General features: G+C 34.7%; 4 protein-coding genes across 7 annotated transcripts; 3 read left to right on the top strand and 1 right to left on the bottom strand.

Moving 5' to 3' along the window:
* Window positions 1-39,823: 39,823 nt before the first annotated feature.
* Window positions 39,824-58,595, top strand: LOC128235096 (uncharacterized). Its single transcript, XM_052949829.1, has 4 exons — window positions 39,824-39,971; window positions 44,871-45,233; window positions 51,640-51,956; window positions 58,471-58,595. The coding sequence occupies exons 1-3, from the start codon at window positions 39,911-39,913 to the stop codon at window positions 51,945-51,947; spliced, it is 732 nt and encodes a 243-aa protein (XP_052805789.1). The 5' UTR covers window positions 39,824-39,910; the 3' UTR covers window positions 51,948-51,956; window positions 58,471-58,595.
* A 33-nt stretch (window positions 58,596-58,628) lies between these two features.
* On the top strand, window positions 58,629-104,987 carry LOC128235095 (hemicentin-1-like). Of its 4 annotated transcripts, XM_052949825.1 has the most exons (14): window positions 58,629-58,761; window positions 59,698-59,991; window positions 94,067-94,360; window positions 94,546-94,845; window positions 96,477-96,767; window positions 97,372-97,650; window positions 99,534-99,851; window positions 100,403-100,711; window positions 101,038-101,184; window positions 102,118-102,139; window positions 102,723-102,811; window positions 103,190-103,205; window positions 103,983-104,062; window positions 104,371-104,987. In XM_052949825.1, exons 1-14 carry the CDS (start codon window positions 58,692-58,694, stop codon window positions 104,424-104,426), a joined length of 2,565 nt encoding a protein of 854 aa, XP_052805785.1. In that variant the 5' UTR covers window positions 58,629-58,691; the 3' UTR covers window positions 104,427-104,987. The 4 variants fall into 4 exon arrangements, with proteins under 4 accessions (XP_052805785.1, XP_052805788.1, XP_052805787.1 ...); XM_052949827.1 differs by lacking the exon at window positions 58,629-58,761 and having other exon boundaries at window positions 59,925-59,991; window positions 94,050-94,360; XM_052949826.1 differs by lacking the exons at window positions 58,629-58,761; window positions 59,698-59,991 and adding an exon at window positions 72,881-73,269.
* Window positions 104,988-105,601: 614 nt separating this feature from the next.
* LOC128235927 (uncharacterized) lies at window positions 105,602-108,167 on the top strand. The gene is made up of 3 exons (XM_052950714.1): window positions 105,602-106,417; window positions 106,675-107,008; window positions 107,457-108,167. The coding sequence occupies exons 1-3, from the start codon at window positions 106,020-106,022 to the stop codon at window positions 108,165-108,167; spliced, it is 1,443 nt and encodes a 480-aa protein (XP_052806674.1). The 5' UTR covers window positions 105,602-106,019.
* A 903-nt stretch (window positions 108,168-109,070) lies between these two features.
* LOC128235926 (putative nuclease HARBI1) lies at window positions 109,071-109,709 on the bottom strand. Its single transcript, XM_052950713.1, has one exon. It carries the CDS (start codon window positions 109,707-109,709, stop codon window positions 109,071-109,073), a length of 639 nt encoding a protein of 212 aa, XP_052806673.1.
* Between the last annotated feature and the right edge of the window lie 34,470 nt (window positions 109,710-144,179).

The following is a 144,179-nucleotide window of genomic DNA, read 5'->3' as shown; positions in this document are numbered from 1 at the left end:
TATAGAAGTTGATTATGATATATTTAATGAACTTGACCTGTTGGATATCTACGATGAGTACATGTCTGAAATGAAAATGTTTGAAAAAACAAATGTTTGTGTAGAACGATTTAGCTGTGATAAAACAGTAAACAATTATGGAAGTAAATTTTTAGATTTTTTATTGAAAAATAATCTGTTTATATTGAATGGTAGGACTAATGGTGATAAAATCGGTAAATGCACACAAGCGTTATTGACTATTGTATGACTTCAACTGCCATGTTTAAATTTATTGACCGGTTTGATGTATTTGATTTCTGTCCAAATATGTTAGACGGCCACTGCCCGATATCTTTCATAATTCATATAAGCTCAAAACATATTAAGAATACAACCAATCAGGCCTCGACCCCTGTAATGTGGGATAAAACCAAATCAGAGCTATTCATCGAAAATATTGATGAAACCAAAATGTGTTCAATGAATGCAAACTTAAAAGATATCATAAATAGTAACGATGTAACACTAAAATATTTTGATTATATCACAAATGAATTATCAAATATTTTTGTAGACAGTGCAAAATTGTCTTTTAACACAAAAGACAAAACTACAAATTCAAAAAAGAGAGCAAACATCACAACGCATAATTGGTACAATAAAAACTGTAAAAAGCCAGTCAGAAATTCCATCGAGCAAAATATAATTACAAAATAAATAAGAATCATGCAAACTTACACTCATTAAAAAGAGAAAGTAAGGAGTTTAAGAAAACTCTCAATTTAACATTTAAAAATTATAAAATTGACAACGTTACAAAACTTAAGAAATCTAAACAAAAACAAATCCAAAGCAATTTTGGAAAATATTGAATGGCAAAAGCAAAACTAATGTTGAAGCATCACTAAAAGACCTATATACTCATTTAAAAAATGTTAATGCAACTATAGTTAACGATGAAACAAACACAAATGATAACCCGCCTTTTGAGACACCGGAGCATATTAATAGTATTCTTAACGCCCCAATAACTAAGGAAGAAATACAAAAAGTGGTTAAAGAATTGAAAAATGGCAAGGCTGGTGGCGTAGATTTTATTTTAAACAAAACACATTAAATCTACTTTAAATTGAATTGAATATATATATGTACAACTATTCAACATAGTGTTAGATATTGGTTATGGCCCTGAATCTTGGACACAGGGAATTGTTCAACCAATATTTAAAAACAAAGGAAGCCCGCTAGGCGCAGAAAATTATAGGCCGATCACACTTTTAAGTTGTTAAGGTAAGTTATTCACCGGTGTTTTAAATTAAAGCCTATAAACATTTGCTGAAAATAAAGACCTTATAAATGATTTTCAAGCTGGATTTCGCTCAAACTACTCAACAACCGATGATACGTTTGTGCTTCACTGTTTAATACAAATAGTAAGAGCTAAAAAGAAGAAATTATTATGTGCGTTTATTGACCTCAAAGCTGCATTTGACTCTGTCTTGCGTTCAGGTCTTTGGTCGAAACTTATTTCATTAACAATGGTGGTAAATTTCTGAAGGTCATTAAAAATATGTATAATTCCATTAAATCGTGTGTTAGGGTTTATGGTGAGTCCTCTAACTATTTTGCAAGTAATATAGGGGCCTGCATGAATTCTTTAACATTAAAGAGCTTAATGGCATCGAAATCGGTGAAAATCAGTTATTGTATATGAAAATATTTATACTTTTGTATGCTGATGACACAGCAATTGTCTCTGAAACTTCAAATGATTTACAAGATTGTTTAAATGCATATTGTGGCTACTGTCTTACATGGCATTTAAAAGTAAATATTGATAAAACAAAGACTGTAATATTCTCATCTGGTAGAATGACAAATCACATTTTCCAATTTGATAATATGGACATAGATTCTGTGAAAGAGTACAAGTATCTAGGAATATATTTCAGTCATTTTGGATCTTTTCTTTCTGCCAAAAAACATATTGCCAACCAAGCTACAAAAGCAATGTATTGTCTGATAAAAAAGCTTAATCATTATACCTCCCAATAAATATACAAATTGACTTGTTTGATAAGCTAGTTAAACCAATACTTCTTTGTGGATGTGAAAAATGGGGTTTTGGAACTTTGAGTTGTAGGAAAAAGTACAACTTAAATTTTTGAAGCACATTTTATGCCTTCGATCCTCAACCCCAAACGTAATGGTGTATGATGAGACTTGTGTATTTGCTATACGAATTAGCATAGAAACACGGATGGTTAAAATTTGGGCACACCTAGTACAACCTTCGAAAATAAAATTGTCTACCAAACTTTATGATGATCTTCAAAATAACGGGAGTCAAAATAAATTAATCTGGATAAATTATATTAAAACTATGTTAATAAAACAGGAATGTATGGAATTTGGTTATCACATACATTTACTAATTGTAGATGATTAACTCTCTCAGTATCACAAGAGTTAAAAGATTTGTTTATAACTGACTGGTACAGTACATTAAACACATCCACAAGCTTCCGATTTTATATTTTATAAAACATTTAAAGAAAAGTTTGAAATTGAAAAATATCTTTATAACACCTATGACATAAATACAAAAAATATGCAAAATTACGAATGAGAAATCACAAATTACCATGTGAAACTGGTCGATGGAGTAATGTCCCATACGAGAATAGAAAATGCACGCGTTGCAATAGAACGATAGGTGACGAATACCACTATATAGTAGAATGTCCTGTGAAAATCCTAAACCTCTTTACAAGTGCGAATGAAAATGATTTTAGGAATCTATCAATATTTGTTAAACACATATTAAAATCGTTTACCACTTAGTGTTAAAAACTGTTCATTATGTAAACGTATATCACTCGTTTATTCGGCGTATGAAATTGGAGAATTCTCCCATGCTATATACCTTAAAAGTACTAACTCTTCCGAAATTTTTTATTGATTATTGACATACTGTTGATTTTTCTGTTTTAAAATGATTAAACTTGACATAATTTTGATTCTGATTATTGATAATTGTAATTCTATTTGTAATTTGAAACTCAATGTATCATTCCTTTTAGACAGCATTAACCTCATTGTACACTTTGTTTTCATATTTGTATTTACTATGTGCCTGCATAAAGCCACTTATAATGTCCTCATGTTTGTAAACTCTGTTTGCATTGAGTGTATGAATAAACTTTGAAACTTTGTACGCGCCGGATATGATACTTACATCTGAAAACCATGTATTTGGTGAAATTCATAATATTGTTTTTTTCAAGTACGCGAGTAGTGATTTGTAACTCGGGTACTCGGATGATTGATCGAGTACTCGGGTACTCGTTGCCATCGTTAATATAAACGTGTTCATAGACCTGCATGTTGGGTCCAGTATATAATGATGTTCATACACCTACATATTGAGTCTAGTATTATATATAATACGAGATCATAGACCTACTTGTTGGGTCCAGTAATGATGTTCATACACCTACATATTGGGTATAGTATTATATGTAAACATGCTCATAGACCTACATGTTGGGTCCAGTATATAATGGTGTTGATACGCCTACATATTGGGTCTAGTATTATATATAAACGAGTTCATAGACCTACTTGTTGGGTCCAGTATATAATGATGTTCATACACCTACTTATTGAGTCTAGTATTATATGTAAAGGAGTTCATAGACTTACATGTTGGGTCCAGTATATAATGGTGTTGATACGCCTACATATTGTGTCCAGTATTATTAAAGGAATGAAATGCGGGGTTGATGTCATTATCGAGATATGAGCGCAATTGGAGAGACCAAAGTGTGTGGAGTCCAAAGGATATTTAAACCAATAGTTCATTATTTCATTCAAGAATTGTTAAAACAATATATAAGAAAAGCTTTCAGTTATCTTTTCTTACACATTCTGTAAATGGAACGACCGGACTGTAGCTGGATACATTTTGTCAAATGACGTCACAAGGACGTGGGAAAAGATCAACCACTTAATATAACTTTTAAACGTTAAATTGAAACACTTATGGCAACAATACAGTTAACATATATCATAAATTAACACTTTTTAAAATGTTGATTCATATTTTACGGGACCTGCTGAGACAAAACAAACAATATTAACAAGATGAACAATTTTTATGTATATTGTTGTGCGATGAATTGCGATCCAAAGATATCTAAAGGTGTTGCGTTCATCGGCCGATAAGCTGAAAGGCAGTTCATTGAAGGAATGGAAGTTGAGGTGTACATGTAAATACATATATACGTGTTAGACCTACATATTGGGTCCAGAATATAATGATGTTCATTAATATCCCTATTGATTCCAGTATATTTATGTAATGGTTTTCATACACCTACATATTGGGTCGAGTATATAATGGTTTGCATAAACCTATGTTTTGGGTCCAGTGTCAGTCAACGCAAAAATATCTTTACAGGACATTTCGACTGGTGTCACAACAATGTTTTGCCTGTCGCTATGTTTCAAACAGTATTTTATTACATCAGCCTAAATCATGATTTTAATCCTCTTATTTAGATAAGTTTCTCACTAAAACATGTTTATATTTTCTCGGTTAGATGTGTCCTTCTGTTATAAAATAAAAAAGGAAACTAAACATTGGGACAAGAAAATCAATATTTCAGATCTTTTAAGTCATAATATTTTTTGTCCTCTGCCGGTTCATCCAACCATGGAGCAGCTAGTTCTCTCTCTTTTATTTCATCTTTAGATTAAAGATACAGAATGGTTATAAAATATAACAAATAGTACTATTGTAATTCAAGCCAAAATCAGACATAATATTTATGCAAAAATGAAAGTAGAGTTCTAGTTATTGACAATATATATTCAACAGCGTGGAAAGAGTGTCAGCACAGTTTATTCATTATCAATTTTAAATAAAGCCAAGATAAAAATATCTGTGTTTCCGGTAACCCGACCGATCCTATTTTTTCCTCGCCAACCCTAATCTGTTTTAAAGCATAAAGGTAAAACTTTAAAATATTAGATTTGTTTCTATGTCTCTGGTCCCAGATCCTATGCAATCCTAAGAGTAAACTTTCATTCCTGATATGTATTACCGAAATGCTTTGTCAACAGGAAAACAAAATGGCAGTGTCAATATTGCGTGCATAAATGTCTGAGATCTTTTCACAACGGGATTGAAATTTAAAGTTTGGCGAACATTTCACCTTCATATTTTCTAATTTGCAAACGCTTGTTATCGGTCCAAACGGTTGTTCACAGGAGTCACATTTTGCTGCCTTTATAATTAAACTTTTTTTGTATATAGCTCGCGGTGTAATTTAGCCATGTCCGAAATAAAACTTACTTTTTTCTTATGATTAGGCTTCGCGGATAATGCAGGCTTCTTTCTATTAGGCTTTGCGTATATCTTGCTTGCAAACTGCCAGGTTTCATTAATTGTTCCATTAATTTATCCGCAATTTTCAAGGGTAATTTATTATGCATAATTTAAGTCTCATCAACTGAAATCCGAATAGTTAATCCTTGTATAGTTAACTTATAAATTTGAAAATGTGTGGCTGCAGATCAAACAGTACACATTTGAACTTCAGAAAATCAAGCAAATTAACAAATTAATTAAATATGTTAAATACGGTAATTGAAGGAAAGGTAATGGTCTCAGACATTTAGCGATGCTTTTTTTCTGACTTTTTTTGTGAATAATGCAACACTTAGATATAAGAAAGTTGATCCGATCCACAAAATATTACATGATTCTGTAATTTAAAAATGAAACTGTTAGTAATTAAAACTATTATCGGATAAGCGTTCAAAATATTTGGTTTAAATTGTATTAATATATATTCTGATTTTGGTCAGTACCTTAAAATAGATGAAGTTATATTTTTCATAATGAGCATAGATGGAATATGTGTATATTTATAATAAGTTTAATCTTTTAACTTTATCTTGATAAAAAAAAATCAATTTTTAGAACAAATATTTTGTACCGTCAAATGCCCTACATTCTGTACAAACATATGCGTTTAATTGAATTTATTGAAATATATTACTGCTAAAGATTCTTTAAAACTGAATCATTATTTTCAAGCGATAGGTTTTATGGCTATCACTGGTTGTATTGGCAATCTTAGTAGGTAAGCCCCTTAAAATTAATTTTATCTTGAATATTAAATGGTTTCTTTTGCCCTTTCAATTCTGTTTGGGTACCTTTCTAAACATATTTTGTAGACTTCATTTCTAATTCTATTATAACCAAACTACTTTTACTTGTGACCTTGTTTTTGTCAGACTGGTAAAAATGTAGAAATATTTGGAATCCTCTTTCTACTATCTTTATTTTCAACTCCAAACTTTTTGAGAGCACTCATAATTTGAACTCACAGGTTTTTAATAAAGGATTTACAAGCATGTGATATCTAAATTCAAGCCCTGTATTCATCTTGCGCTAGCCAATAACTATGTCACATCCCTAACAAATGACAAAGTAATCTGGTTACTGTTCAAAATATGTCTTTACCCGTTTCACCCGATGTCGGCTAAGGGCCTTTGTTTCCAGATTTCCACCTTTCTCGTCCTGGGCCTCTTTTTACCTAGCTCCATGAAAGCTGTATCTTGTGCTATTCTGCATTAAGCTTTAGTCATATCAAGCAATAAGCATCAAGCAATAAGTAACCAGTAGCTTAATTGTAACTGTGTTTAATGGTGTTCATGAACGTTGCTGTTTTGGTGTTTTTTCTTTGCACAGAATGGATATGGTCATATCAGCAGGCAAGTCAAGGAAAAATGTTGACGCAAATATCCTTCTACCACCAGACGCTCAAACTGCTATTCATTTGTTGATTAATTTCAGGGCCAAAATTTTCCAAGAGTAGTTGAAATTTGTTTGTTATCATTGCCTCGTTGTTTGTTTTTGTTTCAGATTCTGGACATGACTTATAACTTGACTGAAAATGTTGGCTACACATTTGGGTCATGTCCCAAAACTCAAAAAGAAAATTACAGGTTGACCCCCTCCACAAGAGAATTATACCTGGTCAGCTGATTTGTACAATTTCTTTGACTGTTAAACAACAACTGCATATATTTAGTCAGTTAATTATCTTATTCATTCACATCTTAATTATTTTATGAACTAGTTTGTTCATTGCTTAGTTCAAGATTTCATACACTGCCTTTTAATGTGTTTATAGGTAGGCCATAAAAGGGACTATGTAAACGAAAAGGGCCTCAAGGGGGTAAATGTTTATCAATATCTAAAATTAAGCAATTAAAATTGGCATATATTTTTTATAACAATGGATTTTTTTCTAATTGAAAAATTGTTTACGCTTTTTGAGTTGAAATTCAATCAATACAGTGGGACATGTTTATTTGGTATTTTCATTCTTTACATCTTGACGGCTAAATTGAGAGTTATCTGTAGAATTATAGTTAACTCTCGTGCAGTCACCAAGCCGCATAGCTCAGTTGGTAAAGATATGGCGTTGCAATCGCTCACGCCCCTCAGACTTGGGTCAGAATCCCATCTTGCTTGGGGGTTTATTTTTTTCAAACATTTTATGAATATGCATTCATCAAAGCAATTTACTGTATTAAAATTCAGATATATTTATATTGATACTAAAAAATTACAGATACTGGTAAATATTACTGAAATTATTAATTATAAAGTTTCATTAAACAGTGATGAGTTTGTTCTTTCCCCTATGACTTTTTCAATTATCCTTAAAATTAGCATTTTATTATTTAAGGCCATACAAAATAATATGTCTTTCAAGGTTGTTTGCTACACTGATAAAAGCAGAACTAGCTACAAGAAAGAATAGTACTTTTTAGCCATTTTCAGACACACAAAGTGAGAACATTTTGTTGTCAGGCACTAAATATCTAGTATAAAGATATCTTCTAAAATTCTGGTCAGAATGCTCAGTGCCAGTCTAGAGCTTCAATAATTGTGATGCATTTTATTTATCCATAACTGTTTGACATATTTGGTGATTCTTATGTTAGTAACATTGGATCGTTCTGGCCCTTTGTCTTACTTTCTAGGTCTTCTATTTCATTAATTGTGTTGGGAATTAATGATTAAACCTGTGATATGGAACCTTCAGACTTGATCCTGAAGAAGAAATTCTGAGGGATGCAACAGCAAATGCTCTTCCTATGGAATTGAGTGGCTCCACCCCCATAAAACAAAGTGGCTCTGCTCCAAATGATCAAAGTAGCTCCGCCTGTGGTAAGGTGTCTTTGTTCATTGTATTTAAATTGCAAAAAGCCTGAATCCTGATGGGTAATATTGTGTTATGGTTTCAGTGGCCAGTCAAACCCTAGACAATTCTCTATCCAGGCTGTAACTTTCTCACATTCCTATGATCTTAAAATCACCAGACTCAAATCATAATCATGATGGGATGGTGTGCCAGTGCAACTTGCACTGCAGGCCTGTTATCAAAGGTCAAGGTCACAAATAGAAGTCAAAGGTTAAACTTATTATACTTTGTCCAGAGTATATCACACACACTGAAGGATTTTAAAATCTCCTAAAAATAATTATGACCATGATGATATGATCAAGGTCACAAATAGAGGTCAAAGGTCAAACCTTGTGATACTGTGTCCAGTGTATATTGCTCAGTCTGTGGAGCTCTTGTTATATGTATACTGCCAAATGAAAGATGTTGGTTAAAATTATTGAAATTATTCTTTGTATCAAGTTTCAATTCATAAAACATTGATAGTTTTGTACCTTATCTGATTGTTTTTAAGGATTTCATAAAAATGAGCTATTTTACATATACCTTAAAATAATTTTCTTTTCTTTGGAAATAATTTATCAAGGAAGTATTGCCATCAACAATGGTGGTTTGCAGTAGTGAAAAGTGACTCATTTTTGTTACCTCAGTTATTCACTTTATTTTTCATAAGAAACAGGAGTAAAAAAAACTTAAATGAACTCTGTATACAGCTTCTAAGCCAGAAGCCAATACTATATTTGTTCAATTTTTGAATTTCAGGTAAAAGGAAGGGATGGTCCCATTCTGAGCAGACTATTCTTCAGAAAAAAATCCATAGATATCTTACGGGGAATTGTTGACAAGTGATTAAAACAGACTTAATCCATTGTCAAAACATTTGTGCCAAACTATCAAAAGATCTTTAACTCAAACTAGAACAAAATTCAATAACATGAAACTAGGTAAATCTTGTTAGATAAAGATACATTATGTAAAGGTGACAATCAATATGTAACTCCACTCAATGTATAGATTTGTTCTTAGTACGAAATTTCTAGTCAAAAGTTACATATCTGAACTTTAGGAACCATTATCGTTCTAAGGACACCAAATATTGTACAGTCTGACTTGTTATCATTTGTTTATAGTAGTTTGCAAAAGATTCACACATAACACTAAGCTATATTAAACAAATACAAGGATCTTTTAGAGTGCAATTTTGACTCAATTTTAATATGCGTTTTATGTTTAATGCTGTTTTCCCTAACTGTGGAGGCTATGAACTTACAAACAGGCTGAAAAGGTAGTTCTCTGTTGATAGAACTGATACAATTATTGTCTGTTAAACTTTATAGGACTAAGTTTGATATCAAAGGAGTAACTCAATGAATAAGGATCGATGAATGTCCCTCATCTTCCATCCGTCGTCCGTCCACACTTAGTTTGTTAACACTCTAGTGGTCACATTTTTGCCTCAATTGTCACGAAACATGGTCAGCATATTTTTTCCCAGTAATTACTCGGACTAGTTCAAATATGGGTCATCTGGGCTGAGAAACTAGGTCACATGACCCAAACAAATAAAAATAAATCTTGTTAACACTCTAAAGGCTACTTTTTCAGTCCATATATCATGGAAATTTGTCAGAAAGGTTGTCTCGATGATTTCTAGCTTAAGTTTGAATATGGGTCATCTGGGGTCAAAAACGAGGTCACAGAGCTCAAGTATGAAAAAAACCTTGTTAACACTCTAGAGGTACAATGTACTTTTTTCAACCCAAATATCCTGGAAAGTTGTTAAAAGGTTGTTTTGATAATTTAAGTCAAGTTCGAATATGGGTCATCTGGGGTCGAAAATTAGGTCACAAAGCCCAAATATGGGAACACCTTGTTAACACAACTGTTTAGACTGTTTTACAAGTGAGCGATCTAGGGCCATCAAGGCCCTCTTGTTTGAGATTGGAGTTATTCTACAATTTAACTACACATGCAATGCCCAATACTAGTATGATGTTTGTATCAAAAGTGCCAATTGCATTATTTCTACTAAATCTAAAGATGTCTTGAGAAGTCATTTTGTGTTATTGTAAACTAAAGAAAACATTTCAAAATATTTTGCTAATTGCTCAGCTTAAGATGAAAAATAGACTAACAAAGTGTATTTAGTTTTAATGACCTTCCTATGTATTTATATAGAAAACACCCGAGGCAATTTATTTCGATAAACAAAAATACTTCTTTCATGTGTGATTATAACCAGGTATTCAAAAGTGATATAATTATGTGTAAATCTACACTTAGGTAGCACACCCCTAATATGCACCATTTCAAACTTTGATCAGCTTGATAATTTCTTAATGTGTATCATTTCCTGGATTCAAATACAAAATTTAAAAGAAATTTACCGTCAAATAACAATTTAATTTAAATCTCAATTACCATATCCCCATTTCAGAATTGTCGATAAAAACGACATCACCCGAGAAACAAGAAAAATCCTTTATTTCATTTATTCTTCAACATTTTGGTAATAATTTGGTATCAGAGTAAAAGAAATATTTGATTTCAGAAATAATACATTATTGCTCACATCACCCCAACAAACATAATCATACTGTACTGAAATAGCTATATGGTATTTCAATTTTATCATACTGTTTTGACCGTGTAAAATAGAACATTGACGTTTAAAAGCAAAATCAACAAGTTCTAAAAAATATCATGACCTGTTCTTTACTAATAATTATCTTTAATCTTTTGGGAAGATTATGCAAAAAAATCAATATGTTTTACCATCTCATTTAGAAAAAAGTATGTAATTTCCAACCACCTATTTCAGCCGTGCTTGCAGGTTATAAAAACTTCATAAAAGCTAAAATTTATGTGAAGAAATGTATTTAATTAATGAAACTACAATATTAGCTTCTGTAAAAAATGTTAGCTAATGAAAACAAAGAAGAAAAAAAATAAATAAATATTTGTACTCCTGGCTGGATTCGAACCACTGCATTGAAACCCTTAAAAGATGTATAGTCCTGTGCTTAACAACACAGGCTAAATTAAAATTGAAGAGTTTCAAGTGGAGGTTTTCATTAGGGGTGTGCTGCCTTAATATAAAAGTCATATCTGATCGGGCATTTTTGATTTATCTTGCCGAAAACTTAAAATTGTATTTCTGTGACATCGCTTTAATGCAAAGTCACTGTTGGTTTATTTAGGCACTACAGTTGTAGCATCCTTATTTGTTTACTAATAAATTGTACTGGAATATATTTTGCTTGAGCCTGGAATGTTTGTATCAAAATTTGTCATTATTTTTAAATAATATATTCATGTTCATATATTATTTCTTTTTAACACACATAGAGCTGGTTAGCCATTTGTGGGTTTATTTATATTCAGAAAAAATTTTCAGTGTTGTAATTGTAACTTAAAAATACATTTAAGTTTTAAGAAAATAGTGGTGAAAATTATGGTGTTCACAAATGACATCCATAATTTACAAGATACATTAATATTTACCAGAGAAATATATATTCATGTGTGTAACCAATAAATATTCAGATTTTAGCTCAACCTTCGACTTTTGTCCAGCACTTGTAGGTTCTGCTCTTGTTTTATATAATTGGTCACATGAACGCCACCTGCACTTCCCTTTTTTATTAGAAAATTTAGTATCTTTTTCTAGCCGTTCTTGACCGTGCATGTAATGTATATCAGTTACATGTGTTTTATCTTCGTTCATATCACTTAGGATAATTGTGCACACTTTTTCTGTGTTTAAAACTGTTATTTCGTTGTGGTCAGATAAGCATTGTTTGTATGTTTACGATATTATAAGTTACGGGTTACTTAGTAGGTGACCGGATGTGGGATATATGGGGCAAAGGAAACCATATCAGGTGAGAGCGAAGAATATGGTTTCCTGCGCCCCGTATATCCCATATCAGATCACCTACTAACTCCGTAACGTATATATCACGTCGACAACCTGTTGACATATTTAAATGTTTCATTTCAAAGATCAAAACACGTGAAGAATAAAAGTTGGATTCTTATATTTCCTTATATCGTATGCCCCCATCAGACTTGGCAACGTTACCAATTATACGTCCTCAAAAATCTGGCAGGACGCATTCAGAACTTGGTCAACGTAGAAGGAATGCAGAAGATCTCGATACAGACGTAGTATGGTCGTTTTGGACATGAAGGAAGTGAGCAGACTTTGAATATAGTTAGGACGTGGTCACATCGGGACGTAGTCAGAACCTTATAGGAACGTACGAACGGCGGCATGGACCTACTGACGGCGTAACTAAAACCTAGTACGAACTTGATTGACGTAGTGCAAGCGTGGTATTGGACGGGAAATATTGAATGGCATTCTCATCGCGTTGCCTCTAGTTTATCAATGCGTTCTTGCTTCGTCGATGGGGTTCTCGCCACATCCTTTTCACGCTTTTACTACGACTAATGTACGTTCGTTTAACGTTGTAGAAAACCTCATTCGGTTGTAAATACGTTCTTTTGGTGCTTAACACGACTGTGACACGTTTGTATCACGTTCTCTCAACGTCCTGTCAGGTTCTGAACAGTTATCATGTGTAAATACGGGACTCTACTCCCCTATAACGTTAATTTATACCAACACTTGATATGATTGAACAATTTGCCATTTATAAATAGAACACTGCAATTCAATCTCGATCACATTTACAAATAAATTCAAGTCATAAGAATGTATTGAGGACATGACAAGCACTTGGTAAGCGCGTGGTGCAATCTTCCTGGTCGTAGTAAGGACGTACAGAGAACTCATTGGCCGTAGTGCGCTCGTATTAAGAATGCATTGAACGTGGTGCGCCGGTGAAGATGCGCACAGTTAAAACGTACTTGGAACGTGTGAGATGCAGTGAATGCCGGTAGGGACGCAGTAAGGACGAGTTATGAACACGAGTAAAGCATTTTTGAAGAATTTGACCGCGTCCTCTCGTTTTGTCGAAATTACAAGGACGTGGTGCGGTCTTCATTGTTTTCGTCTAGTGTGATGGGGGTATTAAATTTACCTTTTTTTAACTCTTTTTTTTTTTGGGGGGGGGGGGGGGCTAGAAACACGCAGTACAAGCATTATTAAAGTAAGTAGCCCGTACAATGAAAGTACATTATCAGATCGTAGAGCGTCAACAAAAATGTACAATACTTAGTAAGTGAATTGTACCAATAACAGTCCGCAAATATGCAGAGGCTAATATATATGACGGTGTCACCCCTCTTTTGGTACGTGATATTATGGGGCGTATATAGAGATATTCATGATGCAAAGGGGAAGGGAACACAGTACGCGAACAAAAAAAGTTTTCAGTACGTTTATCCAATTTTAAGCCGTATTCAGTACGCATACCCTAAACTTAGGCAGTGTTTAGTAGGTTGACACCATCATATAGTATTTGACTTGCTCTACACGCACATATCTAGATGATAAAAACGAAAAAGAAAATACTATGCACTACATTTTTATAATGAACAATCCAAACAGAACATAAATGTTACTTCCGTTTCTGATTTTCCCCTGAAAGTATTAATTTCTTGGACATTTATTGAGAGGGAAATAATTGATGTACATAGGTTCTCAAAATATTTGAATTTGCACATGCATCAAGCGGAAAAGTATTGTCACATCGGTACGGATAAGTATCGCCAAGTATCGCCAAGTTACAAGAATAAAATGCAGAAAAAGCATTATATTAAATTAAAGCTAATTTTATTCACAAAAACCATTATGAATATCGACAATACATTTTGCATAAAATTTATATTAAACTAAACAAATAACGCACCACTGAAACTAATTTAACTGTATTAAAAACCAGCTGACCCCTTAAGGGTAACTAATGTCCCTTGGCGCATGTTTCGGTTACGCTGGCGTTACAATTACTGGTAGTGAACATAACAACTAAAGCAAAGCATTAACGTTTTCTTATGTCAAATGTTTGGGTGCCAATTAAAACAGCTGTACAATCTGTACAGGTAGCTATGCTTTGCACATGTGACTCTACCTCGTTGATATACGTTTCCATTTGGCTGGTCAGCGCTTGACTGATTGCAACCCAAGACATCTTACACTATTTAGTTCATAGTATTTTGTCCTTTGATCTTGTGTAAACCATTTAGTTGCGATGAACTTGACTTCCATATGTTCATGTTGTAGTCCCAATATTTGAAATAAAGTGACCCAATATATAGTATTACTGTATATACCTAGTATACGTGTTTATTTATAAATAGAATTAGGTCTATGCCCCAATTATTTTCTTGGGTTGGACCCAGGTGTTATGTGTATTTATGAATCTTATATATTCAGTTATTTACAGCAAATCACACGTATATATATATATATATATATATATATATATATATATATATATATATATATATATATTGCTGGTAACGTAAACAAAATACCATGCAGCAACACTATTGCCCTACGTGTTCTCCTTCTGTGTGGTAACAATAGTTGTGTATAAATCGCAGACCCAATATGACGGCAGTTTTAATATAAATATATATATTATATATATACATATATACACGTGTATATATCAGCTTTAAGAATAAGGCAAACGTATCACTAAAAAGTCAAAAGACAGACATATACAAACTTTTTTATTTTTTGGTTTATTTCAGGGTCAGTTGAATTTTAATAAGGAAAACTTCCACATAATGGACGTTTGAAAGGCTTTTAAAATACATTGTATATTAAATAATAAAGAATGTGCAAAAATTACGGTCTGCCTTATATGTTTTCTATTCCTGATAGGCCATAGGCAGACATTAGGTGAAAACGATCATTGGGCAAACTTGTATAAATTTTGCCATCATTCGATGGTCTCAATATATACACATATATTGTACAATGATTAACAACATAACTAGTTCTGTGCTTAGATTTCACCATTAAATGTCCACATTTTTATTACAATTTTAATGACCTTTTCTAAATAATAGATTATCTTAAAAACAGCAACAAAAACCCCAAAATATAATTATAGTTCTCATACAGTTAACATACATGGTCCGCCTATTGAGAGAGGCTGCTAGTCCGTTTTTTAAGGGTTTTCGTCGTTTCTTCAAATGCAATGTAGTTTCAGTTTATTAGTTGAACACACCATTGGTAAAACTAATGTGTTCAGTATTTTTGCTATAACAGCCTGTCACCAGCTGGCCTACCGGCTCTTCTACTTAACACATTAATGGGGATGACAGGGTTAATTTTTCTCATCGCTACGGATGAGCGCAGAATTAAAAAAAGTCGAGAAACACGAAGAGGATCCTGAGTTACCAGATAACATTAGTCGAGGGTGAGGCCGCACCGGGACGCTAGCAAGCGTTCAACATTACTTCTTTAAAATAGGGCTATTATTCATGTAATATTTGGTGCTGTGATTTTTGAAGTAGATGTTTATCTTGTCCATAATGAATTGAACACCAAATAAAGCATCATTCTGCATCAAATATGTAGTAAGATTTTTATTGCTTAAATTTTTTCTATTGAATGTAATGCTCGCAAACAAGAACGTATAAAAAGTGTAAATAGATTTACAGACCAATGACCAATAAGAGGCCATCTTCATCAGTTTCAATAGATCATGATACTCAAAGCTGCGGCCACAAACGATCGACACGCGGCATGCAACTAAGGCATGAACAAAAATCAGTATAAATGATCTTAAAGAAACAAATTTACTCGCATAATAATTCAGTTTGGACACAATTTCAAACGCGGTCTTCAGCTTATAAAAATATCGCATGTTGTCGTACACTCAAAGGCCGGGCTTACTTGTTCTTCATCATATGGCACTGGGCCTGTTTTAAATCATTTAAAAAGTTAAAGGTATGGATAATTAATAGATGCACAACAAATACGTTTTGATTTTTGTAGCAGCGTCAATTGTCCATGTGTTTGTCATTGTTATTTGTATCTTTATGTGTCTAATCTCATAACCAATATTTCACTTTCAGTCTTATGTTCGTCATCATACTTACACTTTCATTTTCACTTATATATTACACAGATAACCTTAACTTTAACCTCTTACATTTGCCCGAGGAGTCAGCGCACTCGTTAATAAAAATCTGAACAGTACATACGTCTTTTGTTTATTCTCCAAAAGCTTATTCTTTGCATGGCTTTTATTCAGGTGAACTTCATTTGTATTCAATTTTATGTTTGTATTATGTCCTATATTGTGTTTTTGTACTGAAACATTCGTTTATAGAAATCTGAACAGTACAAACGTGTTTTATTTCCTTCCAAACATTTATTCTATTCATGACTTTTATTCAGAACGCCAGGGTGTGAACCTTTTTACCCCGAGTACCGCGACATTTGGTGGCCAGTGTGGACTCGGGCTTGTATTGCTGTTTGGCTTCTCAGAGCGTTTGCAGTTTTGGATTGTCGGTCTGGATCGAACCTCAGCAGACAGCACACAAACATTCTTACCAGAACGCTCAGCATGACGAGTGCACTTTATACAAAATGCACCCCATACTTATCACATCATAAATTAGGGATTCTTGGATTGATCTAGTCAATGTTGGTGCTTCTGATTTTGAAATCGAGTCACAGTATCAATTACACGAGGGATGTTGTAACAATGGACATACTTTTGTGCAAAATCTGCCGGAGACATTAACTTTAGGCCAATGTGTTTAACTATTCTGTGAATTGATGTAGACAGGCGTGAAACAATCTGCTTTACATCCAATTTACACTTACTAGTATCTAAAACCATTCTGTAAACAATAGCGCAGTTTCAAAGCACTATTTAAGGTTGAAAATATAAACGATGATAACAAATGGCTGCAAATTTGAAATAAATAATATGCTTTTACCGAATTTAACAAAACTCAGAAAAAATGCTTGAAAATGACAAAATCCTATTGGTACAGAAATTCAATAGAGCAATCCTCGTAAACCTTCTTTATAAACAGTAGAGCTTATTGGATATTATATGTAAACACAGCCAGAACAGCTGAGTCACAAAGCTTTCGAGTGGACGAAAATCGCAACGGTTCTTTTCGAAAACCGCTGCCACCATTGTGTTATGTTCCAGCTTTTTTTAAGATAACCAATTTACTGATAATATCTAGGACAATTACATTTTCAGCAGTTTTTTGCATCAACCGTACATTCGACTAAGAAAGTGGCTTTTATCAACTACAAAATGCATGGTCATGGTTTGAAACGCCGGTTTCGTCTCAGTGATGTCCTGGTTCCTGGTTATCTCCCTAGTACTAATCTTCCAGCTGGTTACCATTATCGGACGATTCCACATGTATATCGGACATTCGTTTTTCAAGTTTTCGTAAAAAAAAGTTGAGGTCGCGGCGTGCATAGTCTATAGTGAGCTTTATACAGGCTTTTTGGGTTTGATATAACGGCGTTCGTTTGGCATGTTTTCTTAACCGCAGTGGTCAAAGTGACGATCGAGGTGTAGTCATGTTAGGTTATACACAACCAATTAATTTCACTTTACATTTCAATGTAAATAGGCAAACGTCAAATTGGAATAAATGCCATTTCTAGATTTCACGTATATGGCAAGCATACCTTTACTTAAAACACCATTGATTTAAAAATTAAACATGGTTTATCACTTTTATCCTGTCACTTGCTTACAAAAAATCAGTCCAATAATAAGTGTTGTACATTTTCGTTTATAAGGATAGTAGACCACGTGATGTTTACCTACAGTCAGGTGGTCATGTGACCATTAAAACGATTTTCATTTCTATTCTGCAATGTTAGAGGAAAAGCACAAATAATCTTTCAGTATCCTATCAATAATCCACCAACAACCGACCTCAACAATCACTCGCCCATAAAGTCCCATTACTCTAAAAACTATATGACACAGGCAAAATAGTCGGCAAGAAAAAAACCCTACATGTGATGTGAAAATCTTACCCCACCCGCAGATGCTGAAAACTGTGCAGCATTCAACGATAGTTAATTCCATTTTTGTGGTGAATGAAAAAATCTCACCTTCAAATGAAATGAATTGTCTCTTTGCCGGTGCAGTTCTGAACACCCAGCACTATCAACATGAATTATATCCATTTATCATGTGGCGATTGTTTGTAACACCCGTGATCTTGAACCATAACCTAAGCACTGTAGTCTGTGACTTGCAGAATAATTGTTGCATCATAATAATATTTGGTGACTGATCTATCTGCCTTGTCAGATAAACTTCATCCATCCACGGCACCTATCTAGTAGTCTCTATTTCTCCTAAGAAAATACGCCCACTTTTAAGTTGGGTACCTATGATATTTCAAGGAATCCATTTTGTATTTGGCCAGAAGTAAGTAAAGATCTAGTCCAGCAAAACATATTAAGTCTCTGATATTTACTTACTTTTTTCTCTCTGATTGCAGGTATAAGACTAAATTAAAAGTATAACAACTTAACATTATGTACATAACTGACTTTAAAAAAAAACGTCAAAAGTGAGATATCGATTAATAATTATCAAACGGGGGTAATAGCAGTTGATTTTAATATATCCACCGTTGATATTTCATCGAAAAGCTTAGAAACAATGAACTATTTTTTTATGTTTGCGAATGAATGGTACTGTGAACTGCCGTTTAAGTGTATGTTTGGCACTTAAATTCGTTCTAAACCAAGCTAACATCATAAAACATATTGATCTTTAGAACAGAAGCCTAATTTTCTCCATGTGAACTAACATTCGAAAAATAATAAGTTTTTATCGAGGTTTTAAAGAAAAACTATTTCCTGCCTGAAAGCGGTTATTTTAAGCCAAAGTGCAGATAGATTTATGTATTAATTATAAGCTGAAATAAAGAAATATGTAATGTCAATACTCACACAAGCTTTTAATCAAAGTGTTAATTCCTTACTCAGTTAAATAGCATAGATAAAAGTCAAACATACTTCATTAGTATCAATTTTTCATCAAGATTTATACAACTGTATGTGTATACATTTGACAGATATAGTTGCTAAATCTTTATAAAGATTATGATCTTCATACTCATGATGTATCTATAATAAGAGTAAATGAAACTAGAACTTTTTATGAAGCTAACATTATTTGCTCTTTTTTATCCGTGTTGGAAAAAAAATAGTGTTTTTTCATTTACATAAAATGAACTATCTTTGTAATGTGAACATTTTAATCAAATTGTAATTCTGTGGTAAACACAGACACGCATAAGAATACAATTTTGTTATGGGCATGAATAAAAACAAATATTCCGGCGACGTTATAAGAGTTTTTCCCCTTGAACGACCATGTTGGATGTGTGTAAAATATTTAGCATAGATCAGGAAGAAAAATTCGTTACATGGGTTTATTTTTTAAACCTTTGACTTGTTTGACAAATATACGGCATAGATACGCAGGCACACGTTTGAACCAAGCCCTAGTTTACAATTTGAGTTAAGTTCTGTTAACATTTCCATTGAGGTGTCTTAAGGTCTTTACTTCTCGGTTTAAAGTGCTTCTTCAATGTTGACAGGTCATATTCCTGATTTAAGATATTATTTTTATTGCATGAATGGGATAGGAGGGGGAAGTGGGCTTTTCAGTAAACGTATTTTTGAGAGGTTCTTAACGTTGTATATGCTATCATTGCAAAGTTTAAATACAAGGATGCAGCTTTCATACTTAAGAACATTGATATTATTTTCTTCTGTGATATGACATGAAAGCATACCAGACTTTCCTATCAAAATAAGCATACTTTTTTCAGAGTTTAAACATTTAATAATATTAGTATTTCATGTTTTCAGTAATAATTTTTAGTACCTCTTGATTTATAATGATAAAATGTAAACCTATCAATGCGCAAAGAATATGCTACTCTATGTGAAATTTAAGTATATAAGGTAAGTAGATCATTTATCCATAATGACTAGATATAACAGTGACGAGATATCGAAAACAAGACAGAATTAAGTGATTTGAAACAAGCAGTAAACATAAAATAACCCAGATAAGGCAAACGTTAACACTCACTACTTCTCATATCGTCTCAGTATGTAGTCAGCAATGATCTAATAAGAGTATATTTCACCATAAATGTCAAATATCACTCGTTCATTATCATGTGTCTGGCTATAAACTGATCCATTTAAGAACCAGGCCGTCTCGATCTTATCGTTCTGATAAAGTCTGGATATATGAGCCGTGTTGTGGTGTGTGACGTCATCAGCAACTCGGTGCCTTGATGTTCTCAGCTCCTTCCTCTTGCGGATTTCAAGGGTCTCCCCCGCTGCTAGTGATATTCTTAAACTTTTTTCGCAGGGGAAGGTTAACGAATATTGATGGTATTGCGTTTTTACGGTTCTGGAAATTGTCAGACCTCAGTACAGCTTCAGATAGAGTTGGGATCTCTAATCATTCAAGTACTTGGGGTTTACCTTCTCGTTATTTTATTATTATTTGTTTTATTGATAAGTTTCCTAAAGTTAATGCATACTTTGATAGGATTTACCTTTTGCGTTTTATCTTTATTAAGAATTGTTGGGATATATAAGAGTGAGGTTTGTGCACATAAACTGGTTTCAACCCCCAGTAAATTTACATTTTACTGACCATTTTAAGGCGGTATCTAACAATTCTTGATAAACATACCAATTATTTATATATATATATATATATAGTATTTATGCACTGTGCTGTTTGTAGAGTTTTGTGCTGTTCTATGTTTCTTGTTTGTGGTTTTGTGTTCTATGTCTTTAGCGTTTGCCCATTGCCACTAAACCGGGTTTATGTTTAAACTTTGCTACTGAGCATGTTTCTGTAGCTTTTTGCATATATATTGAATGTTATTTTTCTTTTAAAGCCATGACTCAGCGCATAATCATGTGGTTAATATACTTAAATTATTTTATTCTCATTGTTAATAGCTCCGATTTAAAACCGACATCACAGACAGGATGGGGCATATTTGAGGCCTCCGTCAGGTTATGTGTTTATCTGCATTCGGAAATGTGAAAATTCGGCCTTTTTCTTAAAACACATCCTAGAATTTCTAAACGCTCAGACATTTTCAAAGCAAATTATACAGATCACTGTGATAAAACTAGTATAATAGTCATAACACAAACAGACACACCCTTAAACTACATGAATTAGTAATGGAAAACATGGTTATGAAATAAAGATGAAGAAGTAATATAATAATGATAATATTTGACTTGCGTTTATTCATGACATAATTTATTTTGTATTTCCAATTTAGATTGTGACTCATGTACATTCCAAGAACCTCTTTTCTTGCTCAACGTGTGAATAGTATGAGCTTATATTTAAGTTCTTTTATTTGTTTGAAAAGCTGATAACCATGTATTTTGTCTTTTTTCAGAGTATTATAGTGTTTTGCCAGATGCTGCAGGCAGCAAAAATGGTACTCAGCCGTATCTCTTAATATACCAAGGAGGCTTAATTCCATATTTCGTCTGCAGCAATCAGTTTAACTGAACATGAAGAAACTTTTTAGAGATATTGGCGTAAATTTGCAATTCCTTGTAACTACTATTATAGAACGGTGAACTTTTGATTTTAAGCGTGATGTATAGAGCATTGGTTTGATCAATAACATAATGTATATCTTTTGTTGATATGTTTTAGACATTTTGGATCGATACAGGCTTTGTTTCATCCTTGTCAACAAAAGTGATTGGCTAGTCCCTTTGGACAATTAAACAATCGATTGTTGTTTTATGTTCAGCGTCATCATAATATTCACTACACCAGTTGCTATCGAAAAATTACACATCCGATCGCGGAACACAAATTCAAAGAGTGCTGGTTTTAACTTTATGTGCTTTTTTGCTAATGTTTTGTTGCGGAATTCAACAAAAATAGTTCATATAGATGTGTTTAAACGTTACTAAATATTAACGGTAAAGCAGGTAAACGTTGCTTCTTTGAAACTTTGCTGATGATTGAATTCTGGTCTAACTACCGAAAATGCCACCAAGCATAAGTATTTCAATCATTAAAAATAAGCAAACGTACGAGGACGTCTTGCACAATATATACAAAAATAGGTAAGGGCCAAACGAAAATTAGCTTACGGTACAATCGTATAAAAACCAAATACACAAAGGCAAACATAACAAACAGACCACACACTCATCAAACTAGCTTTACCGATAATGGTATGACCATCTTGTATCGGTTAGTTAAACACGAGTTAACTGGAACACGCGTCTACTGGGGGCTTCAACTAGTTTGCATAGCCGTTACCTCACACTTGTCCCATCATGCTTACAAAATTAAAACTACATGATTCATCAGAGCAAGCATCATCTTGAAAACAATGAAGAATAAAGAAAACTGCATATAGACTGATGAAGCAGTTAAAAGTACCCGACAGCCGGAAACGAATTCATCAAGCCGAGGCAACAGATCTGGCACTTAAAAGGTACGAAAGAATAATGAAAAATAAAGTAAAAACGCACATAAACTTATAAAGTCGTTTAATGTACACAACAACCGAAAACGAATGAATCGAGACGGGGCAACATTTCTAGACCTTTTAGGGTACGAGAAAACAATAAAAAATAAAGTTAAAAAAACAACACATAAACTCATAAAGAACGAATCAAGCCAGGAAAACATTTAGCACTTAAAAGGTACGAGAAAGTAGTCGAAGGACAATCGTCAGACATAGTTCGCCTTACAAGGTTTTAAACAGCGTCTAGTATAATAATGAAAGTATCAGTGTACAAACTAGTAGAAAATAAAACAATAAAAGTATAAAGGCTGTTTAATATCCTTCGAGACATAAAATCGAAATGATTAAAATACTTTACGAACAGTGTCTTACTTATGAGGCAGCAACAGACAACTACACATCCCATATAGTATCTTGCTCTGTTTTTGTTTTAGTCTTCACGATAAATGAAATGAAATAAATCTTTTTTTAAGTTGCTCGAAAAAACAAATTATATTTTCTATTCTTTGGGACAGTTGTATTCGTGAAATGACCTGACCAACTTTGTCTTCTGCCATTCAGCATTATCATATTTTCAATTAATTATCGATGGGCAGGGACAGGGGCTGTTATTTGGTAAACATCAGAGCACTCCGCAAAAAAATAATTTTCTTTCGACGTCATATGTCAGTTTTTGCACGTGCTGGTTGAGTTTGTGAATATGAGAAACGACCTTCTTTCAGAGCAAATATTTAAGTGACTTCGTTTTGAGTTCCTAAATACTGCTTTGCTTTTTAAGAGTTGGCAGATTAACCTGCACCCGACTAACTGTCAGTTTCTTTCTAGGTCCCGAGAATGTAGATAGATATAATCAGGACAAATGAGAATCGACCGTTGCTTATATGAATTACATGTTTACACCCACGCATACCCATTGAAAACGGCCGAAGTCATACAAAAACGTTGAAAACTTAGATAATGTGCAGAAGGCCAAGGCTGCACCAAGCCTTAAATACCCTTATCCTGGGCACATATTTTTATAATGACTCTGTTTGCTAATGCCTCGAGACCCACTCACACTGCTGGTGTTAAAATCAAATGCCAAGAACTTGCCACCTCTTTAACACGGAGATTTCCACGTGGCTGAACTGCAGGTTTCGCCACACTTGTTCGTCCTTTGGCTAATCAGTTTCGGTAGGCACAACATATAACCCCGATTCCTCTTGTGTGCAGCCTGTGGCCACGCCTCAACAATTCTTTCGGGGCCGCAAATCCTTCATAGGATCTTTCAATAACAATGTCAGGAGTGAAAACCCACACCCTTTAATACAGATATTGACAGATACTTGATGGGTGATGTTGATCAGGAGTTACTTGCATAGAAAATGACTTAACATATGTATATGGTATGCAGTTACAGGGTCAAAGACAAGAGAAGCGAATAACCACACACGTGCCTGAGCACGCCTTGATATAAAATTAAAAAAAAAGAAATTGCCATCGGACGAAAGACAGGCCCAGTTATCGTTAAACATTTTGAAAACCTGGTTGCCTCCAAAAAAACCTGATGCATAAAAAGATCCTTTTTAAATACATCACTTGTCATAACCTAACGACTCATCAGTCGACGACCCCGTGCCCAACAATGCATAAGCGCAGTATGCAAGTTTCGAAGAGACTTTAATGTTTTTAGAACGTTTAGAAAAACTTTACATTCTTTTTTTTAAAGTGGACAATAATGCTTTCAATGTTCTACCATTTTGCCTGGTGTTAACAAAGCAGGAATATTTATCTAAAAAAACGAAAATCGCTCACCATTAGCAATGGTAACGGCCTTAAGGTCACTAAACAAGACAAGCGCTTAGTATAGAACAAAGGTTTACCGTGAGTTTGCCATATAAAGCAATGTTGAAAGTCCTATAGTTTCTGAATTACGAAATGTAATCATATATATATATATCTATATAAGGGAATACGTTTATTGCAGGCTCCCTTTCAATCAAGTGGATAAAGAACAGATACAAACTATTAAAAGGAAAAATAGCAATAGCATAGATGCCAAATATAATGTTTCACTACTCTTGGTCAATTAAGTACGTATTGCGTTATGTATGAGAAATAAATAAACAGGCTTTTTGCTACAACCTAGGTATGTTGTATCCCCTTATTTTCCATTGGGTGCTATGCGACTCACTACCAAAGCTTTTTTCGAACTTCACACGAGAGAATTACATTATGAGACGTCTAGTCAGTCGAAACTGATGTCCTACTGTGCATACCAGATAATCGTTTTGCGCTTCGAGCGGTGTTGACTGTTTACTTATTGAGATAAACAAAATACTTCAAGTGCCACACTTATTCATAACCAATACAAACACATATATAACAAACATTAATTTTGAGTGATAAACCTTTAACTACTTGCAAAATAATGCATTTATAGAAAATATTGATACTGATAACAAGATTGTAACCGTGTATTTAATAGCAAAAAGCGCAAAAATATTAAATGATTGGTGAATGCTAAAAGATTTACTGTGGTCTACTATAGTCTCATAAGGTAGAAATACCGTGTTTTATGCAAAATAAATTCAAATTAAATTCGGCATCCTTCATAAGAACTATTGTTTTCGACATTTATTCATCCTTTAATGACTATTAAAACAATATATTAATTGTGATAAATCTTATTTGAGCACCGTGTTAATAGGTACAATCATCGTTTGGGGAAATAAACGAAACCGGTTAGTATTGCGAAACCCGCGTAATATGACGATAAAACAAATAAAAAAAACTTATTTGAATAATAACTACGGACGTAGCTGGGTTCGGTCGGCGGGCGCACTGCACATTTACTATCGAGTTCGACGTCGGCACACCGGACCTTTTGGCTTACACCCATCAGCAATATATTTACAGCAGTGCTTTAAAATGTTAATATATTACCATCTATGTAGTTATACGTTGTATGCGGATGCGGATAGTGGCTAATCGGTCAGATATGTTTCAAACTTGTTTATTGGGTACCAAGTATTCTATTGAAATAATGGTCACTCTAGCGCGAACAAAACCTGTCCAATTCAATATCGCTTTACACTATGTGTACGTAGCAACCACGTTACGTGGCGCTAAAAAGCAAAACATTACTTCATTCAGATCAACGAATGATTTGACTGCGGGTAAGATAAAAGTATAAACACAATGCACATAACAAGTATATACACATATAGTATCTGTGACATCGAAAAACCAGAAAAAAATTGTATAAAACTTTAATAAATTGTCTACACATTTTTTACATTGAAATGCTTATTTGGTAGGTAGAAATTATTTTATGTCTGTTTTGAATTCAATATATTTGTCTTACTTTGACAAAACCAGAGAATTAAACATTAAACAATTAAATTGTACACATTTGACTGCTGATATCTCGTCTTAAACATCTTAAGTAATAAATATGATACATAATCACTAAACGTAGAATTGTTTTTTAAGGAATTTTGGAATACAGATATTTTCCGCCGGCGCAATTGAAAAAAAGCTATAACCAACCATAAAGTTAATCCATATGAGGTTAGGTAAATGTGTTTCTTAAATAGCATACCAAGGGCATCATAAATGTACTAAAGAGTAAAGTGTTGTTCATCAATACATGTGTTTATTGCTGCCTAAAACAATGTTCCGTTTTGAAGGGTTTGCATTTAACTGCAGAATACCAACGTATATTTTCAACTAATATCGAGAATAAGGATAAACCTATTGTTTTGAATTAAACCGTTTTAAAATTATCTGTGTTTTCATTAGTATATGGCTATTTTTGAGCTCATGTTCTTGTAAATGGTATTTTACTGTTGTTGGTTTTTGTTTTGGTAAACCATAAGAAAGTAAAAAATACATCGCAATGTGGGAGAATAGTTTTATGGTTATATTTCAGAGCCGAGAATTCGAAAGTTTATACCCCGTTGGAGGAGTCAAGGTCAAAGTCACACGTATACTACGAAAATGTAAAGAATAAAATGTAAAGGTATAAACTATGCGAGTGTATTCCTGCATGTGTGAGTACACGGTGGACGATTGTTTAACCCATTGGAGATACGAATATGATATCACAATAATGATATTAATTAATAAAAACAGGTCCTTGAGATTTAATGAAGACGAAACATTAAAAAAATCACATTGAACTGTATATTTACTTCGTACGTTAAATTTGATATTTTCATTATTTGGCTTTTAAACCTCAATTCAACACTAATAATTTATTATGATTTTTGTGAGTTGCATCTGACATCGTTTTCTGAATTTGTTTGCAGATGATCCCATTTACAACAATACGTTGCTGAAAAATCCGGTGCAAACAGTGCTTAAAGTGCGTTTGTAAATCTAAAACGTGACACTCTCATGTCATAAGACAATCTGACGATGGCATTTGACAATGGCATTTGCGTTTTCAATGTGTGAATCATGATAAACCAGCAATTTATCGACGAAGTTAGTATTGCACAAAGAGAAAACAATAAAAAGATTGTTTTCATTCATATATATAATTGTATAGAAAAAAGTGTATCGAAATTGCATGTTGGGATTAGTGGTATTATAAATAGTCCATAGAACCCTACTATTTTGACAAACTCCTAATTTACATGCTGAGCCAAGAATAATGTGTTTTTGTGGATACAACATTGTTTGTTTTTTTGCTATATACACAAAAAGGTTAAACTTACTTTAAATTTTACTGTCAGTGTCACTTATGCTATAAACACTTATAACTATAAATGCAAATTCCAAAAAAAATAATTACATAATTGTAATAACTATTAACAAAATGTGTCATACCTGATATAATTATATTGATAGGCGTTTTTGTAAATATCGAAAAAATTCAGCCTATCTTACAATGGACATTAAAATAAACTGTATACAATATATTATAATAATTGCGTTTATAATGGACTGAACTAAATTATTTTATATAGGTGGTTGTACCTGAAATTATAATAAGACGTTTTGCGAGTGTTTATATTATTTTATATATACTGTAATACACTACGTGATACATTTTAAGATGTACCCGAGACCCGAATTATTGCTATAGCATCGGACCCCATTGACATTTCAGTTTGAATTAGACATTACACATTTTTGATGAGTACAAAATGATATGATCGACGCGCTTGCCTCCGATTAAATGTAACAAGGGAACAACTGAATAACTTATTGTTATACTTAAATCCCTAAAAGGGCTCATCATTGGAACTAAATGAGGTTTTAAGCGATTATTGTTGAGTTCAATTAAGAAAGATAGGAAGCACCCGAAAACGACAAAGGACTGGTTTGACTATCGCTTGGCTTAGGGATTGACTTTTGATCGGTTATGATTGCGATTGATGGGTTTCCTTACGAGTACAACATTTATGTTTGATAGGTTTTGATCGCGATTGAGGGATGCCCGTTTTGGTGATATTTTGACTTTGGATTGGATCGAAGGGTTTTCATATGATTTCGATATTGACTATAGATCAGATGTGTTCGCAATTGACGGTTATCTATACGATTGCATGAATGCGTTTTTGTTCATGTCGACAGGCTGAGTTCTTAATGTCTCATCTGGAACGTAATAAGGTCATAGGAATGTTACACCGAATAACTGGTCAATGAGCACGAAAGCCGATAAGTGTCCATTGCGATTTATACAATTTGTACGAGCGACATGGACATTTATGCCTTTTATGTGCCCTCTCTATTCAAAGAATTTTCGCTAAATATCATTTCAGCCAACACATCGGGATTTTACCACGAACGTAGTAAGCGCATTTGTTCTTCAAATGTTGCTCAACCAGCGCCTCATACGGCGATTGTATCCTTTAAGTCTTAAGTGAACAACCACGAAGTGAGAGATGTTAGAGGAACCAAATATTGTCGTGTTAAAGGGTGCAAATAATTCAGTTAAAACACTCATTGGAAGTGAAAAAGTAATGCTTACATTATTTGCCTTAATTTTGCTTCATGAGCGCCTTGGGTGTTAAACAATGGCTGCTTTTTGTACCTCTTGTACGAAAAGTCCTAAACAAACATTGAATTGACTTTTTTCCAATCATTTAGGATTTTATATAATTATGTACAACATTTGCGTTAGCGTATAGTGTACAAGTAATGTAGTGTATAAGTACGTTTAATACATTAACTTTTTGGTCTTCGGTGTAATAAAGTGAATTGCACTCCTATCATTGTTATATGTAGACACTTGATGTATATTAAAGGAGAATGTTGCAAGGATATTTTTGTTTGTTTGTTCCAATGAGTTACATATTGACTTCTCACCATACGGTCACAGAACGATTTAATCAATCATTGACCTAAATGAGGTAATTAGCACTCAGCCATCAAGTTGCTTTTTGAGCGCCACGTAACGTGGTTGTTTAACTCACTCACACATAGTTAAGCTTTAACTACGGGATTGAATTCGACAAGATTTGCTCGCGCTAGAGCAACAATTAATGCGAATACTAGTTTTTATGATGCGTTATAAAGTTATTTGTTCAAAAGGAAGATTTTCTCGCGCTAGAGCAACCATTAATTAGAATAATAGTTTTTATGATGCGTTATAAAGTTATTTGTACAAAAGGAAGGTTGCCCTCATTGAAATGCATCAGATAAGGATAATGTTGCCATAGTGTTCACATGTGACAAAACGTTCGAGTGTAGGACGGACTGTTGATTAATTCCCGTCTACGGTAACAGATCTTTCAATACAATTTCTTGATTCATCTTGGACGTGTTTATAAATGTGGTCGTGACAATAAGCATCCAATACGGCGATAGCTTCGTTGTTTTGCCATGTGTAGGGAACATCATTGGGCTTGATTTACATCGAATACAGCTTGTTTTCTGTCTATTTTTTATGTATACTGATGATGTTATCAAAACTTGACCTCGCTTTTAAACCACGATCGGAGGAAATATATCAGTATAATATTCAAAACACTGGAACAAATTGTTTATGGAATTTTACACAGAAAAATAGTTTAAAGGCGACGCTGATCGGTTAATGTTAGACCACAGTCTCGAGCTGTTGTCAGATGATGCATAAAGCAGCTCCGAGAAATGTCATCATGTCGCCCTACGGGCATGTTTGGCAAGAACCTTGGAATCCACACGAAACGCTAGACTGATGACGCTTGAATATCCAAGAGGCCTAGCACTTTTCGCTAGGTTTTCATTCAGTAAATGGTCCTTTTAGTATGAATCCTTGAGAATAGTAGCTAAGTACTGGTGTGTAACTCTTTCTGGTTATAGTGAGCTAAGTTACCATTCCTTATTGCTTGCTTTAAGGTACCATAACTATAGCCAATTGCAAGTCTGGTTGAGAAATAGGGTGTGCCACGCTACAGTACAAAGCATGATGTTTGATATCTGATCTTACTTTTATTTAACTTTGGATATTTGACATATATTATAGGTATTGTAATAGTTTGCTCTTTTTTAATAAATACAATATTTTTTGCAAATGTTCATGCTTATTTGCTTATTTATACTATTTAGCTCGAAAATATTTAATAGTCTGGATTTTTTTGTAAATATATTTTCAAATTGTTTAAATATTTCTCTGTATCATTACATAATTCAACAAGTCTCTGTTAAAATAATCCTTAATAATTCATGTGGTGTCTTTCTCTACCGCTTTGTTTTATAGTTGTACAGTGAAAGGCACTTAAACAAACACAATTTAACTTCTCGCTGATAACCTAATTCATGAATGTGTTTTAATACGTTCATCTGCTTTGCTCTTTAACAATCATGGTTAATGTACAATTTGGAGTTACTATGGTGCTACTTTTAGTGCAAAGGATAAACTCAGGTGGGTTAAAACCATTTTGTTTACATATATTTTGGATATCGGAGCGTTTATTAATTTCGTCCATTTGAAAGATTTCAATAAAGCTTAATAACGTCATTGAATTGGTCGAGTGTTATTGCATCATGTAAAGTGAGTTTGCAATAGGATGTATAAGCGGCTAATGTTCAATCTATTTTCTTGTTTATTGACACCAGATCAAACATTAACACCAGACACAGATGACAATGTACATGTGCAGAGTAAACATACACAATACATTAACACATACCAAATGTTTAACTAACATTTTGATAATAATGTCGCAAAAATAATAAAACTTTGGTTGAATGTAGGTCTTGTGAACGCTCCTTATTATTCTATGTTAATACCTGTTCTATACTTCAACCTCAGTAATCACATTTCACTCAATACGTGGTTCCTTAACTTTATGTATGTAATGCTGTAATACTATATATGATAAATATCTTTGTTGTAGAATATGACAAAGTTATTGACAAACTCCAAAACATCTTATTTTTATCCCTTATTTAAAATAAGATTGTCCAAAAATGACATTTCTCACAATACATGGTTCTATATTTTAGGTATATTATATGGTAATACAACATCACTTAATTACAGTAATTCTGGTATTTTTTTGTGAAGAAGGTGACACCTTTATTACCAAATTCGAGAGATTCTTATGTTAATTTGATTTTTCAAACAATTTACCCCAACAAACACATTTTTGTCAAATCCACCAAAAAATATTAATTGCATATTTCCCATTTTTTATTTCCCCTGAAGTTGTTTTAAGAATTAAGGATTCAATTCACTTGCAATGAAAAACGTTAACATTTGAATGTTGATAACGTGTGGTACATCATCTTACTTTTCCTGGCTGAAGTTTGGATCATGTCATTCAAGTTTTTGACATTCTAGAGTATGATTTATAGACATCTATCAGAAAAATAAAATTATATTTAAACATGACGTTTAAACCTTGTATATCATATTGTAAAATGTAATAAATGCAAAGTATTTAAGCTTTCTAATACTTCCAAAATTGAAAAAAATGTCAAGATAAAAGACCAGGCAATTACAATTTCAAATATTTAACCGGATTTTAATCTCTAAAGGAGAGAAGGCGGAACATTACTTCATTCTTTTTACATTTTCTTAACCTTATTCCGTCCCGATTTGGTGATACAACCAGTTACACTCTTTGAAATCATGTTAACTTTCGTTATATTTAACATTTTGTCTTGCGCTCCTCCCTCAGATCCTATTTTTTTTGCTTAAAAGTGTTGACAGGTAGCTTTGCGGGTACACACCCCCGGTATATTTTAACGATTTCTAGTCCGAAAATGTGCATTTTAAGCGTATTTCTTTGCTCTCTTTCTCCTTTATTGAAATAAACAGTAAATTTAGGTGATTTTTTTTTTTTTTGGGGGGGGGGGCGCCGGATGCGGTCTCCCTGGATCTGCTAGTGTCTACTACAAAATCCTTTTGTTTTTCCTCTCTATCCTTGTCGTCCTTAAAGTACCACAAGATTAATTATTTCAATATACATCATGTACACGCCGACAGACACTCAATAAAACACAACAATTTATAAAACAACAGTTATGTCAATCTTTAAGATAATGAAAAGATGATATACCTTTTTGAAACTAACCCTATGCACATTTCAAGAGGTGCACTTTATAATTATGCTTAAATGTGTTTAACTTTTTTGCATTTCGTATTTCATCCGTAATAGTATTACAAACCTTCATACTGTAGTGCGAAAAGGAATCAATGAAATAGTTAGTTCGCGGTGTTTGTATCAAAACTAAATCTTGTTTTGAAGTTGATCTTAGAGAATATTGTTCATTATTTGCAAAGATTAGCAATTCAGACATATACCTCGGAGCCTTTCCATTAAGGGTATTATAGACAAGGGTTGCACAGTGATATTTACACCTGTCTGTAAACGTTAGCCACTGAAGTTCTTGTAACAATCCGTTTGAAGATGATCGTTTTGGATTTTTAAGAATGATTTTTGCAGCCCTATTTTGCAAGGATTTAACTTTATGTAAGTAAATTGAGTTTCCTTTGCCCCACATATGACAACAATAATCTTAAATTGGAAGGATATATGCATTGTAAAACAAACGTTTCATCTCATCATTGAGGTAGAACAATAGACGTTTCAAAAGTGAGATTTTACAGTTGATTCTTTTGCAAACAATTTCTATTTGCGGACGCCATTTCAGATTATTATCAATATAGATTCCAAGTAGTTTTTGCACAGTCACATTTTCTAATGCATCGATTGTAAGATTTAATTTACTAACTTGTTTTGTTTTATATATAGTTCCGATAACCATACACTTGGATTTAGTTGGATGCAATGACATGTTATTTATTTGGCACCAATCGACAACGAGATTAAGATGTCGTTGTAGTTTACTTTCAATGATGTTTATATTACTACCGGTTTCATACAATGTTGAGTCATCTGCAAATAAATCGATGTTCATATTCGTTTTACAAAGCGCAATGTCGTTGATATATATAAGAAACAGCAGTGGACCAAGAATGGATCCCTGAGGTACTCCTGATGATATTGGAAGCAAGCCAGACTGTATGTTTCCGACTTTAACTAATTGTTTTCTATTAGATAAGTAGGATTTAAAAAACTTTATCGAATTTTTAGAAAAATGATACAAGTTTATTTTATGTAGTAGAATTTCATGATCCACTAGATCAAATGCCTTTCGTAGGTCTAGAAAGACAGCACCATCAATTTTGCCACTGTCAATATCTTTTACACATGCATCTATTAAACTTGTTCACGCTGTATAACAGGAATGGTTTTTCCTAAATCCAGACTGTTAAGTGTGTATAATGTTTGTAGAATGGAAGTAATCTTGAACTTGGTTTGCAATGTTTCTTTCAATTTTTTTTGATATTGTTGGCAATATCGAAATTGGACGATAATTACTTGGATCATCTTTACATCCTAATTCAAACAATGGTAATACACGTGCAGTTTTCAAGGAGTCAGGAAATATTCCTTTCATGATACGGTTATTTATAATAGACGCAATGCATGGTGTGATGAAGTCACCACAATGTTTAATTACTCTTGGGCAAATCTCATCTATCCCAGTTGATTTACTTATATCAAGTTGTTCAATGATCTGTTTTACCTCAAGTGGTGATATATAATTCAATTCGAACGTTTTGTGCCCTAATTTAACGTTTAGGTCATATTTCAGTTTTCTAAAACGGTCGGGTTTAAAGGGCGTTTTTTTTCTATTATATTTGATATATTGGTAAAGTGAATGTTAATATCATTAACAATATTGAGTCCTCCATTTAAGGCTGTAATTTTATTTCTTAATATCTTATATTTGTCGTGTTCACCATTTCTATGGTACTCGTCTCTTTCAAATATCATTGTTTTTATTTCATCATTAAACCAGTTAGGTTGAAAATCATGTTATACTCTTTTTTGCTTAATAGGAGCATGTTTAGATAAAACTTTATTTACAATGGAATAAAATACATTTAAAGCATCGTTCGGATTGACTTTTGTTTCAATCATATCAACTCCTGATGAGATAAGATCATTTTGAAATTATTGTTCATTGAAATTCTTAAAACATCGGTAAGATATCGATTTGTGGTCAATTCGTTCAAAAAATTATTTATCTTATGTCTAGTGAAACATATTGGAAAGTGATCACTTAATGACAATGGTGTTACATGAACGTTAAGCACGTTTTTAATACAATTTGTATAAATATGGTCAATTATCGTTGATGAATATTTCGTTTCTCTAGTCGGTGTTGAAACGATATTTTTCAATCCGTATTTCACTGTAAAGTCAGACCATTTAGTATTGTCGTATTTTTATCACTAAAGTGATTAATGTTAAAATCACCAAGAATATAATACTCTACATTACTAGTATCGGCAATGTCCACTTGTGAGTCATACATGTCAATCCACATTTGACTCGAGTTTGGGGGACGATAAACACAATTTACTAAAAACGATTTACATTGTTTTCCAAATATTTCTAACCAAATCGATTCAATATCAGCAGTACTATATCATGTCGTTTTTTTATATTTTATATGTTCTTGTATATAGACTAAAAGTCACGCCGCCCTTTTTATGGGAACGGTCTCTCCTCTCGAAAGTGTAATGTGTTATATGAAGCAATTCATTCTGTATATATTCTGTTAAAAACGTTTCGCATAATCGTAAAAAATGAGGGGAATTTTTATACTCTAAATGAAATTTTATTTCATCTTATTTAGGGAGTATATGCTGAATATTAAGGTTGGCGAAATGGAGCCCAGATCCTGTAAATTTGAGGCCTATTTCAGCTGTTATAGGTACACTAGCATTTTTCTTATCGCTTTTACACGTATTAGTTTTATGAAACGATGTATCACATTTGGTGATTTACCGTCTACATTTTCTGCACAAAGGAAACTTGTTTTTGTACAATTTAAGATGTCATTAGAGCTACTGCAGTCTAATGTGTACTGTGAAATGTTAAAAGCATCCATATGATTTTCTTGACATTTACATTGCAGTAAAGTGCAATTAATGCATATTTTATTTAAAATAGAAAACTTATTATTTGTAGCATACCGAGTGTCTATCGGAGCCCTCCTAATGATAAATAAAGTTTTGAAGTATTTTCTGTCCGTCACAGTTTTGTTTATCTTGTCCATGGATGTTATGCCATGTATGTCCATTTTCATTACCGGAAGTCTGCCAAACCGCATTTCTGTATACGCCCGACTGCCGACGGTTTGAAATGGAACTTTATTGGTCACTGCCCGACATCTGCCCGGCTTTAAATCCATTTCCACTCAAACGCCAGTTGTCTTGTACAGGAGTTTGCTGGTAACTGGACATCTCCTTGGCACTGTATCCACTTCCGCTCGACCGCAAATGGTACGATCCTGGATGCTGTTGGTAGTCTTTTAACATCCCACCGTCACTGTAACCATTTCCGCCTGTTCGCCAATTGTGAGATACTGGGTGGTGTTGGTAGTAACCGGACATTTGGCCGGCACCGTATCCATTTCCGTTCGGCTCTACTTGCTGCGATCCAAAACGTCTTTGTTTATCATATCCGGTCTCAAAGCCTTCTCTTCCATGCTGGCTTTTACCGGAAGTCCATTTGTTAACGTTCTCACACATGCACTTGTTTATCGTGTGTGGTACGGGATGCTGGTGGTAGTAACCGGAAGTTTTCCCACTTCTAAATCCACTTTTGCTTGGATATTCATTGGTTGAAATTGGATGCTGCCGGTAGCTCGCAGACGTCTGCCCAGTTTCAAATTTGTCGCGGGTGTTGAGATGTTGCCTGAAGTTACCAGACCTCAGTCCGGTTCCATATCTGTTTCCGCCCGAGTGTTTGGTGTGCGGTATATGTTGTTGCCGGAAGTTACAGTAAGTCTGGCCGGTACCATATCCGCTTCCGGTTGGCGAAAACGGATGTTGATGTAAGTTCCCGGACGTCTGCCCGGTCCCAAATGATCAGAAAAGTCATTTTGAGCAATAGAATGCCCGGATGTTCGACCGTTTCTGTTTACGCTTTTGGCCGGATGTCCGCCGTTCGAGACAGGAAGCTGGCTGTTCTTTTCGGTCCATAATCCCTGACCACTCCGTGTCAATGGTTGAGCGTTAGAGCAGTTGTTCTTTCGACAGGTTGCAGGTTTGATAATGCACAGTTTTGCATCCATGGTGCAAACAAGTAAACTCGAGCCCCTCGTACTGAGATGTATCCCGTCTGGTCACAAGTAGCCATTTCCATCTGTAAATGGCGTGAATACGTCAATGACATAGCGATTGAATTTTTCAGCTAAGCTGTGCACTATCACATTTAATTCACGAATGTTTTTAATGTGAATATCCGATTGCGGAGCTACTGTGCAGATGTAAATAGTACATGGTGTGGAGCGTAACGTCTATATAGGTGACGTTATTTCTTCCTTCAATCTGCGTAATGGTCTTCCGCGGCTGACATCATTTCCGCCAACATAAACGATAACTGAATTATGTGTCCACATCCATTTCCTTCACCTTTTTAGATACAGTTTCCATCGAGGCGCCTTTTAATGTGCAAACATCAACATTTTTGTTTAGTCCCTTTTCACAAATACCTTTGGTAATGGAGTCACCAATTATTAATATTTTTGATCCTTGATCGCTTGAAATTAATGGTTGCTCTTGGCGATCGGAGGTGTTTTTGCACTTTCAATAACCGACGATATGGCTCTTTTTTCACTGTCCTCAGTTGATATTTTAGATGTACAAGTTTTGTTTTTTGTCTAACAATAAATCTGTTTTCTGCCGAGTTTTGGTGTTTTCATTTAACTGTTTAATAGCATCAGATATAGCCTGTAATTTTATAAGATGTGATTCGTGTATTCTTTCACAAGTTGATTTGAGTGGGATATTGCTTGAAATCACAGGTTTCTGTCTGTATGCTCATTGTTAGTTTTGTTTTGCCTTTTAATGCTACACAATTCGTCATGGAGTTGTGCAAAACTATTTTATGTCTGTGATATATGACAGCCGAGCGCGTTCTCTAGCCTACTCACTGATTCCTCGGTGTTTTTCAAAAGTACCATGATGTCTGTACAGGTACTTTGATCTAGAATGTTCTTACCATTTTCTGAATCCTGTGAAGTATGCGAGGTGTTCACGGTTTCATCAACGTTTACCAGCGTGAATTGCACTTCGTCATCACATTCAATTACAGTAACATTCGGATGATTGATTTTTTCTGTGGTTTCCAAAAGCCCTTTAAGAGACACGTTTAAGTCTTTTATTGATATTCCTTTTTCGGATAACCCCTTTTCTATTCTATACTATGGATTTTGAGGTCATAGAGTCAAAGGTCATGGTCATAACACACTCTATCCTCAAACTTTGAATGGTCATAATCTTAAAACTGCCTCAACGGCATACAATGTTAGCGACAAATCAGCTGTCATTTCGGTCCATGCATATTTCATTCAATTGTCCATATAATCCTGAAAACATGGCGCTCAGGGGGGGCATAATGTTTGACAAACATCTCTTGTTTATAAAGGGTTGATAAGGCCAAAGTTATAAGTTTTTAAAATAAAAATATGGTTACCAGCCAATAAGATGAACAAGCAAAAAGCTATTGAACTTTACATGCAACCATTTTTTTCAACTCTCGTTGTGAAATAATACAAATAATGTTATTTTCTGACCTAGTTTAACGGAACTGCGAGTCACTACTAATATCAAGGCTAGTATGTATTATGCGCCGGGCGTTCCGATTCGGGCATAATGGCATCAATGCCTAACGACTGAATAAACGGTTAAAAATAACGTGAGACAGTATCTCATTCGCTGATGATATCCAAAAAGGTATACTCCGACTTTAACCAGCGTGCAAAAGAGCGACTAGACTTACTGCTAAATTATAGCTGATATGGCATAGAAAGCGTGGATCTTCGATGTACAGTAGTCGCTATTCGGACATACAAGCATAAACGACAAGCAAACTGTGTAAGCGAAATTGGGTACAACCTAGGAGCGAATTGTGGTTATTTACAAAGGCATCGTATCAACAGATAACGACCCAATTTCTTCCCAACAAAGCATTTGGGCGCGCTACGATTGCATTTCACGTTTTCAATTGGTCGCCAGATGACATTCAAACATACGAGTTTAGACCATGACAGTTAAAAACTGATGGGTCGCGAGTTAACACAGATCCAAATATACAACAACCAAAGCTACCATTAAGTGAAATAATCACAACACTTACTCATTGCATGCCAATAAACACTAGATTTCGCTTCCTCGGAGAACAGAGAGCCGGTTGCAATGTTACCCAAATAATTAGACCCATATTTCGGTTGATGTCAGGGAAAAGTTCATAAAATACGTTCAGAACATAATCCAATCGGATGATTCTAATACAAAATGTTTACAGACTGCTACGTCACTTTCCGTGAAAGTGGTATGAATAAATTAGTCCATAATTTACATATCGACTTAGAACATAATTAAACATCATATGTAGTAAACACATTGTAAAATTAAATACGGAGCTAGTCTGAACTCGTTAAATTATTTACAAATTAACATTAAGCTAAATATATTGTCAACACATTCAACCAACCTTTTTTATTTTGTAAAGTGTTTTCTTAAAAAACCAATAACGATTGTAACCTGTGCCAGGACGTTGCCAAGCTAACCTGTTACTGAACAATAAACGCAGTTCAGTTGGCATGTTTTTGTAATACTACTTGTGTGTGATGTCAATCGGAGTTAAAATTACTGCTTTAACAAAGTTTGTCATTAAAAATGTGAATAAATTGTAATTAGTTATATACTTCTCGGTGGCCTATAAAGATTTATGGGTGTGTTTTTTATTTTGTTTTTTATTGTGTCAAACATTGAAGATAACAATATACGCCATTCGTGAAATATTACTTGTGATGCTTACTCGGTAAATTTATTTCGCTGAATCACACAATTATTTTCATTGTCATTGAGGGGAAATGCGACAGACTTGATTTCCACGGAGTTCTTATGAATCATTATTCTTTTAGCTTAGAATGTATTTTCAAAAAAGGTACTGATACAAAAACAACAGGTATTTGACGACATTTTCCATAAGATTTACAAAGCCGATGGTGTAATGTTTGTTTCGATATAATTAACTTTCAAGATACTGAATTCTTCCAAATGTCAAGATAACTGTCAACTGTATGGCTCTGTACAATTGTGAGACATTACGTACCCGCGTCAAATTTTCATCGTGTGACCGAGTTTGAATCCCATCGGTATGACAAATGCATCTACTTTTTTGTACACTTTCTTTGGTGTTCAATTCCCTGATCCAGTATAATCATTTATTTATTAATATTTCCAATGCCAATCTATAAGGATATGTAATGAAAACACTTTTTGTTCTAAACGAACAGTTCCTTGACGTTATTATTTCATAGTTATGAGGATAGAATTTAAAAGATCTCTAATCAACTGATCAGATATTGAAACTATTCCTAATACCAATATAACTGACTGTATATACTTTTATAATGAATATTGCTCTCTACAATTATGAAACATAATTTTCTTGCGTCTGTGACACAAGCTCGTTATTCTATTTTTGATCGTGTGACTAAGTTTGGTCCCGTGACTCTGATGAATACATCTAAATTTTATATATACTTTTGTCTGTTTTAAACTTCCTGATTCGTTTTAACATTTATAAGATATCAAATACACATTTGGTTTTAAATATAATATAGTACATACAAATGTGTCATCAATAACGCAAGGTTTTAGAGTCATGTTTTTTGTAAATTTCATAGTGATCTTTATAATACTAATAGTGGATAGGATAAATTTAGGTACGTAACATATTTTCTCAATAGATGATATTGTGACAATGTATGTCTCGGGTAGTGTGTCATTTTGGGCCGGTATTAACAACAGCCTATAGGTATCAATTAAGAGTGCACGTAAGATCAAAAAGTTACTTTAGGCGTTCTTAATCTTAGATTTTTCATTTCTCAATTAGGAAGCATAGACACTTCTTTTGAAATTATGTTATTTAATGTGATACTCGTAGTTTAAATCAACACGTACACACGTATAACACACACATATTTGGAGTGACAAACTTTGAATCACTTACTCAAAAAACATTTATGGAAGATATAAATTACTGATAACAAGACTGTTATTGTGTATCTAATAGCTGAAAACGCACACATATTAAATGACTGGTTGGGCTTAAAATATTTACACTAAACAACTATCGTCTCATACGGTATAAATAACGTTTTTGCTACACCTTTCATTCAAATGTAACACGGAATACTTCATTGTTAAGCGATATATAATGATCCTTTATGGTAATTTAAAACAATTGTATAAATGGTGGTACATTTTATTTGGGTGGGGGGGGGGGAAACAAGTGTATTTACAAAACATGTATAAAACCGAGTGAGTGAGTGAGTGAGTGAGTGAGTGAGTGAGTGAGTGAGTGAGTGAGTGAGTGAGTGAGTGAGTGAGTGAGTGAGTGAGTGAGTGAGTGAGTGAGTGAGTGAGTGAGTGAGTGAGTGAGTGAGTGAGTGAGTGAGTGAGTGAGTGAGTGAGTGAGTGAGTGAGTGAGTGAGTGGGTGGGTGGGTGGGTGATTGGGTGGGTGGGTGGGTGGGTGAGTGGGTGAGTGAGTGAGTGAGTGAGTGAGTGAGTGAGTGAGTGAGTGAGTGAGTGAGTGAGTGAGTGAGTGAGTGAGTGAGTGAGTGAGTGAGTGAGTGAGTGAGTGAGTGAGTGAGTGAGTGAGTGAGTGAGTGAGTGAGTGAGTGAGTGAGTGAGTGAGTGAGTGAGTGAGTGAGTGAGTGAGTGAGTGAGTGAGTGAGTGAGTGAGTGAGTGAGTGAGTGAGTGAGTGAGTGAGTGAGTGAGTGAGTGAGTGAGTGAGTGAGTGAGTGAGTGAGTGAGTGAGTGAGTGAGTGAGTGAGTGAGTGAGTGAGTGAGTGAGTGAGTGAGTGAGTGAGTGAGTGAGTGAGTGAGTGAGTGAGTGAGTGAGTGAGTGAGTGAGTGAGTGAGTGAGTGAGTGAGTGAGTGAGTGAGTGAGTGAGTGAGTGAGTGAGTGAGTGAGTGAGTGAGTGAGTGAGTGAGTGAGTGAGTGAGTGAGTGAGTGAGTGAGTGAGTGAGTGAGTGAGTGAGTGAGTGAGTGAGTGAGTGAGTGAGTGAGTGAGTGAGTGAGTGAGTGAGTGAGTGAGTGAGTGAGTGAGTGAGTGAGTGAGTGAGTGAGTGAGTGAGTGAGTGAGTGAGTGAGTGAGTGAGTGAGTGAGTGAGTGAGTGAGTGAGTGAGTGAGTGAGTGAGTGAGTGAGTGAGTGAGTGAGTGAGTGAGTGAGTGAGTGAGTGAGTGAGTGAGTGAGTGAGTGAGTGAGTGAGTGAGTGAGTGAGTGAGTGAGTGAGTGAGTGAGTGAGTGAGTGAGTGAGTGAGTGAGTGAGTGAGTGAGTGAGTGAGTGAGTGAGTGAGTGAGTGAGTGAGTGAGTGAGTGAGTGAGTGAGTGAGTGAGTGAGTGAGTGAGTGAGTGAGTGAGTGAGTGAGTGAGTGAGTGAGTGAGTGAGTGAGTGAGTGAGTGAGTGAGTGAGTGAGTGAGTGAGTGAGTGAGTGAGTGAGTGAGTGAGTGAGTGAGTGAGTGAGTGAGTGAGTGAGTGAGTGAGTGAGTGAGTGAGTGAGTGAGTGAGTGAGTGAGTGAGTGAGTGAGTGAGTGAGTGAGTGAGTGAGTGAGTGAGTGAGTGAGTGAGTGAGTGAGTGAGTGAGTGAGTGAGTGAGTGAGTGAGTGAGTGAGTGAGTGAGTGAGTGAGTGAGTGAGTGAGTGAGTGAGTGAGTGAGTGAGTGAGTGAGTGAGTGAGTGAGTGAGTGAGTGAGTGAGTGAGTGAGTGAGTGAGTGAGTGAGTGAGTGAGTGAGTGAGTGAGTGAGTGAGTGAGTGAGTGAGTGAGTGAGTGAGTGAGTGAGTGAGTGAGTGAGTGAGTGAGTGAGTGAGTGAGTGAGTGAGTGAGTGAGTGAGTGAGTGAGTGAGTGAGTGAGTGAGTGAGTGAGTGAGTGAGTGAGTGAGTGAGTGAGTGAGTGAGTGAGTGAGTGAGTGAGTGAGTGAGTGAGTGAGTGAGTGAGTGAGTGAGTGAGTGAGTGAGTGAGTGAGTGAGTGAGTGAGTGAGTGAGTGAGTGAGTGAGTGAGTGAGTGAGTGAGTGAGTGAGTGAGTGAGTGAGTGAGTGAGTGAGTGAGTGAGTGAGTGAGTGAGTGAGTGAGTGAGTGAGTGAGTGAGTGAGTGAGTGAGTGAGTGAGTGAGTGAGTGAGTGAGTGAGTGAGTGAGTGAGTGAGTGAGTGAGTGAGTGAGTGAGTGAGTGAGTGAGTGAGTGAGTGAGTGAGTGAGTGAGTGAGTGAGTGAGTGAGTGAGTGAGTGAGTGAGTGAGTGAGTGAGTGAGTGAGTGAGTGAGTGAGTGAGTGAGTGAGTGAGTGAGTGAGTGAGTGAGTGAGTGAGTGAGTGAGTGAGTGAGTGAGTGAGGGAGGGAGGGAGGGAGGGAGGGAGGGAGGGAGGGAGGGAGTGAGGGAGGGTGCGAGCGAGTGAAAAACGCGATTGAAAATTTATTACGGTTGTGGTGTTGCGAGAGTGGTTGATTGACATTATCACGTGGTGCTATCAATGTATCCTTAACAGATCAACATTTCCACCACAAATCCCGATTGCCGTATGGACTGTGCTGTTTTCTAGTTTTTTTCTTTACTTTACCGACCTGGGTTCGAACCCCACTAAAACCAAAATACTTTTGTATGCAATAACTGTATTTTTTCGACATCATAAAGTAATAAACATAATAAGATGAGAGTTTTTATATGCATAACCGGGAAAACTATTTTTTTATCAAAAACATAAGCGAGTCAATTTAAGGAACACGTTCATTAACAACTTGCCATTTCATACAGTAAAGGTCACTTAGGTGGTCATCAAATTTAGATAACTAACCAGAAGACTTTCATCAAAAATAATCACCATGTTTTAAAATGATCATCACTCGTTCAAATGTTCAACTTTATGGGACGCTGTAAACAATCTTATGATTAAATATCCATGTTATTTGGTGATTCTACCATCCCTCATAAGTTTAAGTCTTTTTACCAACCGTATTATGGATCGCCATTGCCGGTAGGTGCTATGAAGCCAGCCCGTATCGACGACCATGGTAATTTTAGGGTTTAACATATGGACGTATATAAAGAATCGCATCGCTCTGTACTTTATCTTGTTTAAACGCTGGTACATTTTAAAGCCCCAGTAGTATTCCTTGACTAGTGCGACACATGAATTAGGCAATAGTTCAATTGATTTGAAACCAAGATATTTAAGGTATTATTTTTGCTGCTCACGCCCAGCTCCTTTCCTCAGAGCTTCACTGTTGAATGTGTAATAACATATTTCATGAAATATAATTACATAATTCTTTAACGTTCATAAATCTCTTAAACGTAATTTCTAAGTTTGAACCAAAAGTCATTGCATCGCATTCTGTCCATCATTTTCCATTGACATATTATTCTATAATGCCGTGTAGATTCACATGAGTCGTCTTACTCGGTACGGGCATGAAAGAACATTCTAGGCTCGGTGAAAATCGGAAACGCTGGTCCGTAATGCAAAAACCAACCCCTGGTAAACTCGTTGGTAAGAGGGCCGTGCGTCATGCGCATTTTTTATTCTGGAATACTTTAATGATGTCAGTAGTAAAAAGCAAGGGCGTCTGGATCGGTTTGTTAGGTACATAGAACGAGGAGTGTAGTGTGTGGTTACCCCGTAAGAACAAGCTGCATGGTTGGGTAGTGCGCCGTGCTCGTGTTCAGACCATGGATTCGAGCCCAACACCGGAAACGCTTTTCTTCACAGATTTACCTTATGGAGTCTCCTCTCTGACTGTTTATTTATCAAGTTAATTTATCTTTAAGGTTAACATCATCATCTGTACACTTAATGTATTTCTCACACATTTATCTGTCCAGAGTAGCAATGCAATTTCTTAAGAATAATATCCCTTTAAAACTCAACATGGCAAGATGATGGACATACTTTTTGTATATTTTTATTCATATTTTGAATTGTTTGTTTTATATCTTTACAATGAGCGTAGCCATTAAATAGTGATAAAACGATCATTGGGTGGAATTAAAATATTTCCACATGCAATGCCAGCGCACTATCTTCCCCCAGGGGAAATAAACCCACGATGGCTGTTCGTCCCTTAGATATGTTTCGGACGCGATTACATAGTAACAAAACTGTTAAAAGTTTCAACAATGTTTTGCGTTTAAAAATACATTAAACTTAATAATGTATTATCTGTATTTGATACCACTTAAAGTTTAAAATTATATTTTTATAATGGTAACAAACATGTGCTTTAATGGCATGAGCTTTAATCTATAAATAATAACAGAAAAACACATTAAACGGTTTGAAATTGGGCTGTTTATTTATTTTTTGTTATAGTGTGACGCATCAATGAACGTGCTTTAAGATAATTATCGATGTCTACACAATTAATTCATTGCATTGGATTTTAATGCATCCGAAATTATTCTTCAATACTTTTATACTATGGAGCAAATGGTAATGCTACTACATTATTAAGCTGTGGAATAATTACTTTAGGCAATGCTTATGTCCGTAATATATTGTGCTGATAAATTATATAATACACTGTTTATAGATAATAATTACAATTCTTTTGTCTTTTCAGGTGCTGAAGCCCAGGTAGTCACGTTGTCTCCGACCTCTCCCACCATGACACAGTACAGTCCTCTGACATTTACCTGTGAGACACAGAGCACAAACACAGGCTACGTAATATGGGGTAAGCGGGTAGGAAACGCTGATGTTGCTATCGGGACCATAATCATTAGAGGTGACAATGATTGTTCTCCTCCATACGTTGGTTTGGCACCAAACTCCACACTATACAGCTATGCCTGTCCCGCTACAAACAGACTCACGTTAACGATAAGGAATGTGTCGAGGACGGAAAATGGAGTCAGATGGAAATGCCAAGTTCAGGTCAACGGAACAAAAGTTAATAGCAACGAAGAAACAATTACAGTGCAAGGTACTCAACTTTAGATAAGTTTATCCCATTTTCATCTGGTCAGTATAAAATAGCTATACTTTTTAAGCATATGCAACACTTTGATGGTAAAACAGACTGCTTACCTAAGCAACTCGATATAAAAATGAAAGTATTGAAATATGTCATCCTTACATGGCAATTTATCATGAATAAATAATCGCTCTATATTGGGAAAAATAGTGAATACTTCCATGCAATAACATGAAATGAATGAATGTTTTATTTAGTTTGGATTGGCATAGTTGCGTATCATTAAATGTCCCTTTTTATCAAATTTCGATTCTCCGACCTGGGCGCATGTTAGTTTGGTTGGTGGTCACCAAGCCGGACAAGTGAGTTTTCTCCAGGTTCTCCGGTTCCCCCACAAGACAAGACCACACTCTCGCGCAAAATCGTGCCAACGAGATTGCATTATTATAAGCTATTATAGCTTTCGTCACAATTGTTGTAAATATATAACGTTTAAACTAAAAAGGAAATTATAAAACAAATCAAATACTTTTAAAAAATGCATTTCATGTGATAAGACTATTTCCTCAGTGCTTGTTTATAAAATTTGCAGTTGTAGTGAAAACCAGTGTTGAATACTTAGAATTTGGGTTAGCAACCTTTGTATCCTGCATACGTATTTATGACTCGTGTTTTTTTACTTCGATTTCAGAAAATATGGGTATCGAATATGTTTTAATTGCATTGAAGCTCTTCAAGAAACATGCCCATTAACGTTGTTTAAGAAAATCTTCATGTATATATTTTTCGTTGGGCAAGGGTGGGGGGGGGGGGGGGGGAGTCGTGTATTACTTTATATTCTATTCTTTAAAACAATCTGATTCGTCGACTTGTGATGTAGTCTGTCGTATTATTTATTAACTATAGGGATGATAGATAAAGACTGCTATGTAGTTTACGATGTTCATTCGACGCTAGCTAACTACAGACTGCTGATAAGCCTGGCCACTCGCAGGTAGCCGATAACATATTACAACATCTCCCATTCAAGTTAATAAGTAATTTAATGAATGTATTGTTTAGAGGTGTTTACTTCTGAAACAAATATAACATTTTTATATGAAACATATAATATATTTTAACTAACATGATTCGATTAGTCTTTCTGGGTTTCTTGACAATCTTCCTGATCTTGTTACATTCCCTGGTTCCACGGTCTCCTCCTTACTTTCCCATGAAGATAAAGAATTTTCACTATCACTCTCATTAATCTGAACCATCTGTTCTCCTTGACCATCCTGCTGACCATTAGGCCGCCTGGGAGTTTCTATAAGATGGCGCCTATTACGGCGGATAATACCTTCATCCGTCTCAGCATTGTATGAACGTTGGAATACAGATTGTGATTTAATTACCCCATACTTGTTTTGATCTTTTACAAGAACTCTCTCGCGATTTTTTAGGCAAGGCAAAGTTTTTGCCTTGTGTCTTGTATCGAAATTTCTTTTTTTGTTGACTTTTAACCTTTTTTCCAGATTTCGGATAATTTTTTAATTTGGCCACTTTGGATTTAAAGTTTCGGGTTTAACCGGTATTGACGTATTTAATTTTCTGCCCATTAATAATTCTGACGGACTGAATCCATTGTGCAATGGCATTGCACGATATGACAACAGTGCCAAATACGGGTCGTCTGATTTCTTCAGCATCTCTTTAATAGTTGTTACAGACCTCTCCGCAAGACCATTACTTTAAGGCATTTTTGGGCTAGAAGTATGATGTGCAAATCCATACTCCCGTGCAAACTTTTTAAAAGTCGCTGCGTTGTAACACGGCCCGTTGTCACTAAATACTATTTCTGGTATACCGTGTCGCGCGAAAATGGACTTCATGTGATTTACTACGCACGCTGCTGTAGCATTTGAAAGTTTGGCCAGCTCAATATAACGCGAGAAATAGTCCACTACTAACAAATATTTGTGACCTTTTAGTTCAAATAAGTCTGTTGCTACGCGTTGCCAACGGCGTTCTGGAAATTCGAACGGCATAAGCGGTTCTGCTCTATCGCAACCGTTTTCAATGCATTTATGGCATGACTTTACAACCCTTTCTAGAGCCGAGCTCAAACCAATCCACCAAACAGATTGTTTTGCCCGCTCCCTACATTTCGAAATTCCCTGATGCGCTTCACCGTGAAGTCTATCAATCATTTCTGACTGTAATGTGTTTGGTATTACTAGTCGCGTTCCTTTGAACAATTGACCTCTTTGAACAGTTATCTCACCCCTATAACACCAGTATGGTTTCATGTATTCAGGAAATGCTGACTTATCTGGCCACCCTTGTTTACAATACAACAAAAGCTGTGTACAGATATTATCCTCTTTGTAAAGGGACTTAATTTGTTCCAGTCAATTAGCGGTCGCTGGGATGTCATTGAAAATCATTTGCACATATGCGTCACTCGCGGACTGCAGACGTTCGGATTCTTTATCAATTAACGTACACAGAGGTGCCCTTGATAGACAGTCCTCAGTTTCCATCCGCTTATGTAAACAATGCTAAAATCGTAACGCATAAGGCGCATGCGAAACCTCTGGATTCTAGCAGGTAAATCGGTCAAGTCTTTCGTACTTAATATAGGAACTAACGGTTTATGATCCGTTTCTAGGACAAACTTGGATCATATTAAAAAGTTTTGAAACTTTTCGCAAACCCATAATAATGCCAGACATTCTTTCTCTATTTGAGCATACCTTTGTTCTGCTTCAGTAAGCGAACGAGAGGCAAACGCTATTGGTTTCCATGTACTTCCCTGCTTTTGCCTAACAACTCCCCCATGCCAAATGAAAAAGAGTCTACTGAGACCATTGTTTCCTTATTAGGATCATACTGGGCCAAAACCTTGGGAGAACTTAACTCCTCTTTCAATTTCTGGAAGGACGATTCTTGATCTGGACCCCAGAACCACGAGTTTTTGTCCTTTAAAAGGTCTCGCAACGGTTTAGACATTTGTGCTAAGTTTGGCGTGAACTTTGCTAATTGATTGCACATTCCAAGAAATCTCCGGATATCTGAACTATTCTGCGGGTTTGGCATGTCAATAATTGCTTTCACTTTGGCTGGGTCTGCCCCAATTGTGCCCTGACCTACAACATGACCTAGAAATGTCAAACTGTGTTTACCAAACTGGCATTTTTCTTTGTTCAGTGTGATGCCAGCCTCAGAAATGAGCCCTAACACGCGAAATAAACGGTAATTGAAAACGCTCTCGTTTTACTGACAGATTCAATTTTGACAGATCTACACATATCCTAATTTGACCATTTGGTTTAGGAGCTACTACCATTGGCGAACAGTACTCGGTCGGCTCTGATACTTTTGAAATAACCCCCGATCTCTCCATTTGCTCTAGCTCGGCTTTGACTTTTTTCATTAGAGGCAATGGTACTCGACTCGGTGTAGACAATGAATACTGCTTTGAGTTTTCATTTAATGTGATTTTGTATTCCCAATCAGGTTTACCTAATTTGTCGCTAAAGACAATGGGGAATTTCTCATGTACTTGTTCATACGATGCTTTGACAGTTGAAATGTATTTAAAATCATTTACCTGAACAATTTGTAAAGCCTCAATAGCTGGTCGGCCAAGGAGAGGAAATTCCAAACTTATTACAACAAACACTTCTGCAACACACATTTTTGATGAAGATTCAATTGTGGTTTGGAATTTACCGAGAACTGCTAATTTAGAATTGCCTGCGCCAAATAATGATCTGTTAGTTTTCTGTATTTTCACTCCAAACATGTGTTTAAAAAGTTTCTCTGGGATAACTGTTACGTCTGCCCCGGTGTCGATTTTGAACGTCGCGTCCGCTTCATCATTTACGGTTAATGTCACTTTCCACGGGTCCGTGGTCGTTGATGCCCGTATTGTACCAAGGAAGGACTCGTCTTCGTCGAAATGCTCGGTGTTGCTAGCCTCAATCATGGCTCCAACGGTTGAGCGGCATTTCTTTTGGAAGTGTCCTACTTTTTGACATTTACGGCACTTCGCATCTTTTGCCGGGCACATGTTTCGAGGGTGCCTCGGCGTGTTGCCACAACGCTGACACTCCCTGCTTGCTGGCGTAGATGGGACCGGTTTGTTCTCTGGCTTCCAGTTCCGGTGCCCCGGAGTCTTTTGTTGCCGTCTTGTCACTGCCTCAACTGTAGATGACGGTTCGCCTCTTACTACCGCTTGTTGGGCTCGAACCGACTCTCGTTGTTTGGCCTCAGTCACCGCCTTTTCTAGCGACAGTGTTGGGTCAAGCTGCAGTCTTTCGGACAATTTGTGGTCTCGGATTCCGACCACATTCCTGTCGCGAATTAAACTATCATGTAAGTCCCTAAACTCACAATTTTCTGCCAAATGGTACAGTTCTGTGATGAAACTGTCCACGCTTTCACCAGCCATTTGTGATCGTTGGTTGAATTTGGCTCTCTCGAAGATAACGTTCTTTTTAGGAATGAAATGCTGATTGAGTTTTTCCACTAGTGTCAAATTTCTTGCTGTTTTTATTCGAAAGATTGAACGATGACAACTTCTGGTCCCATTGAATAAATTAAAGTGTTAACTTGCACTTCTTCGTCTTTTTCTCCTAATCCTGACGCAAGCCTAAATCTCTCAAACCGTTTTAACCACTTTTCCCACTGTTCCTGCTTTTTGAAGTCAAATTTATCCGGATGTTGGAAATTAAAATTTGCCATTTTGTTTATTAACACTAGTGCAAATAGTTCCAATATTATTGTTGAGTTTAATCCCGCGCTGCCACCATGTCGTATTATTGATTAACTATAGGGATGATAGATAAAGACTGCTATGTAGTTTACGATGTTTATTCGACTACAGACTGCTGATAAGCCTGGCCACTCGCAGGTAGCCGATTTCATATTACAACATAGTCAATCAAACTTTGTAAAGTGTAATCAATTTTAATCCATTGATTACATATACTAAGTAAATGACTCGGATGGGAGTTGAAGGCTTCTTTCATCAATTACCATTAACTCAATTACTGAATTAGGACAAAACTTGCACTGCATTTATGCATACTTTACTTCATGTACCTTTTGTTACTTTTTATCTATAACTTACATGCATATGGCTCTCAACCGATACAATTATACTTCAAGATTATAAGTATCTTCCATGGGCGAGAGTGTTAGCGGACAACATACACTTATTTTGAGGCGTAATGCTGTTCAGGTTTGTTTTCTTACTAACGTTAGTTGTTTTCTCACTCTAAAAGCACCCACCAACACGCACGACCATCGCCAGTAGCCTTAAGACTCGTATTAATTTTCAGATGATCAATGGTCAATTACTCACAAATATGATTTAACACATTTAATACTATTGTTTAATATACCAAAAACGATGAACAAATGTCGAAAAACAATCTCATGGAGGAAACCGAGTAAAATTTGAAAGAAATGTGCAGAAAACATGGTATTGCTACCTTATGAGACTATGGTAGATTGCAGTAAATATTTTAGCATTCACCAATCACTTAATATATTTGCGTTTTCAGCTGTTAATACAAGGTTATAATACTGTTAACAGTAATTAATATTTTCCATTATTCCAGTGCATTATTTAGTAAGTATTTGAGGGTCTATCACTAAAAATTTATGTTTGTTTTACATGTGTATGTATTATTTCTCAGTAATGGTGCATCTTTAAAGAAAGGTCTCATATGGCATCGTTCAAATAACATACCGGTTGTACTACGATCACAACAACACACCCAATACATAGGAAATATCTCCATAGATTAGCTCAAATGCACGATATAACCAATATTGTATTTTTATCACTATGAGAGAACCCCAGATTGGTTTGTCTACCACAATCAGATAAGGTTAAAACAAATATGTATGTATATGAAAATACAGTTCTATACACATTGTACAAAATTTAATACATAGCTTTAATTAAAAAAAGCATTTCTACATTGATTTGATAGCAATTATTCAAAATACTAGTCTGGATGCCACCATTTTCAACATTAAGCTTTCTCAACAAACATGACTACAATATTTCTTCCAGAAACATATGAGTTGATCTGGTTTATTTAACCTCAATAATCTTCAATTGACGAGAAATATAACCAAATAGCGTAAATAATTTCCCATCTTATTCATAACATTCAAAAATCGGAAAATACTTACCTTAAGGAGAATAAAGGAATAGCTTTGTGAATATCTGAAACATCGGGTTTTGATCCGGATCTGCCAAACTGTATAAAACTACTACGAATATTATCAATGTTTGATATTTGTATATTAACGTTAAAAAATGCCACAAATATGGCAAAACACAATCAAATTAGGCATCTATAAGGATGGCTATGACATCATCATGGATGGTACACGTCAAGTTTCTGTTTTACAGTTGGCATCACCAGTGTTACGTTATCTCCAGGGCTTGACCCTATCAACGTGATAGAGAATATCCCAACAACATTGCAGTGCCAAACATCAGGCGGGTTACCTGCTGCCTCGGTCAGATGGTTCATCCAAAGGTCAGGGCAGGTGCAAGACGTAACGTCGCTCTCGACAAACACGTACCTGGAGGAGGATGACCTCAACGTGACGCAGAGCTCACTAAACTTCACCCCGTTAAAAGTTGATCAGGATGGCCAGATATACTGTTCAGCAGAGAATGTGGGAGTAAAGAGAATTCCAAAAAGCCTTCTTTAAATGTATTATGTGAGTATATATTAAAACATACTGACAAGTGTTAACTTAATCCTGGTAAAATTGGACACAGAATGGTCAGTTATACTACTAAGCAATCAATTCTCAGTTTAAGGTTTACAAGTGTTTTTTCCCAAAGAATTCTGATGAATATAAAAGATGAAGCTGTGTTTTTTTTTTTAGCTCACCTTAGCACGAAGTGCTTAAGGTGAGCCATTGTTATCGGTCTATGTTCGTCTTATGTCGTCCGGCGTCAACATTTCGTAATTACCCGCCAGGCTAATTGTGATAAAACTTCATAGAAATGTTTCATTGTTGGCGCCCTTTGTAAATTTGTTTAAGCAAATGAATTCAATGCAGAACTCTTATTGTCATGACAACTGAAAGGAAAAGCTTGGGTTTGATCGAAAGACACTCTCAATGCAATTTACACAATCAATGTGATTCATTTAATGGTTAATTACAACATACCCACGTATAAAGTCAAAGCGTTAAAAGTTTTTTATGCAAACATGTTTTACAACAATGCTTGTTACTTTCACATTTGCTCTACTTACACGGTCAAGTACTGTGTGAAACACATCTCAAGATATGTTTTTCAGGTAACGTCTGTATGACATTGTTAACTGTAAACCTTACCTTAGACTTACTTATCCAAAATAAATAGTGGCCGATTGCTCTACTTTGGTGGTCAATTGGGAATACACTTTATGTAAGCTCAGTGACGTTTCAGTAACATCCAAGCTATTGCACATATTTTGGTGTTTGATAATGGGTGTTGAACTCGCAACATACAGAGCGCGGATAGGGGTATTCAGCATGCCTGCTTTGAAGATTAAATCTGCAAGAGAGAAGTATTGCCCGTTTGTGACTGGTACTGATATACATCTGAAAGCAATGACTATATTACTTATGCTAACAGTTTCCCTGATTACAGTTCAAACTGTGTACATTTGCCTTCAAACTTTACATGGATATGCATCATCTGACGTACAGTTACACTGTTATATACAAGGGACAGTACTCCACCTCACAAGTACATCATCAAACGGCGTCTATTCCATGTGGTACCCGAAGTTGATTATTATGCTATCCGGCGATGTAGAACTCAACCCAGGCCCTATTAACGACAGATCCCCGTCAGCAGGAGGAACAACACCACCAGGATATTTTCAACATGATCGCGATAGTACAGATATTCACGATATGAGTAAAAGATTGCACATGATGGAATTACAAACTGAAAATGTAAAACGTTCGCTAAGAATTTTTGGTATTCCGGATGAGGAGAATGAACTCACAGAACATACAAAAGATAAATATGTAAGAGAAATACATAATGTAGTATCTCCTAACTCCGCTTTTAATGATGATGATATCATTGAGATTACAAGAATTGGCAAATACATTGCTTCTAAACCGAGAATGGTAATGATAAAGTTTTGTAATAACCAATATAAAGTGCCAATATTCTCAAACAGGGACCAATTGCGTTCTAAGGCGATTCGGGTATCAAACGATCTTACACGTTTTAACGGCAAAAGTTGGAGGAACTGAGCATTAAGGGAATTAAAGGCTATTTTAAGAATGGTGTTTTATACCAACGCGAATCTAAACCTAAAGAGTCGCTATCCGGAGATCGTGTATATATTGGGGCACGTCGTCGGATGCAGCAGCCAGCCTATGGAGTGTGCCCCTTCGACTACCGGCGAAGAGACACAGTCCACAGACCACGAACACCCGACGACAACCTTACCGGTCGACTATGAATTCGGCCGAGGCCCTAGTTTTCATTCACATATTTCGTATTTAGTATGGAATATTGGTGGCAATGTTAAGCTATTTAAACGACCTGTTATATTTGCTTATATTACTAGTTTTGACATTTTTGCTCTTTTGGAAACGTGGGATTGTGAATCATTATGTTTAAATGAGTTTTATTGTTATACTCCTTTTGAATGTCATGCAAGGAAATCTGAAAACAAAGGTCTTAATATGGGTGGCGTTGTGATATTTGTAAAAAACACCATCGTGAAATATGTTTCAAGACTTAATAATGATTTTCGACACGGAGTTATCTTAAAATATAGTCGTGAACTATTTAATACATCGAAAGACATATTATCGCTGACGCTTTATATCCCTCCTGAAAGTTCGCCCGCATATAAAAAATTATTAGCATATATTCTACTAACGATTATGAAATACTCATATCGGGAGATTTAAACGCTCGTGTTGGTAATGAACAAGAAAAGGTTAACATAGATAGAAATGTTCCATTGTTTAAGGAATATGATGGTATTTTTGATGATGATAAAATAGCTGACCGAGCCTCCAGTGATACATATACTAATGCTTTTTGAAGTAGTCTAATAGAAATGTGTAAAAGCTATGCATTATATATATTTAATGGCCGTATACGTTCGGATAAGAATAAAGGCTTATTTACGTTTATAAACCATTTGGGAAAGATTGTAATTGACTATATGATCGGTAATATTAACATTTTTGAAATTGTCGAAGACTTTTCAATTGAGGATATAGCGGAGTGTGATCATTTCCCAATTTTACTTAAACTTAAAAGTAAAATAGCTAACGTTAAAAATGTCGATAATATCGTGCCAACCCCTAAACCGCATTATACATTTACAGACAATAACATTGTATTATTTCAAAGAAAACTTGATGAAAATATCAATGATGGAAATTTTGATGATATTGACAATATGATCATTAATGAAAGTTGTCCCATTACCGATATCATCAATAAATTAGAATATAAGTTACTTGAGTGTAGCATTGATGCGATGAAGATGATGCCATTAAGACGTAATAATAATAATAATAATAATAAGTGGTTTTATAAGGAATGTAAAACGAAAGTCACGATGAGTCTGCGTCGTTTTCGGGAATCAAAAAATTTACATGATCTCAATAATTATTCAACAGTGAAAAAGCGATATAAAATACATGTAAAACCAAAAGAAGATCTTACAATGAATTATGTGTGCAAAAACTGGTCGATGTTTCAAAAAGTCAAAGCGGCTTTTGGAAAACACATAAAGACTTAACACAAAGTAATAATATTTATAAATCACAAATTTCCACAGAACAGTGGTTTAATCTTTTTAACGAGTTGTTTAATCCAGAATTGCCGGACGTAGAATTAACAGGAACAACTGTACAATTAGTCATAGAGAGTGATGTTGAGTCATCAATATTGAACATGGAAATTACAGACGATGATATATTTGATGCCATCAGATCGTTAAAATCTAATAAGGCTACAGCGGGCAACTGCAAACCACTTTAAACACAGTATTATTCATATAGTACCATATGTACGTAGAATTTTCAATCGTATATACTCATCAGGCGACTTTCCTGAACAATGGACATCAACACTGATGATACCCATACACAAAAAAAGGAGCTAGAGATGTTCCCGATAACTATAGGGGAATATCCTTAATTGACGTATTTAGTAAAATATACATTTACATTTTGAACAAGCGTTTGACTTTTTATTGTGACGCGTTTAACAAAATAACTGAATCACAGGCGGGTTTAGAGCAAATTATTCGACAATGGATAACGCATTTATTTTAAATGCTGTTATATCGAATTACCTATGTAAAAAACGTGGTAAATTGTATGTTGCCTTTGTCGATTTTAAAAGGCGTTTGATTATGTTAACCGTAGTAAGTTAGATATGTCATTGCTTAATCGCGGTTATGAACTAAGTGAGAGTATAAATTGCCCTCTAGGATTGCGTCAAGGATGTAATTTAAGTCCTATTTTATTTAGTCTGTTTATAAATGAATTGTATGACTTCCTACATCAAAATGGATTACGCGGAATATAACTTTCACCTGATGTTATTGAAATATTCATGATTTTATTTGCTGATGATGTAGCACTTATGTCTGATACTATTGTAGATTTACAATCGCAACTTAACCTGTTGTATGAATATTGTGAAAATTGGAAACTAACTGTTAATGTTAACAAAACAAAGATTGTTGCTTTTAAAAATGGCGGTTGTCTTTCTAGATACGAACATTGGTATTATAACAATGAAAAAATTGAATGTGTAAACGGTTTTAACTATGTTGGGGTCCATTTTACTTCTACTCTGTCACTGAATAAAATGGCCGACAGCATGGCTATTAAAGGCAAACGGGTTCTTGTATCATTATTAAATTTCCTGCATGATTTAATGCCTTAACAAAAACATAATTATTTCAAAATATTTGACGCAAAAGTTGTACCTATGTTACTGTACTGGTCCGAAATTTGGGGATTACATAGACATGAAGGTGTCGAAAGAGTGCATAATTATGCCTGTAAAAGGTTTCTTTCATTTTAGGAGACAGTGGTCGATTCATGTTGTATATTTTTCTTGTAAGCGTGTTATATGCTATTGGTTAAAAAATTTAAGTATGCTAAAACATAGATATGTTTCCAAATGTTATGCGATGTTGAAATCTTTGGATACTGTTGGTTATGTGAATTGGGTAACCCACTTAAGAAAACATTTATTTTCAAATGGCTTTGGTTATGTTTATGGCAACATACTTACAACGACTTAAAGATCAATATGTTCAGTCATGGCGTAGCAGTTGTATAAATAGTGCCAAATTGCAAGCTTACATCGGCTTTAAAACCGATTTTGTGACTGAAGCGTATGTAAATATTCTTTGTGTTAGGAAATTTCGGAACGTTTATGCTCGCTTTCAAGCTTCAGCTCATACGCTAGCAATTAAACGTGGCCGTTATACGAATGTTGAAAGACAGTTAAGGTCTTGTTCTCATTGTAAAGATGTTGTAGAGACAGAATATCATTTTCTTTTGGTGTGTCCTTTATATGATATTAATAGACAAGAATATATATAAAGAAAATATTATGAGAACCCAAATATAATTAAGTTTAATATATTGATGTCTTGTCATATTGAAAATGTTGTGAAAAAAACCTGCTCACTATTTATACTCAGCTTTTGAAAAGAGAAATTCACTTTTCCAGGAATAAACATTACATACGTGTTTCCAGTTTTGACTGTTAGTTCATCGTATTGTATATAAAAGTTATCAATGTCATTGTATCAAAATGTACTATTTCTTGTTTTGACAGATACTATTATTTTATCCATGCTCACTAATTTGCTCAAGTAGTTTTCATGTATGTATGGTGTGATGTTTGCATGGGCTGGTGGCCTTCTAGCAAATAAACTGTTTGTTTGTTTGTTTGTTTGTTTGTTTTGCTCTTCTTTACTACTCTATTGTAGGAAGTTTACCGTACTCTAATATAACCAACGATTAACTACAGTCATAAAATAAGCGGATAAAATGTCCGTATTACAGTTGATTGTGACATTGGTCTTTGACGTTTGGACACTCACAAAACTATAGAAGTCATCTACTAATCAAGGAACGCCTATCACTTTAATTCCATTGAGTTGTCTGAATCGAATAGTTCTCATGTTTTCCTGCTGATAGATTTTATAACATTGTTGACTGTGACTTTGACCTATTGGCCTTTAATATACTGATCCTAAATCCAAAGAGGTCATATACTGGTCAACGGTAGCCCGCCGAAGAAATTTTATAGGCCGACATCAAACGACCGACTGACACTAAGACCAATCGACCGATCAACATTGCGATATATTCAAACCTATAAACCATTTTTTGTATGAAGTTTGAATACAAAAAATGTCATCTAAATAAAGATAATCGTAGTACTTACGTATATGAAAAATACACAGCAAAAACTGCTTCCTATTGCCTTTGAAAGTTGTCAATTTCGCCAATTTCAAGTGTAATGACATACGTATTGTTACCTTAACCCGGTATTTTTTTATGGCCATACCAAGGCTAAAACGCCTTGCATGATGACAGAAGTACAACTCATCGCACGTTCTAATTCCCTATAAGAAATAAGAACTAAAACAACGCAAATACTGACAAATGAAAAGAACAACAACACTTTATGTGTAAACCACCTAAAAAAATATTGCTGCCGACTGAGAGACATAAATCCTGGTAAAAGGTCAACGTCAAATCCTGACAGACCCGTCGAGACTGCCACCTGGGAATTAACTTGACTGCCAGATTTTAAAAATATATCCCGTAGTATTTTATTCAATCCCCCCAGAAGTGTGCCTTACTATTCATCTGATAAATGTTTTGTTTATCCTTGCAACAGAAAAAAGAAGCGATATTCATTCTTTGCAAATTACCTGGTAACAGTTCAGGATTTAGTGACATAAATTTTGTCATGTGAATAAAAATAATATAATAGTAATAATAATAATACCACTGCTTGTATTTCGCGTCCGTTTGTTTTTCACATTCTTCATGGTTATTCCTTTATATGTTATTATTTATTGCCAACTTAGCTGAATCAGCGGCAATATGAATAATCTTCTACTCATGACCGAATACCTCACCAAGTTAAGAAAAAAGTAATATATTTAGTTGTTGACCCCTTCCGTAAGTTATGACAAGCATTCATATGTTTCAGACGGACCTGACAGACCGCTGTGCAAAACGATCAACTTCAACATTACTTCAGTATTGAAGGTCGTTATTGGTACCACGTTTACCATCTTCTGTACAGTTGACAGTAATCCAGCGCCATTTTCGTGGCAGTGGTCACCTTATGGAGGGAGCAGTCAACAGTTAGGCTTTACAAACATACAGAGGATACAGGGCAGAGAGTACACACTTCAGGTTTGGAACAGAATGACTGTCTCTGGGAGTAGCAGTCCAGTCGATGGCAGTAACGCGACGTCTTTTACGGTGGATGTTTTGTGTAAGAAGACTATTTAAAGTGCATTGAAATATCAATGAACGCGTAATTTGACTACTTTTCCTTCGTAAGTTTCATGTATTTTGCTGGTTATACCTGATGGACCACGGTGTTAGCTAATGTTAATCTTCCTTCGGGGGCTGACTGAATGGTATGCAATATCAAAATTGTATCAAAGGATATCAAAATCAATATACAACAGGACATAGGAATTTAAAACGTCCGCACAATTCACAATCACTTTAAAATGGCGTCAGCCAATCAGATTACAGGAACTTTATCAAGTGCGTGAAAGTACGATTTTCTACACATGCATGAATGGCAATACGTAAAACTTAACATTGACGTCATTTCGCCTTGCTTAATTTGCGTCGAACGTTTTTAATGAGAAATTGTTCCTTTTATAACTTGTTCTTAACTTTTTTCACATATCATTTTATTAAATGGCAATTCATTTAAGGTCCTATATATGCCACGTAAAATTTGAAACTGTAAGCAAGGCTTCTCTGTGAAGTCCGTTATAAATAGCTAGGCCGAAACATTAATAAAGGCTGAACTGAAAAATCACTTTTTAACCTTATAAAATGAGATATTCACACTGACTGGATTAGTTTACACTTGTTTATTTTGCAATGATTGCGAAACAATAATTACAAAATTATATCTATCACTCTCGTTGGCACGATTTATTGCGAAAGTGTAATCATATGTTGTGGGGAAAACCGGAGTACCCGAAGGGAACCCATTTGTCAGGCTTGTTGACCACAAACCAAACTCACATGCGCCCAGGCCGGGAATTTAGCCCGGGTCGCCTTGGTTAGAAACGATTGCGCTAACCACTGCGCTATCCGGAGAACCAAACTGACTGAATGAGAGTTTCACTAAGAAGGAACTATCGCTATTTCAAGTAATTTAAGTGGTTTTTTTTTGCATTTGCAGTTCCTCCTGATGTGCCAACATTACACATGAGCGGTAAAGAGGTCACGGGTACGGTCAAGATCATCGAAGGTAACAGCAAGACGTTCAACTGCAGCACAGAGAGTAACCCGGTCAGTAGCTACAGCTGGATATACCCACGAGGCTCAAGTTCTAATAGAATCTTGCAAGTGAACAACTTCCGGTCAGAGTCCTACGACGGCGATTACACGTGTCAAGTTCAGAACCGAATTGAGCCATCGTTTGGTAATTCAAAGGAGAATGTATCCATGGCAACAATATCAGTCGATGTTTTATGTAAGTAGAAAATGAGACAGGTATGTTGAATAGTAAGCTTTTAGGAAATATATGATACTTGATTATATAAATACATTCGTACTTAATAGAGGTACTTTGAAATTGAAACAAAAGATTTCATTGCTTAATAATTACAGCTTCCTTGGTTTATAAATCGAGCAACATACATCACTTCCTCATGTGTACAATAGTAATAACAAGAGCCGTCGTAAGACAGCGCGTTCGACTACGCCGCTTCGACTAAGAAGTGAATACAATAACGATGTAATATTACCAAGTTTGGTCTCTTTATGTCAAACTTAACTAAAATTATTTGATACCTAAGGTAACTTTGATGCTGCCCTCCTACCAGCCCAGCCGAAACAATGACGCAAGTCATTCAAATAGCTTGATTTCCCATTTTAAAAATGTGGTTAAGAATATACAAATATGTCTTTCAAAAGATATTAAAAATAAATAAAAACAATTTAAGGGCCATATTTGTATTTAGGGCTTAAATGGAGGTATGTTTTTTGTTGTAAGATGGTCGTAAATAATAATTTTGCATTTTATTAAGTGCATTGAATGAACGGTATAGACGTTTCTTTTATTAAAATGCCAACTTGCCCTTCACTTTTACTTGCCTAAAACTTTAACCTAAGTCAATCAGGGGCCATAACATGTATTAAGGATATGGAGTTATGTAACCTCATTGGGTGATGGTCCTGAACAATTGTGTGAAGTATTCAGTCAATTGAATGAAGGGTATAGAAGTTATCAATAACCAACCTACCCTAAAACGTAAACCTAAGTTCCATAGTCAATCAGGGACCATAATTTGTATAAAAGATAATATGGAGTTATCTAACCTCATTATGTGATGGCTCTGAACAACTGTGTGAAGTATTAAGTCAATTGAAAGAATGGTATTTGAGTTTAAAGTGAAAATCCGAACTTGCCCTAAAACTTTAACCTAAGTCAATCAGGGGCCATGACTTGTTTTAAGAATAATATGGAGTTATGTAACCTCATTTGGTGATGGTCCTGAACAACTATATGACATATTAAATCAATTGAACAAAGGATATAGAAGTTATTAATAAATATCCCAACCTGCCCTAAAACTTTAACCTAAGTTCCATAGTAAATCAGGGGTCATAATCTGTGTAAAGAATAATATGGAGTTATCTAACCTCATCATGTGATGGCCATGAACAACTGTGTGAAGAAATAAGTCAATTGAATGAAGTGTATTGTAGTTTTAAGTGAAAATCCCAACTTGCCCTAAAACTTTAACCGGACGCCGACACCGACGCCGACACCGACGCCGACGCCGGGGCGAGTAGTATAGCCCACCTATTCTTCGAATAGTCGAGCTAAAAAGCATGCGCAGTATGCTACTGTGATCTTCATAATATGTACCTATATGTGGTTTTTGATGTAATATGGCATTTGATTATTGAAAAAACAGTATCAATTTAATATTTTCACTGTAGTCAGATATCGATTTGACATTTTTACTGCATAAATAGGAGTGAAAATATCAACTTTAAGATTTTTATTAAAGAAAAACATTGTAACAGTTGTTACTTCCCCTTGATCAAACTAAACATGTCAATTTTGGTATTTAAAAAATGTTTGCTTTAATTTAAATAAAGATATATTTGGAAAGAGAAATAGTAAACCTTTTTTTTAAATCTTTGAAGCTGAATGTAAGAACATTTGCTTTCGTATGAAACAAATAACAGACGAAAGCAACTGCTCTGACATAAAATGGATGTTGTATCATCGTTCAAGTATAATTATAAACTGGTTGTCGTTGTCATAAGTAATAGGAACTTCCCGGAAAAAATGGATACACAAATTGCCAGATTTACTAATAATATTTGATATCCCACCCGCACTTCAAAATTTGTCAACAACCTAGCGCGGTCTTCTCTCTTTACCTAGAAAACGATCTATCTTCAAACGAATCAGGTTGGTCTTTGACCGTGAGGGATGACTGAATAACCATGTATCATAAATGAAACTCTAAAACTTAAAACATTTTTTTATTCAATGATTATCCGCAATTGTTTTGCTTCCATGTTCGACCTTTTAAATTTTCATTCAATAAATGGCTGCGTAATAATTTGGTCATGCATTTTCATAACCTGTTTAATTTAAAAGTGTTATCGTTAATTTATTAACATAGATGCATGAATAAAAGTTTATTGACAAATGTTCATAAAATGTTTGCACTTAAGAACGAGTTAATAATAAACTATAAAAGAGCATAAGCGGAGATTTATTTTTCCACGAGCCGGAAAAAAAAACAATGACAAATACTTCCTCAGCTATATTTTTGCCTGAGGGCCGTTCCACTGGTAGCGGTGTAATAAACACTTTTTTTCAATAATGGGGGTAATTAGCAAATAAAGATTAAAAAACTAACACAACTCCGAAAGTAAGCATAAGAGAAACAGAAAGTGTGCTGATTTTAGTGTGTCATTGTGTTTAATTTCACTCGTGTTCATAGAAAACCTTTATGATGAATACGATCTTATAAAGGATATTTGTTGATTTCAGTGTATTTTCATGTTAATTTTACATGAATGCGATGTACATTCAATGCAAATCTGAGGTCATTTTGAAATGTATAGACCAGTATCACGTACATACTGTTTCTTTTTCATTCAAACACTTCTACAATAGTTTATGCATTCAAGAAATATTTTATTATCTATATACATTTAGAACTTACTAACTGACAGGATCAAATAAAAGGGCAGGTTATCACAAACGGAAAGATTTTGGTAAGCTATTAGACATTTTTTCCAAATTGATGCAGGTTTTATAAATACATTTCCAAAAAGGGCAGATTCCTTGCCGCAACGACGTTAAATTACCAGATTTAAAAGATTTAAAAAAATAACTTTGAATCCCATTTGTATGAGTCATTAACGTCCGCCGACGTCACGATAATCATTTATATAATAAACGTCACATGATTTGTTTGTTTATGATGTTACACTGCTGTGATAAATGTTTAGCGCAAATATCCTGCTATAGTAATAACGACCTCCAACGATGTAATCGAATACTGGCCTATAATTTAGTTAGAGGGCTTCATTTTGGTATGATTATGGTGTTTTTTTTGTTTGCGAAATGTTTTTGGAAGTTTTTCATACTGACCCGCTAATTTCCGGCCTCAGCGGAGGTTTTTTTGCAGAAAAACACGGGGTTTGTCACACTCCCGCGGGATTTTTCTCCAGCTTTTCAAAAGCTGAGGAAAAATCCAGCGTGGATTCAATAATACAATATTTAAGTTATATTAGCACAAAACAACATCTTATATCAAAAGGAGCATTACTGTATGTTTCGACACCGGAAGTAAAAAAAACGCGAAACAAAAAAAAAACCCAGCTTTTCAGTACGGGGTTTTTCTCCTGCGGGATAAAACTCCCAGATTTTACCGATAATGCACAATCCATAAAAACGCCCACTTCTGAGCTATCATAATATTGTTATGATGTTAATTATCACTTGGGTAAGGATTTTGAAATACATGTTTTTCAAATAAAAAAAGAAATTAAATGCCTTTTTTACGGGAGAAAACCCCAGCAAAAACCGTTTTGATTATTTATGATTTAAAACGCGTATATTGCACTTCATTTAAAGCAAAAACAAAAGTTTTTACATTTGTATCTTATTTGTTTATTTTTTTTTCTTAACATATCTTTATTCTGTATTTGGTTTGAAAGCGGATCACAACGTTTATTTGAGAATAATTATGAAAAAAAAATAATGAAGCAGTGTGTCAGGTTTTGAATACAGGGAGATCAAGAAATCTTGATTTACAAGAAAGTTTGAGAGAAGTTTGTTTTTAACTGCAGTTGCTCAATGTATTATAAGATCAATTCATTTATCTAGTACTGAAACTCGGGTAGCGGATGGTTTGTCTAGATGGTCGAAACATGAGAGGTTTCGCTCTGAGTTTTATAGTTTGAATAGTAGTTTTGAATTGAAAGAGTATGGGGTAACTGATCAAGATTTTAATTTTGTAAATGATTGGTAATTGTCGAACTTCTTAGACATTCTTGTAATTGTTTATGCTAGTTTAGATAGTTAAGATAGTCGAAACAGGAGATATTTCGATTGAACGATGTGGTCCGCTTTTAAACCGAATTCAGAATATTTTACTGGTGTAATTTTGGTGTTAGGAAAGGTGGTAATATGAAGTTATGTATTTTCAGATGAGCAAATGAAGTCCCTTAAAAAGGACTTGAAATACTCCAATATTTCAGCTTATGCCGAATGTAGAGGAAGAAATTTGAAGATTCAATGGGAGGCTTTTTTACTTTCTTGTATTTATTTTAATTTATGTTTTTTGACCGCCTCTACTTGTACATTACAATTGTATGCACAATTTCTTAGCAAAGTCTGTGTCCAGTATTCGTAATTATTTGAGTGGTGTAAGATCGATTCATCAATTATTAGGCGTTAATCTAGACAATATAAATACGTTTCTTATTAACTTCACTTTAAGAAGGATTTCTAGATTTAATGGGGCATTGTGTTAAACAGGCGGAAATTATAACTCCAGCTATTTTAAGTCAAATTTATCCTTTTTTTAGATTTTAAGGTGCAAGACAATCTTGTTTATTGGTGCTTGTTTTTGTTTGCATTTTTCAGCTAGAAAGTCTTAATTAGTGCCAACTACATTAAGCGATTTGGATAATCATAAGTGTTTATTGTGCTCGGATGTTTCGGTGATAGAAGATAATTTATTAATTTCTATGAGCTGGTCGAAAACAATTCAATTTGGTGAACGGGTTCTTAAATCTTCATTATTGAAGTTACCTGGTTCTTGCCCTATGTTCTGTTTCTGCATATTTTAACATGATTAACTCTAGTAAAGGTCTGCCTACTGATGCTTTGTTTAGGTTGTCAAATGGTACACCGGTTACGTAAGAAATTACGTTATATTTTGGAGGAAATTGGACTAGATTCTTCGTTGTTTTCTTCTCATTCTTTTAGACGTGGATTTGCTACTGTATCTTTCAAAAATAATGTTTCTGCTAATGAAATTCAAATTCTTGGAGACTGGCGTTCTGGTGTTTATAAGCGTTATATTTCACTTTCAGATGAATTAAATATTATTAGCAGCATTTCTCACAACTTTTACGTGTGATCATATGTTGTTGTGGCAATCTTTATTGTCTTTCTATAGCCGTTGGTCCTGTATGCCTAAATCTTGAATAATATTTCTATTTATCTGTCAGACTTGTTTTCCTTTATCTTATAAGTGATTACACATAATAATTGGTACTTGAATGTGACTTTAAACCGGTTAAACACAAACATACAGTAATCAATACTGCTGGAAAATTACGAATGTGTCAGACGAATAATTTTGTGTTTCATCGAAGATAAACAAAATCACCCAGCTTTGCAGAACGATGAATGACACTAACTTTTGCAAAACGGATATCCCAAACACCCATTGGGTAAGTCATATATTTTATTCATTACATTTTTGTGTGGCTTGTTGAATATGTACAGTTAAGAAGTAGACAACTCGTTTGGTATGCACCAGTCAATTGTCACCACGGCCTCCCCAGATCCGGGGAATAGCGGGGACATTGACTTTCGGTCCAGCCAAGCCCAGGTAGAATCCCTGTCCTGCGGGGACGAACTGCTGGTAAATTCCTCGCCAAATGCCTCCGCATAAGAGACCCTAGGTAAGGCAAATTCTCTGCTATTTTGGCGCAAAAGCAAAACCACTGCATTCAATCGGCACTGCGGGGCCACATTGAAGGTAAAAACACGGCCCATTTCCATTTCCTCGGCTATATCCGGTATACCCCTGGACCTGGGGGGCGGGGGGGGGGGGCGGGGGTATACCAGAGATACAATTGACTGTGCATTTCTGTACGTTCAAAACAGTCTTCTTATAATCCCCATTAGAGGCTCCAGGGGGAGGAGAGATGTCACACGGCCCCTGCGCGTGCCGCCCGTGCCAACACTTGAAACCTAATTTCGATTCCGAGGGAGGGGCGCAAGTCAAAAGCATACACACCTAAGTTATGCCCCCTCTTACGTCCAATTCTGGACCTACGGATCAACTGCTGATCCATAAACATCTAAATAGGTTTTAATCCACCTAAATGGCCGTCAACAAGTCTTTTGACGATTTCTTTACTATGGCAGACCCGAGACAGGGATAAAAAAGTTAACAAATTCAGTGTGCGAAATCAACGTTAGCCTGATCGACAAAGGCGCAGAAAAAAATACACGGGCTACGAATAATTGATTGATGGGCGATGAAATCATTGGGCTTAGTGGCTAAATGAATGTCCGGTGAATGTTTTCCTCAACACTGTTTACCAACTTATAATTGCTCATCGGTATGGATTATAAATTCTTGCAGCAGTGATCTGCTCTGTCAAACAAGACTACACTGCTTGAAAGTGGTTATTGTGCCGGAAATCAACTTCTTTTTGCCTGTTATTGCTCATTCAACATCCTTATAAATTATTTGGTGTTTTGATTTTTGTTTAGGGGGTTAATTGAATTAAATAAATGGCTGTTTTTCATCACAGTTATAGATCAATTTGCAATATCAACTGTCGTAGCAATATATATAGCAGATGTATAGCAATATATATTTACATTCACACGGATTGATATTTCAGACATTTCAGTACCCCCCTCCTTACCCCTACATCAACAACTACCCAACCCACTGGCAACACAGGTTGAAAGAACAGGTCCCACACACACACACACACACACACACGATTCACCACCAACACTCCCAGACCCTGGCAACACAGGTTAACAGGACCTAACCACTGCCATACTTGCATCTTTAACTGAATAAGATAATGTACAGTTCACATCATTCCTTGTCTTTGTTTTTAACCATATAAGGTATTTATAAAAATGCCCCATGTTTTTTCAAAACTAACTGGCTCTGGAAATCTGGCTATGGCTACCGAAATCGCAAAGTCTGTAGCCCCATTTGCTACCAGGGTACAAAGGTTAATTTCGCACACTTGAAATTTTAAAGTGTCTGTACGCAAAAAAGGTGACAATTGAGAACCTATGTAATATAATATTACCGCATCAAAGCGGTACCGGCCAAGACTTAAAAGGGAACAGTATTTTCGTCAGGTGCCATGTTTATATGTTGATGGTTAATACACTCTTTGTTTTCATCCTTATGAGCACATTGAACGTTATTGGAATTTGATAATTGGTTAAATAAAGATAGATACGATTTTGAACAATTGTGTTAAATGGATACTAATTAATTCATTGGGCTACGTGTTCGAACGTTTTTGCACCCAGAGCCAACTGGGTACAAAAGAACACCATTGGTGACGAAAAAAACGATGTAATTATGACATTTATTGGGTGATATATATTAGTACCTCATTATATCATCAGTGGTGATGATAATGATTGATTATGATGAATCGATTGATTGATTGATTGATTGATTGATTGATTGATTGATTGATTGATTGATTGATTGATTGATTGATATTGATGTTAATGATGATGATGATGATGATGATGATGATGATGATGATGATGATGATGATGATGATGATGATGATGTCAGATGATAACTCTACTTTACTATGAGAATTACATGAATAATTTATAGTAAATATAGTATTATACACTGTAATTAATTATATCTCCTAGTTGACATTATACAACAGACAAATTAGGGATCACACTTATTCTGGACACATGTTATTAACGATGCTCTCAATACATAGAGAAGCGAGGATAACTGTAAGTCCGCCTTTGTGGATTAAAAATCATTGACGGATTGGTACTTTTTATTCCATAAAAATGAAGAAATATAAAAAATGGTGGACTGCAAAAATCGTTTCGTGACCAAGAATATATTTATGTGAAAATAAAGTCTCTATTGACAAATTCAATCCAGTTTAGATCACTGTTGGGTACATATTGAACAATTTTGTCATTAATAATTTTTAACATCGATGCAAAATATTATGGTAGGTCCCTCCTATATATTCTTTTGCCCGGTGTTAAAGCTGCACTCTTAAAGATTGAACGTTTTGACAATTTATTTTTATTTTTTGTCTTGGAACAATTTTTGTGAAAATCCATGGAAGGAAGTTATATAAGACTGCTGACAATAGATTAGAATGCAGATTCTTAAATACAAGTTCAAAAATTGATGTTTTATGCCTATTTCTTAAACCGTTAGATAAAACATTTATTTTCGAACGGAAATATGAAAATCGGGGTCGATATTTCTCCACTCTCGATGGCATTTTCGCGGACCCAAGTAAGAATTTCAAACTTTCATGTTTGCTTGGGTCGATGTCATTTTCGCTTGTTCAGTTAAGAATCTCACACCTTGATTTGTTTGCTTGGCTTCATTTAGCACAAGGCGCTAATCGTTTTAAAATGCTTGACTGGTATTATAATTATTATCAAATTTAAATGATTTAACAGTTTGAATAAAGATACCATCACTTTAAGTTCTGTATCTATTTGTTATCCAAGTCTATAAATTTCTATGCATTAAAATATAACTTATAAGCTATGTTTGTGTTACCCACTGTTTAAAATTGTTTGTTTGTTGTTTTCGCATAAATGTATTTTTATAATAAATAAAAAAAATCAAATTGTAAGTATCGAAGAAGTCATGTTACAGAGATAGCGTAGCCAATAACAAACGAGGTAAACAATACTTTTTGTAACAAATAAAAATATAACATTTTGTAAGCAATCCCGCTTGGCTCGATATTCTCGATGCTCGATGTATTTTGGCCGGTCCCTAAAATATCCAGCCATCGAGTTTCGACTCGAAATTCAGTAAGCTTCTTATGGCACAGTTTTGCCTAAGTGATCTGGAGGTTGGGGCATGATTGTAATGGCTTATTTAGCTGACTGCAATGGTCGAAATTGACACAAGCCCGCAAGCCCTGCACTGGTAAAATATCTTTCAGGCTTGCTCAAATTCTGAATTTTATATAAAAATTCAATGCCAAGCATAAGTATTAAAAGTCAGGCTTGTACCTCCAAAAGTCTAATTGGATGACTTTGACTCAGTATGTGCATATTTTGACAGATTTATGTTACTGTTTGGTCTTTCAGGTAACAAAGTTGTGCTTGTAAGATGTAGTATCCGTCCCTCAGAATAACTGTAGCCATAGTGTGAGTTCTTGCCATGTAAATGTCCTCATAAATATTACTATAGTATATGTCACTGTCATGTCGGTCCCTGAATAACTGTTTTCGAAATGTGATTAGTTTCAAGGTACATGTCCTCAGAACTATTAGTTTGTACTGTATGTTACATGAATGTCAATGTAATGTCCGTCCCTGAATAACTGTTCCTATGGGGTGTATCTCAGCATTGTATGTTCTTATAACTTTTACTACATAGTACATGTCAGTGTAATGTCCGTCCCTGAATAACTGTCCCCATGGCGTGGGTCTTTCTAATGTACCATACATTTGAGAATGACTATTACTATATAGTACGTCAATGTAATGTCCGTAACTGAATAACTGTCGCTATGGTGAGATTCTTTGACACGGATACGTGTCAGAATATCTATTACTGAAGTGTGTGTCAATGTTTTGTCCGTCCCTGAATAACTGTCACCATGGCGTGTGTCTTTACAATGTACATGTCAGAAATACTATAACTATAGTATAATGTTATTTAGTCAATGTATGTTTGTCCCTGGATAACTGTAACAATGGTGCAATTCTATGTAATGTAAATGTCATTATTAGTTTGTACTGTATGTTATATGAATGTCAATGCAATGTCCATCCCTGAATAACTGTTCCTATGGGGTGTATCTCTGCATTGTATGTTCTTATAACTATTACTATATAGTACATGTCAGTGTAATGTCCGTCCCTGAATAACTGTCCCCATGGAGTGTGTCTTTGTAATGTACCATACATTTTAGAATGACTATTACTATATTGTAAGTCAATGTAATGTCCGTAACTGAATAACTGTCGCTATGGTGAGATTCTTTGTTGGGTACGTGTCAGAATATCTATTACTGGAGTGTGTGTCAATGTTTTGTCCGTCCCTGAATAACTGTTACCATGGCGTGTGTCTTTACAATGTACATGTCAGAAATACTATAACAATAGTATAATGTCATTTAGTCAATGTATGTTTGTCCCTGAATACCTTTCACAATGGTGCAATTCTATGTAATGTAAATGTCAGTTAACTATTAGCATATATGGTATATGTCAGTGTTTTGTCCGTCCATAAATAATTCTCCCTTATATGTGTGTCTTTGCAATGTTCATGTCAGAATTACTATTACTAAAGTGTATGCCAATGTAACATCCGTCTCTGCATAACTCTCCTCATGGCGTTTGTGCCTTAATGAAATGTTTATGTCAGAATAACTAGTACTATAGTATATGTCAATGTAATGTTCGTCATTGAATAACTGTCCTCATGGCGTTTGTGCCTTTAATAAAATGTTTATGTCAGAATAACTAGTACTTTAGTCTGTATGTCAATGCATAGTCCGTCCCTGAATAACCGTCCTCATGGCGTTTGTGTCTTTAATAAAATGTTTATGTCAGAATAACTTGTACTTTAGTATGTATATCAATGTAATGTCCATCCCTGAATAGCTGTCCTCATGTCGTTTGTGTCTGTAATAAAATGTTTATGTCAGACTATAGTGTGTCTTTATTAAAATGTTTATGTCAGACTATAGTGTATGTTAGTGTAATGTCCGTGCCTGAATAACTGTCCTCATGTCGTTTGTCTTTACCCTTTATTGCGGTTGCATGGCTGATGTATTTTTTTCAACACAGAGACTTAGGTTCAAGTTTTCCATTCCTTTATTTTATGAATAGTGTCCCTTTGAAATCAGAGATAACAAATAACATAAATCTAATTGCAAATCTAGTAGAATTTAAGTTTATTTCATGTATAGTCATACGAAATATTCATATGTGGTAGGACTATTTAGAAGTATTTTGTTTATGCCACTGTTGCTGCGGTTATGCCACTTTGAAGAATTCAGGTGTTTCCTTATTGAAAGTCTAAAGTGCAGTCCTGATCCACTCTCAGAATTCTATATAAGGACCCATTTACAAAAAGTCCTCATCCAATTAGAAAATAGTAGGAGATCTCGACGACATAGAAGAACTTATCTAATAAAACTTCCTCAAACAAAATATATAAAAAGGGCCCTATGCTCAATTAAAACTTAAAATATAATTATGCAAATAAGACAAGTATAAGAAAGACTTGTTATTTACACTAAACACTAGGTGTTAGATGGCTTACTGCACCATACAAAGAAAGCTGATAAAGATATTGAATAAACACTAGGCCAAATCATGTTTAAACAATTGCGAATAACAACAATGATTTTAGTTTTGTCTGTTTTTAAACTAGAGAAGAAACTTCTTAATTTCTTAATCAAACAAAAAACATTAAAAGTGCATTTCCAGAATATTATTGAAATAATATCAAAATGTCCTTTTATACCATAGACACCAACAATTGAATTAATGAGCAAATTAAGCAAAATGAAGTATTGTACATTTAAAATATTCACATAAAATTCACCTCAAATGTTCCTTTTCACTTAAATATTTTTATTTTATTTCCTTATTTGCTATTAGCTAAATAATTATATTTGTTTAAATCGACTTGACCATATGCAATTATATTAATCTGTAAAATGCTACATTTGCCTTAAACATTTATACCATTTATGGATATTTACTTGTTGCATGAAATTTATGTTCCATTCTAAATTGACAGTTATGTATTTCTTCCAATATTTTAAGGATTTATATATTTTTAATTCATAAGGAACATGTATTTTGATCAATTAAAATGCATAACTTCAGATTATGTTTATTATCGGAAATCAATTATAAGCAAATTCATAGATATATTTATTGCCCCCTTTTCAGAATTATGATTGTGATTGTCACACTTGATCACGCTTTCCCTGTATAAAACTGTCATTCATAAGAAAACCTTTAAAGACACATTAATTTAGCCAATCAGATGTCAAATTCAGTGAAAGGGGCAATGTCAAGTTCAGTGAAAGGGGCGGAGCTACGATAAATACTGACATGAAATGTAGATGGATATTACTAAATGAGAATTGAGGATTATGGGTGGAAACAAAGATTTGTTTACGCCTTATTATGTCAATGCCAGTGATCAAAATAATCACAAGCCCTGCAATTCTTAAGTGCGTTTTGGGCTGCAGGGCCAAATTCTTGATTTATGGTAGGTTTTGTCGAAAGTGTTTGAAGCCAAATACTAGTGTAAGAATATTGAATTATTCATGCTAAAATTGAATTTCGAAGACTGTTAAAAATGTGCAACAAGCAGTACTAATGTTGGTTCAATTAACAATATATATATGAATAGCAAATATCTGAAATGTATTAATAGTAATGCAAAGCAGCCTGTAATAAGTATGAATATTAGACTTTGGCCTAAAACTCATTTAAAGAAGACAAGAGTGTTTTGATGTAAGGATTAAAATGCTGAATTTGACTATATAACTGTAGCTTTGTAGCAAATTATTATTGTCTAAGTTACTTTGTATTCCTTATGCTGACATAATGGCCTCCATAGTAACACTTCTTAACCTAAAAAATGGAGTGAATTAGGGTGTTTATTGGGTGTAATAAAACACATCTTGGTAGTTTTAATCTTTCAAGTGGTGGTTCGACTAAGGAGGGGTATATTTATATTCGGTAACATTCTAAACTTCAGAATAAAATGTTAACTTATTAAATATAATAATAAAATATATTATTTAAATGTGAAACATTTTAGTCATTTGAAAAAAAGAGTCACAGCTTCACATTCTCTTATTTTTAAGGCCTTCTACGTATATGAATGGGATCCTGAAACAACCCCTTAATCTATAAGAGCAACTCTGTCTGTAAGAACAACAACACTTCCTTCAAGAACAAAAACAGCAACCCCAGCTTCATGAACAACTCTACTTACAAGAACATGAACACCAACACCAGCCACAAGAAAAACAACACCAGCTCCAGCTACAAAAACATCAATTCTTTCTACAGGAACAACTACAACAACACCAGGTCAAGAACAACTTCACCTTAAACAAAAACAACGGGAACACCAGCTACACGAGTACCAATACTGTCAACAAGAGAAACAACTCCGACTACAAGAACACCAACAACACACTTTTTAAGAACACCAGCATCATCATCCTCTTCTAGACCAGCACATGCAACAGACACCAAAGACAAAGTTAAATGGTATGTGTATGAATGCAAAGTTTTGACATATATAAGATAGTTTTTTGTCTTATTCCATGAATATGCCCTCTCATTAGAACGTCATTGATTAAATTATGTAAATAAATAGAACTAAACAATCATGTTGTTATCATGGATTAATTTTTGTTTAAGTCAATGAGCATATAACTATTTTATTGTTTTATTTTTTTTTATTTTGTGTTTGTCTCAAAAAAGAACGTACCTCAAGTTTGCTGATTTCCATTAGATTTGAAACATTATTGAATTATTCAAAAACATATTTTGAATAAGAAATAAAATTTGAAGATTATGTTCATGCAGCATGCCTACTTTATTTGTGTACAATGTAGCCATACACTTAAAGGGACTAGACACCAGGTTGGCAAATACAGTATTTCCTTAAAATAAGCCCAGACTTGGCGATTTGAGCAACTGAGCATTTAGGAGGCTGATAATACATAATTTTACATGATTAATATAATAAACAGCGCAATCATTTAACTGTCTCATTTGGGTCTCCTCGTTTAAAAATAGCGCATAAAGGTTTCCAAGTTTATATCATATCTGTTTATGAGTACAGATGAACATACTGACGCTTTTTTAAACATACTGGGATTTATGTGGTAGACGACCCCAGTAAATTTCATATCGACAAAATGCGCAAAAAATGTGAGATATTGATGTGTCTTAAACAATGTTATACATGTATTAAAGTAAGATTATAAGTTATACACAAATATATCCATTGTATTTTAGTTTTTGACAATTATCTATTTTTCTTGCAATTGTATCACTTGTTCATCTATTAGGTTTCTTCATAATATGCCCTGAAGGTATTGAGTTTCACTTGTTTTTTGGGGTAAAACACATGAATTTTGGTTGATTTCCAAATTTTGGTTGATTAAAGAATTCGACATAGCTTCTTCAATTTGTTTTGCATTGATTTAAAAGAAAAAAAATCACAAAAAATAAATGGATAATGCCTTCAATATATTAACCTTGTTTTTCATTCACACATTTGGGAGGGAAGGGGGATGGTAGGGGATTTTTTAGTGTTTTTGAACTTTGTAATTTTTAGCTAGTTTTATTTTTTAAGTTAAGATTCGCGTTAAGGTTACTTGCATGGAAACTATCAAAGCTGTCACTTTAAAACTTGGGGAACTTGTTCATCTATTACCCTTTTTTACTTTGTACCCTAAAGATGCTGAGTCTAACCTGTTTTTGGGGGGTAAAAAACATTAACTTTGACGGATTTTATGAATTGGACATAACATTTTGTTGGATTTATTTCATTTTGTTTTTCACTGAAAATAAATGGATAATGCCTTCAATATATCAATCAGGTTTTTGAATCACATATTTGGAAGAGAAGGGTGAGGATGGGGGATATTTTAGAATATTTGACTAGTCTGATTTTTTAAAAGTTGTTGCTTGGGTCACTTAGAAGCAACCTATCAGAGCTATCACTTTCAAACTTTGGAATACATGTTCACTTTCAAATGTACAATATGAAATACATAAACCGTAAAAGTATATAATCAGACGAGCGTTTAGCACCCGCAGGCGGTGCTCTTGTTTTATGTTAAATGTGCTGGTATGAACAAGTACGATTATTTTGTGTGGAATTGAATGTTTTCTTTCTTAAATTGCAAGCTAACGTTAATGGAGAGGACAGAGTCTTTGAGTATTATGGACATACATGTGTGTAAATATATATGTTAGGAATTTTGTTTGCATTGTTAACTGTGTAACTTAAATATTTAGTTCTTGTTTCAGCCTTGTGCTTATCTCAAATATTTAATGACATTTTATTGGTTTGTTTGATAAACATAATATATAACTATCAAATATAAATGAAAACAACTTTAGTTAAAAACATTGTGACAGGACAACTCACTACAGGTTAACTTTATAAAAGATATGTTAATATGCAATATATATTTAAGGATGCTTATTTCTTTTATTCTTTAATCTATTTTTTTGTAATTTTTACATATATCAAAAATATGCACGTGTGTTTTAATAGTTTATCACTCTCAGAAGAATTAAATAACTTGTGTTCGAATTCATTTTCTAGTGAAACTGGGCTGGTATTCAATATTGGTCCTAATTGAATCTGAGAACGATACAGCTAATCGGATTACTGACCAATAGAGCGAATTAAGTCATTGATGTATGACCCTAAGATTGACTTAAAGATGTACTTTCACAGATTGAACGTGTTTACAACTTCTTTATTTTTTTGTCTTGGAACGAGCCATTTTATGCAAAATGCATGAAACCAGTGATATAAGACAGCTGACAAAATATCAGATCGCATATTTTCATATTTAAGTTCAAAAAGTGATGTTTTATGCATTTTACTTAAACTGTTAGAAACGCTTTTAGCCATTAAACATTAATTTTCGACCGGAAATATGAAATCTGCGATCTGACCTTTTGTCAGCAGTCTTATATCACCGATTTGCAAAAATGTACGTAGAAATTTGCACATTTAAGAGAAAAAAAAGTTGTCAAAACGGTAAAGCTGTGAGTGTGCAGCTTTTAGTTGCATATTGAATATATGTACCACCACTTTACTGTTATATCTATGTTCCTTCATTTGTTTCTTCATTTTTAAAGTTATAAACAATTTCGATCTTGGAATATTGTTTTTATATTTGATTTATAAATATATAACTGTATTATACTAATATCAAACTAAATTCGTACTGGCAAATTTTAAATGGACAGTTAACAAATGGTTAAATGTTTTGTTATTAATTCTGATTTTTATAATAAGTGGTTGATCGCTATGTATCATGGAAATAAAATGTAAAAAAATATCTTGTTTATTTTCCACCCCTGTTTTGCATCTAAATTTGCTGACATAATGCCCTCCAAGAACCTCTGATATGTGGTTTTCAAATGTGTGTTCATCCTTAAATACTTTATTCAGCTAGAGGATGGATTTCATTAAACTACTGTATGCAATACACCAAGCAGCTCTTCAAATTGTTGGAAAGCAATTATTTCACAGAATCTGATATTCAAGGGACTAGACTCAAGATTCTACATTGCAAGAAAAAGAGAAAATTGTCATAATTTAACATCAAACTTTTATGATGGTGTAAAGTGAACTGAATCTTACTTACTCATGTTATCATATATTCCAATTCGAAATTTACTCTTTTTTGTACCATGTACATCCCAGTAAATTTTAAGATAGGTTCGTGTATTTATCTGTACTAATCATGTGACTTTAAAATGCTAAAAGTAGATATGCTTACTATAAACTGGGAAACCATTATGTGCTATTTTTAAAAGATAACTCGGCTGAGAAAGACAGTAATGAATTTTTTTAAACACGTTAAATGATGTATTGTCAGTCTCGTAATAGTTGGTATTGATTTTGGCTAGGCTTGTTTTTAGATAATACTGAATTTCTCGTTTTTGGACCATCTGGTGTCTAAGTCCCTTTAATGTGTGTCTGGTTGGAATCAGCCACCTGGGCTGAGTATGGGACAATGCTAGTGCAATGTCTATCATGGGTGTAATCCCCATATTGGGCGCATTTATGCACTTATCCGTAAATTTTACCAACCTTTTAACAGTCGGTATAAAACATTGTGTATGCAGGGTATATATTTAATGCAAAAGTATTACATTAGTATTAAATAGGTTGTGTGTGTGTGTAAATATTGTAGTCATTAATGTTTTTTTACCTTGACAATAAGATCATTCTAGATAATTATTAAAATGTTCGGTGGTAGTGGAGGGGAGGATGGGGTGGGGTGGTAGTTATCCATTATTTAAACGAAATTATGTATCACTTGGTAGTCCTTAAATGAAATTTCAAAGCCTTTAATAAATGTTATCATCTAGATAATAAATAAACTGGAATACTGATGGTTACAAGGCCATAGCATAACTAGATTTTACGACGTCTGTATATCGACGATGCCGACGGTTACATACAACTAATTATTAAAATCTGAAGTTAAAAGATATAGTTATTAAGAACACATGTTAACTTTATAGAATTTACTCAATATAAATATGTTCAACACCTTTACATCTTAAACAATATCCAACCGCTGGAAAGTTGAATTTATCGTGCATTTATCGTGCTATTTTTCGTTAAATGGCATATTTGATCTTTGCTGGGTTTTTCTCCCGTAAAATATGCATTGAATTTATGGAATTTTCAAATGAAAGAAATGACTCTAAAATAGTCCATCAAAGTAGTTATTTACTTAAAAGTAATGTATTTAAGCTTAAAAACATAAGGCTTGAATTGATTGCGTTTTTTTGCTAAAATCTGGGAATTTTATCCCGCAAGAGAAAAACCCCGTAATAAAAAGGTCCTCATTGCCACCACCAGGCCGAACATTTGATGTCAATGCTGCATTATCATCATCACCCAATTGTATTCTGAAATAATAGTGAGTTTGTCAATCAATGTTGCGGTAATAAATACCCGGTTCTTGAATACTAGTACGTGTTGAATGTTGAAGTTCAAGTGCATGATTTTAATTCACAATTTGATAAAGGAAGAAAATAGTTGGTGTTTATAAAGGAAGCAAACAATTGCAAGACATTTTACAGACTGTCGTTTGTTTATACTAAGAAAAAATATTTACCGTTAAGTTTTGGGTTATGATGTGGGAGTGGGCTATTTTGTCAGCAATATTATTGGTGCCGTTTCCTGCATACAGTCAGAAACGTTAGGAACTGTTTTTTCCTTTGCTCGTATGTCGTTGAAAAGGTCCATTCCATACCAAACATCTGTTTTAAAATGATTGGAACATACAACTGTTGTTTTTGAAACCTCCGGGAAAAATAACAAAATCTGGTTACGTGTATACAGTAACTGTACAGACGGTATCATTTTCTAATTTATAGAAATAGCACATATTTTAAAGATTTTCATTATCATATTTATCATCTGGGAAAGCCAGCCAATACATATTGTTAAAGACAATATCCTCAATTGCTTTAAACTCAAACAGTCAAAGTGATTGCTATGTTATTTATGAAAGTGCTTACCTGGAATTCTTAGCCTGTATTTCTTCTAATTTTCACCATCCATTATTTCCTTATATTCTTATTTTTTTGGAAATATATGAAAGCTGATTCTTCAAATTGTATTACAGTTGTTATACACAACATTGATACTAAGAAACCTTATATGCTGCACACAATTACTTAGAATCACAACTTAACCCGAAGAAGCAATTGATATCAGTGACCAATGTTTACATCTGACCCATCTGAGCCTCGTTCTGAGAATGAAATGTTAAGCATGCATAAATATTGAGAAAGGCATATTTTCATCAAATTCAGTAAGCTTCTTATGGTACAGACAGCAGTTTTGCCTATGTGATCTGCAGGTTGGCGTAAGTTTGTAATGGCGAATTTAGCTGACTGCAGTGGTCGAAATTGACACAAGCCCGGCACTGGTAAAATGTCTTCCAGGCTTGCTCAAATTCTGAATTTTATATAGCAGGGCATGTTAAAAAATCAATGCCAAGCATTTGTATTAGAAGTCAGGCTTGTACCTCAGAAAGTCTAATTGGATGACTGTGACCCAGTATGTGCATGTTTTTAAATATTTATGTTGCTGTTTGGACTTTCTGGTAACATAGTTGTGCTTGTTAGATGTAATAGCCATGGTGTGTGTTCTTTCCATGTAAATGTCCTCAACATTTTTATTATAGTATATGTCACTGTTATGTCGGTCCCTGAATAACTGTTTCCAAGATGTGATTATTTTAAAGGTACAAGTCCTCAGAACTATTGATTTGTACTGACATAACATGAATGTCAATGTAATGTCGGCTGTTGCTGAATAACTGTCCCTATAGGGTGTATCTCTGCATAGTACTTGTCCTTATCACTCTTACTATAGTATAATGTGTAATGTCCTTCTCTGAATAACTGTCCCCATGGCGTTGTGTCTTTGTAATGTACCATACATTTTAGAATTCTTGACTATTACTATATTGTAAGTCAATGTAATGTTCGTCCTTGAATAACTGTCTCTATGGTGTCATTCTTTGTAAAGTACATTTTAGAATAATTATTTATACTATATTGTATGTCATTGTAATGCCCGTCCCTGAACAAATATCCCCATGGTGAGATTCTTTGTAAGATACATGTCAAAATATATATAACTGGATGGGTGTCAATGTAATGTCCTTCTCTGAAAAACTGTCATAATGGTGTGTGTCATTACAATGTACATGTCAGAATTACTATTACTATAGTAAAATGTCATTTACTCAATGTATGTTTGTCCCTGAAAAACTTTCCCAATGGTGCAATTCTATGTAAAGTAAATGTCAGTAAACTATTAGTATATGGTATGTCAGTGTCCGTCCATAAACAAGTCTCCCCACGGCGTGTGCCTTTGCAATGTTCATAGAATAACTATTACTATAGTGTATGTCAATATTACATCTGTCCCTGAATAACTCTCCTCGTGGCATTTGTGTCTTTAATAAAATGTTTATGTCAGAATAACTAGTAATATAGTGTATGTCAATGTAACGTCAGTCCGACTTATAACTGTTCTCATGGCATTTGTTTTTACAATGTTCATGACTATTATTATTGTATATGAAAATGATATGTCCGTCCCTGACAAACTGTCCCCATGTGGTGTGTTCTTGCAATGTTCATTTCAGAATAACTATAGAGTATGTCAATGTAATGTCCGTCCCTGAATAACTGTCCCCATGAAGGGATTCTATGTTAAGTAATGTCAGGATAGCGAATTACTGTATTTTATATCTATGTTATGTCTGTCCCTTAATAAGTCTCCCAAAGGCGTGTGTCTTTGCGATGTTCATATCAGGATAACTATTACTATAGTGTATGTCATCGTAATGTCCGTCCCTGGTTAACTGTCCCAATGATGTGTTTCTTTGCAATGTTCATGCCAGAAACACTATTACAATTATATAGTGTATGTCTTTGAAATGTCCGCCCATGATTAACTGTCCTCATGGCCTGTGTGTTTTCAATGTTCATTTCAGAAATACTATTACTATAGTGTATGTCAATGTAATGTTGGTCCCTGAATAACTGTCCCCATGTAGCGATTCTGTGTAAAGTACATTCGTGTCAAGATAACTAATTACTATATTGTATGTCAATGTATATGCTTCCCTACTATTTCTCCCCATGGCGTGTGTCTTTGCATTATGTTCATGTCAGAATAACTTTTACTGTATGTCAATGTGATGTCCGTCCCTGAATAACTGTCCCCATGGTTTGTGTCTTTGCGATGTTCATGTCAGAAAAAATATTCCGATATATTGTGTATGTGAATGTAACGTTCGTCCCTGATTAACTGTACCTATGGTGTGTGTCTTAACTCTTTGTATTGTTGATGTCAGCGAAACTATTACTGTAGTGTATGTCAAAGTAATGCCCATCCCTGAAAAACTGTCTCCATGTAGCGATTCTATGTTGGGTACATATCAGAGTAACTAATTACTATACTGTATCTCAATGTAATATCCCTAAATAAGTCTCGCCATGGCGTGTATCTTCGCAATTTTTATGTCAGAATAACCATTTCTATAGTGTATGTCAATATAATGTTTGTCCCTGAATAAGTGTCGTCTTCGTGTGTGTGTTTTCAACGTTCATGTCAGAAATACTATTACAAAAGTGTATGTCAATGTAATGTCTCTCCCTGAATAACTGTCCCCATGTAGCAATTCAATGTTAAGTACATGTCAGGATAACAAATTTCTATATTGTCCGTCAATGTTTTGTCCGTCCCTAAAAAAGTCTTCCCAGTAAGTACCAATATTTATTACTTTAGTATGTAATTATAATACTTACAGTAGGATGTCAAAATAACTTACACCATGATAAATGATTATACAATGAGTTGATTTTACTGTGGAATTGGAGATACTCATATTGTCTTTTTTAGTTTGAAGGCTCTTCTGTCACAGAGTTATAAAACAGTTCATAATTTCAAAATTGATTATTTTTATTTTTCTCAAATTGAATGAATTAAGAATTTGTCTGCAAGGCCACATGTGGAACTCATAGTTACTAATCATTATATTTTGTTATGGTCTAGTAGCAATTCATAGTCTTTGAAATATTAGTTACAGACAATTGTTCTTAATAACTAGATATACTGTATCTTCCATAATTAATTAAATGAAACTTGGTAAGCAGTTGTCCTACACAGATCAAAGCATATAACATGAAGATTTGAATTAGATTCTTATGAGTTCTGGTCTGATGGTAAAGACAATAGAAGGTTACATTAGGGACTGGTATGAATGAATGTTTGATAGCTATTTTGTATAGTTGATTAATAATTACACAGGCGGCCGTGGTCTAATGAGAAAGTGTATGTTGTATTGTAAGTTTTAGTCAGTTCTTGTCAGTGAGTGGGAAGAAAAGGTTAAGATACCTCTCACAATAAAGCGAGTTGATATATGAATAAAATTTGGAAAATGTATTTGATGTTACGTAGAACCCAACCCGTGACATAATGGTGGAAAATCTGAGGGTAGATCGTTTGCTTTAAAAACATATGTGAAACTAGTGGAACAATGTAGTGAATTCTTTCATGTGTGTTTGTGGCCGGTGCCTATGCCACGTGCGAGGACAAAATATATGGAGGCGTGTCCGTATGATCCCTGCCTGGACCTGACCCGTGATGTCGATGGAGCACAGTGCCAGCACGACGCATGTGAACCCTGTCACCGATCAGTGTGAAGTCGATTCTGACAAGGACGAGGATGGTGCTTGGCCATTGACAAAAGAACAGTGTAAGGAAAGAGGAAGACTCGCAAACATGATGTTTGTTAAGAGCAAGTTGGGGAAGAAAATTGAAAAGAGGAACCAGTGGAATTAGAGGGAAGGGATGTAGAGCATTTAGGATTAATCAGGTTGATCAACTGCTAGAAAATCTTTTAGAATAAGTTAATCAAGAACAAGGGAGCACTGTTGCTCAAAGTAATGAAGAGGAATTACTGGTTTGGGATTTGGAGAAAATTTTGAAAGCGGCACAGCACAAAGGCCGTCTTGTGTATAATGTTAGATATAAAGATGATGGTAAGACCAGGACAATATGGCAATATGGAGATGAACTACCTGAAGATGCACGAAAAGATGTCCATATTATGTACACATTCTCAGGAAAGGTACGAAAACAACCACCAATGAAAAATGTGTAACCAGTATATTGATGTACATATGTCCAGTCTGCCAGATTAGTATATATTGATTGATAAATGGCTACATACAGGTGTGTATGCCAATAACATATATATATTAACAGATAATATGAAATAAGGCACTGCCTTAGACGGGCTCTAGGTATGTTTTCAACTGCAGAAACTGATAATGCAGTACATTTTTTCTTAGGTAAACAAGAGTCAAAGGCAAAATTCATTATATATGACATACTATGACTTTGACTACACCAATTAGATTATTAAGGTGCATAACAAGTAAGGTTAAGCAATGCAAAGCAAATTTAATATTTTAATGTTTGAAAAAACTCAAAATAACAAACACAAGTATATTAATTCACCTAATACTAAATACCATACAAGCATTTACAGTACAAATAAATGTTTCCTACTTTAAACATAACAAGGTAAACGAAACAGATTGAGTTTACTTAAAACTAATTATTACAGTTATCTGACAATTAACCTGTACTAAACTATTTTGATATGTAAAACAGCATTGTGTATAGTTTAGATTTTTAAGGTTCTGGAAAAATGGTTTGACCACCTCGGCAGTTTGAAATAAATATAAATTCCCTGTAGTTGATGTTGTTAGCACCATTCCATCATTGAATATAACATTGTATGCAGAAAGTATGAACATATTTAATTATTTTAAGTATGAGTCTTTAAACTGAATTATACATCTATAACATTTAAAAAACAAGAGGGCCCTGAAGGCCCTGTATCGCTCATCTGATCCAATACAGATCATCAAGAATAACAATCTGATCAAGTTCCATGAACATATGGTCATAAATGTGGCCTCTAGAGTGTTAACATGCTTTTACTATTACTTGACGTGGTGACCTAGTTTTTGACTGCACATGACCCAGATTCAAACTTGGCCTAGAGATAATCAATATAAACATTCTGACCAACTTTCAAGAAGATACAGTTGTAAATGAGACCTCAGGCCTCAATTTCTTGAAACTTCTTAAGTCCCTTATAACAGTAATAAGCTAAACTCACTATTCTTGGTTTTCAATAATTTGGATAATATTTACTTCTTTAAGAGTTTTTATACTTTGAATAGAAATTATCTATATGTTAGTTAAACTAAACCATTTTTTATTTATCAAAATTCCATTCAAGTATGTATTTTGATTAATTGAAATAAGCTACTTAAGCCTGTTCAGCTTAAGAAGTTTCGAGAAATTGGAGCCTAGAGTATTAACAAGCTTTTCCTTCAATTTGACCAGGTGACCTAGTTTTTGACCACACTTGACCCAGATTCGAACTTGACCTAGAGATTATCAATATTAACATTCTGGTCAAGTTTCCTGAAGATACAGTCATAAATGTGACCTCTATAGTGTTAACAAACTTTTCCTTTAATTTGACCTGGTGACCTATTTTTTAACCCCAGCTGACCCAATATCGAACTCGTCCAAGATTTTATTGAGGGTGACATTCTGACCAAGTTTTATTAAGATAATGCCCGAACTGTGACCTCTAGAGTGTTAACAGTCAAATTGTTGACGACGGACGACGACGGACGACTACGACGGATGACGGACACAGGGCGACCACAATAGCTCACCTTGAGCACTTTGTGCTCAGGTGAGCTAAAAACAAGCACATAGATTATTCAACAAAATATTAGTTATTGAATTGACACACACACACACACACACACACACACACACACACACACACACACACACACACACACACATATATATATATATATATATATATATATATATATATATATATATATATATATATGTATTGTAAATTTGCAATATATGCACAATAAAGATATTTAACAGTCCACAACCTTATCAGAACACAAATGTACTATAATTATGCTTACATTAGCTCATTCATTAGCTCATTCAGTTTAAAACTACAAAATGTATATCCATTGCCAATACACTTAATTGTTCAGAACGTATTAGGCTTTGTTTTAATTTTAACAATGTCACTATATTTTAGACATAGTAAATTCCCCCCCCCCCCCTCCCAGCAAGAGTTTAGCAGCCTACTGACAAGATGACTGTAATAAACTATGATGTATTGATCTATTAACAGGGGGATACTCTGCAAGAAAATTGACTCATTTCTATGCATTTGATACATATTTAATTCTTGTCTCTTATTTCAATTGTTCATGATGATTACAGTACTGAAGTCATCGATCCAAGATACATAATGCACTCTGGTATAGGGTACTGAAGTGATCGTCCCATATGCCAACTCTGGTATCCTGGATAAAATGTTACTGGTGAATACAGTACTAAAGTAATCAAATCCTAATGCCACTCGGGTATCCTGGACTAAACGTTACTGGTGAATCCAACTTACTGAAGAGATCAATCCCAGATGCCACTCTGGTATCCTGAATAAAACCTTTCTAGTGAATACGGTTCTAAAGTGATGAATTCCGATCTGAAACAGATTAACACCTAACTCAGAATATAATAAACAAGGGTCAATTTGTTTACATTGACGCAGATGAAGAGACTATCACACTAACAAATGAAGTCACCGTTGTTAAAATTATGTAAATATGGCCTAAGACCACAGTTATTCTAACAATATGTTTCATATAGACACTAACCTTGAGCTTACAATGTATCTCTTCAAAACAGTATTTTAATATAATATTTTTGCAAAAACAGACTTCAAAACTCCTAAAGTTCAATTTCAGGCTGTATGCAACACATACTGAAAGTTTGTCAATGATATTATAATCACTTTTAGAATAAGTATAAGCACCTGTGGTGTTTTCATAAAAAGCAGAAATAGCCACTTCCATCAATCGGTAAGCCGCAAACTTTTAAAGAGCCATTATTTCCTCATGCATTGGAATAATCTGGCCAAGTAAAGTTTATATATATATATATAAGACAGCATCATAAAAATGGCCTGCCTACTCTATTAAGATTTTTTCAAAGCAAAATAAGATTTTTCCACTTTATCAGCTTAGCTTTTATATAAAAAATGACATAGAGCTTAACTGAAATGCTTCCAGGGACAAATGGCGCAGCAAAGGGAATGGCAAAAAAACACAAAAACTGAAAGATTCATGACAACTCCTAGTGTTTTCATGTATGAGATGGCTCCCTGATGTAGAAAATGCAGTGATAGCATAATTATGCTAAGTTTTTGTTTGCTTTAAGTATCTGTTTTGAAGGCTAGATTTGCCTTAAATTTAAGATTACAGCTCTTAACCAGTGTCTATAAGTTTCTTATTTGCACCTGATTAGTTTAAATCTTTGGAATCATTTACACACAAACAAGTACTACAAAGTTAACTTACATCTTCATTATGAAATATTCCGAAAAGCCGCAGCAAACTGGAGCTTATTGGCACATCATATTCTGCAAGCAAGACACAAAATCAATGTTTGACACAGAATAAGACTATCTTCTTCTACTGTAAAAGTATGAAAAATGCCTGTAAACACTCATTTGAGACACACATAACCTTTTATGTAGGAATTATGCTCCAGTCAATTGTAAACACCTCCACCCCCAAGACCGGAGAATAGCGGGGACTTTGACTTTAAGTCCAGCCAACCCAGGATAAAATCCCCGCCCTGCAGGGAAGAAATGATGTTTAAATACCCGCCAAATGCGCCCGCACTGCTATATTTTTTGCCAAGACAAAACCACCGCATTCACCCGGCACTGCAGGGACACCTAAATGGTAAAAACACAGCCCTTTTCCCCGGCTATCCCCGGTTTACCACTTGACCTGGAAGGTCCAAGGATACAATTGACTGGTGCATTAATGCGATAAATGTACAGAAAAGTTCATTAATTCCAAAATAATTATGACAAAATATTAAATATAAAGTCTTTTGGACGATTTGCAATAACTTTGTTAACAACTTAAAGGTTAATCTTTACTAATTAAGTACCCAGATGCATTTTGAAAGCCTTTCTTAGAAATCTTTCTTACTTGCAGACACTATTCCTTTCTAAAAAAATCCTTGCTAAGAACGGATATGGAATTCAATCACTAGACCATGTTTTGATCAGCATTGGTTCTTGTCCTTGAAAATACCTCTGTGGCTTCAGCAACTAGGCTGGCTATACTAAATAAACAATAAATTAGTGTTTTTAATTTATTAAAGCTGCACTCTCACAGATTGAATGTTTTGATCAAATTTTATTAAACAATTGTCCCGAGATTCGCTACAGAAAAAATAATTTTGGTGCCAATCTGGTGTACCCTTTAAGGTATTTTGAGTGAATTTAGGTTTTTTCTTTAATGCATAAAGGGAAAAGGTTCTTATCTCAATCCCCCTGCTCACTTTTTATTGCCATTGCCATCAGAGATGTAATTGTTTTCAATGTATTAACTTCAAGTAAATGAATATATTCATGAATGATTGACAGTATGAATGAATGAAAAGTAGCAATATTTCTTTAGATAGGAATCTCATTGTGTTGCTGTGATTGTTTAAGTAGATGTTTTTCATGTTCATAAGCTAAAAATCATATGCACATTAAATGAAACATAATTCTGCATCATGTGTAGTAAGTTGTGATACTTGTTTGCAATTAATGCAATGTTTGCTTAGGCCACTCCTTTTTTATTTTTTGGTTTACAAGAATTTTTGGAAAAAATGTCCACCGGGTGGTCGAAAAAAAAAAAAAAAAAAAAGGAAAAAAGTCACAAAACATACTCTTAAAGGGTGAAAATCAGAGAACAACATAAAAACATTGAAAATTTATGTCATTTACTTGACATTTTAAATTTTTAAACTGCTATTAATGCATGTTTTAATACATTCAAAGTTTCAAAGTTCTAATTAAACACACAGTTTAAATCTTACATACCATGCATATAAAACATCAATGAAATTGACTATAAAACATGTTTACATGTATAAACTACACTTTTTATCAAAGATACATTGAATATTACTCAGCAGGACATTTGTTTAGCTTTAAGGGTATGCTAAAGCAAAAGTGAATGCAGAACACTTAAAAACTTACCAATATTAAATTGGAAAAAAGGGATGGCAAATTTTACGCTTTAAAATACACAAGAATTGCACTGTATTAAGACAATACATTACATTTTCTAAGCATTGTTTCAGTTATTTCAATATTGGAAAATGTCAATAAAGTGAAATAATTTCCAATTTTGTAAATAAGGAAGTAATATTGTATGAAGACATTGTGCTTTAATATTGTGCAAACAATTCCTGAAAAACTAAAAACCAAACTAGACCTAGATTTGAGTTTTAATAACCTTTACCATGCGGGGTCCTAGTTGTATGTAACCCAATCCATGCTAAGTCCGGATATTTTCGGACCGGGATATTTACCATGCGATGTTCAGCAAATCCATTTCAAATTCAAATCTTGCAGCAAATTACCACATCAGTACATAAAAATCACATAGCAAAATATAAATCTAGCATGTGACTTAACTTTATGTACCAATGATAGTAACAGTGAAATCCATAATTATTTATCGGATATTTTCATCTTCTCCCAACTCAGCCATTTTGTGTATCATGCGTTCACAGGGCATCTATACTTCATGATTGTTTATTTTTCATTTTAAAGAGAATTCCTTGGTTACAACAACAAATCTCATTTATAGTGAAATATCAAGTTCATAACAAATTAAAATGGACTTCAAAATAGTTTTCCGTGTTGTTTTATCTTAATGTTTTGCACACAACTCCTGGAATTAGTAAATGGCATTGACACATGTGTTCAACTCTTTCATTGTTTTTACTCTACTATTAACCCAAACATGAATAAACATGTAATCTAGAATAAACACAAGCTTTACATTGACTCAATGACAAGTATTTCCAAACCAGTTTGTGATTTAAAATCCATAAACACAACCGACCGAACTTGTGAAACTAGATCACCGGTGTCAACTTAGAAATTTTACTTTCGATTTCACCACTCACACCAAGTGCACTGTTATTTGATATTTAACCATAAAATGTTAAAAAATAATTTTCTCACACATAATTTACAGATATTTGTGTCTACTTATTCGATAGCAGCCGCTGCCACATATTTTTCATCTATAAACAACAATATTTTCATGACCTAAATTTGCGGGGAAAAACAACAATCACGTGACAGTTATTGTTTGTGTCGGCTGTTAAATTTGCCAATGTATTTTGCTATTGTTATTTTAACAACTCCTGCATATTGAACTTAATTATTTCATACAAAGAATGACTGCTATCGTCAATTTCGCCATTGCCAACGGCGCTGCCATAACAGTTGACTGGCTCACATGTTATCACTATAAATCGGCGAATACGGCTACGGAACAACAAACCAGTCGAGATCTACTGCATTCGTACTCTTATCTGTTCGTTTTTCTTTCGTTTCGCACCAAAATCAATACGGTCGGGAAAATAATCTTGAAAAAAAAGTGAAATTCATTTTTTATTTTTTTTGTACTTTTCGGAAAATTAGACCCGCCGGTTTTGTAAACCAATTTATATAAAAGTAGTGGCCTTAAAAGAGCAAACAAAATGGGCGAATAGATGCACAATACAGTCCAAAGACCAATGAAGGTCAGCAGTTTTATTAGAAAATGATATTATCTCAAAGCCGCAACAAAAACGGCATGAAAGAAATTCAATTCGGAGGGAAATAGACGATCAATGAGCTATTGAAATAAACACTGATCATGATGTCATAACAAGCGAATGTTAATATCAAAGAGCAAGAAACATGCTGGCAATCTATTTCAGGGAAACCTTGACAAAAGTCTGGTTTATTTCCAAACTTATTGCCTCCAGTAATACATAACATGGCAATACTTGCATTGCTGAAAATCTGTCCACAGCAGTAATATCAAAATTCAGGTTGCATGGATGCATTCTGAAATACCAAAAAAAGTCTGTAATGTGTGCTGATCTTGCATATCCCATTTACAAGTGATTTACACTGAAATCTAATTGTTCTACACTATAGTTACACAACTTCTTTATGACCAAACATATTGCTATTGAGCATTAGTACACTGTATGTACATGACTTTTTTATTATGTATGTCATGTTTCTTTGCCCAAATTGATGGAAATATTTTATAACAGGTTCAAGCTTTTTAAGTCTTTTACGCTTACGATTTGTCGAGAAGCTGGGGTCTTATGCACCAGTCAATTGTAACCACGCCCGCCCCCCAGGCCCGGGGGTATACAGGGGATAGACGGGGAAATGGGCCATGTGTTAACTTTCAGATGGCCCGCAGTGCCGGGTGAATGCGGTGGTTTTGTCTTCGCTTAAAATATAGCGGGGAATGGGCCTTACCTAGGGTCCCTGGGGTGCAGGGGCATTTTGCGGAGATTTTACCATCTGTTCGTCTCCACAGGGCGGAGATTTTAGCCGGGGTTGGCTGGACCAAATGTCAAAGTCCCCACTATTCCCCGGACCTGGGGGGCGTGGTAACACTTGACTGGTGCATTATCGCATGCAGATTTGAGTGAATCGCAAAGGGTGTTTACAGTATTTACTATCAACAACACAAACTTCTTTAGGCATCTCATTTAGACTTTTTTATTAATTAACAAGCAGCAATTTTGACCCAATTTTGACGCAATTTTATAACAAACTTGACCATGAGATTGAGTGTGAGCAAGCCAGTACAGTTTGACTTACCATTTGGGTGAAAAATTAAAGATGTGCACCTCTATCTTAAATATAAAGGTATGAATAAAGAATTGCACAGCTTAATAACATACAGGTGCACCTGTAAAGCAAGTGTATTTTAATAACATTGATGATTCTCTCACAAAGCCATGTTGTTTCATGGAAAGGGTACGGCAACTCTCACTCAGTCATTGGGGTTGTTTGGCAGGATGTTCGCCTTCTCCCCACCCTGGACTGACTATTTAGTTACAATATTTCACACGATCTGTGGCCCACAGCAAAACCATCAACCCGCATTTGTCGATTTGTCTTTCAATCATAATCGTTCAGTCTTATGTTGTCAGCCTTCCTCTCAATATATTCAGTCGCAATCTCTCATCTCCCATAGTGTTGCTTGGCACGAGTAGTCACTCGGCACTATTTATTTACAATCTTTCACACAATCTGTGGATCAAAGCAAAACCATTCATCTTTGCAGTCACAATAGCTCACAAAGCCATGATGTTGGACCTAACCGTCCATTTATCTTTTCAGTCATAATCTTGCGCTCCGCCATGGTTTTTTTTTTTGGCTGGAGGGGAAACCCCTCCCGCACCCTCCCCTTCCAACTTCTTAATTTAATAACATCTGTCACAAAAAGTGGTGTTGCATTTCATTAACCTGGTATTTGGACTGCAGTTGTGGCCAGTCGAGCTATCTTATTGGGGCGATTCGGTCCCTTGGGTGATCTCTTGGTCTGAGAATTATAAAAAAGTGTTTGTGTATTCTATGATCATATAATAAACAAATAATCCACTTTTGGTCGTATATTTCTACATATTAAATATTTTAATATTACATACAATCTTTATTCACATGGTGTCGGACCGCAACCGTCCATTGATCTTTTCAGTCACAATCTTGCGCTCCGCCATAATTTCACTTGGCAGGAGAGGATACCCCTCCCGCACCCTCCCCTTCCAACTTCTTAATTTAATAACATCTGTCACAAAAAAGTGGTGTTGCATTTCATTTACCTGGTATTTGGACTGCAGTTGTGGCCAGTCGAGCTATCTTATTGGGGCGATTCGGTCCCTTGGGTGATCTCTTGGTCAGAGAATTATAAAAAAAGTGTTTGTGTATTCTATGATACATATAATAAACAAATAATCCACTTTTGGTCGTATATTTCTACATATTAAATATTTTAATATTACATACAATCTTTATCATTCACATGGTGTCGGACCGCAACCGTTCATTGATCTTTTCAGTCATAACCTTGCGCTCCGCCATAATTTCACTTGGCAGGAGGGGATACCCCTCCCGCACCCTCCCCGCCCAACTTCTTAATTTACACAAAAGTGGTATTGCATGGCACAAGAGTTCACCTGTCACACGATTCCTGTATATCTTTTTAGTTTCAATCTCTCAACCAGCGTGTTGGTAATTGAAAGGTGTTCCCATTCTTTGATCTCAGTCAAAACATTCACTCATCCATTTTTGAGGCTCACAGACGTAACACCCCACCCATCTTTTCAGTGACAATATCTCGCTCAGCCATAGCGATTTCTGAACTGGTCAACCCCACGTCATAAGTTTATGAAATTGATATCTTCATTGTATGATTTACTGAAAAGTGTTTTATACAAAATAATCATACTGTACCTGGCTGACGTGAAAAGCTTTGCTATGTGTACCGGTATAATCCATGGTCGTAATTAAATCGGTAATCCAACAGGAATTTATTCTTCGCAGTTTCTCTCCGGTCAACAACTGTCAAACATCTAAATAGTATCGATATTGTAAAGCCTAAAAGGACAACTACTAACTGTCAAGTGTGACCTTCGTATAGAATGGTAAACATTGCGTATGAATATCTTTAAAAACAAAGTGAAAACAAAGTATATATCTCAGACAATCAATAGAAATATGTTTTATTTCTCTTTGTGAGTTTACCAAAAGTATTCATAGTAATTGTTTATAAGCATATTTTGAATAATTTTAATAACTAGTGGGGCGCTATTTCGCATCTCATAGTTTAAAATTTCATGAGCCTGTTTTCTTCTGTGTCGTCACGCTCTGATGATTTTGGTGTTCCGCATGCACGCGCTTAATATAGTTTATGAACAGAAAAATACTGGTTCCATCACCTTTACGTCTTTTTTTAGGCTGATAGTATGTGCAACTTTTGAACGAAAGTAGTGCTATGTGTGACCGTAATAGGGCTTTGCCGAGCTTCGCTCTGTTTAAAGACTGTATTAAGTCAGAATGAATTCATTTGTAATGGATAAATGAATAGTACTTTAATTTCCACAGCACTAACCTGAGACATTGTGTTAAATATTTAGATTTGGTTTTACTTATTGAGGTGCAGTTATACCGAAAATTTTAAATTCTATACGCCGCTATTTGAACTTATTTTTGGGGAATGGGAAAGTATATACATTTGCATTTTTTTATTAAAACCTTACTTGTAAGTGTATTTTTAACATTTGTTGTCTGTGTTATATGCATCATGTGGGACCCTTTAAACTCTTTATGTCTGTTAAGATAAATACCATGGAAATGTTTGGTATTGGAAATATAAGAAAATAATTGCAAAAAGGTGCCATATATATCAGTATTAGCAATGAGAACTGATATTGTTTAGTCCATTTATATACGAGATTGGCTATTATTAGTTTTTGGTTTTTTGAAGACAGTTACTTGGTTGATAAATGTTGAGTATATTGGTTGTGAATATGAAATTAAAGGACACATAATGAAGCAGATATTTGAAGTTCAATGGCAGTCTAAAAAAAGTGTGTGTTCTTACTAGATGAAAAGACATTGGTGTTTGTATAAATATAAAACAGAATCATTTGAATCTTGATCTTGTGAAATTATTTTTGTTGGCACTTTTAAGCTTACAACAAAAACTGTTTTTGTACTTACAAATTTATGTTATATGTTGTGTGATGAAATATGTGAATACATTCTGGTAACAGAATGAAATACTGTTGCAAAAAAAAACTGTGCAGAACAGACGAATCAGACGCATTTAAATTTACAGAAATGACACTGATAAAATGTTGCAGACATATATTTTCAATGAAAATATCAATATATTAAAAAACTAAGGTTGACATATTTATGACCCCATGTGACTTTGACATTTGACCGAGTGACCCCTTAAAGTCAGATGGAACTTCAGCTATGCCTATGAAGTACCAGTGTCGAAAGGTTTTTAGATTATTGAGTGCTAATTTTTTTTACCCCCTGTGACCTTGACATTTGACCCAATGACCCAAAATTGTACTTGGGCCATTTCCTAAATATATTCAAGCACCCTGTAAAATATTAGCGTTATAGAGGACAAAGCAAAACAATATGACTCCTTATCTATCTAAGTTATATAGACTGTGTTTTAGAATGTGGGACGTATACATATAAACAATATTTTGTGATGTTTTCTTTTTTGGTATGTGACATAAACTTTTCAGAATTTTTCACAAATGTGTGACATATTCGTACATATTTATCACAATCCGTTAGAATATGTCACATGTGTATCTTTCAAGCATGCCTATGCTTGTAATACCGTATCCTTGCGTATACATAAGCTGTTACAACTAATTCAAGAAGGTTCGTCATAAAAGTAATTAATAAACATATAAATACTGATTAGATGCATTATTTCATGAGTAAATGTTATAGGAATGCAGGCAATGAAATGAAATAATGTTATAGGATTGCTTATTGGTGCATTATTTTATGGATCGCATTTATTCGTCGAACTGATGAGTATTATTTCAACAGATGTTTTTCGATTTTCGGCATGTTCTATTGTTGCATTAAACACTTTATTCTTTAAACAACGTCCGTTTGTTTCACCAGTACACCAGATATAGTTCGGAAATCGTTCTGACATTCTATCTATCAATCATAATTATAATAAATCGAAGAAAGGATCGTTTGTTTCTCAGATCCACCTCGTCTACCATCATTCAAATACGGAATTACCTCTGGCTCTGTCATCAACTACAACCATATCACCATTGTTCGTGGAGACGGAGCCTCAGTGACATGTGAAGCCGACGCCAACCCGGCTCCCCATACTTACACCTGGTCTGGATCTCAGACAAACAGCCAGCTGCTGTCCCTTAGCAGCTTCAATGTTAACACCACGGTCCAGTGCACGGCGTACAACACAATGCCGGAAACAAACGGGAGTCCTATTAATAGAAACAATAGTTCCACCTTGCAAATAAATGTTTGGCGTACGTATGCCTTGCTTCATTTTGAGGAAATTTCTTCTTAATAAGTAACAATATATGTATAAGTATACGTTCAACAGTTTTATGAAATAATTTTATTTAACACCCTTAACATAACTATGTCTATTCATACCTTAAACGACGTTTGCTGGATACGTATTATATAAGTATAAACGTTTTGTTTTTAGGACCTCCACATGGTGTTGCATTACGATACCATTATGGTATCACTGGATCCTTGAGTATAACGAAAGAACTGAAGGTACTAGCCAACGAGGCCTTCTGGTTGTCGTGCACGGCAGATAGTTCTCCTCCGTCTACGTACACATGGTCAGGCTACCCTTCTTCACGGGAGGGAATCTTAAATATAACAGGAGGTCTAACAACAAGCCAGTCCGTGTCATGCCTTGCCGAAAACTACATGCAGACGACGTACAAAGGCACGTTGCGCGGGAACACGTCATCTGTACTTCACCTTGATGTTTTGTGTAATATGCAATTCTTTAATATTATGATATCACATCATGCATTAATTGTAATTTATCATGCGTTTAACATAAGCAACTAACCTTGTGTATAATTTAGTAAAATTCAAAACTACCGAGAGTATGTCATATTTTAAAAAGCAATATGTCAATCAAAACTCCAAAACGTTCTATATTATAATGTCGTTTTGTACATTTTGCTTTTACTTGTAATGTAGCAAACACAAATATCTTTTAAAACTGTTCTAAACTGAAATGTTTTTGTTTTGGACATATCGATTTTATATCATTAATATTAGATTAAAGGTTCAACTGTATACAGGCAATTATATATATATATATATATATATATATATATATATATATATATATATATATATATATATATATATATATATATATATATATATATATATATATATATATATATATATATATATATATATATATATATATATATATATATATATTGAATGATGCTCTGATAATAGATAGGAAAATAACATTGTTTCGACGAAGACAATTCCTTATCAAAATATATTTCGATTATTGCAAATCGATACTATTTATTAAACTAAATAACAGGAACCGTTCGGCATGTAAGAAATGTATAAACAAATTAAAATATTTTTTCTCTTTAGAACAACATTTATCAATTAAAAATAAAATGTCCCGCATGCACAGCCGACAATCTTACATTACTGCCATTACAATAAAGAAAGCGTTTTATGAGGTTTTGTGAACGACTTCAAAGGTATGATCGATTCTTAGTTTATTTCTTACAGGGTACACGTAACAAGGGTGTTTTGTAACATCTTTAATATTAGTATTGCATATTATCAATTGATCTTCACTGCAACCATTAAGCAAAAACCTTTTATACATATAAGTTACTATAATAACCTGAAAGGCAAATTATGCATTGTGGCCAGTATCACTTAGCAATGTTTTACTGAGTTTTGCTATGTTGCTTTATCAAGTGGTGCTTTTTTAGGCATTTAACTCTCCCAACTCATCCTATGTTATAGTTTTTCTTGTTATCCTATTTATAATTTTCAAATTTTGCTTATGTTTACCTTCCTATTTAATTAAATGCAGGTCTGTCTACGTTAAACAAGCAACATTAAAATAAATAAAGTAGGACGAAAATTTGAGTTCTAAAATATTTGTCTTTAATTTATTGAATTTACAAACGTCACGTTATGGTTCATTTCTTTTAAAATGATGATGATCGTGATGTTTCGTAGTCTTTACTTTGTTAGTGCATTCGATTCAGTACAATCTAGTTGTGATAATATTGTGCAGATATTAACATGCTAAGCAAGAAAATCGGCTAAAAGTGATATTGCTGATTATGAATACCAAGAAGCAGAGGAAATGAAACAAATAAACACGAATTTAGTACCGCCATATTTTTTGGATTGCATTGGCATCTTATTTAATTATATAAGCATCAAAAAATATATATGCGTAATTAAACGAACATATCATGGGAGATCCATGAAGGTTCAGAATCGTGTAAATTATCAAATATATATATAACATGACAAGTTAAACGGTTAAAGATTCGAAGGAGATGTTTATTTGCATCTATGTTTGTAAGTAAATATATATATATTCGATAAATATTTCAGATGGTCCGAAAGCGGGGACATTGCATAACGTTAGTAAAGTCCGCGGAGAAATCTTTGTCTACCAGTGTTTGTACACCCTGGGAAACCCTCCAACTGTTGACTTTGAGTGGACGAGGTCCGGAACAGATGTCTCCTGGATCAAACAGAATACACATAACTTGACCATTCCAAGCGTGCAGCGCAGTGACGAGGCCATTTACACGTGCAATGTGTCCAGCCTTCTTCGACCAACTTTGACCTTAGCGACGACTACACAGTATGATACTGCAACATTTCATCTAGATATTCTTTGTGAGTATATTTTGACGTTGACATTGTGGTCAAGCCTGGTAAAACCAAGTTTATAATTATGTGTCTGTTTTAAGAACGTACGCGATACGCACAAATTAAGTGTGTTAGATGTTGCTGTTTTCTATTCCGAAACATTTCATGAAAAATATACTTACTCGAGTGACTATATCAGTCAAATCATAATCTTGAAGAATGAAACGTGTGGGAAGGCCAGCATGAGTTCTTTTCCAAAAATAGTTTCATATTAAACTGGGGATCACTAGCTACACCAATCTTGTTTGATATATGTACATCATTGTGGCTTATATACGACATTATTAAGTTCCTGCTATATGTTGCCGCTATTGCAAAGTGAACCTATTAAATTAATTCCCCTATAGTAAATTTAACTTGTGGCGCCAAAGAAGTGCTGCATAGCATATAAAATATGCATTTAATGTTTCTAAATTCACATCACATTGCTTCTATGCTTGATATTTGGCAAAATGGCGTGTAAAACAATAACCTAGATTTTAACATTGCCTTGTTTTGAATTGTGCATGAAGTAGGTGTTAGCATCACAATATTATTAACATAATATTTGTCAGGTGTTATTTTATTATAGATGGGGCGGAAAATTTGTTGTTGCAACTCAACAACGTTTCCCAATCATCTGTAGAATTTGATGAACATTCATCAAACCATATGCGATGTTCGCTAGAAAGTGATCCCGGCTCGAATATGGCCCTTACAAAAGACGGTAAAACAATCATTGCAAGATCTGGTGTACATCAACTTACACATGACCTTCAGGCTGAATGTTCGGACGCTGGAGTGTATACGTGTTCAGGATACAACCAGTACGGAGCAGCCGATAACGCGTCAGTGCAGTTATTTGTAAAATGTAAGTGGGAATGATAATCTCGGGTATATAGACAGTAGAACAAACTCTATTCATTCTGGACTGTTCTGCACGTCGCGTACTCAAGATATTGTATACAAGTAAACCTTAATATATCTGTTCATTGTTGACTGAAACAGGTACGAAACACTGTGTCTATCCTAACTAGTTTTTACCTTAACCGAGCAAGAAATGTTCAACTTCATTATGCAGAAAAATGCTATGATAAGGACAACAGTGATACTGCAAATGATAAGGGGCCGTTAAGGAAAGTATGAATATCGTACATAAAACGATGATACAAACTGGACTTTTCTTTTTCCTTAAATGAGAATATGGTAAATTTTTGGAATAAATCATTTTAAAAATTCAGCATATTTCCAAATGTAATGCAAACACGTTCAGAACGTTGCAAAAGAGTATTTTAGAGTTTTATGAAAAGAAAGGCATCCATTCGCTGCCGAACCATAGCAATAACACACACTTAAGTCAATTCAAAGCGTCGTTTTGGGATGATGATATTCAATATCAGTATTATGGTCATACACCGTTGACTTCATACACTGTATTGGTTGGTTATTTATACCAGGCACTCCGAGACACAACATCTATCTTAGATCCACTCTGAATACCACTCTAGGTAGCCAAAACATGTATTAAACAGGCGTATTCAAATCCTAATATTATTAGGCCTTTTCCGGCTAAAAGCTAGAGGGCAAATTTAATCTTAAGTTTTCAGGCAAAGGGGAAGGAGCGCTGAATTTTCGTTTACTTAAAAATTTGTCAATTCTAAAATGCGTAAAAATATGATACATGTACTTTTCATTATTTTTTCATATTTATTTATGAGATGTTTTGATTTGATTAATCTCAAACTAATTTATTACATCAATTTTATCAAAAGGTATCACAAGTTGACAGACACGTACCTACGGACGGACAGACATTTCCACATATCGACCTTTGTTAAGTACTTTACCATTACTCCCACTATAAAAATATACCCACTTAAGCCCTACTAACCCTAACCAGCCCTACCCAACAAGGGCTACCCAACAATTTTGATCTTCTATAAGTAATGAAGGAATTAGTACCCAATATATACCCATTCGTGTGTGCGGACAGACAGACAGATATATGCATTAGGGCGGGTTGGCCGGCCGGCAGGCAGACAGGCAGGCAGGCAGGCAGAAAGATATTTTCAGATTATTCGGCAGGCAGGCATAAATATTTAGCTTTATTTTTTATAAGTAAAGACATACTGTATAAACTAAATTGGTAAATAGAATATATATATGTATATATCAAACCATTGTTAAGATATTATTGCATATAAAACTAAGTTGTAGTTGAATACAGCATTATGTTATATGTGGATAAATAAAGTCTTTACAAACATGCTATTTACTTCGACATGCACATGTAACAATAAATTACTGATAAGCCAAATCAGAGTTATCACAGTAGTGAGGACTACCCCCGCACGATCGGGATATATCCTTTTTCTGGGCTTGTCGCCGAACTTTTCGCTGTAGTAATGTACGAGTTGTTCCAAGTAGTAACACAACAACTGTTGTGCAACCTTCCTATTATATCATCATTTGAAGCTTCTATGGTTCTTCTTGTAGTTTCCTTTGTATATTTACTGTATCATTAGTGTTCAACATCTTTAGAATAAAAGTGAAAATGGTATAACACGAAACCATGTTTTAATCATAAGTAGCAGTTTCATATGTTAATATCTAATGAAACAATGAGTACAGTACAATAGTTATGCCAATAAATTGGAATACGTGTTGATGGTTTTTAACGGAAATCTATATTGAATTTTCCGTTGAACGGTAATGCTTTACATCGATATTTTCAAATCTACAGTGTTCTTTCAGGTTCCGCAAGGCGACCCACTGGAGTGGAGGTACAGCTTAATTTCACCGCACGCAAACATGAAAATGCAACATTAGTCTACAAAACAGTCGCCTACCCTGTGCCCAAGCCCCAAGAGTTTGTTTGGAAGCGCTGTACGAATCGCATTTCTTGTGAACTTGTGCCGGATGAAATGAACAAATTTGAAATTTACACAGAGGGTCTTTCAAGTAAATTAACGATTCTGGATGTTCAGATTGAAGATTACAGATTGTACCAATTGGAAGTGTCTAATGGAGTTGGTGATACACTAGTCGAATGGTTACACCTCAGACCCATCGGTATTTTACTTTCACTATTTACACAATTTAGTAATATATGCTATCTAACGTGTTATGTTAATACTTACTTGCATATCCTGAGATTCATTCATTTCATATTTATGTATAATTATGTATATATTTAGATGAAATACATATAAACATGTTTGAATTGTCATAAAAGTTCATGTTTTCCTATTCGTCAATAGTTGTTATATACAAAACTATAATCACGAGTTTGTGGAATTCAGCGACGTCTCGTCGTGCCAGGGTTTCAACGAAAATCCTGAATACATGTATAAGAATGACAAAATCGTGGGGCGAGCTTATGCAAATCAAATGCATGTTTTGCCCAAAATCGTTAAGGTAGATAAAGACATAACAGGGATAAACCCTGTGTTTAATATACAACAAGTTCATACAACTAAATGTGTAAAGAACAATGATTTCTCCGCAATAAGTTATGAATGACATAAAGTGCTAAATGTGAATGTGTCGATTTATTTGTATAAAACGTTTAAAGCGTAATGATATAACTTTCAATTAACAGCTTCATTTTAATTCAATTGCAGGAAAACCGGATACGCCAATGGACTTCCACGTTATTCAAGATACAATACGCGAAACAAGTGCTGTATTGACCTGGATTGCCGGATTTGACAACGGGTCTCCTCAGGAATTTCATATCACTTATCGAAAGGTTGCTGATGACACTGGATATATTACACAAAATGTAAAACATGACAACAGAGTCGAGATGAATTACACAGTTGTAAATTTAAAACCTGGAACCGAATACTTTGTCTCACTCATTTCGGCAAACGAGGAGGGTTCTTCTTCACCGGTGAACGTTACATTTTTAACTCTAAAACGTATTAATGGTAAGTGAATTTGCTTTGTTCGCACAACAGATTCTTAATTCAATGTATGGAAGCATCCTGAAATACAGAAATGTGTTATGTAAGAATGGTTTGTGTTTACCATTTCTTGACAGCAAAACAAAACTACTTTTCGATCATGAATTTAGATGTTATTCCGGTATCTTTTTTTCTGCTCATTAAATGAATATTAGGGAAGTAAAACAAATATTTCACTCTGTTGATGTTCATAACCTAAAATAACTCATTATTTAAATACAGTCATTTATATATGTGTCTGCATAACCCCTTTTGTATTTATAATTTAAGCATATTGTATGTAATTTCAGATCAAACTGAGACTAGTCCAAATACTGGTCCTGTTTTTGGAGGGGCAGTTGGCGGAACTGTTGGTGCAATAGTGGCAATAGTTGTCGTCGTCATCATTCTCAGGCGGAACTACGCACTAAATTGCAACGTAACCTGGACAAAGAGAGGTTCTATGTTTATTTCTGCTCGTTTATCCGAATTAAGCATTCTTTATTGTCTGCTTTCTTGTTTATCTGTCCATCGGCCTAAAGGTCTTTGAATGTCCGTCAATGATTTATAGTGTTGTCTATACAAGGACTTAGTTTAAACATATTTATTTTACAACGATTGTGAAACAAGTAATTACAACATTATATTAATCACTCTCGTCGGCACAATTTTACGCGAAAGTGTGGTCTTGTGCTGTGGGGTAAACCGGAGATATCGGAGAAAACCCACTTGTCCGTCTTGGTGACCACATTCGAAACTCACATGCGCCCAAGCCCGGAATCGAACCCGGGTCGCCTAGGTGAGAAGCGAGTGCGCTAGCCACTGCGCTAACCGGACAACCAATTGCAAAGACTTGTGTGTAATTCTAAGATAATGTTGTTCATCATGATTTTAATTGGCGCTTTCTGTCTAAAATATAAGATTTAAAGTATTATATTTAAAACAGTTAGTTTGATAACACAAAGTTATGAGTCTTGCCAGAACTAAAATTTCATAAATGCCGGAAACATATTAGACCCATATATAGCTCTAACATTTATTTGGATTCTTATTTTTGGAATTAAACTTTTGTAAAATTATGACAAATTACATAATATTGTAACAATAAGATGCAGTTTTTAAGCAAATCAATGAAGAGTAAACGCATTCGTCTTGCAATTTCGTAAGTTTCCTTTCACCTTTGATTCGGAGAGCTTATCCGTAGCGTTGCATATACTTTATGGCGTGTATCGCAATTTAATGTTGAATTATATAACGTTTTAAATGGATCTTTTAATTCAATACGCTCGATTGTTTTGTTTTTTACTTGATTAAAGTGTTGATTTCATTTTCATGTCTTCTTTAGTTCGTATTCATTTTTGTTGTTGTGTTTACCAAATTATTTACTTCAGGTGGTCCTTCCGAGCATTCCATGTAAGTGTTTGCGATTTCGTGACGAATGACTTTCCCAAGTTTTTTTTAAATTATCTTGTATAGCCAGTGAACGATTTTGCTATATCTGTTCATGTTTTGCATGGCATGACCATGTGTTTTAATATATTTTTTTACAATTTTAAGTAAAATTTAATTGGCTTAATTATGAAGCCAGGGATGGTAATCAATAGAAAACTTATCAAAAACGCTATTCGAACCTAAACTGTCTTATTGAGGAAGAGGTGTTGAAACTTGAAAACTGTACAAAATGTTTATAAAAATAGTATGCACACATTTGTTCGGACAAATTTAAAAAATCCATAGTTAAAGATATTTTCTTTTGTGTCGAATATCCGCTTGACATAACTTAGCAAACTTAGTATTAAAAACTATACTTAAACATATATTACATCCTAAAGTATGCTTGGCATGTGAGTTTTCACATGAAAAGAAGTCCTCTTTTTGGATTTGTTTTAACAAAACAAGATTTTCTCAGAAATGAATAATGTCGAACCATTTCTGTACTGTTTTGATAATTGAAATACACAATGAAACACGCACAAGAGTATGTTTCATGTTATAGATCCGGAAAAGACAACCTCGGATATAACGCAGCCAAGACGTACGAGGTCGTGTCCATGACAACGGATACATCGGTTTACGATGATTTAAGTAAGCAAAACAACTTAATTTTGTAATTTAACATTTTCCATAACTTGATTAATACAATCATTTTGTAGGGGTTCTGTCGTGAACAAAAACTGTAATAGTAACCACATCGTTCGTAACATAGCGACAGAAACGTGTAGCACACATGCTACATTTGAATGTAGACGTTGGTCGTGATAATAATGTTATATGCCATCGTTGTTCATGCGTTTATAGTTATATGCCATATTTCCGTTCACGAAACTGAGTCTAGACATTCAAATTCTTCACATGCTTTTTTTTAAAATGCATCATAAAATATGTATTGTTTTTGCAAGTATTTTTATACACTAAAAACATATATGAATATTATGTTTTGTTTACAATTCTATAACCTTTCAGAAACTGGTGACAGCGGGTAAGATAAAATCATGCACACAATGCACATAACAAGTATATATACATATAGTATCTTCGACATCGAAAAACCAGAAGACAATTGTATAAAACTCTGATAAGTTGTCAACATCATAAGCTATCTTTTACATTGAAATGCTTATTTGGTAGGTAGAAATTATTTTATATCTGTTTTGCAATAAATATATTTGTCTTACTTTGACCAAACCAGAGAATTAAACATATTTTACACACTTGACTGCTGATATCTCGTCTTAAACACTTTAAGTAATCAAAATGATACATATTCACTAAACGTAAAATTGTTTTTATAGGATTTTAATTTTCACTTCTTTTGGAATATAGATATTTTCCGGCGGCGCAATTGAGTAAAAATCTTTAACATGTCATAAAATTATTCCATATAAAGTTAGGTAAATGTATTTCTTAAATAGCATATCAAGCGCATCATAAACATACTAAAGTGCAAAGTGTTTTTTCTCAGTACATGTGTTTATTGTCGTCTTTAAAACAGTGTTCCGTTTTGAAGGGTTTGTATTTAACTACATAATACAACGTGTATTTTTCAACTAAAACCATGAAAAAGGATAAACCTTTTGTTTTGAACCAAACTGTTTTAAAATTATCTGTGTTTTCATAAGTATGTGGGTATATTTTAGTTCATGTCCTTGTAAATGGTGTTTTACTGTTGTTCGTTTTCGTTTTTGTTTTGGTAAACCTTAACAAAGCCAAAAAAAACATCGCATTGTGGGAAATTAATGTTAATGTTACATTTCAGAGCCGATAATTCGCACGTGTATACACCGTTGGAGGAGACAAGGTCAAAGGCACACGTATACTACGAAAATGTAAAGAAAGGTATAAACTATGCAGGTGTATTCCTGAATGTTCGAGTACACGGTGATTGATTGTTTAACCCATCAAAGTTTTGAGATACCAAAATGATATCACAATAATGACATAACTATTAAAAACAAGTTCTTGAAATTTAATGAAGACGAAATATTAAAGAAAATTACACTGAACTGTATATTAACTTTGTACGTTAAATTTGATATTTTCATTATTTGGCTTTTAAACCTCAATTCAATACTAATATAGGTTGATTATGACTTGTGTCAGTTTCATCTAACATCGTCTTCTGAATCTTTTTTATTTGTTTGCAGATGATCCCATTTACAACAATACTGTGCTGAAGAATCCGGTGCAAACAGTGCTTTAAGTGTGTTCTTAAATCTAAAGCATGATACTCTCATGCCATAAGACAATGTGACGAGTTTGTATTTAACAATGGCATTTACGTTTCAAATGAGTGAATCAATGATAACCCAGCTACTTATCGACGAAGTTAGTATTGCATAAAGACAAAAAAATAATAAGATTGTTTGCATTCATATAAATAATTAGTGCATCGAAATTTCATGTTGGGATTAGTATAATTTATAAATAGTCAATAGAACACTACTATATTTTGACAACCTTTTAATTTACATGCTGAACCAAGACTAATGTGTTTTTTGTGGATACAACATTAGTTTCTTTGGTAGATATACAGGAAGGTTCAACTTACTTTACAAAGTTTACTGTCAATGTCACTTGACTGTATCGTTCAAAGGTCATATTTACTATTCTATAAATACTTATTGTTAATGCTTATTTCAAATAATTAATTACATACTTGTAATAATTATTAACAAAATGTGTCATACTTAATATAATTATATTAATTTGCGTTTTTATAAATATCAAATAATTTTTAGCTTATCTGACTATGAATATTAAAATAAACTGTATCCAATAATCGCTTTCTTAACAGAATTGTTCACTGAGACACAAAGCGAAACAGGAACGCAGCAAGGTTACGCCGAGTTGACCTTGTCATGTTGAAAGCCATGTGTTCAAAATGGACTGAACGAAATTTATTTCATATAGATGGTTGTACCTGAAAATGATGATTTAATTTTTGGCATTTTTTCATTCATTTGATATATACTGTAACGCAAGTATGTAGTACTTTTCAAGCTATAGCTGAGACACGAATCAATGCTATAGCATCGGACCCCATTGAATTTTCAGTTTGGGTTAGACATTTTAGATGAGTGCAAAATGATTTAGTTGAAGCGTTTGCCTATTATTCTATTCAAGCGACATCGAACTCCTATCCAATGTAACACCCCAGTTACACACAGCCATCGGTGATTGATCGGGGTTTTTTTAGAAGTGAACCGATGACAACGTATTTAACATTGATATCACCTATTGGTCACCTGTTTTCCACCTATCAACTGCTATTGGGAAAAGATAAGTTATATCGGTGAAAAATAACCGATTGGGATTTTTAAACATGTTTAAAATTCTCGATCGGTGAAATTAGTTTACAAATTACCGATTGACAACCTGTCTACAACCGATATCACCGATGAGCCACCGATAGGCAACCGATCAACTAATACTTACCACCGATAGAATAAAGATGAAAATCAAAATGCGGGATTTCGTCGGTTTTGATCGGTGGTTAATAGGGATTCAATCTGTGATCGATCGATTGCCGCCATCGTGTCATCGGTGGGTTTAATTTGTAAATGGCCAATCGGTATTTATACGTACTCATCGGCTGTTGATCGGTTGCCAGACGCTTTTGATCGGTGACCAGTCAGATTTTGTGAGTGACTAATCGGTGGCTAGTCGGAGACAGAACGGCGTTCGATTGGTGATGTCGGGTGTTGCTCGGTATTATATAGGCCGTCGCCAGTAGTTTTGCTCCAGTTTCTGCAGTAGTTTAATCCGCGCCACATTGGACTTAACTTCTCTGACAATGCCTGCAAAAAAGAAATTTAAGAAATCCGACAAATGCAAGACCCCCATGACTGCCTCTGATGAGGTCCCACAGATCACAAAAAGATCCATCGTCAGGGGAAGTGCTTGTTGCCACGGTGCCAGTGGTACAGTTGGTGCTAAAGACGGAAGCGGTAGTGGCGGATCCAAGCAGCAGCATTCCCCAGAGAACTGCTCAGTGGATGTCCTTGAACCTCGTAACGTCTCTCCTATGATGAGTGGGAATGATTCTACAGTAGTCGGCAAAGAATCCTGTGATTCTGTTCATGACGATGCCTCTGATGTTCATGACAGTACGGATGGTGGAGAGACACAGGAAGACGTCACTCAGAACACCAAACCCAAGTCAAAGACCAAGAAGCCCAGAAATCGCATAGTGTTAGTAGCATTACATGCACTTCAGCAATATCTAATTAATTTAAAAATATAAAACTGATTCATTGTAATTAATTTTAAATAAATTTTAAAAAAATATGTCAACTCCTACCATTTTTTCATTCATGTTAAGCTCGTGATTTGCTTAATCATTCCATTTAAAAAATTATGTCGAGCCCGTGTTGAGATATGACGGAAAATGCATGTGTTCTCATCCTATGTAATTATTTTCAAATGCTTTGTTTGTTGTGTACTTTCAGTATCATCTCCGAGGAAGATCAGGACAAGATTCGTGAGTTCTTGTTAGCCAATGACTTCCTGTACGACAAACACAGAGACCAATGGAGGGATACACAATCCAGGGAGAGGAAGTGGGAGGAGCTGAGCGAACTTATAGGCCGTGATGCCAAGGATATCAAACAGTGGTATCAGTCCACAAGGTCCAAGCTGAGTGAAATCAAGAACAAGAAGGTCACTCCATCTGGGAGTGGTTTTGAAGTAGAAGGAGTCACTGACAAGGCCAGGAGACTGTGGGAACGTTTCCAGTTTCTGCTTCCGCACATAGGTGCAGTGAAATCCCGAACTGTTTGCAGCGTAAGTGAAACAATTTGTTTTCAGTAAAAGTTATTAAATATAAAATATAAACATTATTTTAACGTGTACATTTTGTTTTATTTCACATTTGTTTTCAGTTTCCAACATTGTTTTTAAACGTTTGCTCTTTTGTTTTGTTTGTGTTGGGTTTTACGTAACTTCGACAGTATTTCAGTCATTGCGCGACGCTCGGCTAATAACAAGTGGAGGAAGACTCCAGAATCTCGTCTGAGTTGCACAGACAAACAACTTGGTGAAAACACTGACCTACCGCAAGTCAGCCGGAAGGCTTTCTCACATAAAGATGTTCACCCCTTGCGAGGCTCAAACCCACATGGGTGAGAGACCAAGGGATTGAGAGTCGGATACCATACCACTGGGCGCCACACCGGTCCCCTGTTTTTAAATGTACATAACACTAAAAAGTATTGTCTTTAATGTTTTACAGATTAAGCAGAAAAGAGCAGCCAGACTTCACGTCCAACTTCCTGACCTTGATGACGAGGGCCAGACTAACCGAGTTGTCCCCACACAAGAAGCCGAAGAGGACGTCTCTGCAGCTGATGCTTCGTTAGAGCGACCAAATAGTACTCCTCCTATCTCTGCGTCTTCAGACCCTGCCACATGCACGCGACCTCCACTTGTGCGTGACCCCAAGAGAGCCAAGGTAGTCGATACAGCGCCTGATGAGGGTATCCAGGCTCTTGTCCGTTGTAGTCAGCAGCTAATGGTGGTAGGAGACAATTTGGCAAGGTACCTCCGACCAGAGAGTACCGCCCAGGAGCGTCAGAGGCAAAACTTTGCCGACATGAGTGCGAACATTCTTAGACAGCTGCCTGAGGACCTGTATATGGAGGCATCAAACCGCATTTGGACTGTTCTGCAAGATGTCCAGCGAAATGCCCATGCACGCAGTGACACTCAAGCTCCGCCCCAACCTCAAGCTCCAGTTACAGGCAGACCCATGTCATACCAGCAACCACAGTGGCAGCCTGATCCCTCACAGTGGACCAGCAACCCACCTCAAGCCAGCGTGTGGGGTTCTATGGGGTGCAATTATATTCGCCAAACACACCCAGGTTACCTCCAGGGACAATCACAGTCACAGGAACAGTCAGCTCCCCGACAAACCCCAACATTTTCACAGCTAGCATGGTGACAGCTGGTATCCCTGTCTCCTCACAGCCTGAGGAGGGCTCGGAAGACCTTTAGACGAATGACAACATGAGGACAGGAGGACAGGAAGTCCACAAGAAGTGCAGTTTTGTTTGTTGTACTTTTTATGTTTGAACGACTGTTTGTGTAATTGGTGGTGTAACTGCATTTATGGAAAACTGTTTAATTTGCTTTTCACGTAACAATATATTTGTTTCAATTAAACTGAGGTACAGAGAGTATATTTTTATCTGTTTATTTGGCCCCTGGTTTTTATAATAGTTCCCCAATTAATCACAAATTAATAACACAATTGTAAAATTTAGGTATTTGTATTCACCACTATTGGTTGTCTGTGTTGATCGAGAATGTTTTTTTATAACCTCATAACAAAATTAATGCACGCGCGATGACGTCAACGTTGTTCTGCTGGAAAAACGTGACTTGCAAATAACGTTGTAACATACCATATTGTTTTATTATTCACTATAATTAATGCTAAATTATAAAAAATGGAGGGATTTTTTTTTAGTTTTCATCGAGGTATGAAAAACACCCTAATCACATATTCTAAGAAGCCGCTTTGCGGTTTCATAGTATGTGATCAGTTTTTTTTTCATACCTCTATGAAAACGTAAAGTTTTTATCTTCATTCCTTAATTAAATAAGTGTAGCTCAGGTTAAATGATATAACAATCTATGAACAACGTACATGGCAAATTGTGTTTTTATTATTAAAATCAAGTAGCACAAAACAGTTTCAGGTGTTAACTTGCAAACAAAACAGTTTCAGCTGTTAACTTACAAACAAAACAGTACAATATGATAAAAGATCTCTACAATCAAATGTCATTTCAGGTATGAATATTGTTTCTGTCCTGTCATCTCACTATAAACTATCTTGTGGCTAGTTTACCATTCTGTCTTGCCAAGGCACAGACCCGGCTGCACTATTAAAGTACTTGGATAAGTACTCCCTCTGCTGTTTGGCGTCGGTTGCGTCACGATTATGGCCCCTTACTTGCTGGATTGCAGTCAGCATCTCATTCGTTCTCCAGGCTCCAGGAACAAGGTTATGCTGGTCATCCTCTTGGTCCAGTTGAGCTTGTTGTAGGCCGGGATACCTAATCCTCATTAGATTGTGCAAGCACACACACGATTCAACTATGGTTGCAGCAATTTCCGGTGTTTGCTGCATAGTTGTGAGAAGCACTCTGAATCTGGCCGCCAGGATGCCAAATGCATTTTCGACCACTCTTCTTCCTCTAGATAGCCGGTAATTGGTTATGAGCTTCTCCCTTTCCAGGCCGCGTCTTCCAAAGGGCTTCATCAAATAGGTCCTTAACCCAAAAGCATCGTCACCAAGAATGAAGTAAGGCATATCACGGTCATCATTTGGAAGAGGTTCTGGAGGTGGTAAGCCAATGGTTCCATCTTCTAGCATCTCACTGAGCTCTGAATTGTTATATATCTGGGCATCTGACATGTGCCCATGACCTCCGACGTCTATCCACAGAAACCTGTAGTTGGCATCAACAAGAGCCATGAGCACAATTGAGAAAAATCCTTTATAGTTGTAGTATTCAGAGCCGGATCTGCGGGGCTTCCTCAGAGCAATGTGTTTGCCATCAAGAGCTCCACATGCATGAGGGACATTCCACCTCCTTTCAAACTCTTCAGCTATTGGCCTCCATTCTTCAGGTGTATTGGGGATAGGGATGACATCTTCGCTATATGATTGTTATATGGCCTCGCAGACTTCTGGGATAAAGAGGGAAATTGTTGAACTAGCCACCCTAAAATCATAAGAGAGGGAAGGGTAGGAATCCCCTGCTGCTAGGTGCCGTAGTGTTACCGCCAGCTTCAATCCGGGATCTAGGGCTTTTCTCCAGTGGGTGTCCGACTTCTGAAGTCTGGGCGCGAGGCGTTGCAGAAGCTCGTCGAACATTTCCGGTGTCATCCTCATATAGTTCTTGAAGGAGTTGGTGTCCCCTTCCCGCAACTCTGCAATAATGGTGCTATACTGTCCAAATTGAAGCCTTCTCTCCTGGGTTAACCAGGGCCTGGTCCACCATCTCCTTTGTCTTCTTCGGCGGCGTCTATGAACAGCTATGGGCTGCTGAACGAGTTGAATAGCATATCTGACATTGAGAATTGCCTGCTGCTGCAATATGACACCGAATTGCTGGATGGCTCTGCCATTCTCCATGATGTTATTCGGTCAAGTACTCAACTGCAAATAAATCATCGGTTCTCATCACTTAAACATGTTGTTTTAATAAAAGAACCGACAGCAACCTATATCAAGAGATATGCAAGCTATTAATTACCGATATCGCCGATCGGACAAAGATGACCACATGTGAATTACCGGCTATATCAGATGGAAAGTGTTTAACCACTGATGACTAGCTATCAAACACCGATTATTCAGCGGTACGCCCGATTTAGCTCCGATTAGCTCCGATTTACAAACGATAAAAACCGATAGTATTTTAGCATTTTTATCGATGAAAACATCCTTATCACCGATCCAACCCCGTTTGAGTAACTTTTGGCCACCTACCAGCAACACATGAAATGTTTTTTTAATCGATTGAACAGTTGTCCATCGCCGATAGCCAGTTACACAGAAAACCAGAACTAAAATCACGCATGACAACCGATCAAAACAGCGAGTAAAATGACCGATTGGGGACCGACCTTCTGTGTAACTGGGCCATAACAAGGGAACAGCTGACTAATTAATTGCTCTACTTTGAAATTCATAAAGGCTCATCATTGAGACTAAATGAGGATATTAGCGATTATTGTTGCGTTACATTAAGAAAGATAGGATTCACCCGTTAACGTCTATTGACTGGTTTGACAATCGTTTGGCCTGGGAATTGACTTTGGATCGGTTATGTTGGCGTTTGATGGGTGTCCGCATTAGTACGAAAATGATGTTTGATCAGTCATGATCCCGATTAAAAAAAGTCCGTGCGGCTGATATATTGACTTAAGATCGGTTTTGTTCGCGATCGATGGGTTTTCGTAATTGAATTTAGATTAATTTTGTTTGCAATTGACGGCTGCCCATATGAGGGTCCTCAGCTGGACCGTATTAAGGTAATTAGGTCATTGAAATGTTTCGCCAGATAATTACTTAATTAGCACGTAAGCCGAGTAGTATGTTGCGATTGTATACAACTTGTAAGAGCGACATAGACATTTAAGCCGTTTGTGTTCCAACTCGACTCAAGGAACTTCCGCCAAACATAATTTCAGCCGACCCGTCCGGTTTGGACCACGAACGTAAAAGATCATTTGCGTTTCAAATTATTGCGCAAAAAATAGCGCCTCTTTATGCGACTGATTCATTTAAGTTTTAATTAAACCACGTCAGAGTGAGGGATATTCAATAAAAAACACTCGTTTGAACAAAAATATTAATACGCACAGGATTTGCCTTTATGTTGCTTAATGAGCGCCTTGAGTGTTAAGCAATGGCTGCTGTTTTCGTACCTCTTGTACGAAACGTCCAAGAGAAACATTGCTTAAGGTTCGATTTCACATCTAGGAAAAGGCACTTTATAAATCTTTAGAATGTTATCATATGTAGATCATTTGCGTTAGCATATAGTGTGATAGTACGTTTAATATGTTCACGTTTATTTATATTGGGCGTCATTAAGGGTATTGCACTTATATCATAATTATATGAAGACACAAGAAGATTAAAGAAAAAAATACAAGGGAACGCTATTTGTTTGTTTCCGATGTGTGACAGATTGACAACTCACCCTAGGGTCACAGAACGATAAAATCATTCGTTGATCTAAATGAAGTAATTTGCACTCAGCCATCATGTTTCGAATCACCTTTGACGTATTTAGATATTCCCGCCAAACACGTTCGCTGCTATATAAGGCGATTGCTTTGGTGTCTTACCATTCGAGGGAACATCATGGGGTTTGATCTATATCGAATTCATATTGCTTTCTGTTTCGTTTAAGGTATATTTATAATTATATCATATTACAAGCAAGTTTACAATGATTTGATATTTACCAAAGGACAAAGTCTTGACTGAGGTGTTTCAATTTCAATCACTGCCATGACGAAAAACTTGTATGTACTACACCCATGATATGCATTTCCAAAAGACATGTCTTTTATGATTAAAGTGGTTATTTATAATCGCCCTATCAATGTCTTTTAACCGAGCAAACGTTTATTATTATTATTATCTGGTTTGCACAATAGGACATCAGTGTCCATGGATCTGCTGAAAGCGTCCATAGCGACGCCAGCGACGACTCATGTAATTCTCTCGTGTGAAGTTCGAGGCATGCTTTGGTAGTGAGTCGTATAGCACCCATTAGAAGATAATTGGATACAACATACCAAGATTGTAGCAATAAGCCTGTTAATCTATTTAACATACATAAATCAATATGTACTTAATTGATAAAGAGTGGTGAAACATTATATTTGGCATATATGCTATTGCTATTGTTCCTTATAATATTTTGTATCTGTTCTTTATCCGCTTGATTGAAAGGGAGTCTGCAATAAACGCATTCCCGTATATAGATATATATGCTTACATATTTCGTTATTCGGAAACTATGGGACTTTCATTATTGCTTTATATGGCAAATTCGCGGTAAACAATTGTTCTATACTAATCGTTTCTCTTGTTTAGTGACCTAAAGGCCATTACGATTACTAATGGTGGACAATCTTTGTGGCTTTATAGATAGATATTTCTGCTTTGCTAACACCAGGCAAAATGGTAGAAAACTGAAAGCATTATTGTCCACTTTTAAAAAAGAATGTGAGTTTCTCTAAACGTTCTTAAAACATTTAAGTCTCGTCGAAACTTGCTTACTGCGCATATGCATTGTTCGGCATACAATATACATATGTCAAGTCATTTTCTATGCAAGTAACTCATGATTAACATCACCTATCAAGTGTCTGTCAATGTCTGTATTAAATGGCGTGGGTTTGCACTCCTGACATTATTAGCGAAAGAAAGGTTTGAAGGGTTTGCGGCCCCGAAAGAGCTGGCGAGTAGTATTGAATTGTTGAGGCGTGGCCACAGACTGCGCACAAAAAGAATCGGGGTTATACGTTGGGCCTACCGACTGAGTGGAGAGGGGTGATGGTGGAGGCAGAGGTTACTTATATGGCGGAGACAATAAATTGAAGTAATAAAATTGTATTGCTTGATTATTCAGAGGGGTACAAACGTTGTACAACATGGTACTCTATGATAGTTTTCTGAATCGTGTCTATACATTCGTATGTACTGTAAGAATTCGTCGAACTTAATTGATATAATATGCATATACATATTTCAGCCAAGGAGATGATCTTTTGAAGCAAATTTTCCCCTGGCAATTACCATATATTGGATAAATTTAAATAAGTTTATGTAGTGGCATGAGCGGGATGTTGACAGTGGGACATACCTGACCCTATTTGCATTAGTAGTGTAGTATACATAAATACATTTATATAGTGAGACTAATGTAATAAATTCGTCAATATCATTGTATTTACATCACTGCATGAATCGATTATGATAATGACCAAAACAATTTTCCTAGTATGAATAATGCTAATTTGAAAACGAAGTCACTTGAATATTTGCGCTAAAAGAAAGTCGTTTCTCATATTCACAATCTCAACCAGCATGTGCAAAAACTGACACATGACGTCAAAAAACGGAATGCTCTGATTTTTACCAAATAACAGCCCCTGTCCCTGCCCATCGATAATGAATTTAAACTATCATAATGCCGAATGGCAGAAGACAAAGTCTTTAATTGGTCATGTCTTTTCACGAATACAACTGTCCCAAAGACTAAAGTTTTCAATATAGTTTTTATTTTGAGCAACTTCAAAAAGATTCGGCAAGTTTGATTTCATTTCATTTATCGTGAAGACTAAACCAAAAATAGGGCAAGATAACTCCATGTTATATGGGATATGTAGTTGTCGGTTACCGCCGATGCTGCTTCACAAGTAAAACACTGTTCGTAAAGTAACTTAATCATTTCGAGTTTATGTCCCGAATGATATTAAACAGCCTTTTATAGTTTTTATTGTTTAAATCAAGTTTTATTTTGTTTTCTCCTAGTTTGTAGACTGATACTTTCATCATTTTACTAAACACTGTTTTAAACCTTGTAAGGCAAGCTATGTCTGATGATGGTCTTTCGAAAACTTTCTCGTACCTTTAAATTGCTAGAATTGTTGCCCTGGGTCGATTCTTTCGCTTTCGGTTATGGTGTTCATTAAACGTCTATATAAGTTTACGTGTTTTTTTAACTACATTTTTCATTGTTTTGACGTTCTCTGAAAGGTCTAGAAATGTTGCCCCGTCTCGATTAATTCGTTTTTGGTTGCTGTGTACATTAAACGACTTAATATGTTTATGTGCTTTTTTACTTTATTTTTCATTGTATATTCGTACCTTTTAAGCGCTAGAACTGTTGCCTCGGCTTGATTAATTCGTTTCCGGCTGTCGGGTACTTTTATCGACTTTATTATTCTATATGCAGTTTTCTTTATTCTTCATTGATTTCAAGATGATGCTTGCTCTGATGAGCCTTTTAGTTTTAATTTTGTAAGCATGTTGGGACAAGTGTGAGGTTACGGCATTGCAAACAAATTGAAGCCCCTCAGTAGACGCGTGTTCCAGTGAATTTGTGTTTAACATACCGGTACAAGGTGGTTATCCCATCATTTATCGGTAAAGCTATTTTGAAGAGAGCGTGGTCTGTTTATTGATGTGTTTGTGTTGCCTGCTACGCGATATGGCGCGATTTGTAAACAGCATTTAGACTTTAAGAAGACTTTAACATATGGATGTCAAATAGGTCAAGTTTTAGAGGGAAACCTACAATATTTGCGCTTCTAATTTGCCGCTACACAGAACTCTAAGACAAAATCAAGCTAGAAAATATAGAGAAGGAATTTGAGTACAACGTGAAGTACATTGGTCTTTCTAGGACGCACGAAAAGGTTAACTTCGAACAATTCACTGTGGATAAGGAAACCCAGACAGCAAATATAGCACACATACTAGATGCTACATTTGGAGGAGACATCCTAGTGTTTACAGACGGCTCTTCACTGGGTAACCCAGGCCCTACCGGTGCGGGTGCTGCCATCTATCTTGAAGGATACAAGACAAATCCAGTTTTGTTAAATAAGGGCGTGTCAAAACTTGGCAATAACTTTTCTGGCGAAATGGTGGGTATTGAACTTTCACTGGACTTCCTTACAGCTACAACACCACGAAGGAAAAACATTCACATATTCACAGACTGCCAGGGAGCAATATCAACAGCATTTTCAAGAGAGATTCCCAAGAATAAAATTGAAACCGTTTTTAACATTAAAACATCTGTAACAATTTTAGAGGACATGTGCACTGGATACCTGGCCATAAAAAAAACATAGAGGGAAATGAGCTGGCTGACGAGAGGCAAAAAAGGGGCTAAGATGGCAGCAGAATTTGATGAAGCAGAATTCAATGATGAAAAGAAAGATGCCAGTGAAGTCATGCAAATGATGAAAAGAAAAGCCATTAATGAAAAATGGTTAGCACAATACCGTAACTCTGAGAGGTCTTCCGCCATACATGACATCTTTGTCACACCCGGGATAAGAAACTGTGTTGGTGAAAAGAAAGAGTTTCAGCCAAATCAACCAACTCCTAAGTGGTCACACCCGGCTAAAAGATCACTGGGCAAAACAGACACCAGACCAAACAGACAACTGTTGCAGTGTCTGCCAAGTTCCTGAAACCGTAGAACACTTCTTATTCCACTGTAAAAAGTATGATGAAGCTAGAAGAGGACTGGAAGAAAGAACTTTGCAAATATTATACAGACATTGCATACCCAATGCAGCAATTACGTTGGGGTTACTAGCGGGTGAAACAGAAGAAATAACGAAAAGTGCGAAAGAAGAACTGATGGATTCATTAAGCTTATATCTGTCAGAAACAAACAGGCTATAAAAAATTAATTTTATAAAAACATTTTTTTTTCCTTTTTAAAAAAACACACAACTTTCCAAAATTCGATGTGTCAAAAAAAAGTAACAAGAGTACAAGTACATGGAATAAAGCACAAAGATGATATCGGCAAAAATATTCGATAAAGTACATCGAGACCATATGCGACGACGACGCCATAATTCGACAAACAACAACAACAACATTTTAGTTTTGTCGTTTTACCTTCACTTAACCTCTAGTTTAACTAATTGATATGGGAATAACATCACAAAAACAACAGTAATCCTAAATCAAATTAATTGTACCAGGACAGGCGGACTTGTGGTAGCCAAATGGAAATTCGACCTATGTAGTTGAGTATTCGGACGGAATGATTTCGGATAAACCGAAAAATGACCTAACATTTTTTTTTTTTATTTATCACTTCTACTGAGTGGCGACGTTTTGTTAACCCTGGACCTTCTGGTAAAAATTCGATGAGTAATTGCAGTGTTTGCTTTAAAAATGTACGCAAAGATTTTCAAATTTTACTTGGCTCTACATGTCGTTAATGGACTCATAAAAAATGTTCCCAACTAAAGGAAAGATACTATCAAGATCTTAAATCTGTATTAAATATTAATCCAACTGATAATTCATTTACATGTCTTCCGTGTGCCATATGCCCTGAATATAACAATTGCTTTCATTTTTAAGACTCATTTTTTTATCCCTACACCAGAGAAAGTAACACCTCAGCGACGAGATGGACCAGGATTATCTGCAACTGACAGTTGCAACCATTTTTTAGGTATAAATGACTCTCTTCATGCTATTCCAGATCCGGAAGAAGAATGGCTACAACCTGGCGAGAAAAAAACAGCGGACACCATAACTACAACCCCATATGACTAACGATTCTGTTCTATTTCGCAGCACAAACAGCGACTCTTTAGATTTTTTCGACAGCATCGGTACTAATTCCATGAAATTCGTAGAATCCTTGATGATAAACTTTCAGATCTGCTCATAATTGCTGAAACCAAACTGGATGAGAGTTTCAACAACAACCTCTTCACTGCAGACGGGTATAAGTTAAAAAGACAAGATCGCAACTACCATGGTGGAGGACTGATGGCCTTTACCCGTGCTGAACTCCCCTTCAATCGTCGCAGGGACCTGGTAAATGATCAACTTGAGTGCCTGTGCTACGAGCTGTCACTCCAGAGGCGGAAATGGGGTATTCTGTGCTTGTATCGAAAACCGTCTATGTCAGGTTCAGACTTTGAAAATCATACTTCTATGAGTTTGGACAAAATGTTAATAACATTTGAACGTATTATCTGCATAGGAGATTCGAATTATAACTTACTGAAAAGAGAAATATGTAAACCTCTTCATCACATTTGTGATAACGTTAGCCTAGAAAATATTACCTCTGAACCTATATGTTTTATGAACAACTGCAGGCCCACACTTCTTGATGTCATCCTCATCAATGCAAAGTCTTTCATGTGTAAAACTGTCAACTTCAATTGCGGCCTATGCGACTGTCACAACCTGATAGCTACTAGTTTAAGAGAACAATGTGAGCTATTTATGAAAAAGGAGGTCACTTTCAGGTCAAACAAGAACTTTGACAACAAATCATTTAATAAACATCTTTCTCATGTACCATTCCATCTCGCCCATATATTTAAGGACATGGACGATATTTATTGGGCTCACGAACACCTATTGAAACAAGTTATTGACGAGCATGCCCCAGTAAAACAGAAAACCCCAAAAAAGAATCCACCACCTTATATGAACTCTAGGTAACGTGAACAAATTTCAAGGCTCGTCAAGCAAGAAACACCTATAACAGAAATCGGAACATGACCAACTGGTTAAACTACACTAAGTTCAGAAATCTCAATACCAAGGTGAAAAGAGAATCTAAAGCTGTTTATTTCCAAGAACGGTGTAGAGGAGGACCAAAATCTAAGGACATTTGGCGGACAATTAAACACTTCTCACAGAAACATACACATAAATCAGATAACCCAAAAACACTTAAAGATAACATAGGGAATTTGGTTTCTGATCAAAAGCTGGTGGCCATTTTACATTAATATAGCCGAAAATATTGGACTATCTGGAACTCAGGTTAAAGATAAACACCCTAGTCTTGACAAAATAAAGGAAAACTGCCAAATGTCACCTGACTTTCACTTCACCCCGGTCACCGATAAAGATATTGGAAAATACATGGTTAAATCCCCAAAAAACAACTGGTATAGATCTGATTGCTCCCAAAATCATCATTGCTGGTAAAGATATTTTACAGGTTCCCATCCAAAACATTAGGGCCTTTAGTTTTCAACATCTTCCTAAACGACATCTTCTACTTTATCAATGATGCAGTTTTGTATAATTATGCAGATGACAATACTCTCTGTGTGTGATAAAAATCCTGATGTTGTTAGGACCACTCTTTAAGAAGAAAGTAACATTTAGATAAACTGGTTTACTTCCAATCAAATGCAGGCTAACCCTGACAAATTCCGGCCAATTTCAGTTGGCTCAAGGTCTGTTAAAGTAATAAAACAGTTCAATATACTTAATCACACCATTGTTTATGAAGAAGAAGTGAGACTTTTAGGTGTTGAGGTAGATAGTCTATTAAATTATGATGCCCAGATTTCTAAAAAAAGATTTAAAAAAAGCAGCTAAGCAAATGAATATTCTTCAAAGACCAATACTAAGCTTATTATCTTAAATCTTTTATCAGATCCAACTTCAACTTCTGTCCTGTCGTTTGGCATTTTTGTAGCAAGATCAACACTGAAAAATTAGAAAAGATTCAATACAGAGCTTTAAACATTGTTTTTAATGATTACACCTCAACTTACGAAAATCGTCTTCATATAGTTCAATTGCCAACATTACATTTGATACATTGCTGTTGTTCCCTTGTATATTTTGCTACTTACAATATTGCTATTTCAATGTATATGATTACATTTTAAGTTATACTTTTAAAACATGAACCATTTTACAGTGGTATATCAACTAGTGGAACCGTGCGAGTGTGGACTGGCATACAGCCAGGAAAACTTGATGATATCACTGTTCTCGATGCTCTTATCCAATTTTCCTATTTGTATTTGCAAGCATTTTCCAATATGTGTTCATTTTAACATTTTACTTTTATTTCCAGATCACAAGCTCATTGTTATTTTTATTTGATATGTTATGTATGTCTGTTATGCATGTCGGAAAATAGCTCATTGAGCTAATGTTTCTTGTAATGAATACCATCATGGCGTTGAATATTAAACAACATTCGATTGCCAAAATGTCCAAAGGGCCAGCCAATCTCTTATGTTGACAAAGATGAAACAAATCCTGTATCGATCTTAAATGTTTTAAACATATCAACAAAAGATACACAATCCGTTATTGATCAATACAAAGCCCTCATCACGCTTCAAAATCAAAAGTTCCCCTTTTCTATATTTAGTAATTAAAAGGAATTGAGTTGGGATAAACGATAACACAGGCGATGATAACAGTGTGTTTTTAAGTGCATAAAATTAACGAAACGTTTCTATTGAAATCACCCTCAATCACGATATAAATGGTTTGCGATGTTATTACACTGTATATTGTTTCTCTTTTGGTCGCAACCAATTGTTCTTCTTTTCTAAAGTAAATAACATTTTCTCATTTTTGTAGTTACGTTGAATCATAGATTTAAACGCCATTGACGCTATATTGACGCCTGGGAAGGGCTGAAATAATGTTGTAATAACTTGTAGCCCAACCCATTTGGTCTTTTTGTTCTAATTGATTGTATTGTATGTAATTTATACTGTTTACAAAAGAGCAATAAAATATGACTAAACTATAAGGAATTGATAATTTTGCTACCCGCAGCACCTGGCAAAACATTATAATTCACTGAAAAAGACAAAATGCATGGTAATTAGGTTTTCAAACAAATTAAAGAAGTTAGATATAAGTTCATGCTATTCAAACATTGGGCAATAAAAGAGGTTCTTTGTTAATGAATTAGTCACAATTTGAATTGAAAATACCAAATAAATTATGTCAGGAATAAAAGCCAGTCAAATATTGTCATTTTCATATAAAAATGACATTGACCAACTACAGAATTACTCCTTTGAATCATCAGCAAAGGAGTAATGTTGTATTACATGGAGTCAATGCAGTTAGTTTAGCACTTTCAAAATAGCCATTATACAAACACGCTGGGCTTAATTATTCTCTAAAAATCAATGTTCGCAAGTACTAACAGGAACACACACCTTATTATTTAATAATATGAACTAAGACGCTGCCTCTACGGGCTTGTAGTGCTATTACCGGACACTCTAAGTTTACTTAATGAGTAAGTGAAACATACTAGGAGTAAAAGGGAAATATTTTTTTGTATATGTTAAAGTTCAACGGTAATTAGAAAAATACGTGAGCATATATAAAGTTAAAATTTGATGATATACTAGTTCATATCATATTCATTTGATGTTACATTTCAATTCTTTTATAAAGAAAACTCGCATTTGTTGATATTTTGGAGATCAAAGATATCAACTTTCGAATTACCCGCCACAGTTCGTAGCCGTTCGTAGACAGCTTCGGAATCGATCATTTGCATAAGGTTAGAGCGTTATTTTATTTTACTTCTAACCGACATTTTAATGAGGTAATGAACGAACTTGCATTTTATTGTTTATATTTTCTAAATTCTACCATAAATCAAAAGGCATGTCTACAGTAACTGAAGTGGGTGGGGTAAAATTAAGTTAATATTCAATCGCGCCTAATTTTTCATAGATATCGTACAGTATTATGTTTGGAGCAATGCATATTTGAAAGTAAACGTGCATTTGATTTCTGGACCATTAATTCATGATTGATTGACTTATTTCTATTGTAAAAAAGATGAAACTAAAAGTAAATCACGTAGTGATCTGCATGGGTGTCAGGTAGATAATTTACTGTTCAGTATAGATAAAATTATTATTTTTGTATTTTCAGTCACCTCCAAGCATTCCCTTATCCCAAATTGATATTAAAAGAGAATGTTGATGAGCCTGATCCGTCGATTCAAATATCATAACACAGCCAACTAAAAAAAACAACAGCGTTAGTTTATAACACGTACATCATCTTAGAAATCCATTTTAAATGTGTATTTGAATGAACTTGAATGTAGTTTAATATAATAGACGTGTTATACGGGATTCTTCCAATCCCTAACGTCTAAACGGGAATGTGCAAAAAACGGGGGTGTTTAAAAAATATTGAAATTGTTTTAAGTGAAGTATTTTATTGTTGAAATTGATCATAAAGAGTAATATTCATATTTTACCATGTAAGTGAAATGTTATTTTGCACTAAACAAGCATTTAATGTATAAAAACAAGTTGTTTACCTTTCCAATAAAACGAAAGTTGACTGACACAAACAACAATTATGCGAAGGGGAACAACTAGATACAATCGTAATAACTCGACCTCCCCCGACAAAGCTTCGAGATAGACCTCGTTATACAATCGTAACAAATCGGCCATGGCCGAAATGTTCCGAGCGATTTAAAACTGTGCCCTGAAACCTTGCAGGTGCCCTTCATGTATATATCGTTATGTTTTGACAAAATGAAATGAAGAAAAGCCGTCAAACTCATAATTAGAAGTTGGATATTTATTTTTTTGTGTACGGAACTAAATATAAAATAACATTATCTGGTAATATTTCTTGTTTTTATGATATATTATAGACGCTATATGCTTTAACCCGGAATCCTGATCGGAAAAACTACCCACTTTTGATACTAAACAATTTGTACGTGAAGGATTTGCCATATCAAAAATCTAAAAAAAATCCGTCAACGTACAATTATTTGGACTATACTTGAATGATGCAGAGAATTAAGAATCCAAAACTAGATCACTCTATAATTTAACATTTCACATAAGTGAAACCACAAGTTGATCAAGTAATAATTAATATGTTATGGGGGGACACAGTTATGTTTGGAGGGTACTCCTTTCCATATTTTTTTATATTGTATATTTTAAAGCTGAATTTTCACTAATTGACCGTTTTGACGTCTTATATATCATTTGTCTTTAATTGCCATTATACTTCCCAAATGTTCTTCAAGTTTCCAAAACATGTCAGTATTTGCAATTGAAATGTGAACTTGTAAGAATTATGCAACAGTCAATTGTAACTACGCCCCCCACGCGCCCCAGGTCCGGCGAAATGGGTCGTATTTTACCTCCAATGTGAACCTGGGTGAATGCGGTGGTTTTGTCTTGTGCTTAAATGGCGGGGAATGAGCCCCTTACCTTTGATCCCCGTGGGTGCAGTTGCATTTGGTGGGGATTTTACCAGCAGTTCAGGGATATTTTCTGGACCTAAAGTCAAAGTCCCTGCTTCCCGCACCGGTGGGGGGGGCATGGTTACAACTGACTGGTTTGTTGTTTTGGAATAAATGTAAACAAGTAAATCAATAATGAAAGTCAGCTTCAGGGCTTTTTCTATAATACCCACAGCTCCGACTATCAGACCCATTCCCAAAGCAAAATATACAAAAAAAAATCCCAATCTTCAGAAAAAAATCCTTGTCAAACAAAGGCAAAAAAAACAAAACTTTTTTATGGAAGTCTTTTTACCTGTACTGGCTCATTCAGCATCCTAATTAACTATGTGTTATGTAATCTAAAGTTTTGGAAATATTTGAAATCAGAAATTATTGATATTTGTGTCATGATTTATTGCTAGAGATAATTATACCCCAAGTATTGATATTTCAGGCATTTAAGGTCTTTTGAATGGGAAAATAAACTTATTTATAAAAAATTCTCTATTCGCAGGAGACTGAAAATCTTGTTTTTTTAACTGTAAAATTTCACAATTTAGGAATATTCGCGACTCAAAATTCCCAGAATGTCTAGTGCCTTTTGCTAAACAAAGCGCTGCGCTATTTTAAAGGTACAATTTTACTTGTAATATTATTTATTATCTTTTGAAACAAGTGAGCAAGCTGACAAAGCTGCAACCTCAGGGAGCAATTACATGTATAAGGGTCATCAAGATGGAGCCAGGATTCATGATGCTCGTATTAGAGGTGCTGGACCAGAGTCTGAGGAAGGGAGTAGAACTCCAAGCTGGTTTGAGTGTGCTTTAACTGCCGGGACATTTCAATGCAGAGTTAAAAAGTTTGTTGTCGCCGGGAGGCCCGTCTTTCTCAAACTGCTGTAAGAACCTTATAGAAACTAAAATTCAGTATAGATCTAAGACATGAGTGTACCTAAATGTTAAATGAAGTTGATATTTATGAACAATTTTATAACATTTCATGTGAATTTAAAAGCTGGTTTTACATTATTTAATACTGCTTATGAGTTCTTGAAAATTTGTACTGAAAAATGGATACTTGACAACTCATTTGCATGTTTGTACTTCATAGGAAGTCAAGTGTTGTAATTTTCTAAAAAATATGGTTTTAAACATCTTAACATGCATGTAGTCACACACAGGCAGACCAAGTTGAATTGTTGGCATGTATGAAATATGGGCAGTGTTATTTTATAAACATTTAAAAGCTATTTTATATGCTGTATAGTTTGTATCTACTAAGTTATTAAAAGCACTCCTGTTTAGGTGAGTGCTGAGAACCTTCTTGAACATTCGTACTGAAGTAAGTATGACTTACTAGTAGCACATCACTGGATATTTCTTATTTTTTTTATCTTAGTATCTGTGAATTATGCTACTGGCTTTTGATAAACCTTTCCTCTTTCAGGACTCTGACCTCCTTGTTTTGAATGAAGAGGTTCTAACCCTTGCCCATTCGATGAGGCAGGATTTCTTGTGTTCATTGATGAGGAGGACCAGGCGCGACCCAACCGCTACTAGGCGACTTATATTGTGTTCTGACACAGAGTTATTTTTTGGCTGGTGACAAGATGGCTTTTCCCTTATGTTGTGTGGAGATTCCACGAAACCTTCCCGTTCCGAGAAATAACTCAAAAATACCTGAACGTACATCTGGTTATCAAATTTGACATGGAGGCTGTGCCTGATTAGTAGATGACCCCTATTGATTTTAGGAGTCATTGGGCCAATGGTAACAGTCACAGTGACCTTTAAGTTGAAAAGGTTAACAAAGATTCTCTGAGTGATATCACAACAATGTCTGGCCCTATGATCATCAAACTTGACATTGAGGCTGGGTATGACCATAACTGATTTAAGGAGTCATTGGCCCTAAGTGACGAAAGTGCGTAAAGAATGAACGAGTGACAAATCAACAATGCCTGCACCCATGGCTCTCAAACATGATAAGGGAATTTGGCTTCAAAGTTGAAGGTTACAGTGACCTTGATAGCATATTCGTGTGATTACTTGACAATGCCTGCACCCATGGTTCTCAAACTTGCCATCTAGGTTTGGGGTGACCAGTTGATGATCTTATAGATCTTGAAGTCAGAGGTCAACCTATATGCATGATTAAGTATTTTGTCATATTTACTTATTTCCTGCAGCTGAAAGGATATATTTTTATCTGCAAATATCAGTCTTCATCTGAACATGATTTAGAACTTTACTTACTATCCTCACACTTTGAACGGTCATAATCTTAAAACTGCCGCAAAGGCATCTAATGTCAATGACAAGTCAGCTGTCAGTTCAGTCTTTGCATATTTAATTCAATTTGCGGAATAATCCTGACAACTTGGCGCTCCTCAAGGGGAGGGGGTTCATATCTCTTGTTTTTCTGTTTAAACGCGCTTTCAAATGACACTCAAGCAATATGTCTGTTTGAATCCAAATTTCACATTTTATCTTTAAAATGTGTCATACCTTTCTCAACCTTGCTTAGAAATAATGAAATGGACCTAAAGCAGGCTCAATTTTGATACCGCCCATTTCTTAAGTAGAACAAAGATTAATGCAATAAACCACTTTCCCACAAAGAAGTAAATAACTGAAATAAAACCATGAAGGCCTCACAGTTTGTTGACTTCTTCTTGATTTAAAAACTCAAATCTTATATATCCGATAATTTGTGTAAGCAAAATAGTAAAAAAAGAGCTTCCTCTGTATGCACCCGAAGAGTTGTTCGGAATGGTCAGTATGTATGATTTGCTGGTATGTGACAATTGCTCCTTAAGTGCTTATTATATTTTGAAAGTTAATATAAACAGATGAATTCTTGACAATGCTAGTCAATTTGCTAGCTACAAAATACCCAACCACAACACTGTTCTGAAATGGTCTTAAAAACGTTTGTTTAGGTAAACATCCCCAAAATTATAAGGCAGGTGAGATTTTATTCAAAAAAATGCTCTATCTTGTGATTGTTGTCATTTCTCGCAAACATCACTATTTCTAGCCAGTGTCACTTATATAAAACTGTTGTTACGGAGCTATATAATGTCAAAATTAATGAGAGTTAATGTTTAAAAGAAATACTAATGTTGGCCCAGTTATCTAAAAGCTAACTTGTCTTAGTGTTGTGTTTTTTTTCTTTTACAGAAAGATTCCATGAAAAGCAAATGTTTAATTTGACATTTTGTTTATTTTTGAGAACTTCACCAAAATAATCATCACATATAAATCAATATACATGTATGAAGTTCAACTTTCAAAGTATGTGCTTTTGATATACCCTATTTTCAAAGGGTTTTGGTCTAGTTCCATCCACTTTAATATTAAATCAAACTTTTTTTAAATACTTAAAATGCGTTAGCATTTCGCAGGTCACACGACTTATAAAGCTGAAGAGAACAAATATACACACAAATTTACATGATTGCGAGTACATATTTTGCTTCTAGTACCCAAGTATTTCTTAAGAAGTGACCATATTTTTACCGTATGTGACAAACTTGATCTCCCTTAACATTTCATCAAGGTGAACATTCTCAATAAGTTTGAACACATGTAATCTTACAAAGCAATACCAAGGTTTGATTCTATAATGTTTTAAAAATAAAATCAAGTGACTTCCATTCAGTCCACATGTGACCTAGTTTCAAACAAGACAACAATGAGACCATTGTCATTAAGTTTCATGAATATTGGAGCACATAGTAAACCTCTAGAAATGTCTCTTATTAAACCAAGTTCCTTGCTCGCTGTACAATTCCCTTCTTGGTTAAGGAGATAACTGTTCATGGTGGCTAGAGATTTGTCGAGGGTAGTGCTTCTCCATAACAGCCTTTCTACCCATACCGAAAAATTGTTGGTCAAGTGACACATGAAGATCAGTTTCTTCAGCGACTCTTTGTATGGATAGGTCTTTTTTCTTTCACTACGTTTACTGGGGAATATTGCCATCCTCTTCTATTGTTCCAGGCACGGTTTAGTCTGCATACAAAACAAGAAATGTTTCATTTACAGAATAAGATTTGACCACATCACACACACACACACGCACAATTATCTAAAAGAAAGATTGTTATCGAAATAAATGTTTCCACTTTCACAAAAAAAGTTCGCCAAAGAACCAGACTTTAAGCTGCACTCTCACAGATATACAAATTTTACATTTTTATTTTTTTTTGTCTTGCAAAGAGCACATTTTTGCGAGAATATATGGCAACCAATAATATAAGATTGCTGACAAAAAAATCAGATGGCAGTTTTTCATATTTCCGTTCGAAAAATAATGTTTAATGCATAAACATCACTTTCTTTAACTTAAATATAAACATCTGCTCGTTCCAAGACAGAAAAAAATAAAAGTTGTCAAAACGTTCAATCTGTGGGAGTGCAGCTTTAAAGCCTGAAAATGTGATCAGATCATTTCAATTTCATGAATTATGTTGCAGTTATTTTATGAAATGCTTATTTTTGTTTCCTGTATAAATAGCCTGAATTCCCTGATTTTTAATATAACAATATATAAAAGGGTATAACTTCAAACTTCTACTAATATAAGATGTGAAAAGAGTCAAAGCTTGCTGTACATTAAATTTATTTACCTGTAGACTAGATAGTATGCGTCTTTGGTGGAAGGTGGTTGTCAAGGACAATTACTCTGAGGGCTTTAAGGGTACTAAAGTGTTTTTTTTCTTGTTAAGCCATGGTGAATTCCTCTCCCTAGGTAAGGTCCATTCCCCACAAATTTTTGCGAACATAAAACCACCCAATTCATGCGGTACTGCGGGGCCACCTGGAAGGTAAAACCACGCCCCATTTCCCCAGTATACCCCCGGACTTGGAGGGGGGGCGTGGTTACAACTGACTGGTGCATTATAGCAATGAAAAAAGTCGATCATGCTGCCTCTGACAGCTCTTGTTTGTTTTCGAAATTATTTTGGATTTTGAAAAGGAACTTTCACTAACATTTTGGCGAATAAGTACATCCGTTCTCCAAGGAAATGGGGTATGTTCACCCGCCCGAAAGTGTGTCGAAAGATAGCCCTACTGACTGTTAATAAATAAACTATCAATGTTTTTCAAAACAGGTAAAATTTTAAAGATAAAAAACAAACCTATCGTGATATATGTTTCGTTTCCACGCCCTCCATTTTCCCACTCCATTTGAAGCTTTGAATGTTATCCTTTTCTCTCAATGAATGCCTAAATAAACCATTGAGGTCAATATCTTTCCTACATTTTAGCAATATTTGGCAATCTCTGTCTGCCTCTGTTTCTCTTTTCATTTTCATCTGTCCATTTTTGTTTTGATTTGCTGACCTCATTGATTATTCATAACTGTCACGTGCTTGTGCTCCGTTTACTTTCGTAGGCTTTCGGAACTGCTCGGAATAACTCCGAGTAGGCCATAGCAGATTTTTTGGTAACCACCAAAAAATAAATATGGTCTGAAAATCGTGTTAATATCAGGCCATCGGAGTGGAATCTAGAGACGAAATTTCGCACAACGCTAAAATAAGGATGCCTTTTCACGACAGTTGTGTTATTTTTGTGTTTTATAACCAAAATTCTCGCTGAACGTACAACTTTAATAAAACTTTTTTAAATAACAAGCAGTTATGTTGCTGTTAGCAATTTATTTAGTGTATACGCAACAATCTTCAATAATAGTGTATACATTATATATAATGCATTACTTTATATTTTATATGAAGTTTAGAGTTATTCTTCTTAATTAACTTAAATAAAGCTACTATGCATTTGTGATCAAGTACACAAACGCATTTGAGGAATATGTTACAAACAGAAAATAAATAAAAACAAGAGCTGTCACAGAGACAGTGCGCTCGACTATTCCGCCGCTTTTCGGTGTATGGACTGAAAAGTTTTGGAGTAACATGCATTGATCACTGTTATATTAGATTTTAATGCAATACATGATGTGCTGAGATATTTACATTAATTGAATTGGAAAATATTTGAGGTGGTACACAAACTTTAACATAAATTGTAAGTTGAAAAAGGGGCATAATTTTGTTAAAATGCTTGATAGAGTTACCTCCTCCTGTGTACAGCTTGGGGCATGATGGTGAACAAGCGTGCAAAGTTTCAAAGCCAGATGTCAATGGACTTTGAAAATATTTGAGGTGGTACGTAAACTTACAAGTAAATTGTAAGTAAAAAAGGGGCATAATTATGTCAAAATGCTTGATACAGTGACCTCCTCCTGTGTACAGGTTGGGAGCATGATGGTGAACAAGCGTGTGAAGTTTCAAAACAGTATGTCCATGGACTTTGAAAATATTTGAGGTGGTACACAAACTTTAACATAAGTGGTAATGCTGACGCTGACACTCGGGTGACTAGGATAGCTCTCCTTATTCATCGAATAGTCAAGCTAAAAATGATCACATATCAATAATGTTGCACTGAAGTATATTACAAGCAGGGGTAATTATAATTTTAACTAGAATTGAATGGGCAAAAATCTATTTAAATATGATGGTAAAACATGGCAAAATATTTAATCAATTACTTATAATTATAATTTAATATATGAACAAAATGTAGCCAAGCAGCTCTGGAAAATTGTCTGCAAAATATCTCAGTGAGAATACAGAATATATTCTTATTTGTTTGTACTAAAACATACACCACATCCCTGCCAAAAAAGTTGCAAAATGTTAATCATGAACAAATGTGTGGTTTAGATTTTAAGGGCAAATACAATTCTGCTTTAATTACAGAATTATCTGAACGATGCTTTCAATAAACTTTAAAATAATTTGTGTTTGCAATGACAAATCTGACAAACATCATGTCTAATGAGTACAATTATCTAAATTTCAATTAAAGAATATTGTAAACAGCTTTGCTAAAATCAGGTATAAACCAAAAGACCTGTGACAGTTAAATATGCAGCAACACATGTATTTTTACAGATCACCAACAGTGACCATTTTGATAAAAAAGGTTGTTGTTTTTACATCTGGTGGGAAATAAAATTGTATGAATAAATTAATGTTAAAATTTTCAAAACTTTAAAGGCCCAATATGTTATGACCTCTTATGAGGTATATTCTAAATGAAGCATGAAAATAGTCAAAACCAATTGTTCATATCATGGGACTTTCAAGACCCAGTGTATTAAAGATTAAACTTATCAAGGTGTAATTACAAACAAATGACTTCTAACCCTCACATAATGTTTAACCCACAGGGTGATCTAAAAAGAAATGATAAATTGCAATTACAATCAACATTCAACAGAGCTGAAAATATATTCTAAATTTAGCACCTATATAGAATATACAATAAAAGTAATCAAGTCAGTGATATTGTTGGAACACACCCAAATAAAAACCCAGTGAAAAACTGTCAGCTGAGCTCACTAAGCACTATTTCATAGATTTTTTTATATTTATTGAGTGTACCAGCCAACAGAGCAAGACCAAATTTCAGTTCCAAAACAATTTATATATGAAAACAATTGAAACAATTAAAATGATTATATTATATAATTTATACAGAATGACATCATGAGGCCATTAAACTATAGAACATATGTTAATATGCACAAAATAAGGCTACAGTTATCTACTATTAATTTAAATAGATTTGAAAAAAATGCTTGCAATATGTACAGTGTCAAATTATGTTGATAAAATTCAGTGTTCTAAAAAGCACATCAATGTTTTCTGTACTGACAGCTGGATCTTCAATGTTTAACATATATATCAGTTCAACAACATACAGTGATCTTGGATTCATTGACAGTTAAAACACCATAACTACTATACACCGAACTGGTGTCTTCTTGAAAAAATCATGAATAAAAGGAACCGAACAAATCAGCAATAACTGAAAGTAAATGCTAAAAATGGCACAAAATTAATAGAACAGAGTTTTGCAATTGTCTATACGTTGCTCAATTATTACATATTTGCTGTAAATATCACATTTTGTATTATTCACACAAACAAGTTTGACAGGGGTGACTAACATCTGCATTCTCTTGAAATATGGAATTCTGTGCTGCATCCAGTTTCAAATTGTTTGACCACTTCAGGGTGCTGGCACATCAGAATCTGCAAATAACATAAATGCAATGTTTTTAACAGAATAAAAGCACTAACTACTACTGTGAAGGTATACCAGTTTACAATCATTTGAGGCATATACATTTCTTCAACACAAATTATTTATTTAAGAAACAACGTTTCGGACATTCGGCTTTCCTCAGGTTGTATGTATATAATGAACAGGAAATGACGTCAACATTAATGACGTCAACGTTGATAACGTTGATAAAGTCACATAATGATAGTCATAGTGTAATTTGACGGATTCAAAGATCAAGACAAAATAGATGAAATATATTATGTTTGAATATTTTGCAATGAGTATTAAACAACTCCGTAATTGACTACAAAAAAGCATTTTGGAGGAGTCAGAAATGCACTTGCTTAGAATCTCTTCTTACTTGAAGACATTTTCCATTCTCTGGAGGTGGTATGGAATTCCAAACAGAACTATCTTAAACAGGATTTTTTGTCCATAAAGGTCCTCTCGAGCTTCAGCAACCAGGTGGCTATAAAAAAAGAACCAATACATTTGTGCTTTTACAGAATGTTGAAATGTATTAAGAAGTATTGAGGGATAAGTCAAAAACCTGAAATTTATAAAAAAAAAAAGCAAACAAAATAGTTCATTAGAAAATGATATAATCTCATGGCCGTGACCGGAAATAATTTACAACCAGCATGAAACAATGTTATTTAGAAATGAAACAAACAGAAAAGATAAACTTAAAAGATTCAAAACCGCTACTGTTTGGATACATTTTCATAAAGTGATTGTGAAATACTTATCATTTACCGCATGATGTCTAATCCAATTTGAGTTCGGCTGGCTGGTCTGTCATCATCCCCATCTTCAACCTGTTGCAAACAATAACAAATTAATAATAATTTATTAAGGAATTGGATTACTAAAAAATGTCCACTATACCTGGTTGATGTAATTACTAAAATACTTATTTTCATAAGGACATTCACTAAAGGCTTCGAGTTGGGTTGGTGAAGCTGGCATTTATGCACCAGTCAATTGTAACCATCCCCCCTCCAGATCCAGGGAATAGCAGGGACTTTGACTTCTGGTCAAGCCAACCCGGCTAAAATCTCCGGCCTGCGGGGACAAACAAATGGTAAAATCTCTGCCAAATGCCCCTGCACCCCAGGGACTCTTGGTAGGCCCATTCCCCACTATATTTTGCGTAAAGACAAAACCATCGCATTCATCCGGCACTGCGGGGCCACCTGAAAGGTAACTAGACCTATCACTGAAGGTTATTAATACCCGTGAACGCCGCCCTGATATGAAATTGCAGTCAACTATTTGGAAAGCCAACCTATAAATGACAACTTCATTTTATGGACTATTGTCATTATAATTTGCTAAAATAGTGTAATGATTCATGTACACTGAACTCCTTCTCATTGTGCTGTACCATTGTATAAAGTTTTATTACATTCCATCCGGTAGATTTCAAGTTATGCTCCGGACAAGAAAAAATAACAAAGGGCAGTAATGCTGTAATAAGCTGAAATAGAATTGAGGTTCCTATACACTACACTTCCTCTCATCCTTATCTATCACTGTATGAAGCTTTATTAAATTCCATCCAATAGTTTTCAAGTTATGCTAGGGACAAAAAAAGTATTAAAGGCCATAAGACTGTAATTAGCTAAAATAGAGTTATGGTTCTTGTGCACTGCACTTCCTCTCGTTGTGCTTTACCATTGCATGAAGTTTCAATAAATTCCATATAGTTGTTTGCAAGTTAATGTCTGGAAAAAAATTGCCAACAAAAAAATAAAAATAAAGGGCAATAACTCAGTAATTAGCTAAAGTAGAGTTATGGTTCTGGAACACTGCACTTCCTCTCATTGTGCTTTACCACTGTATGAAGTTCCAATGAATTCCATCCAGTACTTTTCAAGTCATACTCCAGACCAAATAAGTAACAAAGAGCAAAACTCTTTTATTTTTAAATTTAGAAAGAATAGGGTTATGGTTATTGTACACGGCACTTCCTCTCATTAGGCACTACCATTGTATGAAGTTTAATCCAATTCCATCCAGTAGTTTTTAAGTTTGGCTCAGGACAAAGTTGCAACGGACTGACCAACAAACCGACCAACCACAGGAATAAATATTATTAAAAGTTAGAAAAAACAACAACATGATAGTATATTACAGTTTTTTCCATTGATTTTTTAATTGAATTGCACTGACATGAGAAAATAGTAACTAGATTTTTTAGTAAGCAGATTTTTTTACTTCTTTTATTGATACTTATTGTTCTGGGTGGTTAAAGTTATATTCACAGATTTCCTAAACAAAGATGAAGCTTACAGATGCAACCTCACATGACAGTTAAGACATTATTTAGTTTTTGTATTAGATGAAAGAATCAGCTTATTTTTGTATCATTACAAAAACAGATCTCAAGTGTATGAAAATGTCCCTTGAATTACATTTTTCCTAAAACATTATTAAGTCACAGGGCTTTTTCTGCCCAATTTGGGAAAAAAAGACCCTAGACATTTTGGATAATTTTGCGTCGTGAAAAGCTGAAATTGGGAAAATTAACTGTTAAAAGAAAAAGCTGTCTAGTCTCCTGGGAATTAGGAAATTATTTTATATTAGTTTAATTCCCTTTAAAAGACCCAAAATGGCTGAAATATCAATCCTTGGGTGTAAATATCTATTACAATTAATCAATCATGACGGATAATATTTCATACAGATATATCTGAATGTGATGAAAATCAATGATTTCTGAGTACAATTATCAAAAAAACTTTACATCACATAATTTATTAGGATGTTGGAAATGAACCAGTACATTTAAAAGACTTTCTGAAAAAAATTCTGAAGATTGGGAAAAACATCTTCTATTTTGCTTTGGGAATGGGTCCAAAACTCGAACCAGTGGGTACTCTAGAAAAAGCCCTGAGTAAGTACTACGCTTTTAGCCATGAAACATATTTTATTATACTAAATAAATTCCAATGAAACTGTCCAATATGTATCTAAAACTCACATTGGCAGCTAGATGGTTTATGAAAGGCTAGACACCAGATGGTCAAAAAAACAGCAAATATATTATTTCCCAGTTGATATTGTGAATATTTAGCATGTAAAAGTGACTTGATAAGAACAGACTCATATACTGACAATATTTTCAAATTTCAAATTTTCAACAGATATTTATATGGTACACAAACAGTTAATTTTAAAATGGTAAAACACAAAAAACAGCGATAGAAGCAATATTGCGCCATTAGCAAAGGTTTTCACTATTTCTTTTTTCTTGCAACTGTACATTCTGGTGTCCCTTAAAGTTGCACTCCCACAGATTTAACGTTTTGACAACTTTCTTATTTTTGTCTTTTAACGAGCCAATTTTTGTGTAAATGCATGAAAACAAGTTATATAAGACTGCTAACAAAAAAATTTGATCGCAGATTTTTATATCTTATTTCAAAAAAATGATTTTTTATTCATTTTTCTTAAACCTTTAGTAACGTTTTAAAACATAAAAAACTAATGCACCAGTCAAATGTAACCACGCCCCCAGGTCAGGGGAATAGTGGGGACTTTGACTTCTGGTCTAGCCAACCCCGGGTAAAATCCCCGCTCTGCGGGAACGAACTGGTGGTAAAACCCCGACCAAATGCCCCCGCACCCCAGAGACTCAATATAAGCCCAATTTCCTCTTAATTTAGCGCTAAGACAAAACCACCACGGTCACCCGGCTCTGCAGGGCCACCTGGAAAGTAAAAACACGGCCCATTTCCCCGGCTACACCCCCGGACCTGGGGGGCGTGGTTACAATTGACTAATAATTTAAAGAAAATATAAAAATCTGCAATCAGATCTTTTATCATTAATCTTTTATCATTGGTTTGCAGATATTTACGCAAAAATTTGCTGTTTCCAAGGCAAAAAAAAAATAAAATGTAAAAACGGTAAATCTGTGAGAGTGCAGCTTTAAATTCAATCACTGAGAAATGAAAATACATGACATGAATAGTATCATAGCTCCACCTGCTAAATTGTCATTATTTATTGTCAGAATTTGAATTTATTCATTGAAGTACAACTGCGACAGAAAAATGTACGACAATTGTAGGGCTGGAACCCGGGACTCTATTGCTAACAGGGCGAGTTCTTCACCAACTGAGCTACTGAGATGCATTCACATTTTCTGACAATCTAAATAAAGAGGATGGTACCATGCCATAACCTATGTGCTATAACTTAAAGAAAGAATAAATAGTGAATTTGTTTTGTTTTAGTTTAAAATCCTGATGTACATTAATTTCACTGAGTGAGAATCAAAAGCTATATTTTAAGAGTAACGAACTGAAATACTTTGCGATCTATCACCAACATAACAATTTAATTTTAGACCTAAAAGTGTATAAAATGGCATTCAATTATAATTATTGAAGTAGGAAAACAAATTATAATTTGTATACAAGGTTACATTATTTTGGTAATGAAGTTGTTCAAATTGTGTCCAAGCCCTCTAAGCACTGGCATTCAATATTTATTTGAGAGCTGGCTGAAATTTCAAATAGTAAAAAAAAATATCAATATGTTTGAAACAGTGAATTAGATTGTTTTTCTATTGTTTATAAATGTCTATAAATGTCAAAAATGTATAAATGTCACCACAAAGCATATATAATAAAAATGTTTTGAATTTTGCTATGCCTATGCTTTACTATATTAGAGATGGCATTGTAATTTATGTCTTGTTAATTTTACATGAATAATATTGCTTTTTAAGTACTTCATATAGATTGTGTTTGAAGAAAATTTTGAGAAGAAAATATTTCTCGACCATATTCTATCTCAAGTCGAAACAGCAGTTAGGAAGAGTAAATTGCACACTGCACGAACAAAAATCACTAATCTACAAGCATGTTAAAAACTTCTGAAAAATATTGCGAAAACCGCCACTGTTTTTGTGCTGAACTGATGACCCCGCATTTTCTGATTATATGCAGAAAAAAGGTATTATAAACATTGCTTGTCGTGAGGGGAAACCCCTCCCGAACCCATCCGATTTAAATAATTAATTACTTAAATTTCATTTTTATTTTGTAGGAAAGAGTTGTCTAAAACTGTCTTGCATGCTTATACATGCCTTCAGCTGAATAATTTTGAAAAGAGGTTAACTTAAAGAAATTCTGTGCTGAAATATGTGCCAGTTTAAGCGAGACATGTCAATACATTTCATCTCGCCTAAAGGTATCCTTCTGAAAACCTAGGTAAAAAAATCACCAGTAAGACGCTGTAGCTATAGTGTTATCATGTAATTCTGCCAAAAAGAAATGTGCTTTTCATTCTGAAATCTCCCCCGGGTTCATAATCTATAATACTCACATTGTTATGCTTGTTGAAACCAGGTCAAACATGCCAAATTTGATGGTAGTCGGGAGGGAAAACCCTCCAGAACCCTCACCTGAAAAATGAATTATGAATTACTAAACATTTGATTTCATTATTTGTGCTGAAGTGGTTTTCTGTAATTTCATTCATACATCTTTATCGCTTAAAGTATTCGCGAGTCATCTTCCCCACTCTGCCATGACAAAAATATTAATTTTTATTTTATCATCTGTGAGACAGCCCCTTAAATGGGCGACCGAGTCTAGCCGGTGTGACCAGCTGCCCGTTTAACTCAGTTGGCAAGAGCGCCGTGCTAGTGTTCCTGCGGCCGTGAGTCTGAGCCCCACACCAGGCACACTTTTCTTCTCAGGTTATCATAATCGTGCACAATGATTTTTAATGAAAAAAAATATGTTTTTTTTAGATTTAGTTTTCACTACTTAGCGATGAAAAAGTCGATTGAAGGACCAAAAACCTTAAATATTGAAAAAATCAACTTCTATTTAGTTTTGAGGTTCAATATTTAACAAGTAAGACTTATATATCCGATCCAACGTAAAAAGCTGTAATTAGGAGTTGAACATTTTTTATGAAAATGATATTTTATTAGATTTCTATTCAAAAAGCATACATTTACGCTTTCCCGGAAATGTCGTAAAGCAATAATAATATGTTTGAGAGTCATATTTATCGGGACTTCCCAATCAACAATGTCTTGTGGATTTGTGTTGATTGCAGCTATTTTTAAAAAGTTTTATGCATTTTTGTAACCCGGAAATGAATTTCAACCGCGAAAATTCATTATTTTTCTGAATAACATTCTTATTTGACAAAATATTATCAGGATCTCTCAAGACATTGTTGGATAAGTATTCTGTGGCATTTTGACATACTGACGAAGTACTTATGTCAACAGACTTTTTCGTAATAATGTGAATGCTTTTTGATCCATAATCTGTTAAAATCATTTTTTGTAAAATTTGTCCAACTCCTGAATAACCCCAAACATGTCGCCAAGAATAAATGTTTCAACCCCCAAGAAGATCGTTTCTCAAATCTAAATAAAAGAAGCATTTTCAACGTTTTAGTTTTTGACCTTCCCCACCCACTTTGAAATTGATGTGGATACCGTTTGCATCACTTTAGCTTGTTCATTGCGTAAAAACCAACGTTATGTCATTATCATTACTGGTTGAGAAGCAGTTTCCGACAGTTTTTAAACGTTTTTATTGAATTATTTATACGTGTTTAAATATCTACTGAAAGTGTTCACATTTTATATAACTACAGCTCAAGTTGCTATTGTCGATATATTTCTAACATGTGTGACGTCACATATAGTGTATCTAATAGGGGCGCAAAGAGGGTGCTTACGTTGTTCTGATGGGAACTGGACAATTCGGCACCAAACGAATTCGGCATAGTCAATTTGGCACCAACACATTCGGCACCCCGTCAACTCGGCACCATAAAGCATAGTCAATACGGCACAAAATTCAAATTATCTTAAACTCAACTGTTCTCACTTGCATTCGTTATATGGTTCGTTTATTTCAATTAATGATTTAATCTACCTTTCAAAAAACATTCGATCATCCAATATGAGTATCATGTATGTTTTTTTTCAGTAATAACAGATGGCCCAAGATTATGAACATTCTTATTTTAATAGTATACATTTGTTTATTGGGGGATATTTTGCTTCTTTTTTTAACTATAATTAACGTTAGTAAAACGCGTGCGCTGTGGGTAAGTAATGATTACAAGACACGTTCATTGTCAAAAATTTAATTCAAAATTTAAAGGCAATTCATAAATTATCATAAATAGTCATTTGCAAATACAATATTTAGTTAATAATTGAATATACATGAAAGTTTGCAAAGATTGGATCTTGAGCTGATCTTCCCTCGAGTCGTAAGTTTCTTCGTGAAGCTAAAACGTAACACCGAATGGATCTGAAATGAATGGGTAAAAACATGAAACAAAGTTAAGCCAATTTTCTCCATTTCGATTTTTAGAGAATTAGAACAGATGTCAGCGAACATTTGGCTGTCTAAAATCTAGAAGATATACTTAAATGCTTTATTTTGTAGTATTTTTTTTTATTTCAAACAAATTATTTAATATATAACATTTGTCTTGTGACAATTATAATGTACTTTGCTTTTTGCTAGTACATACTCCGCTGTGCATTTTCAAATGGGTCGATACATTGCCCCAATTGACTTAAGAAAGGCTGAAGCTGTATTTGTCGTCCAACAGTCTCGGCCTTACGCTGCAGCAATGACACAAGAACGTAAAACTGCAAATTACCGCGACCCGCTTTACTGTGCCATCCTTGTTTATATTGGTATAAAACTATTTTTAAACATATTGTATTGCACGCGATCGGTAGTTTGTTTTATCTTTAACTTTAGTATTATGTTATGGCACTACAATTGTTCATTATAGTTGCACATAATGTTAAGTCGGTGCAGCTGAACGATAATGCTACTAGAATATAATGCTTTATTTAACAAGTTGGAATTTAGATTTTTGCTTACCTTCGCAGTCATTTTTTGTCCTGACAGACTGACGATAGCAAGACTACTCGCACACAGTCCAGCAAGAGTTGGCCATCCACTGGTCGTCTATGTATTCACAGAGAATCTTAAATTTTGGGGGTTGTTGCCTTTTCCGAAGACGACGGAACGCGCTCTCTATGCGTTATCGTCGGCATTTATACATGATTCCCTTTCCGGAATATTTTCTTCGCATGGTTCGCACTAGTGTTGTGCCGATGATCGACTATAATCGCCAAGTGATCGGAAAGGCCTAAGTCGGCGACAATCGATAGTGAAATTTGAACAATCGATTACAGAAACAAGGGACGTAACCGTAGTTCATGTAAGGTGTTACTATGTTCAGTTATTTAGTCATATTCTTATCAAGTCAGTATGGCAATACAATACTTTATTACCAATTTTTTTGGAATAAAACTGCTATAGGTTTGGTTCCTAACCTCTCATGTTTGTGGTTTAAAAGTGATTTTTAAAACATGTTCCCGTTTACTTCTTACAATGTAGAAATTTAGTTTTCTCAGTTTTCTGAAAGGATATGTTCTTGTAAAATATATAGAATAATCAACTGCTTGTTGTACTTGTTACTGACTGATTATTTAAAACAAATTGACATATTTCTTTGTTATTATTTTACACATGTATACAATACTAAATGTAAGACTAAAATAGAGCCTGTGGTCTCTTGTTCTGTAATAGAACTTGTAAACACTAAAGGACAGTTGCGTTCTGAATAAATAATGTAATTTATACAAATAAATGTACAAACAATATTGTAAGGGAGCATTGATGCTTAAAACTGGTGCATGTACTGTATCTGCATGCCTTAAATGACCAAAGATAATTGAATATTAATTAAATCGATTAATAATCGATCATTGATCGGTTTCATAAACCGATTATCGATATTTATTTTTCTGTCCGATTCCCAACACTAGCCCGCACACAAACGAACAAGTCTCAGTTCCATCTGTAGTTTAAAACAGATAAAACATAATTATTTTTATGTATTTCTATATAGTATAACATATGTGTATGCAGAAAAGAAAACACATGAATAACAAGTACGTAAACTAAAACAATCACTTATTATACTAACAAAATACCCATTGGAAGTTTTTATGCAACAATATAATAATTAAAAAAAGTTTCATTTAACATATAAAAAGAAAGATTTTACCTGTTTATGTTGTTTTTTCCACATGATTTACATGTCCTTTCCTTATGCTTAGGCCTCACAAGACGGCGACACTTTATGCACAAATCATCGATCATTGTAAAATCCAATACAGATTATCAACAACTAATCGGAAAGTTTAACAGTTAAATAGAAAAATTCTACAACAATAAATAAAAATCAGTGTGACTGAATATATACGCACAGTAATATAATTCAGAAAATTGCCACGCGACCCCCCTGTACTTAATTAAACCATATGGTTATCAATAAACAATGGCATGTTAAAGATTATTATTAATTTTCACACCAGGGGTTGAACGGATAGGGTTAATTAACGAGACACATGCCGACACACTATGACATGTGCTTTCATAAATAATAATCTCATCACACAACAAATAACTCGGTAATAAATTTAAAGAAGTCTGTTTATTTTCATTATGTTTTTAGTAGTTCATGAAGATATTCGGTTTAAGTATTCTATGCATACGGAATAAGAAAGCAATCTGTCAATAAAATGATTATTTCTTTCCGCGGATTTACCGCTTCTATTTTTTTGAAAATGTAAAAAAAAAAAAAAATTTTTTTAGTGCGCCCGCACCTCCATTTTGATCGCCAAGCAGATTTTTTCAGATAAGAATTTATTAAAAGGCTAAAAATAATCAAGTATAATTTTTCTACGCTAGTTTTCGTGTTTTTGTAAAGGGAAGTTACCGATGCGTAGTGTTTTTATACTGTATATCGATCGGTTTAGCATGAGTTTCAATAAATTGAATCAAAATGGCGGCTTCCAGTATCAACAATGTGGCTCGAAGTTTGGAAAATAAATCTTATTTTTGACAATAGATATGTTTTGAGCTTGAAGTCATTGTTGATCGTCTCATGCACTAAAGGATCATTATTTAAAGCAATCATTATGCAATAAAGCATGTGTATCTGAGACTGGTAGCGATTATATTGCGTAATTTGTGACTCGTTTTGAATGGAAATCGGAATGATCAACTTAGTACTATTTTATTCAAATCATAATACAAGGGACCAAAATTTTACCTCGTTACGACGATGTTGAAGATGACAGGTCAACTTAACTGGAACATGAGTCACTGTTTGGTCCAAATTGATGTATCAAGCTCATTTTTGATCAAATTTTGACATAACAACAGTTTTGAACAAATATCTTTTCACAAATAGCGATATAAACACTGGTCTGGATATAACTCAACATAAGAAAGCCTAAGTTTATCACCTTATATTTTGTTATTATTTGCAGCATAATCCGGGATTGTAATGCACTTGTCAATTGTAACCACTGCCCCGCCCACCCCTCGCCCTTGCTCCAGGGGTATACCGGGGATAGCAGAGGCAATGGGCTGTGTTTGTACCTTTCAGGTAGCCCAGCAGTGCCTAGTGAATGTGGTTTTGTCTTCATATTGAAAATAGTCGGGAATGGGCCTCACAAAGGTATTCAGGGTTGCGGTGTTCCTGCAGGTCGGGTATTTTACTCGGGTTTGAGAGACCGGAAGTCGAAGTCCCCGCTATTTAGGGGGGGGGGGGTATATACAATTGGCTGGTGCATAAAAACATCTAAATAACCAAACAAAAGTACTCTGAAAAATACCCTTGTTCTTTTTGTTTTAATAAGCACATGTCATTGCATTTCCTGTGATAATAAAAACAAACTTCAGTCTATGTTATATGGAGTCTGATGTTTGATGATGCCTGTGTAAGTGATCTTATTTTTACAAATCCAAAATCAATCCTAAGTTATGTCTAAATTCAGTTGCATATGATGTAAAACTGATTCAGGTAGATTTATATAAGTCGTTTCAAACTTTTTACTAAAAGCAGGGTCATTTATTATTATGAATGATCGTCATATTAAAGTACGTTTTAATTATATAAGAAATTAGATTTATCTATATAATGTTTGTACTAAACACGGATGAATAAATAGTATGTATTCCGACATTTTCCCAATGTCCATTAGAGGTTCAGTTCAAGATGGCATTAAAATGGGATTAAGGGCAATTATTTTGAACAATCTTTCTTATCTATATTGAATATAAGGAAAAATATGTTTTTTCGCTCTTCGCTCGCTTCGGTTTTTATGAAAACTGACAAACATTTTTTTTTTCGCTCGCTCGCTCCATTTTTTTTTGGCAAAAATCAGAGAAACTAAACATTAATTTGGTGTGGCCTTAAGTTTAAATAATAATTATATTCCTTTGCGTGTAAATGAATTTACGTTAAAAATCGACTTTAACGAGTTCATTTTTATAAAAATCATATTAAAATTTGGTATTATACCATAGCATCTTATTTTCATTTTGCAAAATACTTTCATATGATTTTTTTTCTTGTTTTTTTTTTTAACAACGAACGTTTCATCATAAAGTTTTAATGTTAACATTTTTATTATGTCACGTGTATTGTTTGTTATCTCGAACATTCCTTTTGAATTCAGTATAACAAAAAAACCCGGATTTAAATGCTTTTAAAATATTTGTACCAGTTCTTAAAATTTAGAAAACGGTACGGTATATCAATGAAAATGAATACAGAAATAAGAATTGAAAACAAAATAAAAAATAAAGTTGCTTTATAAATATTTCGGGGAATAATTTTTTTTCTTGAAAAACATTTAAACCCTTAATGCTTAAATACAAGAGCAAAAAAATAAATAAAACGGTGCGGAATTATATTGGTATCCAGTCGGATGGTGCCGAATTGGCGGTGCCGAATTATCTTAGTGCCGAAAAGGTATGTATGCCGAATTCGTTTGGTGCCGAATTGTCCGGAAACCCTTCTGACTAGCTTGTGATGAGAAGCAGTTTCCGACAATTTGAATGCGGGGCATATTTGAGGTGCCTGTTGTGTGTTTTTATTATCCGTTTATTTAATAAACTAAATATAAGACTGCAATAAGAGAAATGTTACTTAATTTTCCAGCATTTACAAAAAATTTAAACCTTAAAATTTACGACATTCAATTCATACTCGAAATCAGGCAGAGACTGAATATCAATGATTTTTTTTATTCATTTCTGATGGAAACTTGTGTTTGTATACATTTAAGTGAATGTGGATGCGAAACAAGCATGACACCAGTGTTCACAAATATGTATACAATGATCATTGTTTGTATAAGTCAATTAAGGAAAACCTTGTAGCTATTCATAGATATGCAAATTAAGTTCAAACGCATGCGCAATACGCTGCGCATGCAGATCCCCACGTGCAAGTTTGTGTACAAAATGAAAAATAAACATTAAACATTAAATAATAATAAAAGTTTCTTACGTGTCTCGGTACGAATTTCAACTTTTGATTGCCTAGTTACCATATAGCTGAATTGCAGTACGTTCTTTATGAAGATCTAAGGAAGGTACGCGAAAAAGCGATTTGTCGGAAACTGCTTTCCGTCGGAAACTGCTTCTCAACCAGAATGGTGTCCAAACAGCAACGTATGAACGATTTAATTTACAATAATAAGTATAATTCTTTGTTCAACTCACCGTGAAAATAACGTTAAATCCGTGTTATTGCATCATGATATTGATATATGCAAATCATTGTTTACATCAACTGGGGCAATACTAAAAGACTGACCAAATGGCTGCCCATATAGATATAGAGGGAAAAGGCTGACCAGGCGAGAAAAGGCTGACCAGAAAAATAGAATTGAAAATATGTTTTTAATAAAAAAAATAGTATGTTTTAATAAGTATTTATTCATTAAGAGTATTGTATTTGTATATATATTTTTTTAAAAAAATGAGAAATCGTGATGTTATATTGACATCGAATAATTCAATAATTCAAGTCGATGCGATACATTCTATTTCATTATTTTATTGAATTATCAATTTATAGATAACAATTGATATAAATATGTACAGTTTTGCATAACTTTGTATAGATCTGTAAATATGAGTAATTGAAATAAACGAAACAAACCCCTCAAATAAAGTGACTTTCATGGTAGGAGTTGCACGGGTTTGGTGAATGTGTGAGAAGTTCAAACGATATTATTAAAGTTGTTCCTTGTTATAACTTATCGTTTATTTTATGGTTCTTGTATTATATTATTATTATTTTAGATTTCGCCGAAAAGTGAAAAACATATATTGCTCTAGATATTTAATAAATTGTTTGATTTGGATCTATGTGATTTTGATTATAATATTACGTGGATTTGTGTTTAGTTTATTCAAGTACTTGTGTTCATTTATAGACAGTTTAGTTTTTGTGAATTTAACCTTTGACTTTAATTTTTAAGCATTTTCATTATGGCTTTAATAGTTAGACATTCTCAGACAAAATACTAAGGTGGTCTAACTCAGACACTGACGGAAGCCTAAAATATGCCCCATACTGTCTGTGATGTCGGTTTAATAT

Source organism: Mya arenaria, chromosome 5, assembly GCF_026914265.1.
Source record: "Mya arenaria isolate MELC-2E11 chromosome 5, ASM2691426v1".
Taxonomy (NCBI): Eukaryota; Metazoa; Mollusca; class Bivalvia; order Myida; family Myidae; genus Mya; species Mya arenaria.
This window is presented reverse-complemented; position numbering and strand designations above follow the sequence as displayed.

What these genes read in the sequence shown, in the direction of transcription:
- LOC128235096 (XM_052949829.1), top strand. Translation starts at nt 39,911, where the DNA reads ATGTTTTTTGTAAATTTCATAGTGATCTTTATAATACTAATAGTGGAT. An exon ending in AGTGGATAGGATAAATTTAG is followed by an intron (nt 39,972 to 44,870) that starts GTACGTAACATA and finishes TTGTCTTTTCAG; the next exon opens with GTGCTGAAGCCCAGGTAGTC. An exon ending in AGAAACAATTACAGTGCAAG is followed by an intron (nt 45,234 to 51,639) that starts GTACTCAACTTT and finishes TCTGTTTTACAG; the next exon opens with TTGGCATCACCAGTGTTACG.
- LOC128235095 (XM_052949825.1), top strand. Translation starts at nt 58,692, where the DNA reads ATGACTGTCTCTGGGAGTAGCAGTCCAGTCGATGGCAGTAACGCGACG. An exon ending in TTTTACGGTGGATGTTTTGT is followed by an intron (nt 58,762 to 59,697) that starts GTAAGAAGACTA and finishes TTGCATTTGCAG; the next exon opens with TTCCTCCTGATGTGCCAACA. An exon ending in ATTTCATCTAGATATTCTTT is followed by an intron (nt 96,768 to 97,371) that starts GTGAGTATATTT and finishes ATTTTATTATAG; the next exon opens with ATGGGGCGGAAAATTTGTTG.
- LOC128235927 (XM_052950714.1), top strand. Translation starts at nt 106,020, where the DNA reads ATGCCTGCAAAAAAGAAATTTAAGAAATCCGACAAATGCAAGACCCCC. An exon ending in AAGCCCAGAAATCGCATAGT is followed by an intron (nt 106,418 to 106,674) that starts GTTAGTAGCATT and finishes GTGTACTTTCAG; the next exon opens with TATCATCTCCGAGGAAGATC. An exon ending in AATCCCGAACTGTTTGCAGC is followed by an intron (nt 107,009 to 107,456) that starts GTAAGTGAAACA and finishes AATGTTTTACAG; the next exon opens with ATTAAGCAGAAAAGAGCAGC.
- LOC128235926 (XM_052950713.1), bottom strand. Translation starts at nt 109,709, where the DNA reads ATGGCTCTTGTTGATGCCAACTACAGGTTTCTGTGGATAGACGTCGGA.